Source organism: Xiphophorus maculatus, chromosome 5 (assembly GCF_002775205.1).
Source record: "Xiphophorus maculatus strain JP 163 A chromosome 5, X_maculatus-5.0-male, whole genome shotgun sequence".
In the NCBI taxonomy this organism is placed as follows: Eukaryota; Metazoa; Chordata; class Actinopteri; order Cyprinodontiformes; family Poeciliidae; genus Xiphophorus; species Xiphophorus maculatus.
The window spans coordinates 28,391,914-28,533,188 of NC_036447.1; the positions used below are offsets into that span (position 1 = coordinate 28,391,914).

Consider the following 141,275-nt stretch of genomic DNA (forward strand, 5'->3'; position numbering starts at 1 on the left):
CTTTCTGCTTCAAAATACAAACAAATAACTGCTTGCATTTTAATTGGTTGGACGGCAGGAGAAGGAGGAGCTTGCCCAGGTCACAAGTCCTGCAAGAAAATGTGTGCATATTTATTTTTCAAGCTTACAAAGTCAGGCATGGTAATTAATCATGATTATTTTTTTTACCCCTCCAGGGGCTCTTTTTTTGTGGGCTCTAGTGTCCCTTTTTACAAAAGTAGGCTGACAGGAAACAGGGAAGGAGAGGAGGGGAAGACATGCGGCAAATGTCGCCGAATCCGGGAGTCGAACCCGCGACGGCCGCGTCGAGAACTCAAGGCCTCCAAATACGGGTTGCGCTAACCACTACGCCACCACGGCACACCCTGTAATTAATCATGATTAACCACAGCGCTAGAGTGTGATTAATCTGATTAGGATTTTTTTTTTCGATTGCCAGCACTATTACATAAACAATTTATGTAAGTTTATGGCTTGAATTTGAACCCACTGCTGATGAGATGAGGCCCCAGCTCTTTAGAAACAGTGACATGGGTTATGTTTGAAGCTGTTGAGCATTCAGGGTCACCCAGCTGCTTTCATCCACGGCCCTATCTTCTTACAATGCTAACAGGGTGGAGATGAGTATTCTGCAAGGAAGCAAAAGAAAACTTGCTGGGGCGCGACTAATGAAATTTCTTTTTGGACCCACCAGGCAACGCTGACCTCGTCTGTAACCTAGGTCACCGTCCATTTCAAGCCACCTCTGATTACACTATTAGAAAACGTCATCAATGTTTTACTTATATTGTATTAGTAGGAGCCAGCATTCATCAGTGCCAGGACACTATTCAAATATTTCTTTCTAATGACAAAAACGTTTTCCACAATCTGGAAAGATAGAAAATAAGAGGACTAACGTGATTTCATCTACTTTCTTTTCCTTTCAGGGTGACGGACAGCCTGTTTTGATCGCTTTAGACCAGCCAGGCCGAGATAAAGATAGAATCACGGAACACATTCCCCTCTGCTGATAGTACCGGGATTTCCCAAAACGCGTAATTCATTGTGGTGCTGAAACTCGACCTCCAATTCCACTTTCAATTTCAGCTTCTCAGTGCGAAACGCCACGGTGGGAAACTACAGAAGTTTCTTTGCGCCTCCCCCCTGCGTGTCCGAAGCCTTTTTTTTTAAATTTCACTTCTCCGCCTCGGGACGTTGTTTCTGCCACCAGAGAGCTCGACTTCATTTGAAGCGCAAGGCGACAACATGTTTTCCTGCCTCTTTCTGCTCGTTTCTTTCCTGAATATCCTGCGGAGCCTCCATGTGTCCGCGTGCGGTGAGTTTCCCGTCCTGCGTCCCGGGATTTCATCCTCCGTCGGTGCCGAGTGGAAAAGTTCGGGATGGCCCGTTTCTCCAGGCAGGCCGGTCAACCGACCAGAGGTTTTCTCCAGCGGGAAAGATCGTTTTAAGCTTCACGTTTAGCTAATACTGCAAACGGAGTCCGTGGATTTATTATTCCTGCTGTTAGATTTTAAATGTCTTGCGTGTTTTGGTCGCGTTATTGTTCAGGATGTGTGTTGCGTTTACGTAGGTTTGAATTTAAAGAGTTGTCTCTAAAATTGTATCGATCACTTCAGATAATATAACTGAATTTTGCTTGGTGTAAAATAGCAAACAAAAAAAAAAAAAAAAAAAAAAAAAAGAAAAAGTCTAACCACTGAGAAAATGATTATTGGCAGCAGCTTTAATAAAACCTTAACCTCGGAGTGCAATTTATATTATTCAAGGTTTGGATCACAGTTAGAATCAGAATCAGTTTCTCTGGCCAAGTTTGTGGGCCCAAATAAGGAAATTGACTTTGGTCATATGCTTACTGACATGTAATTAGATATTAAGCCTAAATGGTAGACTAATTGATATATTTATAAAAGTTTGTATGCATATTTGATTTGAGTGTGTATTTATACACACACTCAAATCACCTTCCTAAAATAATAGTCTAAGTCTTTTTTTTTTTTTTTGCCAAAAGTGATTTTGGAACAACTAAAAAAAAAATCCCCCCCTACTGTCAAAAGATGATGAAGGCAAAAAGAAAGAAAAAAAATCACTTTTGGCCAAAAATGACTTCCCAAAAGCATTTTTTTAAATATTTAGTTAGTGTTAAGGCTCCGCCGGCAAATTCCAGATATTCTCAGTAGGGGTAAAGTTCTCAGTAAGGGTAAAGTTCAGACGTTTCAGTTGTGAAAATGATGTCTCCACTCTTTAACAAATCGAATCCTGGCGTTGTCTTGTTATCTTGGAATGCCATGCCATCAGGGAAGACAATTTCTATTGATGGAGTAACTTGGTTATCCAAAATAGTTAGGAAGTCACGCAACATTGTTTGGGCTCATAATGTTGCTGAACCTGGACTTGATCAACTACAGCAACCCTAGATCATAGCACTAATCCCACATGCTTGTACAGTAGGCACTAGGGTAGATGGGTACATCATTTTGTCTGGCTCTCTTCTTACCCAGATGCGCCATAACGCCGGAGAGTACTTAGTATTTCATTGCTTACCTCAGCTCAAAGATTGCATCAGTCCAATCTTTTTATTTTTTAAAGGCTTTGCTGGCTCTAGTGGCCTTTATTTGAGAGTGGTCAGATGGGAAAGTGGGTAATCAGAGAAGAAAAAGATATGTGGCAAAGGTCATCAGAGTGGGATCTGAACCTGCGACGGCCGTGTTGAGGACTGAGGCCTCCTTATGTGGGTTGTGCTGAACCTCTGGGCCACCACAGCGTAAGAGTCCAATCTTTGTGCTCGCTGGCAAATGCAATTTTCTTTTCTTCAGTTAGCCTCCCTGATTAGTGGTTTTCTTATGGCTACGAAGCTTTTCTGTGGAAACCTTTAGAGTTCCCTTCACATTGTGCCTGTGGAAATACTTTTACTTTTGCTTTGAAACACAACCTTGACTTCTGTTGTTTTCCTTAGATTTGATCTCACCGAATGTTTAAGAGATTGTTGATCATTATTATTATTTTTTCCACCAAAGGTGATAGTTCTTCACTTTCCTTCCAGTTATTAGTGACGTGTTGGACTGTTCTTAACTCGGTTTTAGTAGTTCTGTGTCTCCTTCAGACGTTCTCTCTGTTTAATGCTTGCCAATGATCTGATGACTCTCAAACTAACATATTTGTCATGATCAGCTGACTCTTGTGAATCATGACCTCTGAATAACTTCCTATGATTAACAGACTATGTATTGGAGTTGCATAACCAGAGATCCTTAGAGAAAAGCAGAAATATTAAAATGTGAGTAACTTTTCATGCGAGATTAGAGGCAGAACTAAGGATTTTATTTGCTCTAACAGTCGTGTTTTGTACTGTGGTAGGAAGCCGGAGTACCCAACATGTGACTTGACATTTCTAGGTACAAAACTGCCAATTTACAGATTATTGAAATGAGGAAGGCGTGAAATGACCTGCGCCTACAACTGAATCTTTGTCATCTTACTTTACGTAATTATGTTTTTTCAAAAAAGCTTGCATGTCCTTACGTTTTACAATATATTTAGATATATAACGTGAATTTGAGCTATAATGCTCAAGAACAATAGTCCTTTTTCCACAAACAGAGCCACTTTATCTTTGATTTTGGTCTTTAGATACTAGATAATTGGGCTGCATGATATTAGGATTGTGATATTATTGCTTCCAACACTCACAAGGAGCCTTTAGTAACTTGAAGACTATCGTCTTTGTCTGATATGATCATCTGCTGCAGCGACATGCTATCTTCTTATCTTTGATAAATACGATTCAATCTTTTTATTTTCTGAAGTGAGAAAATGATTTTGGGCTAGAGTAATGAAACGGTTCAGTTTATAGGCACCAAATAGAAGAGTAGCAGCTCATGAAAAGGTAACTTGCTGCCATGAGCAACACCAACATAGAATAGAATAGATTAGAATTCAACTTTATTGTCATTGCACTGTCACAAGTACAAGCAACGAGATGTAGTTTGCATCTATCCAGAAGTGCTCTACGAGATATAAATATTATTATATATTATAATATAATTATTTACGGATGTACAAGACTATTTATGTATGGACTACAAGGGGTTATAGCAAGAGATATAGATATTGTGTATAAATATAAATATGGGAGCTATATGCACAGATTATACAGAATATACAAGAATGTCAGGGATATCAGACAACCTGAAAACGTTAACAACCTGGAAGCAAAGCAAAGACTTCCTTTTAGTCTGCTTAGAGAAAAGTTATGACAAAGTGGTGAACCAGAGCATACTGAGGCAGCATAGTCAAAATCTAAATGATGTTAGGAAGAAGGAAGGAGCTTCTAGAATCTAGATAATATTTTTTACATAGAAACAATTTCAGGTGAGACGTTTCATCCAGCATTTCCAAGACCAGATCGACAGTACTGACTGTGTCTGGGTCGAATAAAGTCAAATATAAAAAATAATATACCAGTTAGTAGCACTATCTAAACACTAAAATGGTGATTAGCAAATCTCTAAGTTCCTAAGAACTTTATCCTATGTGAATTGTATATTTACTAAGGCTAAATATATTGTGTTTTGACTTCTGAGAGGACTCAAATGCAATAATATTATTATGCGTGTTTCTCACAGATTACAGCTGTCTAGATAAACCTGTGATGACTCCGTCCAGGCTGGTGGTGAAGTTCGGTGATCCAACCTCTGCTACATGTGTAGCCTGTCAGCAGGCCTGTTTTCCCCTGGATGACAGTATTAGAAATATGGAAGCTTCTCTTGGAACTTCTAACATAAATGGAAACACAGTGACCTGGACAGTGAACCGAATGACTGTGTGGGATTTAACTCCAAAGTGCTACTATACTACCATAATGAATGATCAGTGTTGCACTGACCTGCCTGTTACTGTCTACAGTAAGTTAATTAATGTTGCCAAAGCATTTAGAGTTACTGTTATCCATTGTTTTCACCATGATATATTTTTATGTTTAATGTTTTATTGCTTGATGTTACGAACTGGTATTGCTTTTATTGTTTTTATTTTTTATTATTCTCCCCAGAACCTCCAGAAAGTGTGTCCTTCAGCTTAAACCCCTCTGGACCTCTGACTGAGGGTTCAGAGGTCACGCTGCAGTGTGATGTACAGAACGTCGCTCCGGCTGAAAACCTCACTGTGACCTTTTACAGAGGTCACACGCTTCTGGGTCAAGTGAAAAGCAGCAATACCGCAAAGAAACCAGTTAATGAGATATTTTCTATGAGCTACAACAGCACAAAAGAAGATAATGGAGTCCAGTTCTGGTGTGAAGCCAAGCTGGAACTGGGAGCTGAAGGACCACAGCCCCCTCTAGTGGTGAAATCAAAGGAGACCACTGCTACAGTTTATTGTAAGTTCAGAGAGACACACAGACTGCATAGATTAGATTACCAAAAAGTTGAAGTTAATGAAACATTATTTAGATTGATTATAGACAGACTGATGTTTTCAAACCTTTATTATTGTTAATGATGGTAATTTTCACTTGCATCTAATGAAAACTGATTAGAATACTGCATCAGACCATCACAGAGTGATTTTTAAAAAATAGATGTCAGCTTTAATACTTCCTTTTGTTATTTTGAAAGGCTACTTTAATCTGAAAACGAGCCTAGTTAAAACCTCTATTTGTTAAATATGACTCCTTTGTCTTCTCACTCATTTCAGAGAAATGAGCATAAAGCACTATGTTTTTCAGTACTTAACTTCTTTTTAAATACAGAAATTCACTAATAATGTTATATTGCAGAAACTTTAAAACCTTTTCAAACTCATTTTCACAGTTAAACCAATAAAAGTGAATTATTGTTGTCATTTGGGTGTAATTTAATTTTTCTTAAAAATCAAGTGAGTTATTTGCATAAAAATATAATATAGATAAGCTCCTTGTTGACACTGTCAACTTTATAGGCTATAAATGAGATCATTGTCAGCTGCTCAGATTCTCTACAATGGTTGATTTTAGAACACAGTTGTTTTTGGAAATGGACATTTAATGCTAAACTTCTCTTTTTTGTTATTCCTGCACAAAACGTAACTTTTGTCCTATTAATTACAAAAGGTTAACCATTTATGACATGTCGTTTGTCTTAGTGGGCAGGAGATTTGTTGTTGATGTTCCCATGCAGGTACATATATTTGAGAAAATTTCTACTGTACTGGTCTCTTCTTAATCAGCAACAGAGCAAATAAAAATGATTTGTCAAATAGTTAAAAATTAGCCTCATAAATATGTATGTAGTATTTTTAATGGTAACTGATCAGTTTTTTTTAATGATCAATCACTGCATTTCCATTGAGCATATGATTGTGCAAATTGGAATTCTGAAAATAAAATTTGCTCACGATGAAACCCACGTTTTCCGTTGAAAGGTTTCGGCGCTACGATGAGGTGGTTTTTCGGCTGTATCCTAATTGGCTTATTTTACAACACTGCATTGAAAACACTTTTTGCCTTGCATGAGTTATGATGAAAAATGAGACGTTGCTACTGGCGAAAAAGGCAAAGATGACGACAGGAAGTAAAAGGAGGATTGTGTTTTTCAATGGCGTATTGTGCAAACTGACATTCACAAGGGTTTAAATTGTGTTTCTTATTTAATTGACACAGCACAATTGCAAAATTGTGTTATTTTTATATTTTTGCAACATTAGTAAGATACTAGTAAGACATTTTGTGCACATCTGTAATGGAAACTCAGCTTACATTGTGTTCAAAAATACATGACAGCTACAGTGTATAGGGAGCAAACATTCCATAAGTAAGATTTGGTGAAAGACGTCCCTTGAAATGTGGAAGCATTTGTCCGACAGTAAATCTTGGTGTTTTTCCACGTATAGGGATTTTTTTTTCTCATGTGCTCTGTTGTGTTTGAATTACTCCATTTTGTTTCCCTCTTTGTTGTAAAAACACAGACGGACTTGAGCTGAAGGTTCCGGCTGATCCCGCTCCGATCAGCATCATTAGAGGAGAACCTCTCCATTTGACCTGCTTGGCTGAAGGAAACCCCAAACCTTGGTACAACTGGACGCTGCCGCCCAACAGAGGCCACAGCAGTGTGACCGATCTGAAAATCGACTCAGTGGATTTTCAGGACGGAGGGCAATATGTCTGCACCGCCAGCAACATCGTGAACTCCGTCAGTGTTAGATTTGACGTAACAGTCCAAGGTGAGCTTCCTCAGGATTAGTTTCTAAGGTTTTTAACATTTCAGAGAAATGAGCCGCAGTACTTCTTCCAGTATTATTATTTAGCTTGAACTCACTTCACCCCAAGAAGGAAGTTTGACTGTTTGGGTATTTTAAATCATCTCTGTTCCCTTTTTTGTCTTTTTCTCTGCAGAAAACTTCATCCCGTACATAATAGGCGCCGTAGTAATTGCTGCAGTTGTGATATTGATCGCCGCAGTAGTCATCTACACTTTTTATTACAAACAGAACAAGATGGGAAAGTACCAACTAAAGGACGTTTTCCGTTTGGGCTCAATGAATCCCACCACGATTCCTCTTTGTTAGTAAAAACCAAATCCCTGGAATGACAATGGCAGGTTGAAGATTCGCTGCAGTGCCTCCAATCTGAGTCAGGTTGGTGTTGCTGCAGGTTCTCCCTTTTCCCATCACGGACATGAAAGACGTCCCACTTTTTGAATGGAAGTATTCGCTTCCTCCTAGATGGTTTTAGTGTCAGAAAGTTGCAGGAACTCTTTGTACCTGGAATCTGGAGGTTGCATGTTTTACTCAGGCCACCACGGATTACAGTAATTTCCTCTTAACTATTTGTACTTTGATAGATTCTTAATGATGAAGGTAAAGGGACACAGTTAATGCCAAAACTGTCAGTCCAGAGTGAAAGCTCATAGGAAATGATTTATACTTTGAACTAAGCTCTCATGCCTGGTATGTACTTGTTCCACAGTTTGTTTGTTTTTTTGTTTTTTCCCCCCAAATACATAGCTCATGATGTCATGCACCATTTAGCATATTTATTTAGTGATTTATTGCCTACCATTTGCAAGCTGTCCTATTATATCTGTTCCTTTATGCTCTGCTAAAATGTATTTTAATGCGACTGAACTCTTAAAAAAAGTTGCTCTCATTTGCATAGTGAGTTAGTCGTCAGAAAGCAACTTTTCTGATCAAGAATAATAATTATTTTTTGTTTGTTTTTGTTGCTTTTGCTTTGACCGCTATAATGCACTACAGGACTGTTACTATGCTTTGATTAAATCAGCTGGCAAAGTGCCACAGACCAAGCCTGTGGCATTTATTTATGGCCATGTTTAACTCTATGGTGGTGCAAGAGCAACGCAGGAAGTGACTAAATACATCCGGTGGGAATTTATCTCCCCGCCTCTGCTGAATCTCCACATTCTCACTTTCTTGTCTGCTTCTCATTCAGAGAACGGTTTACGATTACGGTCGGGAACAGTTTACGATCAGCAGTAAAAAATGGTAACATCTTAATAGTTTCTAATTCCTTGGTGAAACATTGGCTAAAACAAAACCAAAATCTGAACACTGAGGTATCCCAGTCCACTTTGTGGTGGAGAATTGGTTTTCTCTGCTATGCACTTTCATGTTTGTCTTATTTATAGTCAGAGAAATTCTGCATAGATGTCTGTGTGTGACAGGAATCGTTCATTTTAATTTCGCTGTCTTTTAAAAACGTTGCTCATTTTAACAAAAAAAAAAAAACAGAAATTACAGTCCAGATTACATGGAGCTGCTCTCCAGCTACACCGCGACATTTTTGTTGCGATCCAGCCGCTTGTTTGCGCACTAGTACACACATGCGCAGAACGCGCTGCTGTAGGGTTTATTCTACACCTGCACAGGCAGATAACAGCAGAAACAATGGTGGGTGGTATGGCGCTGCGCTGCTTTCCCTGTTCAGTTTAACACAATTTCTGATAAAGAATATGCGCTTCACGAGCAAGTCTTTCACGGAGACGGGTTGCTGTTTACAATGAGATGGAAGCTAAGAGTCGAAGCGCATATGTGTTTCTATTTCACGCTAAAATCACAGCGCCTTGTAGTGGCCTGGCGTGACAACTACAGCTGACTAGGTATCTCCGCGGCGTGGAACTTTTTCCCAATCGATATCCAAAGATACCGGAAGTATCCAGGCAGCGGTGTCGCGTAAATGTACTCTATGTTTAGTTCAAATGGCTAGGATATGAGTCTGGACTCAGTTTCTGTCATATGATGCAAAATGATTCAAATTCGGAGTCCATCCCTCATAAAATGTTTTTTCTATGAATAGTGAAAATTTAGCATCCTGCTGGGTATTTGGAACATTTTCTGACGCTTACGCTTTTGTGAGCATTCTGATTATTGTTCAGTTTTTAAAAAATGTGTATTTATATCTGAATTATTGTTATTTGACTTGTAAGTCATTTGAGAGGGATTGTGAAAAGGAGAGGATTCATTTGATGAAGACCAACTTCTGTGTGGAAATCCTGACGCTGACCTTTAACCCTCTATTCACTTACGCGGTTTTCTGGTTCTTCCAGAGGTTGCTGTGAATTTAAACATTTATATGGATTTTCTTTTGCTTTTCATGTGAGAATAATGAAAACATAGTGTTGTGTTGAGCAGATATGGTAAAACAAGGTTTCAAGTTAAAGTGAAAGGAAAAATACTTCTGAGCTTGTAACAGCTTCACACTGTTTCACGGTGGATGTGTCTGTGCACAAATCTTTATAGCTCTATTTAGACGTGTGTAGTCAAAGTGTTCTCTGAACGTCTGTGCCACTTGTGAAACCACTGACTGTATTTATAACTGTTTGTGAAAATAATACATAAGACATGCAAATGACCGAAAAAATGAATATTTTGTGCAGGAAATATAAGCTTTTTGAAACTGTAAATAAAGGGCCATTTTCTTTAAAAAAAAAACATGCTTCCTTCTTTTTTGGGTTATTCTTGGTATTTTGTTTAAAATGGTTTCATTTATCAGGAAGTAAATGACTAACTAATCAATGTGCTCATGCTTTACAAAGAAAAACATGAGCTACTTACTGTATTAGCGGAAATTATTGCCAAAGTTCCTACGAATACCAGCCAGACAACTTCAGAAATCTTTGGGAGGATTTAACTGAAAGGTGGAGTGAGGGCATTCATTCCCAGAAACACTTTTTTCCTCCCCTTCCTGTATTTTTACATCCTGCTAAGAAAAAATGCTGTGCTGGAATTAGGGTGAGTGGGATGTGTGTGTGTGTGTGGGTGGGTGGAGGTGTACACGTGGGCTGCTGTTCTGAATGACCGTGCTTCTTAAGCCCTCATCATGTTAGCCAGAGCTTAAATGAGGCTTGAACAGAAACTAATTCACATATCGGGCTTTGAATCAACACAACATTATCTCAGGTCCCTTTAAACCAGGGGTCTCAAACTCCAGTCCTCAAGGGCCGCAGTCCTGCAACTTTTAGATGTGCCTCTGCTGCACCACACCTGAACAGAATAATTAGGTCATTAAGGCTCTGAAGAACTGATCTACACAAGGAGGAGGAAATTAAGTCATTTCATTCCAGTGTTTTGTACCTGTGGCACATCTAAAAACTGCAGGTCTGCGGCCCTCGAGGACTGGAGTTTGAGACCCCTGCTTTAAACGAATCTATCATGCTTCTGTCCAGACACCGCTTTGTTGCTGCGGCACACTCAACACTTAAGAATCAAAGTGGAGTTGAGTCCCATTCTGCTAAATGGTGTGTGTCGCTATCAGTGGACGGCTGGCTCTCCTGTGGGTGGGTGTCAATGTTGTGGGGAAGCCATTATCATTGACATCAGTCCTGGACTTCTTTGAAGTCAGGAAGATTTGGGAAAATGGTTTAATGCCCGTAAAAATTGGTGTAAAAGTTAATTTAGGCAAACTTGGGTGTTCTCTTTCCATTATTTGTTTATTTTAAAGCTACACTTCCTGTTTGTGTCACTTGTAGGCAGAGTTGGGCAGTTACAGAAATACTTCATAATTATGAACGTAACATCTTAGATATTTTGTAGGAGTGGAATAGAAACATAAATGGTTATTTTTTTTAGAGATATCAGGATTTTTAAACAAATGTTTTCTTCTCAAGGTAGAGGGGAAGAAAACTGATGTCAGAGTTGTTTAGTTCACCCATTGCGTGTAAGCTGATAAAACAGATAGAAAAATGACAAAAAGTCCTTTTGTCCATAACAGAGTGTTCCTTTTAAACTTCTTGGAACATTTTTGGTCCATAAAGTATTCATAGTTTATTTTAAGAAGGACATTTTAGTTCCATTAATCTTTTTGTTTTTCATAATGTAGAATCAGGGCTCTTTTTCTACTTTTTCTAACTTTTGGCCACATAAAACAGATCTTTTGTTTTTTCGAGTAGCAGATCTCTTCACATCTCTAATTAGTTAAATCATAGTCTATTACCCACTGGATCATTTAATTACTCCACACCACTGCTCCTTGTCCCTTCTCCCTGGTTTCCTCATGGTATCTTCATTTTTGTTCCTTGGACTATTTTTTTGGAAGATTGATTTTTCACTTTAATCTACAACAGAACGTTTACGTCTCCTGCCTGCTGCATTTGGCCCCACACTACTATCACACATATCATGACAGACGGAGGTAATGCATTGGACTTTAAAGTCACTCTGTCCATCATGGTCAGTTTGGAATGAATATATGTAATGAACACATTTACATATCAATAAAAATAGTTTCTTTTAAGGAACCACAATAAAGCCTAATTTGTTACAAAATAAAATACCAACAATCACTTATTTTCTTAAATCTTTAAGTTAAGAACTGAAATATAAAATTGTTTTTACAGCCAAGATATTTGCTGGAAATGGGGCATATTGTAGATCTATAGTCAGAGTAATGACATCAATAAATACCTGTCAAAATACAGTATTGCCACTGATACATAACGTCCACTTTAGTGGACAGGTGACCAGCTGTTATTTCTCCAAATACAAAGTTGTTATTTGGAAACTACAGTATATCAGTAGTGTTAGTATTTAAGAGTTGCTTTATGTCACAATATATTTTCACCTACAATAGAAGGAGGGACTGGATTTTCCTGAGTTGGTCGGCATGCTTTTTCATTTGTCTGCCATATTGGATTCAACAATTTTTTCTTGCACTTGCAATAGATGACCAGTAGTTGGCAGTGTATTGTATCAAGCACTAGTGTACACTTCAGTGGTCTGTGTGCATTTATAAAATAAAATCCCATATAAACACAAGAAAATATTTTTCAGATAACTGTCCACTGTCCTGTATGTATAAAATGGATTATACATAATGCATGGTTTGAGATACTGACAGGGTGGTGTTTCTCAGTCATTAAATGTATTTGGAGCCTCAGTTGTGCAGAAATTTGTGAAGTCAAGTTGCTACCTGTGAGACACAGAGGGAACTTAGTTCCTGTGAGTTTTTGTCAGACAAAGTGTGTAAGTTCAGGGAGCTGAACTTACTGCATGTTCCATGTTTGCTGTCAGATCAGATTACAATTGTTTTTGATTGCTTTGACTTGCTGAAAGGATCTGGGATCCACTCAGTTTCCATAATCTCAGCAGAAGAAAACCTCCTGCAGATGTATGAACATCCGGATGTTCATCTCACCCTTTTGGAAGATAGTTAACATAGACATCATTCAAGTAGTCCAAACTCCATCCTTTATGGCAACAAAACAGAAATCACCTGTTCTTTCTCACCCACTTCACGTTGCATGCATCAGTATGAATCCACAGAAGCGGCTGCTTCACTTTCCAAAACAACTCCAGAAAAAATTAAGCAAAGGCAGATGTGAATTCTTGTAGAATAGAAGCCAATCATTTTTTTTGTAAAAACAAAACATCAACCTGAAAACAAGGATTCTCTCTACCTTCAAAATATCAATTTTATTTCATCAAGCTTATGATCAAGTTTTCCGTTGTGCAAAACTCACTGCAAGCTTGTGCAAAAACATAAAACTAACCAATTATTTTTAGTCTAGTTTGTAGTGCAAAAATCTCAGTTCACTTGAGAAAAGGCATAAATAACTAATAAGTAACTTTGTAGCAAAATATAGGAGATACTTGTTTTAAGTCAACTCCTTAATGTTAATGAAAACATTCTTGTTTCATTTGGTCATTCTATAAGTTACAAGAGGAGTAAATGTTTTGTTATTAGTGAAATGATCTGTGAATGGAACAAGAACCTTTTCAAGTTTCTTTAGAACGTTGAGTTCTTGAAGTTAGTCTGTATGCAGATGACAGCACAACTCACTGTCTGTCCTGTCATTGGACAGATCAGTGTCTGTCCTGTGATTGGTGGCTTCCTGTCCAGCAGGAAGTTGTGAACAGAGTTTAAAAGCAGGCCTGCAAGACTGCAGACATTCACAGGAAGCTGGACCAGCAATGGCTCTGCTGAAGGTTCTGCTGCTGCTGCTGGGGCTGGGTGAGCGGACACACTGGAAACACTGGGCATACTGGAGACACTTCCTACTGGTTCCAGGGAGGCTGCTGCTCTCTGTAACTCTCAAACTTCCCCCTGATTCTGTTTCAGACTGAAACGTCTTTGCATATGAACTGTAATGCTTTTTAATCTTTAACTAATTATTCTTTTCTGTTCCTTCAGCCATGTTTGGACCTGATTTCTGAGTGAAGTCCTCCTTTTTCTTCTTCAGGTGTTTCAGTGAACTCACATGTTTCTTTGCACAAGAGAATCATTGGAGGTCAAAACTGTGATGACAAGGAGCGTCTTTATCATGTTCGGCTGGAGGGCAACAATGGTACTGAGACAACCTTGTGTGGAGGATCTCTGATCCACCCTGAGTGGATCCTGACTGCAGCTCACTGCTGGAAGTCGGAGCCAGGATGGTAGGAAAGAGTCATTCAGACAGTTTTATGAGCAGATGATCAGGTTTTCTATGTGTTCATTATAATCTAACCTGTTCTGCAGGACTACCACAGCAACGTTAGGAGTTCATCCACGGACTGCTACACAGGAGAAACAGATAATCCAACACAATCCAGTTATTTATGTTGACCAATCGCATCAGCAGCATGACATCATGTTGCTGAAGCTTCAGAGACCAGTAAGAAATATCCGTCCTGCTCTGCTACCAAGATGCAATAATCGTATTACAATGTAAGTCTTTCTCTGGTCAAAAACATGACTTCAGGTTTTCTGTTTCCACTCTTCCAGTCCTGCTGCCTCTGCTTCAGCACACCTGAGTCAGGTATTCAGTCCACCAGCAGAACCAGAACTTGTTTAGCTCAGATGTGTTGGACCAGAGACATGTGAAGGATGCACAACACTGTCACTGAGGACTGGAGGTGGACACTCCTATGTCTGTGGATGAAATCCTTCATGGATTTATTTTCTGTTCTTTCATTGTTCCTCCTAATGATTGAATTTCTACATTGTCATCATTTTTGACATTTATCCTAATTGTGTTTCAGTGGTGCTACAGTTCAGCTGGCAGGAGAAGGATCAACGATAACCAGCCCCAATAATTTACGCTGTGAGAGAAATATTGAAGTTATGAGAGTAAAATCTTTGGGTCTGTCTGTACAGAGAAGGTTAAGTGAAGAACTTTTATGATTCTCATGTTTCTCTGCAGCACTCGATGCTCCTATTCCACCATATCTTCAGTGTGTCAACATGAAAGTTAGTGGTTTTTTCTTCGCGGCAACACGTGGGCATCTATTCATGGCTGAAGCAGAGAACAAGGATACGTGTCTTGTAAGTTTGTTTCGTCAATATTTCTCCACAGACAAGAGAAAAGAAAACGTTTCTGTTTTACAACATAAATATATTGTTATAAATTTTCCTACAGGGTGACTCTGGTGGAGGAGTGGTGTTCAACAAGAAGATTTATGGTGTGATTGCTGACAGTGGAAAAGACCATGCATGTCAGAAACCAATTATTAGCATGGTTGTGTGTGAATACATGGAGTGGATAAGCAAAACAATTGGGCTTAAATAAAACATAAACTATCATGAAAAAGTTTCATCAAATTTCCTCTCAGATGTAATTCTATAGTTATATCTTCATCAGTTTGTTCTACAAGTTTATAGAATTAGGATAAATTAATAGTTTTGTTTTTTCTCACCTGACCTTGACCTCCCTAATGGAGCTTTCTCTGCCTCAGAAATGAAAAAATAAATCAATAAATGAATGAAAAAGAATAATTTCCTGTCTGATCATCTTTACATTCATGGTTGAGTTTGTTCACTTGATATTTTTCCTGAACTGAGTCTACAAACGTGACATGAGTTTTAAATCACATGACGAGGATCTCCAGAAGTAAATTTATTCAGTTTTTGTCTTTATTTTACATCAGAAATGAACATGCAGCATCTAAACTGTGCAGATCTGGAGAGACTATATATGATTTAGTTCTGGAGAACTTTAAACTCCAAGAGCTACAAAAAAATAATAAAACAGAAGTCACTTAATACAACAATTAATAATAAAACTCAAATAACTTAGAAATAAATAATAAAAACATCACATTTTAAGAAAGGAAATAAAAAGTTCAATAATTAAAAACATTTTAAAAGTCCAATTCTAGAACGGAAGAAGTTTTATTGGGTTTATTTCTGGTTATCAGTGAGGAAAATAACAGACTTCCAATAAAATATTGAGCATATTTTCAGTCTTAAAAGTTGTTAAACTGTCATTAAAGAAACAAAATCTAAAATCTGCATCAAACAGTTCATGTACAAAACAATAACATCTGCATGGATGTGGTGGACGTATTCTGATAAATTCTAACTTTTGAACACATTTTCTAATAACTTAAACTTTAGAAACATTAAATAGACAAACACTGAAACCTTTGCTGTTGTTGGAGAAGATCAGAGGGTCTTCTTGAAGTTTAGCCATGAGCTACATAATTAGTTAGTAAACATTTTCTTTTTAAAGGTTTTTTATTGGCTCTAGTGGCCTTTATTTGATAGTTAATTGACAGGAAAGTGGGTAATGAGAGAAGGGGGAAGACATGCGGCAAAGGTCACCAGGCCGGGAATGGAACCTGCGACAGCCGCGACGAGGACTAAGGCCTCCTTATGTGGGTTGTGCTTAACCCCTGCGCCACCACAGCACATCCCAATTAGTTAGTAAACTTAATATTTAGTTTAGTTGGTAAATAAATATTTTAATGGCAAGCATAAATGTGACATATTTATACGTATATACAAAGCTAAGGTTGCAAGAAAGGACACACTAGGAATCACCCTCTTCAGGGCATATCTTAGATACAGGCCTACAATAGGAAATTGTTAGGTGCCATTTTGTTGTGTTGTTATGACAATGGACCAGCGCTGCATTTTAGTCTTAATAAATGGAATTCATGATTTCAACTCGCTGCCTCTTCTTGAACCTCATGAACCTAATAAACGTAGCTTGAGAAAGTATAATCTCCAACAATTGGAGGCATTGCTGGGATGTATGGAGGTTAGTGATTTGAAAAACAGAGCAGAACACAGCAGACACCAAACTCTGGGTTGACCTAAAGAAACAAAAGATAAATATCCATTTTAATTGGGTAACTGAAAGTAAACAAATTGAGAGCTGGTGTCTGAGGTGTTACATTCCCAAATGGAAGAGTGCAGTGTAGTTTTATGGTGAAATAATGAATTAAATAAGAGGGGAAAAGGTGCATCTTTGGACCTTGTAGTCTTAAACCAACAAAACCTGATGTGTTGCAGAGTTGGGTGCTCAGAATGTAGGTGTTCGGATTCAGTTTTGTGTTCAGTGTGAGTGCTCTGTCTATAGAGGATCTATAGATTATCTGTGGGATTATTCCAGAAGTCTGTCACACCTGCAGCTCATTCCAGAAATTGGCTGCAGCATCGTTAAGGGGCGGTGGAGCAGTTGTTTGTCGCTCGATGGTCCAACCTGTTGATCCAGAGGAGATTTACGAATCAAACCTGGAATCCCATCCTGACAAAGATCGCATCTTCATTGTTCAATAACTGCTCCTCACCCAACTGGGCTCCGGACTCCACAGTCTGGCCGCTCTCCCCCCATTTCCACCTAAGAGCCTCCACTGCACATACCTGGATTCACACCTCTCTGTCAGCGCCCACATCCACCTACGAGATTTTAATTGAACTGTCAGATCCCTTAACCCCAAATTCCTCCGCCTGAATCAGACTGCCAGGATTCCAGCCTTGTAGGAGTTCCTAGCTGAGGATTTACCTGGGACTGAAGACATTTTCAACACTTTTATTGTATTTATAAAAACTGAACTTTTTTATCCCTTTGAGAATAAAATTGTTTAAAACTCAGGTGATCTCTGTTCTGACTTATTGCCTCCCCCTTGTTTTCTTTGAACTAGCTGGTGCCACCAGGCCATATTAGCCTGGTGTTACACATACACACATAAGGATAAAGGAAATGACACATTGGGGAACGCCCTATTTATCGGGCAGCTTAGATAAAAACCTAGAAAAGTAACCATAAACTGTTCAATTCTTTTTTGCTGTGTTGTTCCATAAAGAAACATGGTGATGGATCAGTGCTGCATTTTGGTCTTAATAAAGTTTATTATTAAACTCGCTGACTCTTCTAGAACCTCATACATTAAGAACAAAGCTGGAGAGGGGATCATTTTGAACAATATAATATAACTCTTCATCCAAATTTAGAAAACCAATTTGTATTATATTAAAGTAAACATGGAATACATTTGCTGTTGAATAATCTTTTGAAAATCTTTCTAAAAACATGTTACAATTGAAAAAAGACGTAGTGTCTCAAAATCTCAGTCAAAAAACACACAGGAATATTTATTTTTGAATTTCTTTTCAAGAAAGTCATTACAGGGAAAACTTCATAATTATGAATGTAACATCTTAGATATTTTGTAGGAATAGAAACATAAATGGTTATTTTTTAGGGATACCAGGATTTTTAAACAAATGTTTTCTTCTCAAGGTAGAGGGGAAGAAAACTGATGTCAGAGTTGTTTAGTTCACCCATTGCGTGTAAGCTGATAAAACAGATAGAAAAATGACAAAAAGTCCTTTTGTCCACAACAGAGTGTTCCTTTTAAACTTCTTGGAACATTTTTGGTCTATAAAGTTTTCATAGTTTCTTTTAAGAAGGACATTTTAGTTCCATTAATCTTTTTGTTTCTCATAATGTAGAATCAGGGATCTTTTTGTACTTTTTTATATTTAGGCTTGTCTTTAACTTGCTCTTTGTTAGCACATTAGCTCCACATTACATCAAACTAACTTTTGGCCACATAAAACAGATCTTTTGTTTTTTCGAGTAGCAAATCTCTTCACATCTCTAATTAGTTAAATCATAGTCTATTACCCACTGGATCATTTAATTACTCCACACCACTGCTCCTTGTCCCTTCTCCCTGGTTTCCTCATGGTATCTTCATTTTAGGTTTATTTTTGTTCCTTGGACTATTTTTTTTGGAAGATTGATTTTTCACTTAAATCTACAACAGAACTTTTACGTCTCCTGCCTGCTGCATTTGGCCCCACACTACTATCACACATATCATGACAGACGGAGGTAATGCATTGGACTTTAAAGTCACTCTGTCCATCATGGTCAGTTTGGAATGAATATTTGTAATGAACACATTTACATATCAATAAAAATAGTTTATTTTAAGAACCACAATAAAGCCTAATTTGTTACAAAATAAAATACAAACAATCACCTATTTTCTTAAATCTTCAAGTTAAGAACGGAAATATAAAATTGTTCTTACAGCCAAGATATTTGCTGGAAATGGGGCACATGGTGCATCTCAAACTTCCCTCTGATTCTGTTTCAGACTGATCAATAGTCAGAGTAATGACATCAATAAATACCTGTCAAAATATTGTCACTGATGCATGACGTCCACTTTAGTGGACAGGTGATCAGCTGTAATTTCTCCAAAAACAAAGTTGTTATTTGGAAACTACATCAGTAGTATTAGTCTTTAGGAGTTGCTTTATGTCACAATATATTTTCACCTACAATAGAAGGAGGGACTGGATTTTCCTGAGTTGGTCGGCATGCTTTTTCATTTGTCTGCCATATTGGATTCAACAATTTTTTCTTGCACTTGCAATAGATGGCCAGTAGGTGGCAGTGTATTGTATCATGCACTAGTGTACACTTCAGTGGTCTGTGTGCATTTATAAAATAAAATCCCATATAAACACAAGAAAATATTTTTCAGATAACTGTCCACTGTCCCGTATGTATAAAATGGATTATACATAATGCATGGTTTGAGATACTGACAGGGTGGTGTTTCTCAGTCATTAAATGTATTTGGAGCCTCAGTTGTGCAGAAATTTGTGAAGTCAAGTTGCTACCTGTGAGACACAGAGGGAACTTAGTTCCTGTGAGTTTTTGTCAGACAAAGTGTGTAAGTTCAGGGAGCTGAACTTACTGCATGTTCCATGTTTGCTGTCAGATCAGATTACAATTGTTTTTGATTGCTTTGACTTGCTGAAAGGATCTGGGATCCACTCAGTTTCCATAATCTCAGCAGAAGAAAACCTCCTGCAGATGTCTGAACATCTGGACGTTCATCTCACCCTTTTGGAAGATAGTTAACATAGACATCATTCAAGTAGTCCAAACTCCATCCTTTATGGCAACAAAACAGAAATCACCTGTTCTTTCTCACCCACTTCACGTTGCATGCATCAGTATGAATCCACAGAAGCGGCTGCTTCACTTTCCAAAACAACTCCAGAAAAAATTAAGCAAAGGCAGATGTGAATTCTTGTAGAATAGAAGCCAATCATTTTTTTGTAAAAACAAAACATCAACCTGAAAACAAGGATTCTCTCTACCTTCAAAATATCAATTTTATTTCATCAAGCTTATGATCAAGTTTTCCGTTGTGCAAAACACACTGCAAGCTTGTGCAAAAACGTAAAATTAACCAATTATTTTTAGTCTAGTTTGTAGTGCAAAAATCTCAGTTCACTTGAGAAAAGGCATAAATAACTAATAAGTAACTTTGTAGCAAAATATAGGAGATACTTGTTTTAAGTCAACTCCTTAATGTTAATGAAAACATTCTTGTTTCATTTGGTCATTCTATAAGTTACAAGAGGAGTAAATGTTTTGTTATTAGTGAAATGATCTGTGAATGGAACAAGAACCTTTTCAAGTTTCTTTAGAACGTTGAGTTCTTGAAGTTAGTCTGTATGCAGATGACAGCACAACTCACTGTCTGTCCTGTCATTGGACAGATCAGTGTCTGTCCTGTGATTGGTGGCTTCCTGTCCAGCAGGAAGTTGTGAACAGAGTTTGAAAGCTGCTGGAGGACTGCAGACATTCACAGGAAGCTGGACCAGCAATGGCTCTGCTGAAGGTTCTGCTGCTGCTGCTGGGGCTGGGTGAGCGGACACACTGGAAACACTGGGCATACTGGAGACACTTCCTACTGGTTCCAGGGAGGCTGCTGCTCTCTGTAACTCTCAAACTTCCCCCTGATTCTGTTTCAGACTGAAACGTCTTTGCATATGAACTGTAATGCTTTTTAATCTTTAACTAATTATTCTTTTCTGTTCCTTCAGCCATGTTTGGACCTGATTTCTGAGTGAAGTCCTCCTTTTTCTTCTTCAGGTGTTTCAGTGAACTCACATGTTTCTTTGCACAAGAGAATCATTGGAGGTCAAAACTGTGATGACACGGAGCGTCTTTATCATGTTCGGCTGGAGGGCAACAATGGTACTGAGACAACCTTGTGTGGAGGATCTCTGATTCACCCTGAGTGGATCCTGACTGCAGCTCACTGCTGGAAGTCGGAGCCAGGATGGTAGGAAAGAGTCATTCAGACAGTTTTATGAGCAGATGATCAGGTTTTCTATGTGTTCATTATAATCTAACCTGTTCTGCAGGACTACCACAGCAACGTTAGGAGTTCATCCACGGACTGCTACACAGGAGAAACAGATAATCCAACACAATCCAGTTATTTATGTTGACCAATCGCATCAGCAGCATGACATCATGTTGCTGAAGCTTCAGAGACCAGTAAGAAATATCCATCCTGTTCGGCTACCAAGATGCAATAATCGTGTTACGATGTAAGTCTTTCTCTGGTCAAAAACATGACTTCAGGTTTTCTGTCTCCACTTCTCTGGTCCTGCTGCCTCTGCTTCAGCACACCTGAGTCAGGTAATCAGGTCACCAGCAGAACCAGAACCTGTTTAGCTCAGGTGTGTTGGACCAGAGACATGTGAAGGATGCACGACACCGTCACTGAGGACTGGAGGTGGACACTCCTGTGTCTGTGGATGAAATCCTTCATGGATTTATTTTCTGTTCTTTCATTGTTCCTCCTAATAATTCAATTTCTACATTGTCATCCTTTTTGACATTTATCCTAATTATGTTTCAGTGGTGCTACAGTTCAGCTGGCAGGAGAAGGTCCAACGACAATCGGCCCCAATAATCAGCGATGTGAGAGAAATATTGAAGTTATGAGAATAAAATCTTTGTTTCTGTCTGTACAGAGAAGGTTAAGTGAAGAACTTTTATGATTCTCATGTTTCTCTGCAGCACTCAGTGCTCCTCTTCTACCACATCTACAGTGTGTCGACATGATAGTTAGTGGTTTTTTCTTCGTGGCGACACGTGGGCATCTATTCTTTGCTGAAGCACTGAACAAGGATATGACTCTAGTAAGTTTGTTTCTTCAATATTTCTCCACAGACAAGAGAAAACTTTTCTGTTTTACAACATAAATACATTGTTATAAATGTTCCTACAGGGTGACTCTGGTGGAGGAGTGGTGTTCAACAAGAAGATTTATGGTGTGATTGCTGGCAGTGGAAAAGACTATGCATTCCGTAATCCAGTTATTAGCATGGTTGTGTGTGAATACATGGAGTGGATAAGCAAAACAATTGGGCTTAAATAAAACATAAACTCTCATGAAATAAAATTTTCATCACATTTCCTTTCATATACAAATTTATAGTTGTATCTTCATCAGTTTGTTCTACAAGTTTGTAGAATTAGGACAAATTAATAGTTTTGTTTTTTCTCACCTTACCTTGACCTCCCTAATGGAGCTTTCTCTGCTTCAGAAATGAAAAAATAAATCAATAAATGAATGAAAAAGAAACATTTCCTGTCTGATCGTCTTTACATTCATGGTTATTGAACATATTTTCAGCCTTAAAAGTTGTTAATCTGTCATTAAAGAAACAAAATCTACAATCTGCATCAAACAGTTCATGTAGAAAACAATGACATCTGCATGGATGTGGTGGATGTATTCTGATAAATTCTAACTTTTGAACACATTTTCTAATAACTTAAACGTTAGAAACATTAAATAGACAAACACTGAAACCTTTGCTGTCTTTGGAGAAGATCAGAGGGTCTTCTTCAAGTTTAGCCATGAGCTACATAATTAGTTAGTAAACTTAATATTTAGTTTAGTTGGTAACTAAATATTTTAATGGCAAGCATACTAAATGTTTAACTAGTAACCAAAATCTGTCATTACTTTGCATTTATCAATTTTGTTTGGAAAAATCTGTGTGTCTGATCAGTTTCTCTCAGCACTCCTTGATGTCATTGTTGTGTCAGGACTTTTCATTTTGGTGACACGATCTCTGACATGAAAAGCTGTTTTAGAGGAACGAGCCATTCATTCTGAATTAGTACTAAATCACTATTGCAGGTTGAAAAAATGTCTCATGACATCTTAAAACTAGTTTTTGTTAGGAATAAATAATTGCTGTGTTTTCCTCTATCTCTTTTAAGTGCTTGCATGTACATATATATACAGCTAAGGTTGAAAGAAAGGACACACTAGGAATCACCCTCTTCAGGGCATATCTTAGATACAGGCCTTCTTATCTTATTTTGGTTACTAGTTAAACATTTAGTATGCTTGCCATTAAAATATTTAGTTACCAACTAACAAGTTCTTATCTTAGATAAGAACTTGTTAGGTGCCATTTTGTTGTGTTGTTATGACAATGGAATTCATGATTTCAACTCGCTGACTCTTCTTAAACCTCATGAACCTAATAAACTTAGATTGAGAAAGTATAATCTCCAACAATTGGAGGCATTGCTGGGATGTATAGAGGTTAGTGATTTGAAAAACAGAGCAGAACACAGCAGACACCAAACTCTGGGTTGACCCAAAGAAACAAAAGATAAATATCCATTTTAATTGGGTAACTGAAAGTAAACAAATCGAGAGCTGTGTTGTTACATTCCCAAATGGAAGAGTGCAGTGTAGTTTTATGGTGAAATAATGGATTTAATAAGAGGAAAAAAGGTGCATCTTTGGACCTTGTAGTCTTAAACCAACAAAACCTGATGTGGTGCAGAGTTGGGTGCTCAGAATGTAGGTGTTCGGATTCAGTTTTTATGTTCAGTGTGAGTGCTCTGTCTATAGAGGATCTTTGTGGGATTATTCCAGAAGTCTGTCACACCTGCAGCTCATTCCAGAAATTGGCTGCAGCATCGTTAAGGGGCGGTGGAGGAGGATTTGCGAATCAAACCTGGAATCCCATCCTGACAAAGATCGCATCTTCATTGTTCAATAACTGCTCCTCACCCAACTGGACTCCGGACTCCACAGTCTGGCCGCTCTCCCCCCATTTCCACCTAAGAGCCTCCGTTGCACATACCTGGATTCACACCTCTCTGTCAGCGCCCACATCCACCTACGAGATTTTAATTGAACTGTCAGATCCCTTAACCCCAAATTCCTCCGCCTGAATCAGACTGCCAGGATTCCAGGCTTGTAGGAGTTCCTAGCTGAAGATTTACCTGGGACTGGAGACGTTTTCAACCCTTTTATTGTATTTATAAAAACTGAACTTTTTTATCCCTTTGAGAATAAAATTGTTTAAAACTCAGGTGATCTCTGTTCTGACTTATTGCCTCCCCCTTGTTTTCTTTGAACTAGCTGGTGCCACCAGGCCATATTAGCCTGGTGTTACACATACACACATAAGGATAAAGGAAATGACACATTGGGGAACGCCCTATTTATCGGGCAGCTTAGATAAAAACCTAGAAAAGTAACCATAAACTGTTCAATTCTATTTTGCTGTGTTGTTCCATAAAGAAACATGGTGATGGATCAGTGCTGCATTTTGGTCTTAATAGAGTTTATTATTAAACTCGCTGACTCTTCTAGAACCTCATACTTTATGAACAAAACTGGAGAGGGGATCATTTTGAACAATATAATATAACTCTTCATCCAAATTTAGAAAACCAATTTGTATTATATTAAAGTAAACATGGAATACATTTGCTGTTGAATAATCTTTTGAAAATCTTTCTAAAAACATGTTACAATTGAAAAAAGACGTATTGTCTCAAAATCTGTCAAAAAACACACAGGAATATTTATTTTTGAATTTCTCTTCAAGAAAGTCATTACAGGGAAAACTTCATAATTATGAACATCTTAAATATTTTGTTGGAGTTGAATAGAAACATAAATGGCTATTTTTAGAGAAATCATTATTTTTTTCCTCCCCTCCAGGTGATCTTTTCTGGGTTCTAGTGTCCCTTATATGAAAGTAGGCTGACAGGAGAGGGGGGAAGACCTGCGGCAAATGTCGCCAAGTCTGGGAATCGAACACGCGACGAGGACTCAAGGTCTCCAAACATGGATCATAATATCCCCTACGCCACCACAGCACACCCTGAAAAATCATGATTTTTAAACAAATGTTTTCTTCTCAAGGTCGAGGGGAAGAAAACTGATGTCAGAGTTGTTTAGTTCACCCATTGCGTGTAAGCTGATAAAACAGATAGAAAACTGTCCATAACAGAGTGTTCCTTTTAAACTTCTTGGAACATTTTTGGTCTATAAATTATTCATAGTTTCTTTTAAGAAGGACATTTTAGTTTCATGAATCTTTTTGTTTCTCATAATGTAGAATCAGGGCTCTTTTTGTACTTTTTTATATTTAGGCTTGTCTTTAACTTGCTCTTTGTTAGCACATTAGCTCCACATTACATCAAACTAACTTTTAGCCTCATAAAACAGATGTTTGTTTTTTGAGTAGCAAATCTCTTCACATCTCTAATTAGTTAAATCATAGATTATTACTAACTGGATCATTTAATTACTCCACACCACTGCTCCTTGTCCCTTCTCCCTGGTTTCCTCATGGTATCTTCATTTTAGGTTTATTTTTGTTCCTTGGACTATTTTTTGGAAGATTGCTTTTTCACTTAAATCTACAACAGAACTTTTACGTCTCCTGCCTGCTGCATTTGGCCCCACACTACTATCACACACATGGACTTTAAAGTCATTCTGTCCATCATGGCCAGTTAGGAATGAATTTATGTAATGTAAACATTTAAGTTCTTTTTAAGAACCACAACAAAGCCTAAATTGTTACAAAATAAAATGACAACAATGTACTTTGTTCCTTAAATCTTCAAGTTAAGGACTAAAATATAAGAATGATTTTACAGCCAAATATTTGCTGGAAATGGGGCATATTGTAGATCTATAGTCAGAGTAATGACATCAATAAAGACCTATCAAAATATTGCCACTCATGCATGATCAGCTTTAATTTCTCCAAATACAAAGTTGTTATTTGGAAACTACATCAGTAGTATTAGTTTTTAGGAGTTGTTTTATGTCACAATATATTTTTACCTACTGTAGAAGGAGGGCCTGGATTTTTCTGAGTTGGTCGGCATGCATTTTCATTTCTCTGCCATATTGGATTCAACAATTTTTTCTAGCACTTGCAATAGATGAGCAGTAGTTGGCAGTGTATTGTATCATGCACAAGAGTTACATGATTATTTTGAAATAATCAAAACATTGATTATGTGAAATAATCTGTGAATGGAACAAGAATATTTTCTTGTAAAATAATCTGTGAATGGAACAAGAATATTTTTCAAGTTTCTTTAGAACATTGAGTTCTTAAAGTTCCTCTGTACACAGATGACAGCACAAATCACTGTCTGTCCTGTTATTGGTGGCTTCCTGTACAGTAGACAGTTGTGAACAGAGTTTAAAAGCTGCTGGAGGACTGCAGACATTCACAGGTAGTTGGACCAGCAATGGCTCTGCTGAAGGTTCTGCTGCTGCTGCTGGGGCTGGGTGAGTCAGACACACTGGACACACTGGAAACACTGGAGACACTCCCAGTAGTTCCAGGTAGCTGCTCTTCTCTGTGACTGTCAAACTTCCCTCTGATTCTGTTTCAGACTGAAACTTCTTTGCATGTGAACTGTAATGCTTTTTAATCTTTAACTGATTATTCTTTTCTGTTCCTTCAGCCATGTTTGGACCTGATTTTAGTGAAGTCCTCCTTTTTCTTCTTCAGGTGTTTCAATGAACTCACATGTTTCTCTGCACAAGAGAATCATTGGAGGTCAAAACTGTGATGACGAAGAGCGTCTTTATCATGTTCGGCTGCAAAGCAACAATGGTACTCAGGAGATCCCTTGTGGAGGATCTCTGATCCACCCTGAGTGGATCCTGACTGCAGCTCACTGCTGGAACTCTGAGCCAGGATGGTAGGAAAGAGTCATTCAGACAGTTTTATCTGCAGATGATCAGGTTTCCTATGTGTTCATTATAATCTAACCTGTTCTGCAGGACTACCATAGCAACTTTAGGAGTTCATCCACGGACTGCTATACAGGAGAAACAGATAATCCAACACAATCCAGTTATTTATGTTGACCAATCGCATCAGCAGCATGACATCATGTTGCTGAAGCTTCAGAGACCAGTAAGAAATATCCATCCTGTTCGGCTACCAAGATGCAATAATCGTATTACGATGTAAGTCTTTCTCTGGTCAAAAACATGTCTTCAGGTTTTCTGTCTCTGCTTCAGCACACCTGAGTCAGGTAATCAGGCCACCAGCAGAACCAGAACCTGTTTAGCTCAGGTGTGTTGGACCAGAGACATGTGAAGGATGCAGGACACCATCACTGAGGACTGGAGGTGGACACTCCTGTTTCTGTGGATGAAATGCTTCATGGATTTATTTTCTGTTCTTTCATTGTTCCTCCCAATGATTCATTTTCTACATTGTCATCATTTTTGACATTTATCCTTATTGTGTTTTAGTGGTGCTACAGTTCAGCTGGCAGGAGAAGGATCAACGATAACCGGCCCCAATAATTTACGCTGTGAGAGAAATATTGAAGTAGTGAGAATAAAATCTTTGTTTCTGTCTGTACAGAGAAGGTTAAGTGAAGAACTTTTATGATTCCCATGTTTCTCTACAGTACAAAGTGCTCCTCTTCCACCACATCTTCAGTGTGTCGACATGAAAGTTAGTGGTTTTGTCTTTAAGAAAACATATGGGCATGTATTCTTTGCTGAAGCACTGAACAAGGATGTGAATCTTGTAAGTTTGTTTCTTCAATATTTCTCCACAGACAAGAGAAAACTTTTCTGTTTTACAACATAAATATATTGTTATAAATGTTCCTACAGGGTGACTCTGGTGGAGGAGTGGTGTTCAACAAGAAGATTTATGGTGTGATTGCTGGCAGTGGAAAAGACTATGCATTCCAGAATCCAGTTATTAGCATGGTTGTGTGTGAATACATGGAGTGGATAAGCAAAACAATTGGGCTTAAATAAAACATAAACTCTCATGAAATAAAATTTTCATCAAATTTCCTCTCAGATGTAATTCTATAGTTGTATCTTAATTAGTTTGTTCTACAGGTTTATCGAATTAGGATAGATTAATATTTTAGTTATTTCTTACCTGAGCTTGACCTCCTTAATGGAGCTTTTCTGCCTCAGAAATGAAAAATAAATCAATAAATCAATTTAAAAAACCATTTTCTGTCTGATCGTCTTTACATTCATGGTTCGGTTTGTTCACTTTATATTTTTCCTGAACTGAGTCTACAAACGTGACATGAGTTTTAAATCACATGAAGAGAAACACCAGAAGTAATTTATTTATTAAGGTTTTTTTGACTTTATTTTACATCAGAAATGAACATACAGCATCTTAACTCTGCAGCTCTGGAGTTACTATTACAGATTTAGTTGTAGTGAACTTTAAACTCCAAGACCAAAGAGCTGTACACAACCATAATGAAACAGCAGTCACATAATTCAACAATTAACAAAGAATGAAATAAAACAACTTGTTGAATCTTATTGTTGATGTTCTTGTTGACTTCCTGTTGTGGGCGGAGATTTACACAGGTGGGTGCAATCTGCTAATAAAAGGCCACAGGTTGCTCTGGTGAGCACTGCACTCAAGCCAAACGAAACTGAAGGCTATGTTTTTCCTTCGTAACGACCCCTGCATTTTCAGCCCGTTAAAGATGGCAGTGTCAACACAACTTATAAATAAATAATAGCATCACATTTCAATAAAGAAAATAAAAAGTTCAATACTTTAAAACAATTTAAAAGTCAAAATCAGGAATGAAATAGAAGTTTTAAGGAAATATGTAAAACCAGATATAACTAATTAATGGTAGCTTCTCGTTGCCACATTTTTCTCATAAAAATGATAGAAAATTTTCCTCTATTGCAGTTAAACAATGTGTCACTGTTAATTTAATTTTTAATTTTCTTTCACTGTTGAAATTAAATTTAAATTACGTTTATTACGTAAAACTTGTAAGAAATCACAACTTGTTTTATAAAAGTTTAAATATGACCGAAGTTCTCTGTCAAGTTTATAGTAACATCTGGAAAAAGTAAAAAGATGTTAGTACTGATAAATTTATCATTAAATACTATTTTGATTCAACGTTTTTCATCGATATTACATCAGATTGAACAGAAAAATAGGTTTGCATTGCAGAGAATAATCCTGCCTCCATGTTAAGTTCTTGATGTATGAGGTTGAAGAACAGTCAGTGGGTTGAAATCATGAATTAATTCATTAATACCAAAATACAGCAGGCCCACTTCTCTTGCTACTGTTAGGAGAATCATTGAATTTGGTATGTTTTTACCCATTGGTTTCAGCCATGTTTTATCATGTTTAATTACTCCCACAAATGTGACACATTTGTATCACCTTTATGGGATGTGCCCAGGGTTTTGCAACACTCAGGGCTGCTGGCCGTTACTGGAGACGTGGCATTCTGTGTGTGGAGCCACGGGACAATGCAATGGTTTGAAAGAACGGTCCGCCATATTTTAGCTTAGGATCCACATGCACCACACTTAATGATTTTGGTGGGGTGGTGTCTGTGCCACCCCATCAGGGGGGTTGTTAGGAATAAATGATTCTGTTTTCCTCTCTCCTTTAGCTGCTTGCATGCTCTTTTTTTTACCCCTCCATGGGTCTTTTGTGGGCCCTAGTGTCCCTTATATGATAGTAGGGTGACAGGAAACAGGGAAGGAGAAGGGGGAAGACATGCGGCAAATATCATCAGGTCCGGGAGTCGAACCCGCGACAGCCGCTTCGAGGACTCAAGGCCTCCAAATACGGGTTGCGCTAACCCCTATGCCACCACGGCACGCCCCTGCATGCTCATTTTTACACAAACACAGAAGCCCACACACACACATGCCCACGCGCTTATATACACATGTAAGGATAAAGGAAATGGCATATTACGGAACACCGTCTTTAGGGCACAGCTTTGATAAAAATCTACAAAAGGAATCAGAAACTGTTGTCCCACAAAGAAACATGGCAACGGACCAATGCTGCATTTTGGTCAATTCAGCAAATACAGTTAAAATGGTGGGCCTTGAGCCTGCTCTTTAAGACAGCAACATTTTCTGGATCCCTCAGGATCTCTGGCAGACCGTTCCACAAACGGGGGACACAATACTGGAAAGAAGCCTCACAATAAGTGCATGTTCTGACTCTTGGAACTGATAATAGTCTGGTGCCAGAGGACCTCAGGGCCTGCAGGGGTTCATAAGGTAATAGCAGCTCTGCTAGGAATGATTGCTCAAGAAAATTAAGACATTTAAAAACCAGTAAAAGAATCTTAAAATCAATCCTGAGACATACTGAGATGTTAAACGTCATACAAATAGAACAGATACAGAGTGACATTCTCCACCCAGCACTGGGCTCCACTCAGCTCAATTTAGCTGTGACACCAAGTGAAGCAAATATTGTAGCATGAGTTCTGCTTTATTTTCTCCTCATTCTGGTTCCTCTCTAAGGTGTTGTTCTGCCTTAATCAGTTTTTTTCATGTGTGACTGTCACCAGTATTAAATATTATGGTTATGTCAGCATGCAGCTGTGTGCGTGTGAGCAGATAAAGCAGAAAAGACAAAGAGTCCTGTTGTCCATAACAGTGTGTTCCTTATGAATTTCTTGTAACATTTTTGGTCTATAAAGTTACAAGATTCATAGTTTCTTCTAAGAAGGACATTTTAGTTCCATTAATCATTTTATTTTTCAAAACGTAGAAGCAGGACTTTTTTCTATTTTTTCATGTTCTTCCTTAACTTGATCTTTGTTAGTATATTAGCTCCACTTTACACCAAACTAACATTTAGCCACATAAAATACGTTTATGTTTTCAGTAGCAGATGAATATGTAATCACATCTCTAGTTAGTCAAATCACAGACTGTTACTGGCTGGTTCGTGTTGTTACTCCACCCCACTGCTTCTCTCCCTTCTTCCTGGTTTCCTCATGGTCTCTTCATGTCTCTGGTTTGGGTTTATTTTTGTTCCTTGGACTTTGTTTTTTTATAAGTCTGATTTTTTAAATTTTAATCTACAACAGAACTTTAATTTTTCCCGCCTGCTGCATTTGGGTCCACACTTCTACCACAATGGAAGTCCAATGGTAATGCAATGGACTTTAAAGTCACTCTGTCCATTGTGGTCAGTTTGGAATGAATATATGTAATGAAAACATCTACATATAAATTAAATAGTCTTTTAAGAACCACAATAAAGCTTAATTTGTTACAAAATAAAATGGCAACAATCCCTTATTTCCTTAAATCTTCAAGTAAAGAACTGAAATTTCAGAATGTTTTTACAGCCAAAATATTTGCTGGAAATGGGGCATATTGTAGATCTATAGTCAGAGTAATGACATCAATAAATACCTGTCAAAATATTGCCACTGATGCATGACGTCCACTTTAGTGGACAGGTGATCAGCTGTAATTTCTCCAAATACAAAGTTGTTATTTGGGAACTACATCAATAGTCTTAGTCTTTCGGAGTTGCTTTATGTCACAATATATATTTTTTTAGCTGCAAGAGTTTTCTACAGTAGAAGGAGGGACTGAATATTCCTGATATGGTTGACATGCTTTTTCATCTGTGTTACGGCCCGGCTCGGATGGCCGCAAGAAAAAGTAGGGAGGACACGGCAAACCCAACGGGTTTTGTCTATATGCCTCAGGCACGAGTTCATAGGCTTTTTCCACTGCACTCTTCACCTTATCATAATGTAAACTGTCACCAGCTGACAGCGAGGCATAGGCTTCCTGTGCTTTACTGGTAAAAACGCACTGCAAAAGCAGCGGCCAAACCTCCTGAGGCCACTTCAGTGTCTTTGCCACACGTTCAAACAAGATGAAATATTTATCCACATCCAACTCTGTAAACGGTGGAATCAAGCGAATGCATTTAGTTACGTCAAACTCCGCCCGCGCAGCACCACCATCCTGATCAACAGAAACACGCGCAGACTCACGTTTCGCAGCTGCCTCCAATTCCAATCTGCGCATCTCCACTTGATGGTGCAGCTCTCTCTCACGGAGCTCCAAACGACGCATTTCCAACTCCATCTCCATTTTACGTACCTCAGCGTTAGACGCCCCAACTTCACCCAGGGTGGTTGGTTCGGGAGGTGGCAAAATGTGTTGCTCAACCAACGCGGCATACAGTCGCCTTTTAATAACCTCCTTTTTCTCCTGTTTAACCACAGGTACTTCAAACTGAGCAGCAATAGCTATGAGATCGTTTTTAGTAGCAACACTAAACTTCTCCAAAGAAGGCTCAGCTACAAAATCGTACAGATCAAACTCCATTCTTAAGCAAAACGGTAATCGCACACCACAGGAAGAGAAAAAACAAGTGAAACTGCAAACACAGTGAAAAGTGAAAGTAAATTGAAACCAGTGCACAACGGGCCCAAAGTAATAATGTCCCCACTATACTTAACCTGCCTGCCACGACTCACCTGCCTAACTAATTCCTGGCACTTCACGTGAATCGGCGGCGGGTTTATTAAGCACCTAACCAGTAAGAAATTAATCTTACGGATTGCCCCCGAGATCACTGCTTGCACAGTGAACACTAACCGCAAACCCCCACGACACTACCAAAAAACAAACAGGTGAAGTCTAAAGCGACAGCACCTCTTAGCCTAGCAGGAGACACAATCACTAGAACAGAACCAACATCGATGCACAAGCCCCAAAACATTCCACTCACCTGTATACCGGACCAATCTACCAAACAGGCCACAGCTGCCCACAACAAACAAACCGGTTAAGAAAGCCGCGTCCCACCTACAACGATGATGTCACTGAGTACTCCTACAAATAGGAAAAAGCTGAATGAAACACGCCATGCACTCGAACCAACAAATTTCCAAACTGTAGAAAGTTTGTTTTTGACGAGCCCCCATTTGTTACGGCCCGGCTCGGATGGCCGCAACAAAAAGTAGGGAGGACACGACAAACCCAACGGTTTTTAACCCCTTGCAAGGCATTTATTAAAAAACACAAGGTGTCAGCGCCGCCTCTGAGTCCAGATCTCGTCTGCTTCTGTTGTCAGCCAGCCAAACCCACATTGATGGAACGGCGCTCCTTATATACCATCCAGGTCTGGGAGGCACCTCCCACAATCAAGGACCTAATGGAAAAGCAGCCTGCACTATACAGCACACACATACAACAGCACCGCAGGGGCGTCACAATCTGTCTGCCATATTGGATTTAACTAAATTTTCTTGCACTTGTGTGATGGCTGCAGGTACAGACACACAAATGTGGTAACATTCAATCACACCACACACAATTGGTCAGTCAGTCTCACCTCACTTCTATTGTTTCTTTAAATCTTGGATTTAGTAATGATGGGAAAACAACACAGAAACCTCGGCACATGCTTCAGTTAGGTTTTTGTGTGTTCTCTTGTACATTGGAAGCCAAACAGTTTTTTTTGTAAAAAATATTAAAATAAAATAGACATCAACATGGAAACAAGGAGTCTCTCTACCTTCAGAAAATCATTTTTTTTGCTTCAGCTTACAATCGAGTTTTCCGTTGTGCAAAACTCACTGCAAGCTTGTGCAAAAACAGAAAATTTACCAATTATTTTTAGTCTAGTTTCTAGTGCAAACCTCTCAGTTCACTTAAGAAAAGGCATAACTACCATATAAGTAACTTTGTAACAAAATATAGGAGCTACTTGGTTTGAGTCAATTCCTTAATATTGATGACCAGGTTATTGTTTCATTTGCTAATTATTTAAGTTACAGGAGGGGAAATGTTTTATTAGTGAAATAATCTGTCAATGGAATAAGAACTTTTTTCAAGTTTCCTTAGAAAGACGACCCAAAGAATCACTGTCTGTCCTGTCATTGGACAGATCAGTGTCCGTCCTGTGATTGGACAGATCAGTGTCCGTCCTGTGATTGGACAGATCAGTGCCCGTACTGTGATTGGTGGCTTCCTGCCCAGCAGGAAGTCGTGAACAGAGTTTAAAAGCAGGCCTGCAAGACTGCAGACATTCACAGGAAGCTGGACCAGCAATGGCTCTGCTGAAGGTTCTGCTGCTGCTGCTGGGGCTGGGTGAGTCAGACACACTGGAAACACTGGGCATACTGGAGACACTTCCTACTGGTTCCAGGGAGGCTGCTGCTCTCTGTGACTCTCAAACTTCCCTCTAATTCTTTGTCAGACATAAACTTTATTGTAAATAAATTGTGATGCTTTTCAATCTTTATCTGTTCATCCTTTTTCTGTTCCTTCAGCCATGTTTGTTCCTAATTTCTGAATAAAGTCCTCTTTTTTTCCTCTTCAGGTGTTTCAATGAACTCACATGTTTCTCTGTACAAGAGAATCATTGGAGGTCAAAACTGTAATGACACGGAGCGTCTTTATCATGTTCGGCTGGAGGGCAACAATGGTACTCATACGACCTTTTGTGGAGGATCTCTGATCCACCCTGAGTGGATCCTGACTGCAGCTCACTGCTGGAAGTCGGAGCCAGGATGGTAGGAAAGAGTCATTCAGACAGTTTTATCTGCAGATGATCAGGTTTTCTATGTGTTCATTATAATCTAACCTGTTCTGCAGGACTACCACAGCAAAGTTAGGAGTTCATCCACGGACTGCTACACAGCAGAAACAAATAATCCAACACAATCCTGTGATTTATTTTAACCAATGGCATAAACGGCATGACATCATGTTGCTGAAGCTTCAGAGACCAGTAAGAAATATCAGTCCTGCTCTGCTACCAAGGTGCAATAATCGTATTACTATGTAAGTCTTTCTCTGGTCAAAAACATGACTTCAGGTTTTCTGTCTCCACTTCTCTGGTCCTTCTGCCTCTGCTTCAGCACACCTGAGTCAGGTAATCAGGCCACCAGCAGAACCAGAACTTGTTTAGCTCAGGTGTGTTGGACCAGAGACATGTGAAGGACGCAGGACACCGTCACTGAGGACTGGAGGTGGACACTCCTGTGTCTGTGGATGAAATCCTTCATGGATTTATTTTCTGTTCTTTCATTGTTCCTCCTAATTATTCATTTTCTACATTGTCATCATTTTTGACATTTATCCTAATTATGTTTCAGTGGTGCTACAGTTCAGCTGGCAGGACAGGGACCACCGACAACCAGCCGCAATCATCAGCGATGTGAGAGAAATATTGAAGTTTTGAGAATAAAATCTTTGTTTCTGTCGGTACAGAGAAGATTAAGAGAAGAACTTTTATGATTTTCATGTTTCTCTGCAGCACTCCGTGCTAGTGGTATTACACCACATCTTCAGTGTGTCGACTTGAAAGTTACTGGTTTTTTCTATTCGATTAAATCTGGGCATGAATTCCTTGCTGAAGCACAGAACAAGGATGCTAACTTTGTAAGTTTGTTTCTTCAATATTTCTCCACAGATAAAGGAAAACTTTCTGTTTTACAACATAAATATATTGTTATAAACTTTCCTGCAGGGTGACTCTGGTGGAGGAGTGGTGTTCAACAAGAAGATTGTTGGTCTGATTTCTCGCAGAGGAAAGAAGTATGCATTTCGGAATCCAATTTTTAGCATGGATGTGTGTGATTACTTGGAGTGGATAAGAAACACAACTGGGCTTAATAAGCCTAAAATATCATGAAATAACATTTCACCAAATTTCCTCTCACATGTAATTTTATTTTTACATCTCCATCAGTTTGTTCTAGAGGTTTGTAGAATTGTCATAAATTAAAAGTTTTTTTTTTCTCACCTGACCTTGACCTCCCTAATGGAGCTTTCTCTGCCTCAGAAATGAAAAAATAAAACAATAAATGAATGAAAAAAATAATTTCTTGTCTGATAGGTATTTTGTTTACCTAAATACAAGGAAAGAACCACAGACAACGTTTATGAGTTTTCAACCAAGCTTCTGCAGAATTAGAGAACATAGCAAACCGCTTCTCCAAGGTGTTTACCATGGGTTCTGATTCCCTGTAGCAGAGCCTGTCTTTTTATAAAGCAGCAGGAAGAAGGGAGTCAAGAATGGAATGTGGAGGTAATATATTATCGGAAGCCTATTCTGAAACAAGGAAGAACTACATTCTACACACAAGCAGTTTAAGGAGTAACCCAAGATAAGAAACAGCTGCAACTTCAAGGTTTTGGGAAAAAGCAAAGTTTTGTCTTTCACACGGTTTAACAAATTCCTCCTCTCTGGGGTGTGAATTCTAACCCTTTAAATGAAAAACAAACTGGTATCTACTTATGTAAGAATGATAACAAAACATAATTATTCTAACACTGTCTGATCGTCTTTACATTCATGGTTCAGTTTGTTCACTTGATATTTTTCCTGAACAGAGTCTACAAACATGACCTGAGTTTTAAATCACATGACGAGAAACACCAGAAGTCATTTATTTATTCAGGTTTTTTTTGGCTTTATTTTACATCAGAAATGAACATAGAGCATCTAAACTCTGCAGCTCTGGAGTTACTATTCCAGATTTAGTTGTAGTGAACTTTAAACTTTTTCATCTGTCTGCCATTTTGGATTCAACAAAATTTTCTTGCACTTGTGTGATGGCTGCAGGTTCAGACACACAAATGTGGTAACATTCAATCACACCACACACAATTGTTCAGTCAGTCTCACCTCACTTCTATTGTTTCCTTAAATCTTGGATTTAGTAGTGATGGGAAAACAACACAGAAACCTCGGCACATGCTTCAGTTAGGTTTCTGTGTGTTCTCCCCTTTGTCTTCTATGTAACCTGATCAGCCAGTACTTACGTTTCCTCTTTGTATTTCATTTAGATACCTCTGTTCGTCTGTCTGAGTTGATTTCTGTTACTTTGACCTCTTTTATGGGCCCAATTTGGTCATTTTTACCTAAGTGTCTGTTTTGGGTTAAATAAAATACAATACTTTTTTAAATTTAACTTGTGCCTATGTGGACAAAAATCTGTAGGATAACAGATCAGGCTGAGACTCTGGCAAATGGCAAAGAGCAAAGCTTTATTTCATCTGCAGACGGAGAACAAACACAGCGGCGAGCTGCTCTGAGTTCTGATTTGGAGCTGCAAGCCCTCACAATATATAGAACTCATGTTACACAATGTGGTCACTCCAGTTTCAGTTGAACAATATACAAGCCACGTAACCACACTGGAGGGTCAGTTAGCTCCTGGGATGATAAATCTTCTTGTTCAAATATGTGAGTTTCCAAAAATCAGGTTTGATAATGGAACAATTTTACATAACAAGAGCATTGCCAAACCAGAATATCCAGCAGGTGCACCAAACTCTTAACACTTTGAGCTGGTGATTTTCCATAGAGAAACTTCTTAAGCCTCAGAGCTTCTATCTAAACTATCTGTTCTTTTCTGTTAACAAATTCTGGCGTCTTGCTGTCGCTATCAGCCTGCTGCAGTGGCTGCAGGGACCCCTCTGACTGGTTCTGCAGAAACTCTCTAGCCTACATACTTTAACAGGTTGAACAACACTAATGTGGTTAAATGAGTAAAAGAATTAAACAAAATTGTTAAGAGACATAATAAACTATTTTTACTTCACAAACGTTTTCTCTCACACTTTTGGAAAACAGTTAACAGTTAAACAGTTAACAGATGTCATTCAACCAGTGAAAACTTCATTATTTATAGCAACCAAAGAGAAACCAGATTTTCTTTCTTACCCACTTCACGTTGCATGCATCAGTATGAATCAATGAAGCTGCTGTTTCACTTCCCAAAAAAAACTCCTAAAGAAATTATGCAAAGGCAGTTTTCAAAACTTGTACATTGGAAGCCAAACAGTTTTTTTGTAAAAAATAAAATAAAATAAACATCAACGTGGAAACAAGGAGTCTCTCTTCCTTCAGAAAATCAGTTATATTTTATCAAGTTTTCCGTTGTGCAAAACTCGCTGCAAGCTTGTGCAAAAACAGAAAATTTACCAATTATTTTTAGTCTAGTTTCTAGTGTAAACCTCTCAGTTCACTTAAGAAAAGGCAAAACTACCATATAAATAACTTTGTAACAAAATATAGGAGCTACTTGGTTTAAGTCAATTCCTTAATATTGATGACCAGGTTATTGTTTAATTGGCTAATTATTTAAGTTACAGGAGGGGTAAATGATATGATAGATAAGATAAGATAAATCTTTATTGTCATTGTCACAAGAACAACGAAATTCAAAAGGTGCCATCAGTCAGTGCACATCCCAAAAACAAAAAATAACTGTCTCACAATTCACACACAACGCAAGAATCAACAGACAACTGGCAAAAATCAAACAAACAAAAAAACCCACTAAAGAACAGCCACATTCTCACATACATCATTTATGATGATTCATGGTTGTTTTTGATTGCATTTAGTTTTGTTATGGCTATCGGGTAGAAACTGTCTCTGAGACGATTGGTTCTTGTTCTGATTGCTCTGTATCTCCTGCCTGAAGGCAGCAGTGTGAACAGAGAATGCCCGGGGTGAGAAGTGTCCTTTGTGATGTGTTGTGCTTTTCTTAGACAGCGGTCTCTGTGCTAACAGCTGTGCACTAATAAAATGTTTTATTAGTGAAATAATCTGTCAATGGAATAAGAACTTTTTTCAAGTTTCTTTAGAAAGATGAGTTACTAAAGTTCTTATGTATGCAGATGACCCCAAAAATCACTGTCCATCATGTCATTGGACATATCAGTGTCCATCCTGTGATTGGACAGATCAGTGCCCGTATTGTGATTGGTGGCTTCCTGCCCAGCAGGAAGTTGTGAACAGAGTTTAAAAGCAGGCCTGCAAGACTGCAGACATTCACATGAAGCTGGACCAGCAATGGCTCTGCTGAAGGTTCTGCTGCTGCTGCTGGGGCTGGGTGAGTCAGACACACTGGAAACACTGGGCATACTGGAGACACTTCCTACTGGTTCCAGGGAGGCTGCTGCTCTCTGTGACTCTCAAACTTCCCTCTGATTCTTTGTCAGACATAAACTTTATTGTAAATAAATTGTGATGCTTTTCAATCTTTATCTGTTCATCCTTTTTCTGTTCCATCAGCCATGTTTGTTCCTAATTTCTGAATAAAGTCCTCTTTTTTTCCTCTTCAGGTGTTTCAATGAACTCACATGTTTCTCTGTACAAGAGAATCATTGGAGGTCAAAACTGTAATGACACGGAGCGTCTTTATCATGTTCGGCTGGAGGGCGACAATGGTACTCATACGACCTTGTGTGGAGGATCTCTGATCCACCCTGAGTGGATCCTGACTGCAGCTCACTGCTGGAAGTCGGAGCCAGGATGGTAGGAAAGAGTCATTCAGACAGTTTCATCTGCAGATGATCAGGTTTTCTATGTGTTCATTATAATCTAACCTGTTCTGCAGGACTACCACAGCAACGTTAGGAGTTCATCCACGGACTGCTACACAGGAGAAACAAATAATCCAACACAATCCTGTGATTTATGTTGACCAATCGCATCAGCAGCATGACATCATGTTGCTGAAGCTTCAGAGACCAGTAAGAAATATCCGTCCTGCTCTGCTACCAACATGCAATAATCGTCTTACGTTGTAAGTCTTTCTCTGGTCAAAAACATGACTTCAGGTTTTCTGTCTCCACTTCTCCGGTCCTGCTGCCTCTGCTTCAGCACACCTGAGTCAGGTAATCAGGCCACCAGCAGAACCAGAACCTGTTTAGCTCAGGTGTGTTGGACCAGGACATATGAAGGATGCAGAACACCGTCACTGAGGACTGGAGGTGGACACTCCTGTGTCTGTGGATGAAATCCTTCATGGATTTATTTTCTGTTCTTTCATTGTTCCTCCTAATTATTCATTTTCTACATTGTCATCATTTTTGACATTTATCCTAATTGTGTTTCAGTGGTGCTACAGTTCAGCTGGCAGGAGATGGACTAACGACAACCAGCCGCAATAATCAGCGATGTGAGAGAAATATTGAAGTTTTGAGAATAAAATCTTTGTTTCTGTCTGTACAGAGAAGATTAAGAGAAGAACTTTTATGATTTTCATGTTTCTCTGCAGCACTCCGTGCTAGTGGTATTACACTACATCTTCAGTGTGTCGACATGAAAGTTACTGGTTTTTTCTATTCGATTAAATCTGGGCATGAATTCTTTGCTGAAGCACAGAACAAGGATGCTAACTTTGTAAGTTTGTTTCTTCAATATTTCCCCACAAATAAAGGAAAACTTTCTGTTTTACAACATAAATATATTGTTATAAACTTTCCTGCAGGGTGACTCTGGTGGAGGAGTGGTGTTCAACAAGAAGATTGTTGGTGTGATTTCTAGCAGAGGAAAGAATTATGCATTTCGGAATCCAGTTTTTAGCATGGATGTGTGTGATTACTTGGAGTGGATAAGAAACACAACTGGGCTTAATAAGCCTAGAATATCATGAAATAACATTTGATCAAATTTCCTCTCAGATGTAATTTTATTTTTACATCTCCATCAGTTTGTTCTAGATGTTTGTAGAACTGTCATAAATTAATAGGGTTTTTTTCTCACCTGACCTTGACCTCCCTAATGGAGCTTTCTCTGCCTCAGAAATGAAAAAATAAAACAACAAATGAATGAAAAAAATCATTTCTTGTCTGATAGGTATTTTGTTTACCTAAATACTAGGAAAGAACCACAGACAACGTTAATGAGTTTTCAACCAAGCTTCTGCAGAATTAGAGAACATAGCAAACCGCTTCTCCAAGGTGTTTACCATGGGTTCTGATTCCCTGTAGCAGAGCCTGTCTTTTTATAAAGCAGCAGGAAGAAGGGAGTCAAGAATGGAATGTTGGATTCAACAAAATTTTCTTGCACTTGTGTGATGGCTGCAGGTTCAGACACACAAATGTGGTAACATTCAATCACACCACACACAATTGTTCAGTCAGTCTCACCTCACTTATATTGTTTCTTTAAATCTTGGATTTAGTAGTGATGGGAAAACAACACAGAAACCTCCGCACATGCTTCAGTTAGGTTTCTGTGTGTTCTCCCCTTTGTCTTCTATGTAACCTGATCAGCCAGTACTTATGTTTCCTCTTTGTATTTCATTTAGATAGTTCTGTTTGTCTGTCTGAGTTGATTTCTGTTACTTTGACCTCTTTTATGGGCCCAATTTGGTCATTTTTACCTAAGTGTCTGTTTTGGGTTAAATAAAATACAATACTTTTTTAAATTTAACTTGTGCCTATGTGGACAAAAATCTGTAGGATAACAGATCAGGCTGAGACTCTGGCAAATGGCAAAGAGCAAAGCTTTATTTCATCTGCAGACGGAGAACAAACACAGCGGCGAGCTGCTCTGAGTTCTGATTTGGAGCTGCAAGCCCTCACAATATATAGAACTCATGTTACACAATGTGGTCACTCCAGTTTCAGTTGAACAATATACAAGCCACGTAACCACACTGGAGGGTCAGTTAGCTCCTGGGATGATAAATCTTCTTGTTCAAATATGTGAGTTTCCAAAAATCAGGTTTGATAATGGAACAATTTTACATAACAAGAACATTGTCAAACCAGAATATCCAGCAGGTGCACCAAACTCTTAACACTTTGAGCTGGTGATTTTCCATAGAGAAACTTCTTAAGCCTCAGAGCTTCTATCTAAACTATCTGTTCTTTTCTGTTAACAAATTCTGGCGTCTTGCTGTCGCTATCAGCCTGCTGCAGTGGCTGCAGGGACCCCTCTGACTGGTTCTGCAGAAACTCTCTAGCCTACATACTTTAACAGGTTGAACAACACTAATGTGGTTAAATGAGTAAAAGAATTAATCAAAATTGTTAAGAGACATAATAAACTATTTTTACTTCACAAACGTTTTCTCTCACACTTTTGGAAAACAGTTAACAGTTAAACAGTTAACAGATGTCATTCAACCAGTGAAAACTTCATTATTTATAGCAACCAAAGAGAAACCAGATTTTCTTTCTTACCCACTTCACGTTGCATGCATCAGTATGAATCAATGAAGCTGCTGTTTCACTTCCCAAAAAAATCTCCTAAAAAAATTATGCAAAGGCAGTTTTCAAAACTTGTACATTGGAAGCCAAACAGTTTTTTTGTAAAAAAATAAAATAAAATAAACATCAACATGGAAACAAGGAGTCTCTCTTCCTTCAGAAAATCAGTTATATTTTATCAAGTTTTCCGTTGTGCAAAACTCACTGCAAGCTTGTGCAAAAACAGAAAATTTACCAATTATTTTTAGTCTAGTTTCTAGTGTAAACCTCTCAGTTCACTTAAGAAAAGGCAAAACTACCATATAAATAACTTTGTAACAAAATATAGGAGCTACTTGGTTTAAGTCAATTCCTTAATATTGATGACCAGGTTATTGTTTAATTTGCTAATTATTTAAGTTACAGGAGGGGTAAATGATACGATAGATAAGATAAGATAAATCTTTATTGTCATTGTCACAAGAACAACGAAATTCAAAAGGTGCCATCAGTCAGTGCACATCCCAAAAACAAAAAATAACTGTCTCACAATTCACACACAACGCAAGAATCAACAAACAACTGGCAAAAATCAAACAAACAAACAAAAAAAAACACTAAATAAGAACAGCCACATTCTCACATACATCATTTATGATGATTCATGGTTGTTTTTGATTGCATTTAGTTTTGTTATGGCTATTGGGTAGAAACTGTCTCTGAGACGATTGGTTCTTGTTCTGATTGCTCTGTATCTCCTGCCTGAAGGCAGCAGTGTGAACAGAGAATGCCCGGGGTGAGAAGTGTCCTTTGTGATGTGTTGTGCTTTTCTTAGACAGCGGTCTCTGTGCTAACAGCTGTGCACTAATAAAATGTTTTATTAGTGAAATAATCTGTCAATGGAATAAGAACTTTTTTCAAGTTTCTTTAGAAAGATGAGTTACTAAAGTTCTTATGTATGCAGATGACCCCAAAAATCACTGTCCATCATGTCATTGGACATATCAGTGTCCATCCTGTGATTGGACAGATCAGTGCCCGTACTGTGATTGGTGGCTTCCTGCCCAGCAGGAAGTTGTGAACAGAGTTTAAAAGCAGGCCTGCAAGACTGCAGACATTCACATGAAGCTGGACCAGCAATGGCTCTGCTGAAGGTTCTGCTGCTGCTGCTGGGGCTGGGTGAGTCAGACACACTGGAAACACTGGGCATACTGGAGACACTTCCTACTGGTTCCAGGGAGGCTGCTGCTCTCTGTGACTCTCAAACTTCCCTCTGATTCTTTGTCAGACATAAACTTTATTGTAAATAAATTGTGATGCTTTTCAATCTTTATCTGTTCATCCTTTTTCTGTTCCATCAGCCATGTTTGTTCCTAATTTCTGAATAAAGTCCTCTTTTTTTCCTCTTCAGGTGTTTCAATGAACTCACATGTTTCTCTGTACAAGAGAATCATTGGAGGTCAAAACTGTAATGACACGGAGCGTCTTTATCATGTTCGGCTGGAGGGCGACAATGGTACTCATACGACCTTGTGTGGAGGATCTCTGATCCACCCTGAGTGGATCCTGACTGCAGCTCACTGCTGGAAGTCGGAGCCAGGATGGTAGGAAAGAGTCATTCAGACAGTTTCATCTGCAGATGATCAGGTTTTCTATGTGTTCATTATAATCTAACCTGTTCTGCAGGACTACCACAGCAACGTTAGGAGTTCATCCACGGACTGCTACACAGCAGAAACAAATAATCCAACACAATCCTGTGATTTATGTTGACCAATGGCATCAGCAGCATGACATCATGTTGCTGAAGCTTCAGAGACCAGTAAGAAATATCCGTCCTGCTCTGCTACCAACATGCAATAATCGTCTTACGTTGTAAGTCTTTCTCTGGTCAAAAACATGACTTCAGGTTTTCTGTCTCCACTTCTCCGGTCCTGCTGCCTCTGCTTCAGCACACCTGAGTCAGGTAATCAGGCCACCAGCAGAACCAGAACCTGTTTAGCTCAGGTGTGTTGGACCAGAGACATGTGAAGGATGCAGGACACCGTCACTGAGGACTGGAGGTGGACACTCCTGTGTCTGTGGATGAAATCCTTCATGGATTTATTTTCTGTTCTTTCATTGTTCCTCCTAATTATTCATTTTCTACATTGTCATCATTTTTGACATTTATCCTAATTGTGTTTCAGTGGTGCTACAGTTCAGCTGGCAGGAGATGGACTAACGACAACCAGCCGCAATAATCAGCGATGTGAGAGAAATATTGAAGTTTTGAGAATAAAATCTTTGTTTCTGTCTGTACAGAGAAGATTAAGAGAAGAACTTTTATGATTTTCATGTTTCTCTGCAGCACTCCGTGCTAGTGGTATTACACTACATCTTCAGTGTGTCGACATGAAAGTTACTGGTTTTTTCTATTCAATTAAATCTGGGCATGAATTCCTTGCTGAAGCACAGAACAAGGATGCTAACTTTGTAAGTTTGTTTCTTCAATATTTCCCCACAAATAAAGGAAAACTTTCTGTTTTACAACATAAATATATTGTTATAAACTTTCCTGCAGGGTGACTCTGGTGGAGGAGTGGTGTTCAACAAGAAGATTGTTGGTGTGATTTCTAGCAGAGGAAAGAATTATGCATTTCGGAATCCAGTTTTTAGCATGGATGTGTGTGATTACTTGGAGTGGATAAGAAACACAACTGGGCTTAATAAGCCTAGAATATCATGAAATAACATTTGATCAAATTTCCTCTCAGATGTAATTTTATTTTTACATCTCCATCAGTTTGTTCTAGATGTTTGTAGAACTGTCATAAATTAATAGGGTTTTTTTCTCACCTGACCTTGACCTCCCTAATGGAGCTTTCTCTGCCTCAGAAATGAAAAAATAAAACAACAAATGAATGAAAAAAATCATTTCTTGTCTGATAGGTATTTTGTTTACCTAAATACTAGGAAAGAACCACAGACAACGTTTATGAGTTTTCAACCAAGCTTCTGCAGAATTAGAGAACATAGCAAACCGCTTCTCCAAGGTGTTTACCATGGGTTCTGATTCCCTGTAGCAGAGCCTGTCTTTTTATAAAGCAGCAGGAAGAAGGGAGTCAAGAATGGAATGTTGGATTCAACAAAATTTTCTTGCACTTGTGTGATGGCTGCAGGTTCAGACACACAAATGTGGTAACATTCAATCACACCACACACAATTGTTCAGTCAGTCTCACCTCACTTATATTGTTTCTTTAAATCTTGGATTTAGTAGTGATGGGAAAACAACACAGAAACCTCCGCACATGCTTCAGTTAGGTTTCTGTGTGTTCTCCCCTTTGTCTTCTATGTAACCTGATCAGCCAGTACTTATGTTTCCTCTTTGTATTTCATTTAGATAGTTCTGTTTGTCTGTCTGAGTTGATTTCTGTTACTTTGACCTCTTTTATGGGCCCAATTTGGTCATTTTTACCTAAGTGTCTGTTTTGGGTTAAATAAAATACAATACTTTTTTAAATTTAACTTGTGCCTATGTGGACAAAAATCTGTAGGATAACAGATCAGGCTGAGACTCTGGCAAATGGCAAAGAGCAAAGCTTTATTTCATCTGCAGACGGAGAACAAACACAGCGGCGAGCTGCTCTGAGTTCTGATTTGGAGCTGCAAGCCCTCACAATATATAGAACTCATGTTACACAATGTGGTCACTCCAGTTTCAGTTGAACAATATACAAGCCACGTAACCACACTGGAGGGTCAGTTAGCTCCTGGGATGATAAATCTTCTTGTTCAAATATGTGAGTTTCCAAAAATCAGGTTTGATAATGGAACAATTTTACATAACAAGAACATTGTCAAACCAGAATATCCAGCAGGTGCACCAAACTCTTAACACTTTGAGCTGGTGATTTTCCATAGAGAAACTTCTTAAGCCTCAGAGCTTCTATCTAAACTATCTGTTCTTTTCTGTTAACAAATTCTGGCGTCTTGCTGTCGCTATCAGCCTGCTGCAGTGGCTGCAGGGACCCCTCTGACTGGTTCTGCAGAAACTCTCTAGCCTACATACTTTAACAGGTTGAACAACACTAATGTGGTTAAATGAGTAAAAGAATTAATCAAAATTGTTAAGAGACATAATAAACTATTTTTACTTCACAAACGTTTTCTCTCACACTTTTGGAAAACAGTTAACAGTTAAACAGTTAACAGATGTCATTCAACCAGTGAAAACTTCATTATTTATAGCAACCAAAGAGAAACCAGATTTTCTTTCTTACCCACTTCACGTTGCATGCATCAGTATGAATCAATGAAGCTGCTGTTTCACTTCCCAAAAAAATCTCCTAAAAAAATTATGCAAAGGCAGTTTTCAAAACTTGTACATTGGAAGCCAAACAGTTTTTTTGTAAAAAAATAAAATAAAATAAACATCAACATGGAAACAAGGAGTCTCTCTTCCTTCAGAAAATCAGTTATATTTTATCAAGTTTTCCGTTGTGCAAAACTCACTGCAAGCTTGTGCAAAAACAGAAAATTTACCAATTATTTTTAGTCTAGTTTCTAGTGTAAACCTCTCAGTTCACTTAAGAAAAGGCAAATCTACCATATAAATAACTTTGTAACAAAATATAGGAGCTACTTGGTTTAAGTCAATTCCTTAATATTGATGACCAGGTTATTGTTTAATTTGCTAATTATTTAAGTTACAGGAGGGGTAAATGATACGATAGATAAGATAAGATAAATCTTTATTGTCATTGTCACAAGAACAACGAAATTCAAAAGGTGCCATCAGTCAGTGCACATCCCAAAAACAAAAAATAACTGTCTCACAATTCACACACAACGCAAGAATCAACAAACAACTGGCAAAAATCAAACAAACAAACAAAAAAAAACACTAAATAAGAACAGCCACATTCTCACATACATCATTTATGATGATTCATGGTTGTTTTTGATTGCATTTAGTTTTGTTATGGCTATTGGGTAGAAACTGTCTCTGAGACGATTGGTTCTTGTTCTGATTGCTCTGTATCTTCTGCCTGAAGGCAGCAGTGTGAACAGAGAATGCCCGGGGTGAGAAGTGTCCTTTGTGATGTGTTGTGCTTTTCTTAGACAGTGGTCTCTGTGCTAACAGCTGTGCACTAATAAAATGTTTTATTAGTGAAATAATCTATCAATGGAATAAGAACTTTTTTCAAATTTCTTTAGAAAGATGAGTTACTAAAGTTCTTATGTATGCAGATGACCCCAAAAATCACTGTCCATCATGTCATTGGACATATCAGTGTCCATCCTGTGATTGGACAGATCAGTGCCCGTACTGTGATTGGACAGATCAGTGTCCGTCCTGTGATTGGACAGATCAGTGCCCGTACTGTGATTGGTGGCTTCCTGCCCAGCAGGAAGTTGTGAACAAAGTTTAAAAGCTGGTGCAGGACTGTAGACATTCACAGGAAGCTGGACCAGCAATGGCTCTGCTGAAGGTTCTGCTGCTGCTGCTGCTGCTGGGGCTGGGTGAGTCAGACACACTGGAAACACTGGGCATACTGGAGACACTTCCTACTGGTTCCAGGGAGGCTGCTGCTCTCTGTGCCTCTCAAACTTCCCTCTGATTCTTTGTCAGACATAAACTTCATTTCATATAGATTGTGATGCTTTTCAATCTTTATCTGTTCATCCTTTTTCTGTTCCATCAACCATGTTTACTCCTGATTTATGAATAAAGTCCTCTTTTTTTTCTTCTTCAGGTGTTTCAATGAACTCACATGTTTCTCTGTACAAGAGAATCATTGGAGGTCAAAACTGTAATGACACAGAACGTCTTTATCATGTTCGGCTGGAGTTCGACAATGATACTCATATGAGCTTGTGTGGAGGATCTCTGATCCACCGTCAGTGGATCCTGACTGCAGCTCACTGCTGGAAGTCGGAGCCTGGATGGTAGGAAAGAGTCATTCAGACAGTTTTATGAGCAGATGATCAGGTTTTTTATGTGTTCATTATAATCTAAGCTGTTCTGCAGGACTACCACAGCAAAGTTAGGAGTTCATCCACGGACTGCTACACAGGAGAAACAAATAATCCAACACAATCCTGTGATTTATGTTAACAAATGGCATTACCAGCATGACATCATGTTGCTGAAGCTTCAGAGGCCAGTAAGAAATATCCGTCCTGTTCGTCTACCAAGGTGCAATAATCGTATTACGATGTAAGTCTTTCTCTGGTCAAAAACATGATTTCAGGTTTTCTGTCTCCACTTCTCCAGTCCTGTTGCCTCTGCTTCAGCACACCTGAGTCAGGTAATCAGGCCACCAGCAGAACCAGAACTTGTTTAGCTCAGGTGTGTTGGACCAGAGACATGTGAAGGACGCAGGACACCGTTACTGAGGACTGGAGGTGGACACTCCTGTGTCTGTGGATGAAATCCTTCATGGATTTATTTTCTGTTCTTTCATTGTTCCTCCTAATTATTCATTTTCTACATTGTCATCATTTTTGACATTTATCCTAATTGTGTTTCAGTGGTGCTACAGTTCAGCTGGCAGGAGAAGGACTAACAACAACCAGCCCCAATAATTCACTCTGTGAGAGAAATATTGAAGTTATGAGAGTAAAATCTTTGTTTCTGTCTATACAGAGAAGGTTTAGTGAAGAACACTTTTATGATTTTCATGTTTCTCTGTAGCATTCGGTGCTTCTCTTCCACCACATCTTCAGTGTGTCGACATGAAAGTTACTGGTTTTTTCTTTACGATTACATCTGGGCATGAATTCTTTGCTGAAGCACAGAACACAGATGCGTACTTTGTAAGTTTGTTTCTTCAATATTTCTCCACAGACAAAGGAAAACTTTTCTGTTTTACAACATAAATATATTGTTATAAACTTTCCTGCAGGGTGACTCTGGTGGAGGAGTGGTGTTCAACAAGAAGATTGTTGGTGTGATTTCTAGCAGAGGAAAGAGTGTTTCATTTCGGAATCCAGTTTTTAGCATGGATGTGTGTGATTACTTGGAGTGGATAAGAAACACAACTGGGCTTAATAAGCCTAAAATATCATGAAATAACATTTCATCAAATTTCCTCTCAGATGTAATTTTATTTTTACATCTCCATCAGTTTGTTCTAGAGGTTTGTAGAATTGTGATAAATTAAAAGTTTTTTTTTTCTCACCTGACCTTGACCTCCCTAATGGAGCTTTCTCTGCCTCAGAAATGAAAAAATAAAACAATAAATGAATGAAAAAAATAATTTCTTGTCTGATAGGTATTTTGTTTACCTAAATACAAGGAAAGAACCACAGACAACGTTTATGAGTTTTCAACCAAGCTTCTGCAGAATTAGAGAACATAGCAAACCGCTTCTCCAAGGTGTTTACCATGGGTTCTGATTCCCTGTAGCAGAGCCTGTCTTTTTATAAAGCAGCAGGAAGAAGGGAGTCAAGAATGGAATGTTGAGGTAATAAATCATCAGAAGCCTATTCTGAAACAAGGAAGAACTAAATTCTACAAACAAGCAGTTTAAGGAGTAACCCAAGATAAGAAACAGCTGCAACTTCAAGGTTTAGGGAAAAAGCAAAGTTTTGTCTTTCACACGGTTTAACAAATTCCTCCTCTCTGGGGTGTGAATTCTAACCCTTTAAATGAAAAACAAACTGGTATCTACTTATGTAAGAATGATAACAAAACATAATTATTCTAACATTGTCTGATCGTCTTTACATTCATGGTTCAGTTTGTTCACTTGATATTTTTCCTGAACAGAGTCTACAAACATGACATGAGTTTTAAATCACATGACGAGAAACACCAGAAGTAATTTATTTATTCAGTTTTTTTGGCTTTATTTTACATCAGAAATGAACATAGAGCATCTAAACTCTGCAGCTCTGGAGTTGCTATTCCAGATTTAGTTGTAGTGAACTTTAAACTCCAAGACCAAAGAGCTGTACACAACCATAATGAAACAGCAGTCACATTATTCAACAATTAACAAAGAATGAAATAAAACATCTTAAAAATAAATAATAGCATGACTTTTTAATAAAGGAAATAAAAAGTTCAATACTTAAAAACAATTTAAAAGTCAAAATCAGGAATGAAATAGAAGTTTCAAGGAAATATGTAAAACCAGATATAACTAATTAATGGTAGCTTCTCGTTGCCACATTTTTCACATAAAAATGATAGAAAATTTTCCTCTATTGCAGTAAAGCAACGTGTCAATGTTAATTTTAATTTTCTTTCACTGTTGAAATTAAATTTAAATTACGTTTATTACGTAAAACTTGTAAGAAATCACAACTTGTTTTATAAAAGTTTAAATATGACAGACGTTCTCTGTCAAGTTTATAGTAACATCTGGAAAAAGTAAAAAGATGTTAGTACTGACAAAATATATCATTAAATACTATTTTGATAGGTTTTTCATCGATATTACATCAGATTGAACAGAAAAAAAGGTTTGCATTGCAGAGAATAATCCTGCCTCCATGTTAAGTTCTTGATGTATGAGGTTGAAGAACAGTCAGTGGGTTGAAATCATGAATTAATTCATTAATACCAAAATACAGCAGGCCCACTTCTCTTGCTACTGTTAGGAGAATCATTGAATTTGGTATGTTTTTACCCATTGGTTTCAGCCATGTTTTATCATGTTTAATTACTCCCACAAATGTGACACATTTGTATCACCTTTATGGGATGTGCCCAGGGTTTTGCAACACTCAGGGCTGCTGGCCGTTATTGGAGACGTGGCATTCTGTGTGTGGAGCCACGGGACAATGCAATGGTTTGAAAGAACGGTCCGCCATATTTTAGCTTAGCATCCACATGAACCACACTTAATGATTTTGGCGGGGTGGTGTCTGTGCCTCCCCATCAGGGGGGCTGTTAGGAATAAATTATTCTGTTTTCCTCTCTCTTTTAGCTGCTTGCATGCTCATTTTTACACAAACACACACGCATTCCACCCCCCGCCCCCTATCCACCACCCTCCCCACACACGTGCATATATACACATGAAAGGATAAAGGAAATGACATATTAGGGAACACCATCTTTAGGGCACAGCTTTGATAAAAACCTACAGAAGGAATCAGAAACTGTTGTCCCACAAACAAACATGGCAACGGTCCAATGCTGCATTTTGGTCTTAATATAGTTGATTATTTAAACTTGTTGACTCTTCTATAAACTCATACATTACAAACCAAACTAGGGAGAAAAGCTAATCTTGAACAATATCATTTAAATATTCATCCCATGTTAGTAGACCAAATTTTATTGCATTAAAACTTAAAGGTGGAATTGATCTGTTGCTCACCTTAGGGGTGACTCCAAGTCAAGCAAATATTGTAGCATGAGTTCTGCTTTATTTTCTCCTCATTCTGGTTCCTCTCTAAGGTGATGTTCTGCCTTAATCAGTTTATTTCATGTGTGACTGTCACCAGTCTTAAATGTTATGGTTATTTCAGTATACAGCTGTGTGCATGTGAGCAGATAAAGCAGAAAAGACAAAGAGTCCTTTTGTCCATAACAGTGTGTTCCTTATGAATTTCTTGTAACATTTTTGGTCTATAAAGTTACAAGATTCATAGTTTCTTCTAAGAAGGACATTTTAGTTCCATTAATCATTTTATTTTTCAAAACGTAGAAGCAGGATGTTTTTTCTATTTTTTCATGTTCTTCTTTAACTTGATCTTTGTTAGTATATTAGCTCCACTTTACACCAAACTAACATTTAGCCACATAAAACATGTTTATGTTTTCAGTAGCAGATGAATATGTAATCACATCTCTAGTTAGTCAAATCACAGACTGTTACTGGCTGGTTCGTGTTGTTGCTCCACCCCACTGCTTCTCTCCCTTCTTCCTGGTTTCCTCATGGTCTCTTCATGTCTCTGGTTTGGGTTTATTTTTGTTCCGTGGACTTTGTTTTTTTATAAGTTTGATTTTTTAAATTAAATCTACAACAGAACTTTAATTTTTCCTGCCTGCTGCATTTGGGTCCACACTTCTACCACAATGGAAGTCCAATGGTAATGCAATGGACTTTAATGTCACTCTGTCCATTGTGGTCAGTTTGGAATGAATATATGTAATGAAAACATCTACATATAAATTAAATAGTCTTTTAAAAACCACAATAAAGCTTAATTTGTTACAAAATAAAATGGCAACAATCACTTATTTCCTTAAATCTTCAAGTAAAGAACTGAAATTTCAGAATGTTTTTACAGCCAAAATATTTGCTGGAAATGGAGCATATTGTAGATCTATAGTCAGAGTAATGACATCAATAAATACCTGTCAAAATATTGCCACTGATGCATGACGTCCACTTTAGTGGACAGGTGACCAGCTGTAATTTCTGTAAATACAAAGTTGTTATTTGGGAACTACATCAATAGTCTTAGTCTTTCGGAGTTGCTTTATGTCACAATATATATTTTTTAGCTGCAAGAGTTTTCTACAGTAGAAGGAGGGACTTAATATTCCTGATATGGTTGACATGCTTTTTCATCTGTCTGCCATATTGGATTTAACTAAATTTTCTTGCACTTGTGTGATGGCTGCAGGTACAGACACACAAATGTGGTAACATTCAATCACACCACACACAATTGTTCAGTCAGTCTCACCTCACTTCTATTGTTTCTTTAAATGTTGGATTTAGTAATGATGGGAAAACAACACAGAAACCTCGGCACATGCTTCAGTTAGGTTTTTGGGGTAAATGTTTTATTTGTAAAATAATATATCAATGGAATAAGAACATTTTTTAAGTTTCTTTAGAAAGATGAGTTGTTAAAGTTCCTATGTATGCAGATGACCCCAAAAATCACTGTCCATCCTGTCATTGGACAGATCACTGTCCATCCTCTCATTGGACATATCAGTGTCCGTCCTGTGATTGGTGGCTTCCTGTCCAGCAGGAAGTTGTGAACAAAGTTTAAAAGCAGGCCTGCAAGACTGCAGACATTCACAGGAAGCTGGACCAGCAATGGCTCTGCTGAAGGTTCTGCTGCTGCTGCTGGGGCTGGGTGAGTCAGACACACTGGAAACACTGGGCATACTGGAGACACTTCCTACTGGTTCCAGGGAGGCTGCTGCTCTCTGTGACTCTCAAACTTCTCTCTGATTCTTTGTCAGACATAAACTTCATTTCATGTAGATTCTGATGCTTTTCAATCTTTATCTGTTCATCCTTTTTCTGTTCCATCAGCCATGTTTGCTCCTGATTTATGAATAAAGTCCTCTTTTTTTTCTTCTTCAGGTGTTTCAATGGACTCACATGTTTCTCTGTACAAGAGAATCATTGGAGGTCAAAACTGTAATGACACGGAGCGTCTTTATCATGTTCGGCTGGAGTTCGACAATGATACTCATATGAGCTTGTGTGGAGGATCTCTGATCCACCGTCAGTGGATCCTGACTGCAGCTCACTGCTGGAAGTCGGAGCCTGGATGGTAGGAAAGAGTCATTCAGACAGTTTATCTGCAGATGATCAGGTTTTCTATGTGTTCATTATAATCTAACCTGTTCTGCAGGACTACCACAGCAAAGTTAGGAGTTCATCCACGGACTGCTACACAGGAGAAACAAATAATCCAACACAATCCTGTGATTTATGTTAACAAATGGCATTACCAGCATGACATCATGTTGCTGAAGCTTCAGAGGCCAGTAAGAAATATCCGTCCTGTTCGTCTACCAAGGTGCACTAATCGTATTACGATGTAAGTCTTTCTCTGGTCAAAAACATGATTTCAGGTTTTCTGTCTCCACTTCTCTGGTCCTGCTGCCTCTGCTTCAGCACACCTGAGTCAGGTAATCAGGCCACCAGCAGAACCAGAACTTGTTTAGCTCAGGTGTGTTGGACCAGAGACATGTGAAGGATGCAAGACACCGTTACTGAGGACTGGAGGTGGACACTCCTGTGTCTGTGGATGAAATCCTTCATGGATTTATTTTCTGTTCTTTCATTGTTCCTCCTAATTATTCACTTTCTACATTGTCATCATTTTTGACATTTATCCTAATTGTGTTTCAGTGGTGCTACAGTTCAGCTGGCAGGAGAAGGACTAATGACAACCAGCCCCAATAATTCACTCTGTGAGAGAAATATTGAAGTTATGAGAGTAAAATCTTTGTTTCTGTCTATACAGAGAAGGTTTAGTGAAGAACACTTTTATGATTTTCATGTTTCTCTGCAGCATTCGGTGCTTCTCTTCCACCACATCTTCAGTGTGTCGACATGAAAGTTACTGGTTTTTTCTTTACGATTACATCTGGGCATGAATTCTTTGCTGAAGCACAGAACACGGATGCGTACTTTGTAAGTTTGTTTCTTCAATATTTCTCCACAGACAAAGGAAAACTTTTCTGTTTTACAACATAAATATATTGTTATAAACTTTCCTGCAGGGTGACTCTGGTGGAGGAGTGGTGTTCAACAAGAAGATTGTTGGTGTGATTTCTAGCAGAGGAAAGAGTGTTTCATTTCGGAATCCAGTTTTTAGCATGGATGTGTGTGATTACTTGGAGTGGATAAGAAACACAACTGGGCTTAATAAGCCTAAAATATCATGAAATAACATTTCATCAAATTTCCTCTCAGATGTAATTTTATTTTTACATCTCCATCAGTTTGTTCTAGAGGTTTGTAGAATTGTGATAAATTAAAAGGTTTTTTTTTTCTCACCTGACCTTGACCTCCCTAATGGAGCTTTCTCTGCCTCAGAAATGAAAAAATAAAACAATAAATGAATGAAAAAAATAATTTCTTGTCTGATAGGTATTTTGTTTACCTAAATACAAGGAAAGAACCACAGACAACGTTTATGAGTTTTCAACCAAGCTTCTGCAGAATTAGAGAACATAGCAAACCGCTTCTCCAAGGTGTTTACCATGGGTTCCGATTCCCTGTAGCAGAGCCTGTCTTTTTATAAAGCAGCAGGAAGAAGGGAGTCAAGAATGGAATGTGGAGGTAATAAATCATCGGAAGCCTATTCTGAAACAAGGAAGAACTAAATTCTACAAACAAGCAGTTTAAGGAGTAACCCAAGATAAGAAACAGCTGCAACTTCAAGGTTTAGGGAAAAAGCAAAGTTTTGTCTTTCACACGGTTTAACAAATTCCTCCTCTCTGGGGTGTGAATTCTAACCCTTTAAATGAAAAACAAACTGGTATCTACTTATGTAAGAATGATAACAAAACATAATTATTCTAACACTGTCTGATCGTCTTTACATTCATGGTTCAGTTTGTTCACTTGATATTTTTCCTGAACAGAGTCTACAAACATGACATGAGTTTTAAATCACATGACGAGAAACGCCAGAAGTAATTTATTTATTCAGTTTTTTTGGGCTTTATTTTACATCAGAAATGAACATAGAGCATCTAAACTCTGCAGCTCTGGAGTTGCTATTCCAGATATAGTTGTAGTGAACTTTAAACTCCAAGACCAAAGAGCTGTACACAACCATAATGAAACAGCAGTCACATAATTCAACAATTAAGAAAAAATGAAATAAAACATCTTAAAAATAAATAATAGCATGACTTTTTAATAAAGGAAATAAAAAGTTCAATACTTAAAAACAATTTAAAAGTCAAAATCAGGAATGAAATAGAAGTTTCAAGGAAATATGTAAAACCAGATATAACTAATTAATGGTAGCTTCTTGTTGCCACATTTTTCACATAAAAATGATAGAAAATTTTCCTCTATTGCAGTAAAGCAACGTGTCAATGTTAATTTAATTTTTATTTTACTTTCACTGTTGAAATTAAATTTAAATTACGTTTATTACGTAAAACTTGTAAGAAATCACAACTTGTTTTATAAAAGTTTAAATATGACAGAAGTTCTCTGTCAAGTTTATAGTAACATCTGGAAAAAGTAAAAAGATGTTAGTATTGACAAAATATATCATTAAATACTATTTTGATTCAACGTTTTTCATCGATATTACATCAGATTGAACAGAAAAAAAGGTTTGCATTGCAGAGAATAATCCTGCCTCCATGTTAAGTTCTTGATGTACGAGGTTGAAGAACAGTCAGTGGGTTGAAATCATGAATTCATTTATTAATACCAAAATACAGCAGGCCCACTTCTCTTGCTACTGTAAGGAGAATCATTGAATTTGGTATGTTTTTACCCATTGGTTTCAGCCATGTTTTATCATGTTTAATTACTCCCACAAATGTGACACATTTGTATCACCTTTATGGGTTGTGCCCAGGGTTTTGCAACACTCAGGGCTGCTGGCCGTTACTGCATGACGTCCACTTTAGTGGACAGGTGATCAGCTGTAATTTCTCCAAATACAAAGTTGTTATTTGGGAACTACATCAATAGTCTTAGTCTTTCAGAGTTGCTTTATGGCACAATATATATTTTTTTAGCTGCAAGAGTTTTCTACAGTAGAAGGAGGGACTGAATATTCCTGATATGGTTGATATGCTTTTTCATCTGCCTCCCATATTGGATTTAACTAAATTTTCTTGCACTTGTGTGATGGCTGCAGGTATGGACACACAAATGTGGTAACATTCAATCACACCACACACAATTGGTCAGTCAGTCTCACCTCACTTCTATTGTTTCTTTAAATCTTGGATTTAGTAATGATGGGAAAACAACACAGAAACCTCGGCACATGCTTCAGTTAGGTTTTTGTGTGTTCTCTTGTACATTGGAAGCCAAACAGTTTTTTTTGTAAAAAACAATCAAAATAAAATAGACATCAACATGGAAACAAGGAGTCTCTATACCTTCAGAAAATCAATTTTTTTGCTCCAGCTTACAATCGAGTTTTCCGTTGTGCAAAACTCACTGCAAGCTTGTGCAAAAACAGAAAATTTACCAATTATTTTTAGTCTAGTTTCTAGTGCAAACCTCTCAGTTCACTTAAGAAAAGGCATAACTACCATATAAGTAACTTTGTAACAAAATATAGGAGCTACTTGGTTTGAGTCAATTCCTTAATATTGATGACCAGGTGATTGTTTCATTTGCTAATTATTTAAGTTACAGGAGGGGGAAATGTTTTATTAGTGAAATAATCTGTCAATGGAATAAGAACTTTTTTCAAGTTTCTTTAGAAAGACGACACCAGAAATCACTGTCTGTCCTGTCATTGGACAGATCAGTGTCCGTCCTGTGATTGGACAGATCAGTGTCCGTCCTGTGATTGGACAGATCAGTGCACGTACTGTGATTGGTGGCTTCCTGCCCAGCAGGAAGTTGTGAACAGAGTTTAAAAGCAGGCCTGCAAGACTGCAGACATTCACAGGAAGCTGGACCAGCAATGGCTCTGCTGAAGGTTCTGCTGCTGCTGCTGGGGCTGGGTGAGTCAGACACACTGGAAACACTGGGCATACTGGAGACACTTCCTACTGGTTCCAGGGAGGCTGCTGCTCTCTGTGACTCTCCAACTTCCCTCTAATTCTTTGTCAGACATAAACTTTATTGTAAATAATTTGTGATGCATTTCAATCTTTATCTGTTCATCCTTTTTCTGTTCCTTCAGCCATGTTTGCTCCTAATTTCTGAATAAAGTCCTCTTTTTTTCCTCTTCAGGTGTTTCAATGAACTCACATGTTTCTCTGCACAAGAGAATCATTGCAGGTCAAAACTGTGATGACACGGAGCGTCTTTATCATGTTCGGCTGGAGGGCAGGAATGGTAATCATAAGAGATTGTGTGGAGGATCTCTGATCCACCCTGAGTGGATCCTGACTGCAGCTCACTGCTGGAAGTCGGAGCCAGGATGGTAGGAAAGAGTCATTCAGACAGTTTTATCTGCAGATGATCAGGTTTTCTATGTGTTCATTATAATCTAACCCGTTCTGCAGGACTACCAAAGCAACGTTAGGAGTTCATCCACGGACTGCTACACAGCAGAAACAAATAATCCAACACAATCCTGTGATTTATCTTAACCAATGGCATAAACGGCATGACATCATGTTGCTGAAGCTTCAGAGACCAGTAAGAAATATCCGTCCTGCTCAGCTACCAAGATGCAATAATCGTCTTAGAATGTAAGTCTTTCTCTGGTCAAAAACATGACTTCAGGTTTTCTGTCTCCACTTCTCCGGTCCTGCTGCCTCTGCTTCAGCACACCTGAGTCAGGTAATCAGGCCACCAGCAGAACCAGAACCTGTTTAGCTCAGGTGTGTTGGACCAGGACATATGAAGGACACAGGACACCGTCACTGAGGACTGGAGGTGGACACTCCTGTGTCTGTGGATGAAATCCTTCATGGATTTATTTTCTGTTCTTTCATTGTTCCTCCTAATTATTCATTTTCTACATTGTCATCATTTTTGACATTTATCCTAATTGTGTTGCAGTGGTGCTACAGTTCAGCTGGCAGGAGAGGGACCACCGACAACCAGCCGCAATCATCAGCGATGTGAGAGAAATATTGAAGTTTTGAGAATAAAATCTTTGTTTCTGTCTGTACAGAGAAGATTAAGAGAAGAACTTTTATGATTCTCATGTTTCTCTGCAGCACTCCGTGCTAGTGGTATTACACCACATCTTCAGTGTGTCGACTTGAAAGTTACTGGTTTTTTCTATTCGATTAAATCTGGGCATGAATTCCTTGCTGAAGCACAGAACAAGGATGCTAACTTTGTAAGTTTGTTTCTTCAATATTTCCCCACAGATAAAGGAAAACTTTCTGTTTTACAACATAAATATATTGTTATAAACTTTCCTGCAGGGTGACTCTGGTGGAGGAGTGGTGTTCAACAAGAAGATTGTTGGTGTGATTTCTAGCAGAGGAAAGAATTATGCATTTCGGAATCCAGTTTTTAGCATGGATGTGTGTGATTACATGGAGTGGATAAGAAACACAACTGGGCTTAATAAGCCTAGAATATCATGAAATAACATTTGATCAAATTTCCTCTCAGATGTAATTTTATTTTTACATCTCCATCAGTTTGTTCTAGAGGTTTGTAGAACTGTCATAAATTAATAGGGTTTTTTTCTCACCTGACCTTGACCTCCCTAATGGAGCTTTCTCTGCCTCAGAAATGAAAAAATAAAACAACAAATGAATGAAAAAAATCATTTCTTGTCTGATAGGTATTTTGTTTACCTAAATACTAGGAAAGAACCACAGACAACGTTTATGAGTTTTCAACCAAGCTTCTGCAGAATTAGAGAACATAGCAAACCGCTTCTCCAAGGTGTTTACCATGGGTTCTGATTCCCTGTAGCAGAGCCTGTCTTTTTATAAAGCAGCAGGAAGAAGGGAGTCAAGAATGGAATGTTGGATTCAACAAAATTTTCTTGCACTTGTGTGATGGCTGCAGGTTCAGACACACAAATGTGGTAACATTCAATCACACCACACACAATTGTTCAGTCAGTCTCACCTCACTTATATTGTTTCTTTAAATCTTGGATTTAGTAGTGATGGGAAAACAACACAGAAACCTCCGCACATGCTTCAGTTAGGTTTCTGTGTGTTCTCCCCTTTGTCTTCTATGTAACCTGATCAGCCAGTACTTATGTTTCCTCTTTGTATTTCATTTAGATAGTTCTGTTTGTCTGTCTGAGTTGATTTCTGTTACTTTGACCTCTTTTATGGGCCCAATTTGGTCATTTTTACCTAAGTGTCTGTTTTGGGTTAAATAAAATACAATACTTTTTTAAATTTAACTTGTGCCTACGTGGACAAAAATCTGTAGGATAACAGATCAGGCTGAGACTCTGGCAAATGGCAAAGAGCAAAGCTTTATTTCATCTGCAGACGGAGAACAAACACAGCGGCGAGCTGCTCTGAGTTCTGATTTGGAGCTGCAAGCCCTCACAATATATAGAACTCATGTTACACAATGTGGTCACTCCAGTTTCAGTTGAACAATATACAAGCCACGTAACCACACTGGAGGGTCAGTTAGCTCCTGGGATGATAAATCTTCTTGTTCAAATATGTGAGTTTCCAAAAATCAGGTTTGATAATGGAACAATTTTACATAACAAGAACATTGTCAAACCAGAATATCCAGCAGGTGCACCAAACTCTTAACACTTTGAGCTGGTGATTTTCCATAGAGAAACTTCTTAAGCCTCAGAGCTTCTATCTAAACTATCTGTTCTTTTCTGTTAACAAATTCTGGCGTCTTGCTGTCGCTATCAGCCTGCTGCAGTGGCTGCAGGGACCCCTCTGACTGGTTCTGCAGAAACTCTCTAGCCTACATACTTTAACAGGTTGAACAACACTAATGTGGTTAAATGAGTAAAAGAATTAATCAAAATTGTTAAGAGACATAATAAACTATTTTTACTTCACAAACGTTTTCTCTCACACTTTTGGAAAACAGTTAACAGTTAAACAGTTAACAGATGTCATTCAACCAGTGAAAACTTCATTATTTATAGCAACCAAAGAGAAACCAGATTTTCTTTCTTACCCACTTCACGTTGCATGCATCAGTATGAATCAATGAAGCTGCTGTTTCACTTCCCAAAAAAAAACTCTTAAAAAAATTATGCAAAGGCAGTTTTCAAAACTTGTACATTGGAAGCCAAACAGTTTTTTTGTAAAAAAAAAAAATAAAATAAACATCAACATGGAAACAAGGAGTCTCTCTTCCTTCAGAAAATCAGTTATATTTTATCAAGTTTTCCATTGTGCAAAACTCACTGCAAGCTTGTGCAAAAACAGAAAATTTACCAATTATTTTTAGTCTAGTTTCTAGTGTAAACCTCTCAGTTCACTTAAGAAAAGGCAAAACTACCATATAAATAACTTTGTAACAAAATATAGGAGCTACTTGGTTTAAGTCAATTCCTTAATATTGATGACCAGGTTATTGTTTAATTTGCTAATTATTTAAGTTACAGGAGGGGTAAATGATACGATAGATAAGATAAGATAAGATAAATCTTTATTGTCATTGTCACAAGAACAACGAAATTCAAAAGGTGCCATCAGTCAGTGCACATCCCAAAAACAAAAAATAACTGTCTCACAATTCACACACAACGCAAGAATCAACAAACAACTGGCAAAAATCAAACAAACAAACAAAAAAAAAACACTAAATAAGAACAGCCACATTCTCACATACATCATTTATGATGATTCATGGTTGTTTTTGATTGCATTTAGTTTTGTTATGGCTATTGGGTAGAAACTGTCTCTGAGACGATTGGTTCTTGTTCTGATTGCTCTGTATCTTCTGCCTGAAGGCAGCAGTGTGAACAGAGAATGCCTGGGGTGAGAAGTGTCCTTTGTGATGTGTTGTGCTTTTCTTAGACAGTGGTCTCTGTGCTAACAGCTGTGCACTAATAAAATGTTTTATTAGTGAAATAATCTATCAATGGAATAAGAACTTTTTTCAAATTTCTTTAGAAAGATGAGTTACTAAAGTTCTTATGTATGCAGATGACCCCAAAAATCACTGTCCATCATGTCATTGGACATATCAGTGTCCATCCTGTGATTGGACAGATCAGTGCCCGTACTGTGATTGGACAGATCAGTGTCCGTCCTGTGATTGGACAGATCAGTGCCCGTACTGTGATTGGTGGCTTCCTGCCCAGCAGGAAGTTGTGAACAAAGTTTAAAAGCTGGTGCAGGACTGTAGACATTCACAGGAAGCTGGACCAGCAATGGCTCTGCTGAAGGTTCTGCTGCTGCTGCTGGGGCTGGGTGAGTCAGACACACTGGAAACACTGGGCATACTGGAGACACTTCCTACTGGTTCCAGGGAGGCTGCTGCTCTCTGTGCCTCTCAAACTTCCCTCTGATTCTTTGTCAGACATAAACTTCATTTCATATAGATTGTGATGCTTTTCAATCTTTAACTGTTCATCCTTTTTCTGTTCCATCAACCATGTTTACTCCTGATTTATGAATAAAGTCCTCTTTTTTTTCTTCTTCAGGTGTTTCAATGAACTCACATGTTTCTCTGTACAAGAGAGTCATTGGAGGTTAAAACTGTAATGACACAGAACGTCTTTATCATGTTCGGCTGGAGTTCGACAATGATACTCATATGAGCTTGTGTGGAGGATCTCTGATCCACCGTCAGTGGATCCTGACTGCAGCTCACTGCTGGAAGTCGGAGCCTGGATGGTAGGAAAGAGTCATTCAGACAGTTTATCTGCAGATGATCAGGTTTTCTATGTGTTCATTATAATCTAAGCTGTTCTGCAGGACTACCACAGCAAAGTTAGGAGTTCATCCACGGACTGCTACACAGGAGAAACAAATAATCCAACACAATCCTGTGATTTATGTTAACAAATGGCATTACCAGCATGACATCATGTTGCTGAAGCTTCAGAGGCCAGTAAGAAATATCCGTCCTGTTCGTCTACCAAGGTGCAATAATCGTGTTACGATGTAAGTCTTTCTCTGGTCAAAAACATGATTTCAGGTTTTCTGTCTCCACTGCTCCAGTCCTGTTGCCTCTGCTTCAACACACCTGAGTCAGGTAATCAGGCCACCAGCAGAACCAGAACTTGTTTAGCTCAGGTGTGTTGGACCAGAGACATGTGAAGGACGCAGGACACCGTTACTGAGGACTGGAGGTGGACACTCCTGTGTCTGTGGATGAAATCCTTCATGGATTTATTTTCTGTTCTTTCATTGTTCCTCCTAATTATTCATTTTCTACATTGTCATCATTTTTGACATTTATCCTAATTGTGTTTCAGTGGTGCTACAGTTCAGCTGGCAGGAGAAGGACTAACGACAACCAGCCCCAATAATTCACTCTGTGAGAGAAATATTGAAGTTATGAGAGTAAAATCTTTGTTTCTGTCTATACAGAGAAGGTTTAGTGAAGAACACTTTTATGATTTTCATGTTTCTCTGTAGCATTCGGTGCTTCTCTTCCACCACATCTTCAGTGTGTCGACATGAAAGTTACTGGTTTTTTCTTTACGATTACATCTGGGCATGAATTCTTTGCTGAAGCACAGAACACGGATGCGTACTTTGTAAGTTTGTTTCTTCAATATTTCTCCACAGACAAAGGAAAACTTTTCTGTTTTACAACATAAATATATTGTTATAAACTTTCCTGCAGGGTGACTCTGGTGGAGGAGTGGTGTTCAACAAGAAGATTGTTGGTGTGATTTCTAGCAGAGGAAAGAGTGTTTCATTTCGGAATCCAGTTTTTAGCATGGATGTGTGTGATTACTTGGAGTGGATAAGAAACACAACTGGGCTTAATAAGCCTAAAATATCATGAAATAACATTTCATCAAATTTCCTCTCAGATGTAATTTTATTTTTACATCTCCATCAGTTTGTTCTAGAGGTTTGTAGAATTGTGATAAATTAAAAGTTTTTTTTTTCTCACCTGATCTTGACCTCCCTAATGGAGCTTTCTCTGCCTCAGAAATGAAAAAATAAAACAATAAATGAATGAAAAAAATAATTTCTTGTCTGATAGGTATTTTGTTTACCTCAATACAAGGAAAGAACCACAGACAACGTTTATGAGTTTTCAACCAAGCTTCTGCAGAATTAGAGAACATAGCAAACCGCTTCTCCAAGGTGTTTACCATGGGTTCTGATTCCCTGTAGCAGAGCCTGTCTTTTTATAAAGCAGCAGGAAGAAGGGAGTCAAGAATGGAATGTGGAGGTAATAAATCATCGGAAGCCTATTCTGAAACAATGAAGAACTACATTCTACACACAAGCAGTTTAAGGAGTAACCCAAGATAAGAAACAGCTGCAACTTCAAGGTTTAGGGAAAAAGCAAAGTTTTGTCTTTCACACGGTTTAACAAATTCCTCCTCTCTGGGGTGTGAATTCTAACCCTTTAAATGAAAAACAAACTGGTATCTACTTATGTAAGAATGATAACAAAACATAATTATTCTAACACTGTCTGATCGTCTTTACATTCATGGTTCAGTTTGTTCACTTGATATTTTTCCTGAACAGTCTACAAACATGACATGAGTTTTAAATCACATGACGAGAAACACCAGAAGTAATTTATTTATTCAGTTTTTTTGGCTTTATTTTACATCAGAAATGAACATAGAGCATCTAAACTCTGCAGCTCTGGAGTTGCTATTCCAGATATAGTTGTAGTGAACTTTAAACTCCAAGACCAAAGAGCTGTACACAACCATAATGAAACAGCAGTCACATTATTCAACAATTAACAAAGAATGAAATAAAACATCTTAAAAATAAATAATAGCATGACTTTTTAATAAAGGAAATAAAAAGTTCAATACTTAAAAACAATTTAAAAGTCAAAATCAGGAATGAAATAGAAGTTTCAAGAAAATATGTAAAACCAGATATAACTAATTAATGGTAGCTTCTCGTTGCCACATTTTTCACATAAAAATGATAGAAAATTTTCCTCTATTGCAGTAAAGCAACGTGTCAATGTTAATTTTAATTTTCTTTCACTGTTGAAATTAAATTTAAATTACGTTTATTACGTAAAACTTGTAAGAAATCACAACTTGTTTTATAAAAGTTTAAATATGACAGACGTTCTCTGTCAAGTTTATAGTAACATCTGGAAAAAGTAAAAAGATGTTAGTACTGACAAAATATATCATTAAATACTATTTTGATAGGTTTTTCATCGATATTACATCAGATTGAACAGAAAAAAAGGTTTGCATTGCAGAGAATAATCCTGCCTCCATGTTAAGTTCTTGATGTATGAGGTTGAAGAACAGTCAGTGGGTTGAAATCATGAATTAATTCATTAATACCAAAATACAGCAGGCCCACTTCTCTTGCTACTGTTAGGAGAATCATTGAATTTGGTATGTTTTTACCCATTGGTTTCAGCCATGTTTTATCATGTTTAATTACTCCCACAAATGTGACACATTTGTATCACCTTTATGGGATGTGCCCAGGGTTTTGCAACACTCAGGGCTGCTGGCCGTTATTGGAGACGTGGCATTCTGTGTGTGGAGCCACGGGACAATGCAATGGTTTGAAAGAACGGTCCGCCATATTTTAGCTTAGGATCCACATGCACCACACTTAATGATTTTGGCGGGGTGGTGTCTGTGCCACCCCATCAGGGGGGCTGTTAGGAATAAATTATTCTGTTTTCCTCTCTCTTTTAGCTGCTTGCATGCTCATTTTTACACAAACACACACGCATTCCACCCCCCGCCCCCTATCCACCACCCTCCCCACACACGTGCATATATACACATGTAAGGATAAAGGAAATGACATATTAGGGAACACCATCTTTAGGGCACAGCTTTGATAAAAACCTACAGAAGGAATCAGAAACTGTTGTCCCACAAACAAACATGGCAACGGTCCAATGCTGCATTTTGGTCTTAATATAGTTGATTATTTAAACTTGTTGACTCTTCTATAAACTCATACATTACAAACCAAACTAGGGAGAAAAGCTAATCTTGAACAATATCATTTAAATATTCATCCCATGTTAGTAGACCAAATTTTATTACATTAAAACTTAAAGGTGGAATTGATCTGTTGCTCACCTTAGGGGTGACTCCAAGTCAAGCAAATATTGTAGCATGAGTTCTGCTTTATTTTCTCCTCATTCTGGTTCCTCTCTAAGGTGTTGTTCTGCCTTAATCAGTTTTTTTCATGTGTGACTGTCACCAGTATTAAATGTTATGGTTATGTCAGTATACAGCTGTGTGCATGTGAGCAGATAAAGCAGAAAAGACAAAGAGTCCTTTTGTCCATAACAGTGTGTTCCTTATGAATTTCTTGTAACATTTTTGGTCTATAAAGTTACAAGATTCATAGTTTCTTCTAAGAAGGACATTTTAGTTCCATTAATCATTTTATTTTTCAAAACGTAGAAGCAGGATGTTTTTTCTATTTTTTCATGTTCTTCTTTAACTTGATCTTTGTTAGTATATTAGCTCCACTTTACACCAAACTAACATTTAGCCACATAAAACATGTTTATGTTTTCAGTAGCAGATGAATATGTAATCACATCTCTAGTTAGTCAAATCACAGACTGTTACTGGCTGGTTCGTGTTGTTACTCCACCCCACTGCTTCTCTCCCTTCTTCCTGGTTTCCTCATGGTCTCTTCATGTCTCTGGTTTGGGTTTATTTTTGTTCCGTGGACTTTGTCTTTTTATAAGTTTGATTTTTTAAATTAAATCTACAACAGAACTTTAATTTTTCCTGCCTGCTGCATTTGGGTCCACACTTCTACCACAATGGAAGTCCAATGGTAATGCAATGGACTTTAAAGTCACTCTGTCCATTGTGGTCAGTTTGGAATGAATATATGTAATGAAAACATCTACATATAAATTAAATAGTCTTTTAAAAACCTCAATAAAGCTTAATTTGTTACAAAATAAAATGGCAACAATCACTTATTTCCTTAAATCTTCAAGTAAAGAACTGAAATTTCAGAATGTTTTTACAGCCAAAATATTTGCTGGAAATGGAGCATATTGTAGATCTATAGTCAGAGTAATGACATCAATAAATACCTGTCAAAATATTGCCACTGATGCATGACGTCCACTTTAGTGGACAGGTGACCAGCTGTAATTTCTGTAAATACAAAGTTGTTATTTGGGAACTACATCAATAGTCTTAGTCTTTCGGAGTTGCTTTATGTCACAATATATATTTTTTAGCTGCAAGAGTTTTCTACAGTAGAAGGAGGGACTGAATATTCCTGATATGGTTGACATGCTTTTTCATCTGTCTGCCATATTGGATTTAACTAAATTTTCTTGCACTTGTGTGATGGCTGCAGGTACAGACACACAAATGTGGTAACATTCAATCACACCACACACAATTGTTCAGTCAGTCTCACCTCACTTCTATTGTTTCTTTAAATGTTGGATTTAGTAATGATGGGAAAACAACACAGAAACCTCGGCACATGCTTCAGTTAGGTTTTTGGGGTAAATGTTTTATTTGTAAAATAATATATCAATGGAATAAGAACATTTTTTAAGTTTCTTTAGAAAGATGAGTTGTTAAAGTTCCTATGTATGCAGATGACCCCAAAAATCACTGTCCATCCTGTCATTGGACAGATCACTGTCCATCCTCTCATTGGACATATCAGTGTCCGTCCTGTGATTGGTGGCTTCCTGTCCAGCAGGAAGTTGTGAACAAAGTTTAAAAGCTGCTGCAGGACTGCAGACATTCACAGGAAGCTGGACCAGCAATGGCTCTGCTGAAGGTTCTGCTGCTGCTGCTGGGGCTGGGTGAGTCAGACACACTGGAAACACTGGGCATACTGGAGACACTTCCTACTGGTTCCAGGGAGGCTGCTGCTCTCTGTGACTCTCAAACTTCTCTCTGATTCTTTGTCAGACATAAACTTCATTTCATGTAGATTCTGATGCTTTTCAATCTTTATCTGTTCATCCTTTTTCTGTTCCATCAGCCATGTTTGCTCCTGATTTATGAATAAAGTCCTCTTTTTTTTCTTCTTCAGGTGTTTCAATGGACTCACATGTTTCTCTGTACAAGAGAATCATTGGAGGTCAAAACTGTAATGACACGGAGCGTCTTTATCATGTTCGGCTGGAGTTCGACAATGATACTCATATGAGCTTGTGTGGAGGATCTCTGATCCACCGTCAGTGGATCCTGACTGCAGCTCACTGCTGGAAGTCGGAGCCAGGATGGTAGGAAAGAGTCATTCAGACAGTTTATCTGCAGATGATCAGGTTTTCTATGTGTTCATTATAATCTAACCTGTTCTGCAGGACTACCACAGCAAAGTTAGGAGTTCATCCACGGACTGCTACACAGGAGAAACAAATAATCCAACACAATCCTGTGATTTATGTTAACAAATGGCATTACCAGCATGACATCATGTTGCTGAAGCTTCAGAGGCCAGTAAGAAATATCCGTCCTGTTCGTCTACCAAGGTGCACTAATCGTATTACGATGTAAGTCTTTCTCTGGTCAAAAACATGATTTCAGGTTTTCTGTCTCCACTTCTCTGGTCCTGCTGCCTCTGCTTCAGCACACCTGAGTCAGGTAATCAGGCCACCAGCAGAACCAGAACTTGTTTAGCTCAGGTGTGTTGGACCAGAGACATGTGAAGGATGCAAGACACCGTTACTGAGGACTGGAGGTGGACACTCCTGTGTCTGTGGATGAAATCCTTCATGGATTTATTTTCTGTTCTTTCATTGTTCCTCCTAATTATTCACTTTCTACATTGTCATCATTTTTGACATTTATCCTAATTGTGTTTCAGTGGTGCTACAGTTCAGCTGGCAGGAGAAGGACTAATGACAACCAGCCCCAATAATTCACTCTGTGAGAGAAATATTGAAGTTATGAGAGTAAAATCTTTGTTTCTGTCTATACAGAGAAGGTTTAGTGAAGAACACTTTTATGATTTTCATGTTTCTCTGCAGCATTCGGTGCTTCTCTTCCACCACATCTTCAGTGTGTCGACATGAAAGTTACTGGTTTTTTCTTTACGATTACATCTGGGCATGAATTCTTTGCTGAAGCACAGAACACGGATGCGTACTTTGTAAGTTTGTTTCTTCAATATTTCTCCACAGACAAAGGAAAACTTTTCTGTTTTACAACATAAATATATTGTTATAAACTTTCCTGCAGGGTGACTCTGGTGGAGGAGTGGTGTTCAACAAGAAGATTGTTGGTGTGATTTCTAGCAGAGGAAAGAGTGTTTCATTTCGGAATCCAGTTTTTAGCATGGATGTGTGTGATTACTTGGAGTGGATAAGAAACACAACTGGGCTTAATAAGCCTAAAATATCATGAAATAACATTTCATCAAATTTCCTCTCAGATGTAATTTTATTTTTACATCTCCATCAGTTTGTTCTAGAGGTTTGTAGAATTGTGATAAATTAAAAGTTTTTTTTTTCTCACCTGACCTTGACCTCCCTAATGGAGCTTTCTCTGCCTCAGAAATGAAAAAATAAAACAATAAATGAATGAAAAAAATAATTTCTTGTCTGATAGGTATTTTGTTTACCTAAATACAAGGAAAGAACCACAGACAACGTTTATGAGTTTTCAACCAAGCTTCTGCAGAATTAGAGAACATAGCAAACCGCTTCTCCAAGGTGTTTACCATGGGTTCTGATTCCCTGTAGCAGAGCCTGTCTTTTTATAAAGCAGCAGGAAGAAGGGAGTCAAGAATGGAATGTGGAGGTAATAAATCATCAGAAGCCTATTCTGAAACAAGGAAGAACTAAATTCTACAAACAAGCAGTTTAAGGAGTAACCCAAGATAAGAAACAGCTGCAACTTCAAGGTTTAGGGAAAAAGCAAAGTTTTGTCTTTCACACGGTTTAACAAATTCCTCCTCTCTGGGGTGTGAATTCTAACCCTTTAAATGAAAAACAAACTGGTATCTACTTATGTAAGAATGATAACAAAACATAATTATTCTAACACTGTCTGATCGTCTTTACATTCATGGTTCAGTTTGTTCACTTGATATTTTTCCTGAACAGAGTCTACAAACATGACATGAGTTTTAAATCACATGACGAGAAACACCAGAAGTAATTTATTTATTCAGTTTTTTTGGCTTTATTTTACATCAGAAATGAACATAGAGCATCTAAACTCTGCAGCTCTGGAGTTGCTATTCCAGATATAGTTGTAGTGAACTTTAAACTCCAAGACCAAAGAGCTGTACACAACCATAATGAAACAGCAGTCACATAATTCAACAATTAAGAAAAAATGAAATAAAACATCTTAAAAATAAATAATAGCATGACTTTTTAATAAAGGAAATAAAAAGTTCAATACTTAAAAACAATTTAAAAGTCAAAATCAGGAATGAAATAGAAGTTTCAAGGAAATATGTAAAACCAGATATAACTAATTAATGGTAGCTTCTCGTTGTCACATTTTTCACATAAAAATGATAGAAAAGTTTCCTCTATTGCAGTTAAACAACGTGTCACTTTTATTTTTAATTTTTAATTTTCTTTCACTGTTGAAATTAAATTTAAATTATATTTATTACGTAAAACTTGTAAGAAATCACAACTTGTTTTATAAAAGTTTAAATATGACAGACGTTCTCTGTCAAGTTTATAGTAACATCTGGAAAAAGTAAAAAGATGTTAGTACTGACAAAATATATCATTAAATACTATTTTGATACAACGTTTTTCATCGATATTACATCAGACTGAACAGAAAAAAAGGTTTGCATTGCAGAGAATAATCCTGCCTCCATGCTAAGTTCTTGATGTATGAGGTTGAAGAACAGTCAGTGGGTTGAAATCATGAATTAATTCATTAATACCAAAATACAGCAGGCCCACTTCTCTTGCTACTGTTAGGAGAATCATTGAATTTGGTATGTTTTTACCCATTGGTTTCAGCCATGTTTTATCATGTTTAATTACTCCCACAAATGTGACACATTTGTATCACCTTTATGGGATGTGCCCAGGGTTTTGCAACACTCAGGGCTGCTGGCCGTTACTGGAGACGTGGCATTCTGTGTGTGGAGCCACGGGACAATGCAATGGTTTGAAAGAACGGTCCGCCATATTTTAGTTTAGGATCCACATGCACCACACTTAATGATTTTGGCGGGGTGGTGTCTGTGCCTCCCCATCAGGGGGGCTGTTAGGAATAAATTATTCTGTTTTCCTCTCTCTTTTAGCTGCTTGCATGCTCATTTTTACACAAACACACACGCATTCCACCCCCCGCCCCCTATCCACCACCCTTCCCACACACGTGCATATATACACATGTAAGGATAAAGGAAATGACATATTAGGGAACACCATCTTTAGGGCACAGCTTTGATAAAAACCTACAGAAGGAATCAGAAACTGTTGTCCCACAAACAAACATGGCAACGGTCCAATGCTGCATTTTGGTCTTAATATAGTTGATTATTTAAACTTGTTGACTCTTCTATAAACTCATACATTACAAACCAAACTAGGGAGAAAAGCTAATCTTGAACAATATCATTTAAATATTCATCCCATGATAGTAGACCAAATTTTATTACATTAAAACTTAAAGGTGGAATTGATCTGTTGCTCACCTTAGGGGTGACTCCAAGTCAAGCAAATATTGTAGCATGAGTTCTGCTTTATTTTCTCCTCATTCTGGTTCCTCTCTAAGGTGTTGTTCTGCCTTAATCAGTTTTTTTCATATGTGACTGTCACCAGTATTAAATATTATGGTTATTTCAGTATACAGCTGTGTGCATGTGAGCAGATAAAGCAGAAAAGACAAAGAGTCCTTTTGTCCATAACAGTGTGTTCCTTATGAATTTCTTGTAACATTTTTGGTCTATAAAGTTACAAGATTCATAGTTTCTTCTAAGAAGGACATTTTAGTTCCATTAATCATTTTATTTTTCAAAACCTAGAAGCAGGATGTTTTTTCTATTTTTTCATGTTCTTCTTTAACTTGATCTTTGTTAGTATATTAGCTCCACTTTACACCAAACTAACATTTAGCCACATAAAACATGTTTATGTTTTCAGTAGCAGATGAATATGTAATCACATCTCTAGTTAGTCAAATCACAGACTGTTACTGGCTGGTTCGTGTTGTTGCTCCACCCCACTGCTTCTCTCCCTTCTTCCTGGTTTCCTCATGGTCTCTTCATGTCTCTGGTTTGGGTTTATTTTTGTTCCGTGGACTTTGTTTTTTTATAAGTTTGATTTTTTAAATTAAATCTACAACAGAACTTTAATTTTTCCTGCCTGCTGCATTTGGGTCCAGACTTCTACCACAATGGAATCCGATGGTAATGCATTGGATTTTAAAGTCACTCTGTCCATTGTGGTCAGTTTGGAATGAATATATGTAATCAAAACATCTACATATAAATAAAATAGTCTTTTAAAACCCACAATAAAGCTTAATTTGTTACAAAATAAAATGGCAACAATCACTTATTTCCTTAAATCTTCAAGTAAAGAACTGAAATTTCAGAATGTTTTTACAGCCAAAATATTTGCTGGAAATGGAGCATATTGTAGATCTATAGTCAGAGTAATGACATCAATAAATACCTGTCAAAATATTGCCACTGATGCATGACGTCCACTTTAGTGGACAGGTGACCAGCTGTAATTTCTGTAAATACAAAGTTGTTATTTGGGAACTACATCAATAGTCTTAGTCTTTCGGAGTTGCTTTATGTCACAATATATATTTTTTTTGCTGCAAGAGTTTTCTACAGTAGAAGGAGGGACTGAATATTCCTGATATGGTTGACATGCTTTTTCATCTGTCTGCCATATTGGATTTAACTAAATTTTCTTGCACTTGTGTGATGGCTGCAGGTACAGACACACAAATGTGGTAACATTCAATCACACCACACACAATTGTTCAGTCAGTCTCACCTCACTTCTATTGTTTCTTTAAATGTTGGATTTAGTAATGATGGGAAAACAACACAGAAACCTCGGCACATGCTTCAGTTAGGTTTTTGGGGTAAATGTTTTATTTGTAAAATAATATGTCAATGGAATAAGAACATTTTTTAAGTTTCTTTAGAAAGATGAGTTGTTAAAGTTCCTATGTATGCAGATGACCCCAAAAATCACTGTCCATCCTGTCATTGGACAGATCACTGTCCATCCTGTCATTGGACAGATCACTGTCCATCCTGTCATTGGACATATCTGTGTCCGTCCTGTGATTGGTGGCTTCCTGTCCAGCAGGAAGTTGTGAACAGGGTTTAAAAGGTGCTGGAGGACTGCAGACTTTCACAGGAAGCTGGACCAGCAATGGCTCTGCTGAAGGTTCTGCTGCTGCTGCTGGGGCTGGGTGAGTCAGACACACTGGAAACACTGGGCATACTGGAGACACTTCCTACTGGTTCCAGGGAGGCTGCTGCTCTCTGTGACTCTCAAACCTCTCTCTGATTCTTTGTCAGACATAAACTTCATTGAATATAAATTGTGATATCATTTTTGATTTGTCACACTAAAGAGGACAAAAGTAGGGTATTTCCAAATTTCAAGCTGTCTGAGATTTTATCGAATGTCTCAAATGAAGTAAAATATCTTGGTCATGTGTTGACAGACCGTTTCTGTGATGATGAGGACATTTACCATCAGGCTTCAATGATATACGCTCAGGAAAATATCCTAGTTTGTAAGTTTGGATTCTGTTCTGATGAAGTGAAACTGAACTTGTTTAGATCATATTGTACCTCACTGTATTCTGCACATTTGTGTTGCAACTTTAATAAAGCCAGTCCTCAAAGATTGAAGGTGGCCTATAATGATGCATTGAGACTTTTGTTAAAAAAGCCCGGGAGGACCAGTGCTAGTGAACTGTTTGTATCTGCTGCTTGTATTTTCTTAAGGCAAAAAAGAGGTAGGAATTTTTTTTTAATAAAAAATATTTTATTTCTTTCAGATGATCAATTGTAATTTTCTCCCAAAACAAAATTGTTATTTAAAAAATACATCAGTAGTATTTTTCTTTAGGGGTTATCTGATGTCACAATATTTTTTTTTTTTACCTGCAAGAGTCGTATACAGTAGAAAGAGGGGCAGGGTCGGTTCTCATGCTTTTTTGTCTGTTGGCTATATTGGATTTAACAAAAATAATTTCTTGCATTTTCAGCTGATGACCAGCAGTTGATAGTGTATTTTATGATGCATCAGTGTCCACTTCAATGGTATTTATAACATAAAAATCCACAAGAAAGTGGCTTTTAGATAGCTGTCCACTGTAGTGACGACTATGCATGAAAGGGTTAATTTTATTGTAGAACACTCAAACATAAAAACAAAAAAATAAACACACCAAACTCTCGTGGGATAATTCCAGTTATCAACAGCTGTTACATCCTTTATTTATCCGTGTGATTTGACATTGTGAATCACGCTTATTCCTTTAACAATGTAAGCTAACAAACATGCTAACAACTAGCTGTAACCATTCGACTTTAGACATGAAACTCTCATTTTATTTACTCACTTTTTGCTCTATTAGTGCAATGGAAGCATGGAGTGAAAATAGTCTCAAAAAACCTGTGCGGGTGTAATACTGGATCTGTAATCCGTGTAAGCATCTTTGTGTGTAACTTTGGATAGCTGTATCTGTTGTTGAGAAACTAGATATTTTCTACCTGTTCCTCGTTATCTCGTCTCCCCAGGGCCGTTAATGCCTTGTGTAAATGTGAAACCACAAAGACACTTCACAATCAACCAGAATTTTATTCAAACAATCAAGTGCATAAAATCACACCAACAGCTCAACATAATCATCAGAAACCAAAGCCACAAAGAAGAAATTAAGTACCTTAGCAAAATACGGAGACGCGCTTTCGGAGACCACTCCGTGGCAGTTAAGGCACTTCCATCCCAGTGATCTGACCAGCTGTTTTAGCTCATTTACTTTTATCTCAAGGCCAGTTCTTTAGTGTCTGATGCGTTCTAGCGCACAGCTTAGAGGTGGTCTCAAACTGCCCATAATGACGTGCTGCTGTTTGTATGCCAGAGACCATGCAGGTGTTACCAAGGCCAAAGGATGAATCTATCCACTGTCTAAGCTATCCTCCTTGCACACTTTCCCAGGGCAAGAATGATAGATGTGTTCATTTCATATGGAAACATTTTACTCAAGAAAGTGGGACCGAAGTTTATCAGCTGTCTGTGTTTCTCTTTTCAAACTGCCTCAAACTGGTTCCTGAACTGCACAGAGCCCCCCTGACCTCTCCTCTGACCCAGGGCATCAAACAGCAGATTTTGACTATAAAAGATTAGCACACGTTTCATATAATATCTTCAAACTCTTAAACACGCATGAGCAGTTTCAATACCAAAACATCTGTCACACAATACTTTGATTAGTTTTCAACTTCTTTGGTTATAATGAACTGAAACATTTTCAAATGATTATCTGATTTATGCACTTTTAAAAATGTGATCGAATATAAAAAAACTACTGATTAGACAAATTTTAATTAAATCATGATCATTATATCTAAGAAAAATGTTCTACTGATTAAGTTATGTATTGATTAAACCATGAGTCTAAATCTAACCTAACCTGAGGCCTACTCAAAACAATCATGATCCATCTAATATTTCAACAAGATGGAGCATTCCCGGTGGTCTCTTCTCAGAAGTAAGTAGAATTTAAACCTGCAGGCTTTGCTCTTTGATTATAATGAGACATCGAGTAATTATAAATAATTTCAGATTACGTTTTATATCTCTGGTAGTTTGATACTGTCCTAATACTTATCTGCTACTGGGAGCTAATGTCTATGTGAGCTATGCTGCTTTAGCTGTTTGTAGCAAAGTCCTAGTCATGGTTGTGGCTTAAGCCTAATTGTTTTGTTTATCCACACCATGTATTCACACACATCCATGATTAAAGCTGGTGTCTGACATGCAAAGTCTTCTCCCATTTCAGAAATCACGCCATAAATTTTCTTTTTGAAGCTCACTCCTCCACCAGAGTCACCCTGTAGATAAATTTATGTCAATATATTTATTTATGTTGTAAAACAGAAAAGTCTTCTAATCACTGTAGAGAGAGATTGAGGAGACAAACTTACAACACCTAAATCCTTGTTCAGTGCTTCAACAAAGAACACATGCTCACGTGTCGGCATGGCGAAAACAGCAACAACTCTCATGTCAACACACTGTAGATGTGGTGGAAGAGAAGCACCGAATGCTGTAGAGAAACATGAGAATCATAAAAGTGTTCTTCACTAAACCTTCTCTGTATAGACAGAAACAAAGATTTTACTCTCATAACTTCAATATTTCTCTCACAGAGTGAATTATTGGGGCTGGTTGTCATTAGTCCCTCTCCTGCCAGCTGAACTGTAGCACCACTGAAACATAATTAGGATAAATGTAAAAAATGATGACAATGTAGAAAATGAATAATTAGGAGGAACAATGAAAGAACAGAAAATAAATCCATGAAGGATTTCATCCACAGACACAGGAGTGTCCACCTCCAGTCCTCAGTGACGGTGTCCTGTGTCCTTCACATGTCTCTGGTCCAACACACCTGAGCTAAACAGGTTGTGGTTCTGCTGGTGGCCTGATTACCTGACTCAGGTGTGCTGAAGCAGAGGCAGCAGGACCAGAGAAGTGGAGACAGAAAACCTGAAGTCATGTTTTTGACCAGAGAAAGACTTACATTCTAAGACGATTATTGCATCTTGGTAGCTGAGCAGGATGGATATTTCTTACTGGTCTCTGAAGCTTCAGCAACATGATGTCATGCTGCTGATGCCATTGGTCAACATAAATCACAGGATTGTGTTGGATTATCTGTTTCTGCTTTGTAGCAGTCCGTGGATGAACTCCTAACTTTGCTGTGGTAGTCCTGCAGAACAGGTTAGATTACAATGAACACATAGAAAACCTGATCATCTGCTGATAAAACTGTCTGAATGACTCTTTCCTACCATCCTGGCTCCGACTTCCAGCAGTGAGCTACAGTCAGGATCCACTCAGGGTGGATCAGAGATCCTCCACACAAGCTCATATGAGTACCATTATCGCCCTCCAGCCGAACATGATAAAGACGCTCCCTGTCATCACAGTTTTGACCTCCAATGATTCTCTTGTGCAGAGAAACATGTGAGTTCATTGAAACACCTGAAGAAGAAAAAAAAGAGGACTTTATTCAGAAATCAGGAGCAAACATGGCTGAAGGAACAGAAAAAGGATGAACAGATAAAGATTAAAAGGCATCACAATTTATATGTAATGAAGTTTCATTCTGAATCAGAGGGAAATATGAGAATCACAGAGAGCAGCAGCCTCCTTGGAACCAGTGGCTGCTGGAAGTATCTCCAGTGTTTCCAGTGTGTCTGACTCACCCAGCCCCTGCAGCAGCAGCAGAATCTTCAGCAGAGCCATTGCTGGCCCAGCTTTAAGTGACTGTCTGCAGGCCTGTAGCAGCTTTTAAACTCTGTTCACAGCTTTCTGCTGGACAGGAAACCACCAATCACAGGACTGACACTGATCTGTCCAATCACAGGACGGACACTGATCTTAAAGTTAAGCATTCAAACATAGTAGTTTTATTTAACTGTAATGTCTTATCTGAGATCTGGAAAGTATTATATTTGAAAATGAATAATTTGCTTATATTTATTCTTTGTGGAAATGTGCAATACATGTTTGAGCGTTTTAGAATCAAACTAACAGATTTCTTTTTTATTATAAAACATCCTTTACTAAAAAACAAACTTTGGCTCACATTAGAATATTGTGGAAACATTTGTTTATTTGAGTAACTCACTTTGAAAAGTGAAAAGTAAAATGAAGAATTTGATCTGTGTGAATGTGTCACAGATAAACTCTCAGGGCATTCTGCCAAAATCAAAATCCCCTAAATTATTTATAGCTCAGAGGGTTACAGAGGTGAGATCAAATGGGGAGGTAATTTACTCAGATTCATCCTTTGTTTAGCAATTATGATTTCCATAAGTTACAGTATTTTCCGCACTATAAGGCGCACCGCATTATAAGGCGCATAGAATAGACGCTACAGTAGAGGCTGGGATTGCATTATGCATCCATTAGATGGAACTGCGCTAAAGGGAATGTCAACAAAACAGATAGGTCAGTCAAACTTTATTAATAGATTACAAACCAGTGTTCTGAAAACTCCATTCACTCCCAAAATGAATAAACAACTGTTTTATTATTTTCCCCGAGGTAAAGTAAGTGACGTGGTATTTTTGTGACACCGTTTATCTTTTAACAACAGCAAGGTATAACATATAGTGGAGGGGAACTTTTCCTCGATTCAATAAACACGTAAAAAACAGTCTGATACTGTTACGGTAAATCAAACGTCAGTGCAATCACAATATATATCCACTTCCACACCGTTGATTGGTTCATGTTAAATTCTCTCGCTGCTGCTCTATTCCCGTGTTCTACTGCGTGACTTGAGCTTAAACTCTGCATCTTAATAGGAGCCATTTTGGGGTCTTTACACAAAACCCAGCGTGCACCGCACGCTTCTTCTTCTACGGGGGAAAATGAAGTCGGCGACTGCTTACCATAGTTGCAAGACCTGTTGCGGCTCAATATTGGTCCATATATAAGGCGAACCAGATTATAAGGCGGATTCTCGGCTTTTGAGAAAATTGAAGGTTTTTAGGTGCGCCTTATAGTGCAGAAAATACGGTACAACTCAAACAATTGCCAATAAAAAAGGGAAAAGAGTAAAAAACATATCAAAGCTTTGGCTGAAATTTTCAGGACAAAGTATGAAAAAATAACAAAAAACCTAAAATCAGCGCTCACATTGTCCACCAGGTAGCCTTAAATAAGGTATTTTATACACTGCAGGGCAAATTCATCCTCAGGTGGTACTGTCCTCAGCCTACATGACTATAACACTTAGACAGAAAAAAAGTCAACTATCCTTACTTGTTGAGTCAGAGGGGAATGGTGCCCTCCAGAGTTGAGCAAAGTGTATATCTACTAGTATTTTTGGAGTTGGTAAAGTAGCACTGTGCAAATTACATTAAGCTGATTGTTAGGTATTCATTAGCTTCAGTGTTTTAGTCCATTTATTGTTTTCATTCATACAAAAAAGATTGATATAACATAATTAACAGTAGTAATTGACATTTGCAGCCTGTTATAGCTTTAGTGTTAAACAAGTAACCACCAGACTTTAGATACAAGTTGTATAAGTGGAAAAATCTGTAATGGTGCATAAGTATATCAGCATGCATTTATCAGATGAGTATCGTTTAATAAAACGATCAGTCTCAAATCCTTAGAAATCTAGGAAAATCTGCCAAAAAATTGAAATGATCCTTTACAGGGAGCCTATATTATCTTAATACATCACAAAGATGCATTAAGAATCAAAATATAAACACTTTGACATTTGCTCACTCAGTTCGACATTGAAGTTTGAATGATTATATAGTATCAAGTCATTAAAAATCATTAATAACTAACATCCAACTAATAAATCAAAATGAAAATAAGTGGTGACATAAACAAACAAAATCTAATGATTCAAAGGGAATTCTCAAAATGCTGGAGAAAAGAGTGTTAAGTTTAAAGAGCATTTAAGTTTTATAAAAATCATTTAAACATGTTATTATAACAGCTGTGTAAGGATTGGATTTTGGACCGTATCCAGGGTGGAGTCTGCTTAATCAAAAGATTATTTGGTTAACATGATGACACGTGAAGTCTATTTCAGTAGTCAAAATAGTAAATTGTTTACATCTGAGCATGAATGAAGTTTGTTCAAGATCAATTTTGTGATTTTTCTTAGCTCTACAAAAGAGTTCTGTCAACTTTTGTCCCAAAACCGAATTTTTTTAAGACAAAGTGAATCTCACATCCAGTCATCAGAAAATACTTTCTGTTCTTGATGGAAAATAACACTATCTGCACCATTATTAATCAAGTCTTGCAAAAAAAAGAAAAAAATATTTTCTCCGTCACCCCTTTTGCTTTCTTGCCAAACTTACATGATTCAAATCATCAGCAAATTTTTATATCAGGCAACGATAACCGGAATAAATGCAAAACTCAGTTTTCAAATATTGATTTTTTTTTAAATTAAATAAAAAAAATTATGCAAATTAATCTGACTGTATGTGAAAAAGAAAGTCAAGCAATGCCATGAAGTAACTGTTAACCACATTTTTATTTTAGTTTTATTAGACATGCGCAGACCTGATTGGCGCCGAAGCTGCAGAATCAACAAAACACTAAAACGGATCCTGTGACAACATGAAATAGTCTGAAAAGCCTCAACAAGCAACAAATCCTGGCTCAGTCTGACGTAGCTAGAGAAACGAGAAACGAAGTAACAGTTATGTTTCAGTCCGGAAAATATTCTGAAGTCTTTTCAGAATGACTCAACAATCAGAAATGTCTTTTTTAAAATTATTTATTTAAACACGTTTCAAGGCCAGGAACATAATGCACGTATTTTGCTTGATTTTGATCCCTTCTGTGAAAATATTTGGTAGACTGACTGGAAATGCTTCCTGTTGCATCTAATGTAAAACTAAATGTTATTTCAGAAAAGGAGCGTAATGAAACGTGTGACTCGCTTGTAATAGATGGAATAAGTAATGCTACAGCAGAACATCAGTTTCTGACCTAAAATCCAAAAGCGCACTTAGTTTAAGCTCCAGGACAATCTTTGTGTAAATCCACCTCTGAGCTGGAAAACCAGCGTGTCCCCGTCAGTGTTGGAGGTTAGATCGCATCTAAAACATCCACTCTGACTCCGAACATGTCCGAGCCTTGTGGAAAAATTCATCTGTAATGGTAACAGATCAGGCTGAGACTTCGGCAAATGGCAAAGAGCAAATTCTTTATTGCATCCGTGGATGGGAACAGCACACGGCAAGCTGCAATGAGTTCTGAACCTTTTCTTATACAAGTTAACCGATAACAGGAAGGGAGAGTACAACCTTGTGTGATAGCAGAGTTAGAAGGGTGTAACCTAACCGCCAGTTAGGTGGTAAATGTCTTCTTGTTCAAATATGTGAGTTTCCAAAAATCAGGTTTGCTAATGGAACAATTCTGCATAACAAGAGCATTGTCAAACCAGAATACTTCACACAAATGCATCAGTTTCTTAAAACTCTGAGCTGGTGACATTCCATAGAGAAACTTGTTAAGACTCGGGGCTTATTCCATCACACTATAATTACCTAAACTATCTGTTCTTATCTGTTAACAAATACTGGCTCCTTACCGTGGTGAGGCATTGTCGCTATCAGCCTGCTGCAGTTGCTGCAGGGACCCCTCTGAGTGGTTCTGCAGAAACTCTCTAGCCTACATACTCTAACAGGTTGGACAATACTAATGTGGTTAAATGAGTAAAAGAATGAAATAAAAACATAAGCAAAATAATAAAACAATTTTTCTTCCACGGCCCGACAGGTTATTGAGAACTTCCCCCATCTTTAGCTTTTGTTTAGCGTCTTCCAGCTCCATCTTGTTGCTTGTTTTATCGCAGGGTGAGTCAGATGCAAATCTACTGGGATGTGTGATTGATGGGAGCGGAGCAGGGTGGAGCTGCGCTTGTTACAGTCTGATTAACTTCTGCACCCTATTTCCTCTCTTTATTTCCTCAACGGAGTGAACAACCTGCTCCTCCGGTTACGCTATCATAAGTAGATCAACGCAACTTTATATCGTTCATTCTCGCTTGACTTTACCTGTGCTGTAGGTATTGCAGGGTTATTAAATGTGCCACAAATAATTCTGTCCCAACCCGGCCCAGATCTCTGCTTGGGCTCGGGCCGTAAATTTAAACTCTGGTCAGTATCTGTACCTAAATCAAATAGAGGGACTGGAAGAAGATGCCTGATTTAAAACGACTCTGCAAGGTCAGGTTAGTTTGGAAAGCTTTTCTTTTCTTAATAAATTAACTCTAGTTAATCTTTGTCTGAAGTCAAAATTAGCCGGGTGATCTTAAACGTATTATGTCTCACAAAACAAATAAAAAAAATGAACTCTTTTTTTTTTTACAGCTCTACCTGGTAAGGATTACCTGTAGAGAAAAACCAAGGCAGAGGCACAAAGAGTGAGGTGGCTCAGCTAGTCCCTCTGCTAAATTGGAGCACAAATCCATCTTGAAGGCTTCTGAAAAAGACTCCCTAAAATAAAACGACCTGACGTTCCATAAATCTCCCGTTAGGTTTCAGTGCTGTGTGAGTGATTTCCAGTCGGTGTGGCTCACATTTGCATTAAACTCCTGTTTTGTTTGTCTGTTTTAAAGGCGCTGGACGTGTGGGCCATGGGAATCACCCTGTACTGCTTGGTGTTTGGGAAGGCAAGTGTGCACACTTTCTGTCTCTCGCTTATTTAACAGCGTTGTAACAGCGAAAGCCGTCTCCCTCTGTAGCAACACCTCTATGGGAACAAAGCGTGCCGCCTTCTCTGCGTCTGATATGGCGCTCGTTCATTTAAATCAACACCAGAGGCTGATTGCTGCAGCTGTAATTTGTCTGATCCGTCTTCGGAGAAGCAGATTGAATTTGCCAGAGCTGTGATTCAGGCAAACTGCATTGTGGATTTCACTCATGTATTTTTTTTTTTGTTTTTGTTATTGTTTTTGTTCTCCTCTACCTGCAGTGCCCATTTATTGACGAGTACATATTGGCTTTGCACAATAAGATAAAGACCAAGCCTGTGGATTTTCCTGAAACGTGAGTTTTTTTTAATTGTTCCAGCCGTTTTTCATACCTTTTTAGAGACAATAGGAGAGTTGATTACACCTTTTCTGTCCACTTTGTGCTGCTATTTTACCGCTTATTGTGAATTTTAGAATTAACCCCCCCCCCCCACACACACACACACACACAAAAATCAAAACAACTGGAATATGAAAGGGAGTCACCGGTTTGGCATCAAAACAAGCGTGTAGACTGCAACAATAGCATGTGAACATACAAGTTGCGGTGCCTCCCTGATCTTTCTTTCAAGTTAAAACCCCTTTTAGTCATGCAAAGAATCAAACTGGTCACTTCGAGTGGCATCAGGTTTGAAGCGTTTTAAATGTTTTGTTGGTTGATGAATCCAATATGTTGGGCAGGGGTGGGGACCTCGTCACCTGTTGGCACGACTCCACCCACTCATCGGTGACCTCTCCGTCTTTTCTCCCACTCTCCTTCAGGCCCTCTTTAAAACTGCACCCTTCACGCAGGTAATCCCTTTGTGGCCCATCTGCCCGCGCATCATTATCCTCACCTTAGATTGCTCGGCGCTCACTTACAGAGCCTGCAGAACTCTATCTGTCTCATGAATCTGTGCGCTTTTTGTCACATTGCAGCAACAAACTTAATCTTTTGGATTTTGGGTGACAGAAAAATGTCTTGCCTGGCCACCCCATTGATACACCGCTCAGGTATGTGTAAGAGATACTACAGAGCAATCGTCTTTAATCAAGACATAAATGTAAAACCCAACAACTAATAAATATGAATATAAAATTATAAAGAAATTATAGCCGTTTGTCTGAAGCTAATCTGTTCACTTCAAAAACACAAAATCTTACCAAGCAATTTTGGTCTAGTTTTAGTGCAAATATCTTGGACGAAAGGAACTCACAAAGAGCTTTTCAGCGAGATATAAGATATAATCTGCCAGGTTAACATACACAATCTCATGTATGTTTCTGAAAATCTGCTTGCAGTCTAGTTTTGTAAGAGTTTGTGTTTTGGCAGTGTTGCGCTGGGTTTTATGTCAAGTGATCAGAGTAAACAAAACAAATTAAGCCACGCTCTTAAGATTTTTAATAAAAACTAATAAAAAAGTGTAATTTTCCAGCTGTGTGATCTTTGTCCACTATTTTGTTTGGTCCATCATATCACAAAACTGACATCTTTGGTTGCAAGGTGACATAAGGTGGAAAACGATGACATGGGCTGTGAATGGTTTTGCAGTTGCTTCTCTCCAGCTGTCATCTCAGACATGCTTCTGTCCTGTTCCTGCAGACCACCTCCATCATTCTGCTGCAGCTGCTTCTCTGTCCCTCTGTCTCTCCGCGTCTGCAGAGGCTGGAATCATAAGCTTTGTGGGTGGGTGGAGGTGGGGGGCTCCCTGTTCATATAGACCGCTCCACATCAGAGGCACAGGATCCCCTGCTGATCTCTCTCCTCTCTGTCTCTTTGTTTAGAAAGAGCAGCGCGGGGGACGGGCCCAGAGAAGGAGAGCTGGAGGACCTCCACGAAGACGAGCCTTTCTCTTGAGGCGCGACGGGAAGCCGAGCTTTCTGCTTTGACCACTGTGCGCTCCACGCCTTCACCCAGCTCCAATCAGTGCCACAGTAAACCGTGTAAATAAATGGATCTATAAATGTGAAATGTCGCTCGCAGATGCTAACACTAACTTGGCTTGATTTTAGCAAATTCTTCATTTTCTTCTGTTCTTTCTGGATTTCTGAGCTCAACAGCTTACAGGTGACACCGCTGACCCAATGAGAACAGCTTTTTTTTCTCACTGGGTCCACTTGGTTTGCACACTAAAGTAAAAAAAAAAAAAAAAAAAAAGGAAATCTTTCTTTATTTCCGTGCATGTTCATTATCAGATCATCTACAGGACCTACTCAACAGTTTCTCTCTGACTAGCATGTTAACCACACTGGTTCGTCTCTTCAATGAACTACAGGGCTTCTGACTGCTGATCAGTCTTTTTAATTTTAGAGGCTGATTCCTTGTTCCTGTCGCAGCCCCTTTTTTTCTCACACCGGTGCCGTCGGTAACGTTTACAAGGAAGGCAGTATGAAAAGCCTCCGTGCTGCCTTCATGGACCAGCTCTACGACAGACGTCGAGCAGAAAGGACGTTGGCTTTGCTCTGCATGCACACATTTTGAATGGCACTGCCCCCTGCTGTCTGACATCAAGTGACTCCAGTGTTGGCAGGTTAGTTCACGCTTCTGCTCCTACTCTGCGATTATCACTGCTGTCAAACACAATCTCTGCTTTTAATGTAAATAACAGAGAGGACTTTTAAAATGCGGCATTCTGAACGGTGGATAGAAACGGAGACGAGAACTCCTGGAGTGTTATCAAAACTGTAAATATATGATACATACATATATGGAAATTTGTGTTTTTGCTCAGGATTTTTTTTTTCCACTGGACATTTCAGTGAAGGGCATTTTTTGTTTAACGTTAATTAAAAAAAGGGAAGCAAGTCACCTTCAGGTTCAACAGTTTGTATGCAAATGGTTAACCTGACTCAGAGTCCTATCTTTTATGACTGTGCTGAATGTAATACATAAAGGAGCAGGGAGGAATGAGGATCGGCCTCATTCTGAAATAATTTAAAACAGAGAAGAATATTTATTTAAAAATATATTATTCATGGTTCTGAATCTTAGGTTGGAACATAATTGCTATATTTGATTTATTTTTATTTCATTTAGATTCAAGTAGATAAGGATTAGATTTTTCCATATATCTGACCTAGGTGGCGTTATGCACCTTGAACTGATATTGTTGTGCTGGCCTTTAAATATGAAGAAGAAGAAGAAGAAGAAGAAGAAGAAGAAGAAGAAGCAGCAGCAGCAGAAGAGATAGGGAAGGATTATTCTGAGAGTTTGAATATAGAAAATGGGACACCACAGGGAAGTATAGTAAGTCCGTTATTATTTTCAGTGGTAGTTCAGTGGTTAATGATATGTTTAAAGAAGTAGAGGGTGGAATGGGATTTTCACTTTTTACTGATGATGGAGCAATGTGGAAAAGAGGAAGACATTTAGACTTCATTGTAAAGAAGCTTCAGGGAGCAATTTCAGTTGTAGAGAAATGCTCATATAAATGGGGTTTTAAACTTTCTGTAGAGAAAACTAAAATAATGTTTTTTTACAAGGAAAAGAGTTGATGAAAAAATTAACTGAAAATTATATGGTCAGGATTTGGAAAGAGTTAAACAATTAAAATTTCTTGGGATGTGGTTTGATGAAAGAATGACATGGGGTGTGCACATTAAGAAAATAATTGATAAATGTAGGAAAGTATTAAATATAGTGAGGTGTTTAGTTGGAACAGAGTGGTGAGCTGATAGAAATTCATTAAAAGCAATTTATATGGGGTTAATTAGGTCAGTCTTGGATTATGGATGTATAGTTTATAACTCAGCAGCAGATACAAACCTCTATAAGTTAAATACTATCCAACATCAGGCTTTAAGAATTTGTACTGGTGCTTTTAAAACATCTTCAGCAGCAGCATTACAGGTTGAAATGGGAGAAATGCCTCTTAAAGTTAGAAGGAGTCAATTATCTTTAAACTACTGGTCAAATTTTCAGGGACAAAGAAATGATCATCCAACATTAGAGGTGCTTAAACCTGGAAGGGAAAAGGAAACGAAACAGTTAAAGAGCTTTGGATGGATAATAAACTCTAAAGTTAATGAAATTCATTTAAATCAGTTAGATATATGTCAGATAGTTCCATTACCTGCAGTGTCACCTTGGATACTTCCTGATGCTGAAGTTGATTTTTCATTATTAGAAAAGAACAAAGATAAACATTACATTATGAATAAATATATAGTACAAGGATACTTAAATAAATATTATAACTATATACAAATATACACAGATGCATCAAAAAATACAGCTAATAGGGCAGGGATAGCATTTATTGTGGCACAGTTTCAAATAAAGGTAGGGAAAAGGATTAGTGATGGAGTATCGGTGTATACAGGAGAAATACTAGCTTTGTTTTTAGCAGTTCAATGGGTGGAAGAGGTCAGACCATTAAAATCTATAATTTGCTCAGATTCTAGTTCTTCATTAGTCAGTTTGCAAAATAATCAGTCAGAAAGTAGACCAGATATATTAATTGAAATACAACAAACGCTTTACAGAATCAACATGATGGGGCTAACAGTAAATTTTGTATGGGTTCCAGCACATCATGGGATTAAGGGGAATGAAATGGCAGACAGGATGGCTAAGGAGAGTACCAATCAGGTAAGGATAGATATTAATGTTAGTTTTAGTATAACAGAAATAAAGGGTATAATTAAACAGAAAACAAAAGAGAGGTGGCAAAAGTTATGGGTAGAAGAAAAGAAAGGAAGGTGGTTTTATAAAATCCAAAAGAGAATTGGACAAATGAGAAAAACAGAAAGAAATAGGAGTGAAGAGACAATTATATCACAACTTAGGATTGGACACACTGGTCTAAATAGATTACTATTTTTGACAGGGAAACATCAGACAGGGAAATGTGACTGTGGGGAAGATGAGACATTGGAGCATGTGATTTTAAGTTGCAGGAATTATCTGTTTCAGAGAAACAAGTTAATAAGAAACCTTAGTAATATGAAAATGAAATTTGATATTGTTGATTTATTGCAAAAGGACTCGGGAAGCAGAGGATATCAGGCTATATTTGATTTTTGGAAACAGAGTAAGTTATGTAATAGGATATAGTGGGTTTTTTTGTTGTTTGTTTTGTCATGTGGTCCACACTCCTTACCAGTTGGTGGCGGTAATGCTCACCCAACGTTTTTGCCAACCGAAAATAAATTTAAACAACAAGAAGAAGAAGCCGCAGAAGAAGACCCTCGCGGCCGTTACTTTAAATGGGTTTCCGGTGATTCCGGTGAACTGCTTTGATGTGTTCGCCCGATTTAACCGACTCTGTGCGCGCGCGTATAAGCGGATTAAGCTATCCGTTTCTGCTCTATCTGTTCAGACGAACGTGCCCGTTTTACCGCGGTAATGGTTTTGTGTTTCCGTCCCCCAGAGTTTATAGTCTGAAACAGAAAGGTGGAAGATGCGCATCGACTGCGGCGTGTGGGACCACATCTATGTCTCCCACGACGATGACGTCACCAGTCCGTTCGTGGACACGCCGAGCTCGTTCAGAATGAGACACCGGGTCAGCAGGGACAGTGGTTGTTCTAGCTGTGAAGTTTGGAGTCGCAGGACTGGTTAGTTTTTTACTAGACGTTACATGTGGCAAAGGAAGAGTCGCTCGTGTTTGGTGAACAGGTGTTGTGCAGAGATCTGTAAGCCGTTTAGATGAGGCTAAGTATCTTTCGTCAGGACCACTGCTTAATATCATGTCAAAGGGTTTAAATGTTGGGGGGGAGAAAGTAAGAAAACAACTCAAAAAACAGCTATCAATTGTATTCTTTCATTTTTTTAATAGTGCTTTGTACATTTTAACAAATTAAACTAGTGTTTAAACAGAATATAGATGCATTATTAGTACTTCGAAATAGATCTTTTCCAGCATAATCCCCCACAATAAGATAGAACTTGATCCAACTATTAGTTGATCAAATATGTCTCTAAATTTGAATTATTCTCAGTTAAACAGACCCGAACTAGGCTTGAAATGTTATGTTTTCTAGTGGCCATAGCTTTCTCTTTTTCTTATTTTTTTTAACATGTCATGTATTTAAGTGTTCTCCCTTAATGATACTGTTTGCTGTATTTAGTGTTTGGTTTGTAACTTTACTTACTAGTTGTAAAGCGCTAAACAAATAACATTTATTATTATTATTTCCATGAGTGTTTTCTTAGCAAGCAACTTATAAGAAGATGCGGTTTAGAAAAGGTGTGTTCTAGGTAAAGGTGTGTTCTTAGAATTTTAGATTTTAAATTGACTGCAAAAAATTAGGAGCTCATGAAAGTGAAATCTGGAAAAATTCAGATTAAAACCTACAAATTGCATAGAAACTATGAAATAGGTGTAAAACACATTTATGACTGTAAGGTTGATAATAGCAACAGTAGTGATCGTGCTTCTTTTATCAGCTCTGGATCTACATAATGAGCTCAAGTTGTTGATGTTGTCACATGACTGGGTAAGTGAAAGAGAAAGCACACCGCTAGTATTCCCCTGATGTTCCCCGTCTTTGTTGCTCCTCCTGTTTTGGAAAATGTGATGTTTGGAGAATCTTAAAAACTTTCCTACATGTGGGAAAGTCCAGACAACACTAGTAAAAGATGTATCTGTTCATGGAGCTATGGCTGATTTAAATTTGTGAATTTAAGTTTTCTTCATAAATGTAGTCTGTTAAATACCTTACAATTTCTGTATTTTCTGATTCCTTTCTCGTAGATATTGCTGAAATCTTGTATTTTTCATAGTTTTATTTTTTAATAAAATCTACCATTTGTAAAATGCTGCTTTTACTCTTCTAGTTTTATGTTTATATGTTCCATTTTTGCTTTCTATAACTATGTTGTATTACCTTTATATTACCACTTTTCCACATGTCTCACTTTCATCTGTTTGTGCCAAAGGCCAGGCTGGATAAGATGGCCAAATTTCTTCAGAAAGGTGAAGATCTGGATTGCAGCTTTGCGGAATGCTGGAGACTGCTTCAGGAAGCCCGGCGACGACTCGGACACCTGGAAGAGCAGATGAAGAGGAAGATGAGGAACCAGAGGCTGAGCTGAAGAAAGTCCAGGCTGAGGTAAAGAAACTTGAGAAGAATGAAAAGTTCTTTCTGAGACACCTGGAGGAACATCGGCGTGGTGAGAAGAAACTAGAGAAGGTTTTAGCAAGGAAAGGAAGGGGGAAGGATCACATCGTCTGCAGTTTACTTATTCCACACACATTTTAAAGGGGTTACACAAATTCATTTATTGCTGTTCTGAGGCTGAAATGTCAGAAAGTGGTGAAAACCATTTTGGAACTTTAAAACTACTTTGTGTCTTTTGATTTAAATATTGTTAATTTTATTATAGCTGTATTTTGTTCTTCTTCTATTGGGCATTTTTTATTCAGGCCAGGTATATTTAGATTAAAGTTGCCATAATTGAAAACGTGATAAATTTTGTGGAGCGCAGACATTGTTTCTATGGTTTTCCTTCCTATAGCAGTTACTGGTAGATAGAGATACAAATCTTTGAGTGTCTAGGGATTCGGTTCCGATCTTTAGGCTCACGATTCGATTCAGAAACTATTTTTAATTCAGAAACCAATTTTTCTATTCAAACGGTCTAGAGATTCTGTTTACATTACGTGACTGAGAAGAGGAATAGGCGGCGTAAACAAATAAGAGCATTTATGCAAAAGGGCATTATTATGTAAAATTGATTTTTTTTAAGCTTTATATCATTCTATAACATTATTCTCTCATCAAAAACAAGCTGCCACATTACAGAGCAGCGTTCCCTGCGATGCCTCTTCTCAGTTCCTTCAGAGTAGCCAGCAGCATTTGGAACGTTGGACACCTAATAGAGGAGCCATATTATAATGACTTCCTGAAGGCGGAGTTTCAGAAAGAGCAGGAGTTTTTAAAGAGACAGAGGCCCAATTCCAAGGCATTAAATTAGGAAGTCATATTTGATATTTGCTGTATTTTTATAACAACTGAAGGTGACATATTTGCTTGATTATGCTATAAAATGGCACAATGTTCCTGGAAAACAAGTAATACACCTATAAAACAGTTGTATAAGTTTCTGTAACTTAAATGATCAGTTTTAGGTTTACTTAATTCCTGATTTTTTCTTAAATTAAAGTACCAAAGTATTACTCAAAATATATACGGTGGGTGAGAAGACCTTCTATGGTGTCCGAGTGGACCCATAACATTATATGCGGTTTCCTCACAAACATTGGCGACAAAGACAAACAACTTAGATATATTTTAAGACCGATGTAGAAGCATTTTAAATTGATTCTGATCTCCCAGCATTAGGAACTGCGATTGAATCAATTTCTTTCCCTGGATAGACTGTCACGTCCTTGCTGCAATTTTTATTCCAGTTCAGTGAGCATTTTGATGTTTTCCAAAAATGATTGGAGGAATTTGGTAGTTTCTTGTTGTGAATATGGTGGCTGTTGATTTGTCAGAATCCTCTCTTGACTTTATCTAGTTTTTTTTTTCTTTTTTTTTTTGTAGAGTGTTCAACCTGAAATTAAAAAAGAAACACAACAGAAGCATAAGACCTTTGTGGAGAAGTATGCCAAGGAAATGAAACACTTTGGTAAGATTTCTTTGTTTTTTGAAGATTTCTTTGTAGTTTGTCATTTCCGCTCTCTTCCTGTCCAGGTCTTTGTTTGTGAGCCATTTACTTTTTCTTGTCAATGAAAACGTCAAAAAACTGTTGTTGTTTTTTTTTTAAATGTTTTTTTAATTTCCTGTTTCATGCCATTGTTGATATGGTGCGTCAACAGCTATATTTTGGATTCATCCTGACTGTTTCATTACTGAGATGATCAACTAGTTCAGTGATCGATTAATCTGAACCATCCTGATTAATTGATTACTGATATACTCATTGGACACCTATATTTTTGTTTGCCTCTCTTCCATAGAGAAAATTTCAGATAGTAACAGATAACCTGCTCTGCTGTAATATAATATTTTATTCTGACAATTCTATTGTTGCTTTTATTATGACTTTAATAAAGTGACACTCAAAGGCGTTGAATTAGTGGCAAAGGACAACTTTGGTGGAGTAGAAAATAAAATTGTCATGCAGGGAACTTGTGAAAGAAAGTTCTAACACTAACATCCCACTTCAAACCTGTTAAAGATTGCAAAAGAGTTTGGACTAGTGCTTTCAGCATGACATTGACCGTAAAGCTACAGCCAGAGCTACAGCGGAAACGTTTAGAGCAAAGTACATTGATCTGTTAGAATAGCCCAATAAAAATCCAGACCTAAATCCAGCAAAGAATCAATGGGATGACTTGAAAACTGATATTGACGGATGTTCTTCCCTCCATACGGCTGAGCTTGAGCTGTTTTGCAAAAGGACGTTGAACTTGCTATGTTGATGCTTGGTTTATGCGGTGTACCAGGTATGCTGCGGCGTTGGGACGACAGCCAGAAGTATCTGTCAGACAACCCACATCTGGTGTGTGAGGAGAGTGCTAATGACCTCGTCGTCCTCTGTATTGACTTCGAGATGGACGAGGTGCGTGCTGTTGAAAGAGTTTAATAAACATCACAGTCGAGCCTCGCTGAGTGATGCACATCCTTGTTAGAAACATGCCCTCATGGAGCAGGTTGCACACAAGCCATCGTCATGCAGTTCATCTTGGATTTAGCTCGGACTCTGAACGTCGACCCGAGAGGCTGCTTCAGACAGTTCTTCTCAAACATCAAGGTTCGTCTTTGCCGTGTAAGACGTGGTTGAAGGAAAAAGTAGCATGGTTTTAGCTTCGCTTGGTTTAATATCTTTCCAAAAATAATAATAATATTAAAATCCTACAAAGCACTTTTTGCTATCCAGTTATTAATTGGTTAATCAAAAAAATAATCAACCCTACACTGTATCAATGATAAGTCAAGTAGAGAGGCTTAAGTGCAGAAGAATCCTTTGCTGCAAATGATCAAGCCTTCACTTTATTAAAAAAAATTGTTCATTTGTACCTTTAGCATATTTCCAATATTATATAAAATAATAGATAAAAAAAATCAGGAGAAGATTTATATATATATTTTAAATTGATTAATCACTGAAATAATCAATTATTAAAATAATCGTTAGTTGCAGAGCTATTATTTGTAATGATTTCAAGCGCGCCCAAGTGCGGCCTCCTCCAAAACGAAGAAAACTGAAGAGCTTATTTATCTGATCACATTCTGAGATTTTAAACGAAGCATTGTGAGAATTTCAGCGGTAGTCCGCTGTTCGGTCCGTATACATGGATAAAGTTTTCTCTCCGTGTGAGGCCTCTTGCTTCCTGTCAGCACTTTGACGTCTCATGTCTTGCAGGAAATGCAGAGGAGTTTTGATGAGAAAAACACCGAGATGCTGCAGGATGTGATGAGCAAGCCGCACCCTGAGGTGAGCTGGCATCTCTTTAAGAAATAATTATTTTCATTAACTAAACAGTTTCTCCCTGTAATGTTTGACCTTGTTTAACAGGAGGGAACATACCATCTGCAGAGATGCATTGACTCGGGGTTGTGGGTGCCTGACTTACAGGAGGAAGAAGATTAGAAAATGAAAACCGAACTCGGTCATCGTTAAGTAGCTGTGTATGTTTTTAGTGTGTCTAAAAGATGAGGAAGTTACATACTGTACACCAAACTGTAACTTTGATTAATGTGTTATATCTCAATATTTTTATTAATCAAAAATCTAATTTAAAACAAACCTGCATGTAAGAACTTCACAGTCTCATGTTGTATTCACAGCACTTTAAATTATTTGCAACGTTTTCTGATTTTGTTCACATTTCATTTATTCTGTACCTTTCTGAAGGCATGTGGCATTTTCAGTGTACACATCAGAACATGTTTGTGCATTGTCAAATATTGTGTTTTATTAATGCAACTGTAGATAGATGTTAGCCTTTCTACCATGTTTGATATTACAAAGGTTAATGTAGATTTGGAAGTTCAGAAAACAAGAATGGTGAACCATAAACTTAAAGAGTCAAAAACAATAGCTTTCCCCTACCTACTAATACACAAATGTGTGAAGTAAAACACATTCTCCCACTTAAGCCACTTCACAACGACGTCCCACTATGTTTTTGTCTTTTCACTGTACAATGCCATAAAGTATAAAGTGACAAAACATGAATAAGGTCAAGCAGTAGGAATTAGAACTAAAGCAATGTGCAAGTATAAATATGTTCAATAAAAGGTACAAAATATATTTCTAAATAATTATGTGGAAGGTGAAGGACATAAAGATTCTGTAAAATAATATATAATATTGTTAAAAGTTTCAGTTGAATATAAGGATATATTGACATAAAGGGGTGGGAATTTTAAAAAAGCGTAAAGTTATCACTCCTTTTCAGACAAATGGATAAAATGACTGAGACTTATGTTGCAAAACATTGTTTTTATTGTGTGTATTTATTTAGGTGTATTCTTTCTTTGCATTTTTTCATTGATTTGTTCAAAATAAATACGTTTGTTAAGGTCCAGCTTTCTGATTCTTGATTTTAATGCATGCTTACTTTACCATTAAAATATAGAAGGGTTTGTCATCACAATGTCCTCTTATGGTACGGAAATAAAAGATGGGCAGCTGAAAATCACATTAGCTTTATCGCGATATTTTGCGATACTATTGCGATAACCAATAGAAGCGACTGTAAGAACTACTTATTACCCTTTTCTTTAGGTTTGACTGTGACGGTGTGTCGCAACAATCACGGTCCCACAAGTACAAATGCTCCTCTTGAAAAACATTCCCATTAGAAATGTGCTTCTTTAAGACACGGTGAGTCACGTAAAGAATTGTGACTTGTATTGCAATTTTCAAATGAATTTATTGATTGTTTTATCAAACTGTGCAGAAAATAGTGAAACTAACAATCCCGGCAGCATGGACCTTTAATTGGTATTTATTGTGACAAAGAAGTCAAAATTCGCATTATGATAAAAAAAAAAATTGTCACGACAAATAATACAATAAACGCCCACTCCCAATTTACATGCAGAAATAAAGGGCTTGTTATTGGGTAGCTGTGAGAATTTAAATTTAAATCCTCCTGTTCTGTATTTCAGCTCACACCTTAAACTCCACATCCATATTCCCTACAAAATGGTTCAACAAAAGAAAGACTGTGATTCTTGTGAGTCGGTGTTTTAGAGCGACCCACCGCATGTCCTTGAATGGCTTTGAAAGGACACAGAAACAGGACAGAATAGGCTGCAATGGAGACATGGATGCTTATTGTTTTTCTTCTTCCTTTATATATGCGTAGTGTGTCCATAAAAACCTGCTCTTTGTGTGAGTGTGACGGGTTTTTACTGGTTGTTCAGACAGGACGGCTGCTGATAAAAAGGAAAACATGTTCTGCCTTTTAAAAGAAAAAAAACAACAACAAGGGAAACAGCGGGGTATAACGATGGAGAGAGGAGGAGCGGAGACTGTTTTGTGGGATTAATGGACAACACTGTGCGGGAGGGTGGATGTGGATGTGGATGGGCTTCTCCATGGAGCCGGTGGTGGTGGGAGGGGGGACGGCTGGGGGAGACCACTGTGGGAGGGGGAGAGTGGAGAGAGTTCGGGAGGGAAGCTGGTGAAGCCGCGGATATTCATGAGAACGGAGAGTGGGTTTTTTCTCGCCCCCCACCTCTCTCTCTCTCTCTCTCTCTCTCTCTCTCTCTCTTTCTCTCTGTCTGTCTTTCACTCTGCCTGTCTTTCTCTGTATGTGTGTCTTTCTCTCCCTCTCTTTCTCTGTGGTGATACACTGCAATGTCTGCAGACAGACAGACGAGCGAACAGGAGACAGAGACGGAAGGAGACGAGTAAAAGCGAGACAAGGCCCAGCCCTTCTCCCCATTGATCTTCTGGCGATCAAGGTGAGTGTTTTCCCCCCTCATTATTATTATTATTCCTGCATCCATATGAGCCTGCGCGCGTGTGGGGTTGTATGTGTGTGTGCACGTGTGGCTTTCTGACAGACACACACACACACACACACACACACACACACACACACACACACCTACACACACACACACACACACACACACACACACACACACACACACACACACACACACACACACACACGCACACACACACACACACACACACCCCTTGTTGTTGCTGTATGTGTGCAGACATGAAAGCAGGACAGCCCCCCTCATGTATGCACAGTTGATTTTTATTTATTTATTTATTCCTCATTTACGTTTGAGTGTTTGGTAACAGAACAGCAGGTTGGTGGTCGAGATGCATGTCGATGCAGTGCTGCTTGGTTTTATACGCTGCCGGAGATGGAAGTGTGTGCATGCCAGTGTGTGCTCGTTTTCCTTGTTGTCTGTCCATATATATGTCACTGTGTCACTATGCATTTGTTGATTTCTCCTCAGACCTGTTATCGCTCTGTGCATCTCCGCTGACTCTGCTGTGAAGATTCCCCCACTCCTCCCCCAAATCCACCCCTTTTATTTTTTTATTTTTATTTTTTTTACCGGGAGGGTGTGTTCTCTGTGACCCTGGTAAAAGTCGTTTCCACCACTACAGTATGTGTCTTTTATCGGAAGCACCGTGATATGCTGAATCTGTCCCAGCCAATGGAATTAGGTCAACGCGGATTGCTCGGAGTAATTATATAACACCAGAGAACTCTGGTGTTGCAGTATCTGCTCAGAATTAGCCACACAGCTCTGAAAATCCCACTACAGCCTAGAACATTTTCCCAAGTTCACAGTAGCGCAGTTGCCATTTGACATTTCGAAAAATAAATTCGCTTGATGGAAACACGGCAATTAAAAAAAGAAGAAAGAAAGAAAGAAAAAAGAACAACAACTCGTTTTTATTGATTGTATAGAAATTTATTTATTTCGCAAAACTGCATTGGAAACACTTTTTTCGCACACGATCGATAACCGGATGTCGCCATTGGAGTAAACCACGAAGAAGATGACGACGACAGGAAGTGGTAGGAGGAGAGTGGCGCAGCATGTTTTAAGACATTTTTTGGACAAACTTATTCACGTGTAAATTTAATAGCGGTTTTGTATTTTATTTAATGGAAACACCGTAATTGCGAAATTGTGTTTTTTACGACAGTAGCGAATATTGACAAAGTTTTGTACACACAAAGATTTGTGCAATGGAAACACAGCGGTATCATTGCGCAATTTGGCATGTTTTTTTTTATTTGCTCAATGGTCTACTTCGAAAAAAAACCCTCTAAGCGCTAAGACGTTTTATTGGCCGCATCAAAATATGTTTGTTTTATATAACTGCAGTGGAAACACTTTTTTCTTTTGCACATAATCAACAACCAGATGTTGCCACTGACGCAAACCACAAAGAAGAAAACAGGAAGTGGTAGGAGGATAATGGCCAGTATGCTTTTTAATGACTTATGGCATAAAGAAATTTATTCACATGTGATTTAAATAGCGTTTCTTATTTAATGGAAATTACTATATTGTGGGGTTTTTTTGGACATTAACAAATAATGACTTATGTTTTTCACACATTTGTAATGGAAATGCAGCTACTTTCACCAAGCAAACAAGGGACTTGCCGCAGCATTTCTGTAAAATTTAGTGCAGAAATGAAATTGTCCATAGATTATTCTTAATATGACCAACAGCCTAGTGGAAAAATCCTAATATTTTTTCATAATCCCACATACTTGAGGCGAATGGAATTGGACTTCCTTCCTTTTTCGATTAAGATAATGTTGCTAGGCAAGAGGTTAAAGAAATAATAAAGTCCAAATTTTGACATATAATGAAACAATCAATTTACAGGAACTGACATACATGTTTAAAAATCCAGCATTTGATCAAGTTAAGATTATGTAGCATATTTCAGCACCAAAGTTGTTAAAAGTGCTTTACATTATAAAAAAATAGTACAGCAACAAATTGTGGAACAAGCAATAACCATTACATTTTGTCAAAGGCTCTAATCAAAACATCAGCAGATCTTTAATGTATTTTGGTAGTAAGCTGTACAGTAATTTATAAACTAATAGACGTATTTTAAAGTCTATTCTCTAAGTGACAGTGTAAGGACTTTAGAACTGGGGGAGATGTGCTCTATCTTCTCTATTCCTCGTTTTAGTGAACACCAGCAGCAGCGTTCTGGATTTCTGGATCATGAAACTGATCCATATGAGAAACTGAAAAAGATCTTGTAAAGAGAGGTTGAAGGAAAACATAGGACTTCCTGCTGCCTTTCCTTCAAGCACTTTCATTTAACAAAAACACTCCACCAGTCGTCTAAATTTTGATGCTGTACTAGTTGAGTGGAGAGACGTTTATCTTGTTGTATATTATAGAAAATATTTCACTGTATGAAAGCAGAAGAGTAGCTACACTATTGATTAATAAAAACATAAAGATAAAAGTGGTTTATTAGCTCTATTTGCATGCTAACTCCTGTTTTCTGTTTTGTTTCGCTATTCCTAAGGAGAAGACTCGAGGATGTCTTTCGTCAAATCAAATCAGGAGTTTGGAATTTGATGTCCCAGATGAGGCAGCAATATCCAGAGAGACTTGCCCAGCCAAGATTGGATCCGAGTGACCGGTCCTATTACGGAAAACCAACCTGAGAGACGTTACAGACCTGCTGCAGAGTTTTTAAGGTTCTCCCGGATTCCGGATGGTTTGGAAAATGACTGGCTGGCAGGATCCATTTACCGTAACCATCATGTGATCCACTCTTCGAGCCGGATACGTGCCGAGAAGAATTTGTGGAGATGATGGTACCTTTAGTGGCGGATTTTGGCTTTGGGGTAAAAAGCCCACATTTTTTGCACCTTGGAGCCTCTGAGGGGTAGATAGATGCCCCGTTACTGTTTTACAGCAGAAATACGCCTGATTTCAAACATCTAAAGAGTTGGGCTGTGGAGACGGTGCAGGCGCTGCTGTTAGCTGGGCTGACTCAGCTCCAATGGGGGCCGGTTTTGACCCGGTCTGACCCCGGTTTGAGCTTTGCGGTGACCTCTGATCTCTCCGGTCCTGGCTCTCCACCTGCTCTGCTGCCTGGGTTCCGGAACGCTCCGCCCTGGGGCCCAGAACGAGCCAATCAGAATGAAGAAGAGCCGCAGCGTGCTGTCGGTGACTGGAGAAGAGGTGAGAGAGGTAACATAAACAATAAGTTAAAAAAATGTATTGTTTGGAGATTCTGGCTGCCAGAACAGCTGGGTTGTGAATATTTAGCACTCAAATTATGTAACTTTTACTTATATTTAATGAAAAGTTATGTGGCAAAAAATCTACCTTCCTGTATCAGCAAGCTGCACAACAGTGAAGATTCTTTTGTGCATGTATTCAGGAGTCAGATCTACAACTGACATTGCCGACCTTCAAATGTTCTTAACTAATGGATAAAAGCAGATCTAGGTTCTTTACAGTGGGAAAATGTATTCATGTACACCGTTTCCATCTCCCCTGCATATTCATCAGGCCAACAATAGAACAAGGGGACACAATGATTTGTAGGCCTTCTGCAATGATAAGGATTTCATTAGTCAACATTATTTAAAAAAGTATATACTACAACTAGTTATCTCTCTCATTTGCATTGTAAAGTATCAGCTTTACCGTAATACATGGCTGCAGAGTATTCAACTAGAAAAGAACCATAAATCACTTAAGATAAGAGCTGAGTTCATAGAGTGAGGTGAAATTAGGCCTATCACAGTAACATCATTATAACAGTTTTCATTGTGTTATCCTAAAAAAATTATAACTATTTAAGAAAAATCAACAACAAGGAAAATAGGAGGGTAGAAATGTGTTGATCTCTTTGCAGGTTTTGCCTCAGGTGGGTTACCGGTTCCTTCCCCTCCTTGTCCATCTAGCTGTTGTGTCCTTGGGCGAGATATTTCACCCACGTCTCCCACTTGTGTTGGTCAGAGGGTTCTGTGGCGCTGATTGTATGACAGCCTGGCTTCTGTCGGTCTAGCTGTGGCTATAAAATAGTTTGTGAATGGGTCAATGACTGAATGTTGTGTAAAGTCCAAGTCAGCACTTTATCTGACTTGTGCTGTAAAAATACAGGCCGTTTACAACAATACAGGCCGTGGCAACCATTCACCTGTGCAAAACACCTGTAGTTTCTAAGCTTCAGAGCTTCCGCCTCACTGAGCAGCCCTCCTCCACTCAGTTCCTTCAGACTAGCCAGTAGTAATTAGCAAGCACCTGGAAGAACTGCACACTCACTGAGCTTAATATACAAGCAACTTCTCAGTGCATCGCTGGTAAAATCGTTAATAAAGGAGTGATGTTGTGGCGACTTCCTGGAGGTGCGGTATCAGGAAGAATTGGAGTTGTTAAAGAGGCAGAGGCCCAATTTCAAGACATCATATTATGAAGTCAAATTTCCTGTCAGTCATATTCGATATATAACATTTTATATATAACATTTCTGTAACAACTGAAGGTGACATATTGACTTGATTGTGCTATAAAATGGCACTATGTACCTAAACAAAATCATAATACTGTCCCTTTAAGTCACTCGTTGCCTACAATCCCAGTTGTCACTGACAGGCTATTTGATTCAGTTGCAATTAAGAAAGCTACAATGTCATTTTTATTGATGCAGCAGGGTACACCTGTGCATCATTAACTATAAAATGCCTTTTAGTTTAAAAAAAACCCCCCAGAAACCTTACACAAAAATAATTAAATTAAAAGATAACATAGGATTATATATACGTTCTAGAATAGCACTGCTCTGTTGGAGAAGCTCTGTTCCTTAAATTCTGGTAAGTTCTCTCTTTTTTAAAGAGAGAACTTCCTCTTTTTCTGCCAGAGCCATTACTTTTTTGGACAATTGTTTGCTCTGCTACTGAATGGTGTGAAGAAGAAAGAATTTTTGCTAAAATTTTTTACATTTGCCTTGTGCCTACGGATACTCATCCATCAGCCATTAATGACTAAAGACCTGTTGCCCTGACATCCCACATCATTAAGACCTTGGGGAGATTCCTGTTGCCCCCCCTGCAGTCATGTCAGAGCCTCCTGTACTTTGCTTACTGCTGTGGAGTTGGAGTTGAAGACGCCATCATACACCTGCTTCAACAAACCCACTGTCATCCGGACAAAGCAGGCAACACTGTGAGGATCATGTTCTCTGATTACCTAGTGCATTTAACGCAATTCAGACTTATCTGTTTTGTCAAAAGCTGGAGAAGACACAGGTGGAGGCCTCAACAATCGCCTGGATCCACCTGACAAACGGACCAGCGTTTGTGAGATTGACAGGGTCATGTGTGTTGCCAGGTGTTTAGCAACGCAGGAGTACCACAGGGATCTGTACTCTCACCATTCCTTTTCTACTCCAGCACAAGTCAGAGCCCTGCCACCCACAGAAATACTCAGATGACTCTGAAGTCGTTAGGTGTTGTCAGAGGCTGAGTGCAGAGAGGCATGGTGCAGGAAAAGTCATCTCATCTTGAATGTGAAGAAAACGATGACAATAGATTTTGAGAGGAACTATTAGGTCTAACGTTACTTCCGTCATGGGAGAAGAAGTAAAGATAGTGGCGAAATATTTGTGTTCACTTGGACAACAGTCTGGACTTGAGTTGCCGCAGTACAGCTGTCCACATCTGTTGGAGCAACAGCATCAGGGCCTGGAACTTAAAAAGGCTCAACAACCTGAGGAAGAAGGCTGGTTCTGTTCTGATTACTACCAGAACCTCTGGAGATGACGATGCATAGAAGGATTTACATAAAACCAATAAAGTTATAGACATCCTCATGAAGAGCATCCTCTTCATGATTTAGTATGGGGGTTTGTATTTCACGAAGCAGTGATAACTTTCATGGTAGCCCCTCCGAGACAAGGTGTGTTGATTTCAAAAGGCATTCATTTTTAATGTGTATTTTGTCTGATATGTTTATTTGGCAGAAACTTAAAGTAACGTGAATACTAATCAATTTACAAATTGTGCAACTAAAAATTGTAAAATTATTAGTTGCACAGCAGGGATTCAAGTTATTGATTAATGACTTAATCTAAAGTTGACTGATCTCATCGGTCAACTAACAGTTAATTGATGAATGTCCGTTTTCTCATTTTTTTGTATCAAGAGGATTGACTATCTTTCCGTAAAATAAAGAGCTACATTTTTCATAATATGCTGAATTAGAAAAAAACCCACCACACATTAAACATTAATTTAACATTACTTTGCGACAACTACATTACATAGTATGAAAGATGACTAGGGCCACTGGAAAAAAAATATTCAGACTTTTGATCTCAGAAGTTTAAAATCAGAAAGTTGCTACTAAGGTGAAACTTAAGGAGCTGATTCAGAGAGAAGTCCATAAAGTGTATTTTGCATCCCACACAGAATTCATTAATAATTTTAAAAATGTTATGCTTCGTATTTTGTTTTTTTTAGTCATCATTTCTGGAGCCTCATAGAGGTTCAGTTAAATATAACTACAATTTACATATCTAAAAATCAAAATCAAATTTTATTTGTATAGCACATTTCAGCAGCAAGGCATTTCAAAGTGCTTAACATCATATCAAACACAGAAACACAATGCAACATAGAATCAACAATCAAAACATGACATTAAGCCAGGTTCCATCACTAAATTTGTAATTGATTACGTTTCAAATGCAATCCTAAACAGGTGAGTTTTTAGTCGAGTTTGCATCCATAGAAGGTTTACCTGTTACACTCCTACTGTGTTATATGGAACAAAATACCTGTTGCTATTTTTATTCCCACTCACGCTCACAATCACACAGTTTAAAACGATGTATTTTAATGGGCTTCTGGCACAAGGCTCCGTTCACCTCTTTCACGGGATTTCGAGCTGGGACTCCGCTCGAAGTTCCTCACGGATTTTTGTGCAATTCTATGGCACCTGTTAGTGCCTAGAATTTATAGGGTTTCCGCTACGCGCAATGACCCTCAGTCACTTGCCATTTTTCTATCTATACATTTCTCAAATAACCATTTGTATCATATTCTTGCTTAAGCGCTTGTGAAGAAATAAAAACTCTCTTTTTGGAGAAACAATTCTTGTCAAGACTATTCTAGACTCTGTTAGCAGCTAGCTGTGCTGCAGTAATAACTCTGCCTTACACATAAACAAAACAAGAAGTGGAAATTTGGTATCTAGTTGTAAGAGTAATTTTTGTAGATACTGCTACTCGGATGAAGTTCCTGTTGAATTTGGTTGCTCTGTCAATCCCTCACCACAAGGGGGAGTACAGTTATTATCCCACACCCTGGTATAAATGAGCTTGTGCTCAATGAGTGTAAATCAGCCTTCTTCTATTCAAAGGTGACTTTAAATCATGCATTATTCAAATGCTCAGTCATTGATTATGCTAATCAGGTGACTGTATGTTTCTGAGTCTGTGTGTGTGCGCGTGTGCTTGTGTTTGCACGGGGTGTACATGCGGGTGGCTGAGAGCATCTATCCACATCTGGGTCTGGACGACATCAAATGCAACACGGCACTGTTGCCTAGCAACTGCTACCATTCCCCCAGTGTTTTGTTGCTACGGTGCTGCAGTGCAGATCAGCCTCTTAGAGCTGACTCTGTTGAGGGGCTTTCTCTCACACACACACACACACACACACACACACACACACACACACACACACACACACACACACACACACACACACACACACACACATGGCCTCACACATGCACAGTCACCCCCCCCCCCACACACACACGCATTCATTGCTAATTTATGCATTACCGTTGAAGTTTTACCCACTTTCAGGCAAATCAGCTCATATTTGCAACAAATGACTTTCTCATTGCTTTCAGTTTGTGCTGCACAACGATCTGGCTCGCTTCCCTCCTCACCTCACGTCCCTCTCGTCTCACAGGGGAATGAATTAGACGTAACAGATGCTGTGGAGAAGGCGGAGTCGTCTCGCTACAGCCGATCCTACACGTCCGGGGCCACGCTGGGGGCCGAGCTGCGCAGAGGACGGACCAGAAGACTGTCTCCCAGTCTCCAGGTACAGGGAGACCGGAGCGGTCACATTAACATGCCTGGAGGGCACGGAGCTTAAAGGAACCGTGAAGAACTACCGACAGCCAAACCAGCCCATCCTGTTCACGCTCTGTCAGCTATCATCTTAAATTTATTTAGACGCCACGTCTTATAAGCATGATGAAGTGAAGTGACGGGAGGAGCACACAAAAACGCATGTTTTAGTACCAACATGTAGAATCTGCATCTCAGCCGACCGGCTTTTAGTCGTCCGTTGATGATCTTTAAAAGTCAGCAATAATATAGCTGCTCGTTCTGTATTTAATTACATTTGCCTCTAAAATCTATTATCAAAAAAGCGCAAAACTGTAATAGCTGCTTGCAGTCAATGGATAATGCCACATCAAACCTGCAACTCTAGACTCAGATTTACCTTGGATACAAAAATGAGTCAGGAACACTCGATTGAAGCCACGGTCAAAGTTTCTGCGACTTGGGCTCCAAAACAATACTTATTTTGTATTTAGGCTGAAATAGCGTAGCTTATTTTAGTTGGAGTGTCAGCTAAAATAGAGCCAAACTTAAGCTAACAACTTAGGTTTAGCTCTCTTTTAGCGTGGGTTGGACAATAAATCAATTACAATATCTATTGTGATAGATATTTCAGAAAATAAATAGATCCAGAACCACACAGCACTCTGGGAGATGTAGGCAGAGCAAAGACTTTAGCTGCTCAACCTAAGCAAGGTTGGTGGCATCAGCTAACACACTCTTTGGTCACCTAGCAACAACCTGTTGAGTAACTTGTGCAGCAGCAGTTTCAGGTTTTGCCACTGTGCCTCATATTTGCTCAAAGATTTACAAACAATAACACGGAGAGAAAACTGTAGATAAAACAATGGTCACGCCACCAGTTTGGCTATATTTCAGTTTGGCAATATTTCAGATAAAACAAAAACTAGTCAATAATTATCATTATTGACAGTAATTGATATTGACTGATATGAAACTCTTATATTGTGATACTTTTTTCAGCCAATATCGTCCAGAACTAACTTTCAATAGATATCAATAGATAATGCAACTTAGCATTTTAGCATCTTAAGTTGCTAAACTAGAGCTAAAATGTAAATATTTCACTAAGGTCATTTTCTGGTCATCGCTATAAAGCAACAAAAGTTAGAAATTTGGGAGCTAAATGGTGGACTGTGTAATTGTTGACCCCAGTGTAGCTTCTAGCAAGAATAAAACAGCATAATGGCTTCACTCCACACCCTCAGAATCTCAACTTTCCCGCCATCTTTTAGTCACAATGCTTGCATCAATGCCTCGTCAGGTACCCTGCTGGCTCCGCCCTCGAGATCGCACCCGTTCCCCCGACATCCTGAGCAATATGTCGCGTCCCACAACGCTTCCTCTCCGCATTCCTCCTCGCATCTCCATCACACAAGCGGATACGGACAGGTACCGCATACTTAAACCGCCCGGCCCCTAAAAAACAGCCCCTCAATCCTTTCTTTCCAAGCTTGACATGATACTTTCTCTTTACTTCAGTAACGAAGCAGAGAATGGAGTGTCTCCCGCTCACACTCCTCTGGGCTCCCAGAGTCCAAGCCGCACATTGAACACCTCACTGCCTCAGGGCCAGAGAAGAGAGTCCTTCCTCTACAGATCTGACTCGGACTATGACATGTCCCCCAAGGCCGTCTCCCGTAATTCTTCCCTCGCCAGCGAAGGGTGAGCTTCAAAAACAAACACACCAGAGATTGTACTGTGTTCCCATCAGTTCTGTTGTCTGTGTCAATTTTTTCAACTGTTCCTCCTCCTTTCAGGCACGCAGCAGAAGACTTCATTGTCACACCTTTTGCTCAAGTGAGTGTGACAAAATATGACTGGTTGTGAAAATCCAATGTTGGAAGACATTTTATTTGCTTTTGTCCTCTTCAGAATACATAATACTGTGACGCTGTCTGGTGATTTCAGGTACTGGCCAGTCTGCGATCAGTACGGAGCAACTTTACCATCCTTGCCAATGTCTCCACACCGATAGTCAAGTAAGAACCAAACTTCTCTTAAATGATCAGCGCACACAATAAAATAATAAAGTGAAATATAAATGCTCTGTCACTCATATAGCACCTCACTAGGGTAAAAGCAGAGCACTGAGAGATGTCTTATAATATTTTCCCTTTTTGTAAATTTGGATTGTGGTTCTGAGCACTTCTTATCACTAAAACATAACTTTAAATGGGCAGAATTATGTAAAAGTGACTTTTATGAGCTATACATCGTATTATGTTATTGTCTCATCAAAAACATACCTGAGGTTTTGCCTTGATTCTTTCATGCATGTTTGAGAAATCCTTTGATCTCCCTTGGCAACCATTCAGCTGTGCAAAATGCCTGGGTGGACCTAGCCCCGCCTTCAACGTGCAGCTCCTCCTCAGAGCTGCACATTCCAAGCTTCCACTCAGAGCAGCTCTCCCACACTCAGCTGCTTCCGACTATCCGGCAGCAGTTAGCAAACAGCTGGTGGAACTGAACATCTGCTGAGCTCATTATGTTAGCTATACTTCTCACTGCAACGCTGGTAAAAACGCTGTTAAAGGGTTAATAGAGGAGCCATGTTGTGTCAAACTGACACTATGTCGCTGGAAAACACATGATACTGCCCCTTTACGGTTAAAAAATGGAGTAAGACTCTGCAATATTACTAAAAGCAATGATTGCATGGAGATCATGCGAGCACCATTTAGAAACATTCAGCGATCGGAACCGGCAACATTTTGTTCTATGGTTGTTTTTACAAACCAAAAGCAGACCTAGTCGATTAATTACGTTGGCATTTGACTTTTTTTTATCATAAAGTATATTAATCACATCTCATCCGACAGACTAATTAAAATGGAATAATAGAAATCCTTCATTCAGCTACATATTGATGAGAAATTATGACCAACTACCAGCAGATGAACTGGTTCATTTGATTTGTGTGAGATATCGGTGAATATTATTACTTCCAAATTGTGCGGGACTTTCTGAAAGCTATGTATTTGTGTCGTTCTTAGGGGTGATCTTCTCTGAGTGAGTCATGACACCAAAGGGCCTATCGAGCAAAAGCTTTGAATTATCCTTATGATTCATAGAGATTTGACAAATAGGCTTCCTTTGGTGTAGACTTTGATGTTTGACAAAAAGGGACAGAGTGTCTTTCCAAGCCTGTAGAAATACTTCTAGTCTAGAACAACACCAACGGCGCTCTGCTATTCTTCAGTTAGCCAGCGCAAAGTGTTCCTTTTGTTTGAGTACAAGTAAGGAATTTTACTACAATTTCTTACATATATATTTGTCATTATTTTTTCAACATAATTTAAAACTGCAGTATGTAATTTTCTTTAAAAAGTTTCTTGTTTTACACATTTGTTCAAAATGTCACAATGTCTTGACAGTATAATATAAAACAGATAATCTATGAAAAAATCGTCCTGCTCCTAGAGCTGCTGTTGCTGTCTGAAGAAAGGTATCACTACCGGTCAAAAACAACCATTCAGAGCCAGGAGGAGGATCTTAGCGCTGTCAATCAAGCTTGTCTCCTGACTATGATTGGGTGTTTCTGAGTGAGCGATAACAATAGGACCATAGGGAGAAGGGAGAGGAGCTTGATTTTTTTTTCAAAGATTATCTGCTTAATGTAATCATGTCATAGTGATAAGTTTAATATGTAAAAAACATTATATATATACAGTATATATATATATATATTTGACTAAAACTGATTTTTAATACTATTCCATCTGGCCAATGCATGTATTTTAATACAGAACTGAAGTAGGTTGTTGAAAGTCTGCCAGTAATTAGTCCAGTCTGCAGTCTTCTCTCTGATCAGATTAGCTGCTGTGCTTCCAGGAGGTCTCCTTTAGGTGGAGTGTGTGTCAGCCCCAGGGGGACACTCTCGGACCAGCAGTACCAACAGCTGGCCCTGGACACACTGGAGGAGCTGGACTGGTGTTTGGACCAGCTAGAGACCATTCAGACGCACCGCTCCGTCAGCGAAATGGCTTCCAACAAGGTAGGGAAACGTCTCTGACCCAGTAGGTCCGACCTCCACATCCACAGGGTGACTTCTACTATCAATGTAGGCTCTATATTTGGAATCAAAAGTATTTAGAGCTTAATGAAATAGTATGTGTGCAAGCATACCAGCCATGTTTAGTTTTTTTAATCCAACTCTATTTGTCTGCCCAGAAAGTCTGGTTTGTTTGGGGAGGTGCAATCAAACTCTGACCAAAAACATTAACTCCGGTCCGCCTACAAACCTAGGTCACGGTTTGGTTGAAGTGAACTTTGGTGTTGTTCAAATGTACATGTGGATGCAAGCAGACCGGTAGTAGACTATATTGCGCAATCTGGGTAACTACAACCTCAATAAACGTGAGTCTATTGCTAGCAGGAGAAATGGCTCATGATCCTTTACCAGTGACAACTACTAAAATGTGATTTTAGTTAACATTGACTAAAGAAGGAAGTTGCGTTCATGTCTTCTTCTGAGGGTTTTATAGCTTCCTTCAGTAGTTCTTGGTGCAGCGCCACCACAGGCAGGGAGGTGAAAAGGTTTTTCACTGCACTGTTGAAAACCACAGCAGCTGAAAATGTAAAGAAAGTTGCGACTTTATTCCCTAATTGAACTGAGTCTACTGGAGTATCATGTATGACAACACATGTAGTCAAAGCGTTCTGTCAGAAGGAAAGGGCCACAATTCCAGCAAATTACTGTGAGAAACGTCTGGAAGGAAACAGAGATTTTGACCCAAATCATACAGGAAACGGAAAGAAAAAAAGAACCTTGTGCTTCTGGTGTAGGTTTGATCAAGCTGACAAAAAACGGTTACGGTTTTGTCCGTATAGGGTATGTAAATATTTGGTTTTACTGTCATAAAGCCTTTGGTATATGTATATTTTTTAAATGTAGCTAATACACAACAAACATTATTGCACAACCCATATCTGCTACTATCAAAATCCTTGATGGCTCCTATTTCATATTGCCCAATTCTCACTTTGCCACATAAAAATCAAAAAGCGAGGTGCATTTTCTAAGATATAAAAATACCATTTTGACCAAGACTGCCATTTGTTCTGCTCTTATTCTGCTACAGTTTAAGAGGATGCTGAACAGGGAACTGTCTCACTTGTCAGAGATGAGTCGCTCTGGGAACCAGGTGTCAGAATACATCTCCAGCACTTTTCTGGGTGAGCCGGATCAGGATTCCAAATGTCTGTCGTCATGTTTTACGACCGTTTGTAACTAAAGAAACTACATAGTTGCTGTGGTTTCTTTATCTACGCATCTGTTGTTGTTGTTGTTTTTTTTGTCCCTCTGTAGACAAGCAGAACGAGGTGGAAATCCCGTCTCCGACGCTCAAAGACAAACCCATGAGTCACATCAGTGGAGTGAGGAAACTGTCCCACAGCTCCAGCCTCTCCAGTGCCTCCATGCCTCGCTTTGGGGTCAACACGGAGCACGAGGACGAGCTCGCCAAGGTGCCGTTCGTTGTAATATGTAAAGAAACATCAGCCTTTAGTATGTTTTTTTTAAATTCATTATTCAGCAATTATTACATTAATTTATCATAAATGCTGCCTCATAGCGTTGGATTTTAGATAGCCTTGAGTTCTGTGGTGGGAATTTTTTTATTCTATAAAATATTATGACTATTACCAGATAATACAAATTTTCATCACAATCCCCTCTTTTGATTATAAGAAAATATGTAATGTTTTATATTAATCATGTGATTTATTTTATTCCCACAGTTCTTATGGTTTTTTTGCAGCAGTGTCCTCCACTTTTCCATTTCTTGGCAGCTCGATGGGCAAAGCAGCTTGTTGAATTTGACTGGCAACCAGTCAGAAAATAACATTTAAATCAATTATTTTAACTGTTATTAGAAAATATATATATATGATGAAAAGCTTAAGATAAAAAAATTTATTTGATGGATTTTTTTTCTCATCTTCCCTCCAAATTCCTGAGGCCCTCTCAGCGCTCCCTGTTGATCCCCACTTTAAAAGACACTAGTCTGGGCCACTTTATTGCACAAACGTCATAAGACTCAAGGTCACATATATCTGGTGTGAAAAATCAGAACTTCTAAAGCCGTCTGTGGTGTGACGCTACATTTTTTATTTTGATTTTTTTGAGTTTTAAGTCCAGATGATGAAATCATTTTTTGTAACTTTGTCATGTATCGAACAGGAACTGGAGGATCTAAACAAGTGGAGTTTTAACATATTCAAAGTAGCAGAGTTCTCCAACAACAGGCCGCTCAGCTGCATCATGTACGCCATTTTTCAGGTAAAAAGCAACAGAATCTCCTAAATTCCTCTGTCTTTGTTATTTTTAAAACATAGGTTTTTTTTTATTTTATTTTCGAGGCTCTGTCTCCTTCTTTGCTTACCTCGCCAGGAACGTGAGCTCCTGAAGACATTTCGAATCCCTGTTGACACTTTTGTCACTTACGTGATGACCCTAGAGGACCATTACCATGGAAACGTAGCTTACCACAACAGCCTCCATGCTGCAGATGTCGCCCAGTCCACACATGTGCTCCTCTCCACGCCTGCTCTGGATGTAGGTTCATCGGCCCAAACTGATTAGAAATTTACTCAGTTTATTAACCTATTATTCTATCATTAGCCTTTTGAACTGATGTAAAATTGACATTTTTTCCCCCCACACACAAGCCGTGTACGTCAGCTGTCGGCAGATTACGTCTCTCTATTCTCCCCTGGCGGTTCCTCTGCTGGTTTGCAAAATGGCAACAGCAGAAGTTGGGTGAAAACACCAGAATCAGTTGTTGTTCAACAATAATTGCATAGATTTTTTTGAAAAGGAAGTCTTCTGTTGAAGATACATAATCACAATACAATACTTTGACCTTTTTGAATTCTGCAACTAAATTTAACCAAAGTATGAAAGAAACCTACTACCATAGTAATAAACTCTAAACTAAATCTAAACAATATTTTACCAGTAATAACTAATAAAAACGTACAAAAATGTACTAAAACTAACTGAAGTAAACAAAACAGCAATAAAATAAAACTAAATTATAATGAATAACCCAAAGCTATTTTTATAACCTTATGGACTCAACTTTTTTGACTTATTCATCTGTAGTTGTGCTAAAACTTTTTATCCAAACAGTGAGTTGTTTTTTTTTTTTTTTAATTGCTGTATTTCCGTTAAGTGAATAGAAAACGCAGCTAGCGAAGCTCATACTGTTGTCTTCTCTCTCTTTATCCCACCAGGCCGTCTTCACCGACCTGGAGATCCTCGCCGCTCTGTTCGCTGCAGCTATCCACGATGTAGACCACCCCGGAGTTTCCAACCAGTTCCTCATCAACACCAGTGAGCGCACCGCTGCATGTGCTTCAATAAGTGCCTCATATTTTGTCCCGTTGGTGTTCACGTCCCGCTCCTCCTCCTCCTCCTCCTCCTCCTCCTCCTCCTCCTCCTCCTCCTCCTCCTCCTCCTCCTCCTCCTCCTCCTCCTCCTCCTCCTCCTCCTCCTCCTCCTCCTCCTCCTCCTCCTCCTCCTCCTCCTCCTCCTCCTCCTCCTCCTCCTCTGAATCAGACTCAGAGTTGGCGCTGATGTACAACGACGAGTCGGTCCTGGAGAACCACCACCTGGCTGTGGGCTTCAAGCTCCTGCATCAGGAGAACTGCGACATTTTCCAGAACCTCACCAAGAGGCAGCGGCAGAGCCTGCGCAAACTCGTCATCGATATGGTCAGGGCCTCGGCAAAAACCACACCCAACACACACCCGGCAACACAAACATTGTCTCTGTCTTTCCTTACAATGCTGCAGGAGTCCAACTTGTCTTTGGACGCTTTCAGGTTACATGTGTTGGTTTTGTGTGTTTAAGTTTCACACTGCTCTATGTCATCTACGTGGGAGATGAACTCTTTGGTGATGCCACTTTGTTTAAATTAGATTTTGTGAAGTACTATATATAAACAAGCCTGTCCCAGTAAGCAATTAATCAGCTAGTTGGTTGGTAAATTAAAATGAGCTTGACCATTTCCATTTTGATGATTAATATTTTTTGAAGGGCAATATTACTTACAGAAACTTCTTAATCCACTTTAATTCTGGTTTTGGTTGTGTGTGGTTTTTATTTCCATTTATTATTTTGGGTTGTCCGGTTTTATTTTGGATGTTTAAAATATTTTCCGGTTCCAGTGTGGAGTGCTCTGGGCAAAATTAAAGTTTCTTGATCTTTGAGACGGTGAACTTGCATTACACCGTGTTCCAAATTGTTATGGAAGTGATATTTTCTCAGATTTTCCTAATTGGTCAATGCAAATGACGGTCAGTATAATTTTCAAGTCATGAACTATTACAGTATAAATCAAATTTTACTGTACAGCAGGGCCCACTGCAACAGTTTCTGCTTGTGAGCTCTGGTTAGGGGCCCAATAGTAGGTTGATGCACCTCAAGCCTCTGGAGGATCCTCCACCTTGAGGCTCCAGAGGCTCCAGCAGCTTCAAATAACTGTTTGCTGCTTTGTAAGGACATTTTAACAGCTGCTCTCTTCATCCTGTGAATGTGTCTAACAGAAACCTTCCTCATTCTGTCTTTATCTGTACAAACCCATCTTGGTTCTGAATCAGCCACAAATCTCTTCACAGTACGATAACGCTTCAGTTTTCATTAAATATCTAATGTTTTCATAGCTTGTCATACAGCACTACACTATCTGATCCTTTTCGTCAGCAGACAGATTCTTTCTCTTTTCCATATTGCTTGAAACCTGTGGCTTGTTTAATAATGTGGAACATCCTTCTTAACCTCCTGAGACCCGGGCTTTTGTGTGATGTGCATTTTTTTATGTCTCCTTACTATTTGGGATTAGTATGACCTAACTTTAGTTGAAATTAAATTTTAGCTTTCTATGTGCTCTTGAACTATGTCAAAACCAATGCCCTCATATGAGGACAATGGGTCTGTTTTTGCATATACATTTTCTCCTTGTCAGGACCCAATTAGCCTAAAAATTAAATTTTAGCTTTCTACAATAAGTGGTTATCTCAAAACCCAATGTCCTCAGATGAGGACATTGGGTCTATCTGTGTGACGATAAGACCATTCAATCAATGTTATTATTTACATCTGTGTTTACAAAAATGTAATGTCCTCATATGAGGATGCAGGGTCTCAGGAGGTTAAGTAGATTTCCTTTAATTGAGCTCACCAGACAAACTAATCAACCAGCTCTCTGAAATTAATTATAGTGATTCAAAGAGCCCTGACAAACAATACCATCTATAAACTAGAAAATTTCGGAAGAAATTTAGCCGGGGCCTGCCAAGGCGCGGCCGTGGGGTTTGGGCCCGGTGTCGTCACGCCACAAATCGTCGTCGACGCTAAAGAACGCCGTGACGTAATCAGTGGCACGCGGAGAACCGCAAGAACGTTAAGTGAGGCGGACGTGCACCATTCGGTACGATTTAAAATGTTGTCAAGGCTTTTATTTTGGAAGTTTTGTTAAACTTCATTTCAAAGGGCCAAACTAATCCCATGCGTAATAGTCCTTGGGTTAAAATAGTTATATAATGCTCAAAACACAAGTAGCTGATGTAAAAAAATGCAAGGCTTTTATTTTGAAATTTTCAGTATGCTTCATTTTTAAGCTCCGAACTAATACCACGTGTAAGAGTGCTTTGGATGAAAAAGTCAAAAAAAGCCAAAAAGAGCTATTACCTCATGTAAAAATATTCAAGGCTTTTATTTTGAAATTATTATTATGCTCCATTTTAAAGTTCCAAACTAATCCCATGTGTAACAGTGCTTTGGATGAAAAAGTCATATACGGCCAAAAAAAGCAATTACATGATGTAAAAATATTCAAGGCTTTTATTTTGAAATTTTCAGTATGCTTCATTTCAGAGGGCCAAACTAATACCACGTGTAACAGTGCTTTGGATGAAAAAGTCATATACGGCCAAAAAGAGCAATTACGTCATGTAAAATATTCAAGGCTTTTATTTTGAAATTTTCAGTATGCTTAATTTTAAAGTTCCAAACTAATCCCATGTGTAACAGTGCTTTGGATGGAAAAGTCAGATAAAGCCAAAAAGAGCAAATACATGATGTAAAAATATTCAGGGCTTTTATTTTGAAATTATTATTATGCTCCATTTTAAAGTTCCAAACTAATCCCATGTGTAACAGTGCTTTGGATGAAAAAGTCATATACGGCCAAAAACAGCAATTACCTGATGTAAAAATATTCAAGGCTTTTATTTTGAAATTATTATTATGCTCCATTTTAAAGTTCCGAACTAATCCCATGTGTAACATTGCTTTGGATGAAAAAGTCATATACGGCCAAAAAGAGCAATTACGTCATGTAAAATATTCAAGGCTTTTATTTTGAAATTTTCAGTATGCTTAATTTCAAAGTTCCAAACTAATCCCATGTGTAACATTGCTTTGGATGAAAAAGTCACATAAAGCCAAAAACCGCAATTACATGATGTAAAAATATTCAAGGCTTTTATTTTGAAATTTTCAGTATGCTTAATTTCAAAGTTCCAAACTAATCCCATGTGTAACATTGCTTTGGATGAAAAAGTCACATAAAGCCAAAAACAGCAATTACCTGATGTAAAAATATTCAAGGCTTTTATTTTGAAATTATTATTATGCTCCATTTTAAATTCCGAACTAATCCCATGTGTAACAGTGCTTTGGATAAAAAAGTCACATAAAGCCAAAAACAGCAATTACATGATGTAAAAATATTCAAGGCTTTTATTTTGAAATTATTATTCTCCATTTTAAAGTTCCAAACTAATCCCATGTGTAACATTGCTTTGGATGAAAAAGTCATATACGGCCAAAAAAAGCAATTACCTGATGTAAAAATATTCAAGGCTTTTATTTTGAAATTATTATTATTCTCCATTTTAAAGTTCCAAAGTAATCCCATGTGTAACAGTGCTTTGGATGAAAACGTCAAATAAAGCCAAAAACAGCAATTACCTGATGTAAAACTATTCAAGGCTTTTATTTTGAAATTATTATTATGCTCCATTTTAAAGTTCCAAACTAATCCCATGTGTAACAGTTACTGAGTTAAATCAGTTATATACAGCCCATAGCAGCAGTAGTTCTAAAGGCCAGTTCTCAGTCCTGATCTGTTTCAACTGAGGATAGATAGAACTACAGTGATGCGTATTCGTAGTCCAAATCAGCAGCCAATAGCCTCTTGAGTTCCGTTGCTATGGCAAATAATGGTCTCAGCAGGTGTGAGCTCTGAGCTGTGAGCTCTCAAACACACAAGTGTGTTTGAGCAAACACACTTTACTGAAAAAAAGCATTGGAAACAAATCCTTCTTGTTCGGGAACCGTAATACATATTTGAAAAGCGTTTCGAGCGTATGACAGTTCAATGTGTCTTCTGCGATAGTCCCGAGATTCATATCTGTACCTCACTCAGAGCATTTACAGTGATGAGAGAAAGAAATGTTGTGCCCAGATATGAACCGAGATGGGCTGTCACTGTAATTTCAGCAAAAATGAGAAAGTTTGGGTCGCTTAGAGGCAAATTGTGGACAAACCGTAACTGGTATCGACGAGCCGTCTTCACTTTCGAAGAGATCACAGACGTATCTACAAAATGAAATTTGAATGGCATTTCTACGTGAATTTGTGACGACACAGCAAATCCTCAAAAATAGGGTATTTCTAGGATTTTTCCCATTGAGTTATAATGGGGTTTTTTTCGTAGTTTTTTGCGAATTATGTCGCCACGTTAAGCCCAAATCCCACCACAAGTAATAGCTCCAATGGCGTGAATTTTCTGCACGTTTTGATACCTCATTTGTAGGTGTGCACCCAGCGGTATGAGCCGCATTAACGGTTACGGAAGAATAAAGAATATTAAAGAGACGCTTCTCTCCGACAATAGTAATAGGTTCCTGCCATTGCTTTGCATGGCAGGCCCCAATTTAATAGCACAACAAAAAGTTTAATCTTTATGACACTTTAATCCAATTTGCATAATAATTTGGAACACGGTGTATTATGCTGTAATCAGAATATTGCTTGAAAATTGTCTCAATTATTATTGATTGCAATAATTTTGAGGACAATTTACCGTCCAGCAAAGTTAGTTCCTGGACAACCAAGCAGAGTCAGGAGGAGGGTCTTAGCGCTGTCAGTCACTGTCACATATGCGCTGCTCACATCCTCCTATCTGCTCTTTGCTACATTAAACCTGGTTCACTACAACACAACCTGCCACAAATGCTAAAGCTAGTTAGCATAACCACCAATGACAGCGGATAAACAGTTTTCTTGGAACAGTAAGTTGTTTCTCCTCCTTTAGCACATTTAGCAGCGTGTACACAAAGTTGACTGACAGCGCTAAAACCTTCCTTCTGGCTATGATTGGTTGGTTTTGACTGGGACCAGTGCATTTCTTTGGACTCCAATAGTAGCTCAGGAAGGAGGTGGAGGAGCTTGTTCTTTTCAAAGATGATCTGTCTCATATTACACATGGTGACAGTCCTAAAAAATATGTAAAGAAAAACATATTTTTTAAAAAAGTTACATACTTCACCTTTAAAAGTTTTAAAGTTATAATAAAATATTTTTTTGGCATGAATTCAAATCTGAGTTAAGTTAGTAATTCTGTAATAAATATTATATGATAGATTTGTGGAGGTCTTTTAGACAAAAAAGAAACAAGTTTATTTAATAACTTACATTCTTGTGAATTTCAGTTATCTGAAGTTTAGGACATTACATATTTGCTCATTCAAATTATTTCCAACTAATTCCAATAATTAGGAGCCTTTTTCAAAAAGGAAGATTATTGACAGTATTGGACTACTGACTGTAATCTTAATTAGTACTAATTGGTCATTTTTAATCCTTTATGTCCTAAACAGCAACTCTTAATAAACAAGGGCTACAATAGGAAGTCAGACACAAATAACCAAAACACGAAAAGAAGAGTAAGATTTAACTGACTGTCGGTGTGCAGGTGTTGACCACAGACATGTCTAAACACATGACACTGCTGGCTGATCTGAAGACCATGGTGGAAACCAAGAAGGTGACGAGTTCAGGTGTTTTGCTGCTAGATCACTACACAGAGAGGATACAGGTAGGGTGGCATGAAAATGTTCTTTTTGCCCATTCGATGCCTGAAATTCATCTAAAGGAAATGTAATAAAACCAGATACATTCTACAAGTCAGTGTTTTTTTTTGTGTTTTTTGTTTTTTCTTGCAGGTACTCAAGAACATGGTCCACTGTGCCGACCTGAGCAACCCAACAAAACCGCTACCTTTATACAGGCAGTGGACGGAGAGGATTATGGAGGAGTTCTTCCGACAGGGCGACAAAGAACGAGAGAGGGGGATGGAGATCAGCGCCATGTGCGACAAACACACTGCCTCGGTGGAGAAGAGTCAGGTAAAACTTCACCTGGGCTAGCGCTAGCGCTAGCGATGTAAGATCAGCTCACTCGAAAAATCCTCTTCCACTCTCTTCTGGGTTTACCAGAAGAGATAATCTGAAATCCTTTGGTTGATGGTGAGATTGTTCATGTGAGCGTCTTGGAATTTTAATCTGAGTCATGCTCTTGAGCTGCTGCTGAAAAACTTGTCGATATAGATAATTATTGATCAGTTGTTAGTTGATGCCACCAACCTTGCTTAGCTCGCCTTAAGAGGTTGAGCGGCTACGGTCTTGCCTCTGCCTACATCTCCCAGAATGCTTCAGTGAATATTCTGTGTATTGAAAATTCTATCAGATGCATTATCCATTGATATTGACAGTTGCAGACACACTCTTCTACCACATGTGACCTATCATAGTTTCATCAGTTGACACATGGGCTGTTTCCTCTCAATGTGAACTTCCTCACTGGAATGTGTTGCCAGATTTGTCTGATGTGAAGGTTTCTGATTCCAGCACTTTTTGCACATTAAGATTTGCTTGAATCTTGCTGCTTTGTACCAGTAGGAGGCAGCAGCTCTCCTCTCACATCTTCTCTTTAGCAGTATGCTAACAGTACCATCTTGTTTGATCAGCGTTGCCATGTTGGTTATTGTGGAGAATCACGTTGCTTTTTTTATTTAAAGCAGCCAGTAGTTTGTGCAACTTTCCTGCAACTTCAACTTGTTTCTGCTTTTTATATAATAACCACATAGTTGAATTTGCTTCAGTGGGATTTTATGTGGTAGATCAGTGGTGCCCAGAGTGGGTCCTGGAGGGCCGGCATCCTGCATGTTTTAGTTCTCTCCCTGGTTGGTACCAACAACCTTTTCAGCAGGTCAATGTTCTTCTTAGGCCTCTAATGAGCCATCATTTGATCCAGGTGTGTTAAACCAGGGAGAGAACTAGAACATGCTGGTTGCCGGCCCTCCAGGACCCACTCTGGGCACCTCTGTGCTAGAACAAAGCAGTGTGAACTATAAGATTTACAAGTGTCAATTCTTTAGAAACACAGGGTGTATTTGCATTTAGCCCTATTGACTGTGTTTATGTTAACATTTATATCTTTTCTGTACCTGTGCATGGTCACAATCTATGTCTATATTCTTTGCTGCCATTTGACAGAACATAAACTTAAATAATTTTGAAGGAACTCAGGATGTGATATTATGCTTAGGAAACTCTTAAAGGGGGCATAATGTTTCTGAGCATCAGTCCCTCATCAAACACGTAGCCAGATGGCAACAGCTTCTTGATTATTCTATGAAATTGTTCTATGTCCCTGGAAAATACCTGACCCCCCCCCCCCCGAGTTTACTCTGGACTCGGCTTATAGATTTATAGTCACATATTTCCATGTACATACTTGTTCGTATTTCAATTTATTCAATTTATTTTATACTTAGGTCATATTTAAATTAGTTGTAATGTCAAACTCGTGTTATACATTTTATATTTCTATTGTTGTCTTTATTGGCTAATATTTAACACTGGATGGGAGTAGCTTGTCAGCAAATAAGCAATTTCCCCTTGTGATCAATAAAGTACATTCTGATTTTTGATTCTAAAGTAGAGAAACGGGGTAACACTTGGTTTAACACTTAAGGCTTGATTTACTATGAGGTTTAGCACTCAGTCCGTGAGTTTGTCACCACTGGGAGCTCGACTTGATTGTTTGCAGGTGGGTGGAAAAAAAAACACCTGCCCATCTCCGCCCTCTAGTAAAGCCAGCCTTAGTCCTAGTGCGCCCTCTGGTGGAAATCTGAAAGTTAGGAAGAAACCTCCACACAGCACAAACACTCCAGATTCCTAACACATACATGCAAAAGACTTGAATGGTTTTGACCAAAACATTTCACTATTTTAGAATGGGCCTATCAGAAATTCCTGCCAGGCAGTATTTGCACATAGGTCCTGACACAACTGTCTGCACATCAGGAAGTATCAGCATTAATACTGCTAAAACTATATGCAGTCAAAAGTTCCCACAAGGATCCTGTTTGTAGCAAAATTAATATGAATTATTAAACATCCTTTGGGTGCATTTAGTCATTTACTGTGAAACATTTTGACCTTCTTAACATAAGTCAAAACTTTTCAAGCATATCAGGACAATGGAAAGAGAGTTCAGTTCTACCAAGTGGCTAAATTTAGCTTGAACCCCTGCTGGCTTTGATATCAAAACTTTATCTGGACTTTCAGAGACAAACATGAACATTTAACCTCACTTTTATAGTCATATTGCAAGAATGTTGTGCTACAGCCCTGTGTGTCCATCAAAATGGACTAGACACACAGGAGGCAGCATTCTTCATTCATTTTCTGTGGAACTTGCACAATGAGGTGACAATGCTTTCCCTCCTCTAGCCAAGCGACTGAGGAAATTCATCCTCGTAGACGTGGAAACGTGGGCTATCGACGCAACACAAGGAAGTTGAAAAATATTCTACTTCCGTTGCTAATACATCCCATGTGTTACGTTCACCTCGAGTTGCTACCTGTGTGTTGAGCTCATAAAGGGTTCAGCTTTCTGCCTGTAGTAGTGTAGTAGCATAAGGAACGCCCCAGGCCTCACATGTGTGTGAACATTTCACTACTACGCATACATAGTGAAAATATGTGATGTTTACACAACCAATAGGCTTCAGCATGTCAGGCATCATTAATACGTAAACGTTGTGCAAAATACGTGTTAACAGCATGTATTTCACGCTTTGTTTGTGAGCTGTCAACATGTACTTCACACGTTTCCCTGCTGATAACGGTTGACATTTTGATTCCTATCAGATGGGTATACATCATGTACTTTACGTGTTGTTTGCGTGTTGCACACACGTCAGAGCAACATGAAATGTTCACACCAATATGACGCCGGCGGCGTTCCACATGTGTGCATACGTCTTACCGGCACGAAATTTCGCATACACGAATTTCATCGGTCTTTTGGCTGGAGGAGGGCGAGCAACTGTCGCCTCATCGCCCAAGATCCGCAGGACATGAATGGAGAGGGAGCGACATCGAATGCATTGTGTCTTGTCAGCAAAATGCGAGCAATTTTCTGATGTGAACTCTACACACAGAAATCACGATGTACTTTTTCCATAATTGGCACTACTTTCCTTGCACGCCTTCAAGTGGGTAAACATTTGTTTCCTCTTGCTGTTATCTCCTTTCAAGGTCGGCTTCATTGACTACATTGTTCACCCTCTGTGGGAGACGTGGGCCGACCTGGTGCACCCAGATGCCCAGGAGATCCTGGACACCTTAGAGGAGAACAGGGACTGGTACCTCAACACGATGCCCCAGTCGCCTTCGCCTCCCCCTGACAGACACCTCCAGCATGACCGCTTCCAGTTTGAACTCACACTGGAGGAGCTGGAGCACAACAATCACAACAACATATACCGAAGGAGCGGCAGGGACAGCCGGAAAGCCACGTGTGATGACACGCAAGAAGACACTGAAGAGGAGGAGCAGAAGCAGGCTGATGCTGAAGAAGAGGATGAGGAGAACCATAATGGCGAACAGAACGGAATACAGGAGGAAGAGGAGGAACGCACTGATGGAAATGAAGGGGAGGAAGCCGAAGAGGAGCTAGAAGAGGTTCAAGAGGAGCAAGGAGGGGAAGAAGTCAACGGTGAACAAGATGAAGAAATAAAAGAAGAGGATGAGAAAGATGAGGCAGAGATGACCAAGGATGAGGTTGAAGTTGAGGAAGCTGAAGTAGATGAAAACCAAGAGGAGGAAGAGAATGCAGAAGTAGAGGAGACAGAGGAGAATGAAGCTGAAGGCGGCACAGAAGACGGTAAAGAAGACGGAACAGAAATGGACAGTAAAGACGAGGAGGCAGAGAACAATGCAGAAGAGGAAGAAGAAGCCCCTCAGGAGGGTGAAGAAGATGATGAACAAAAGGAAGAGGAGAGTTAGCTGACGAAAGTATCAATGAGGAAAACTGCCAAAGGGGGGATAATCAGGATCCCAGAGCAAACGAGTGTGAAAAAGAGCCAAAACGTGTCCGTCTTTCCAGAGAACGCGCTCTAACTGCTTTGATATCTGAAAGTTAGATTGGACTTTTCTTTAGAGCAATATTTTTTGAAGAATCAGAGACGAGGAAACTCTTTGGATTTTTCTAAGCAGCCTACTCATTGCAGGAAGCGGATCATCAGGTAGCGACAGAAACTGGGGTCTTCCAATCCTGTCGGTGCATCGATCACTGCCGTTTGGGATAAATGGGGAGATATTAATAACAAGACTGAGGTCAGGGGTTGGGGGGAGGTTTAATCAACCGTTTTGTAGCTCCTGGGAATAAATTAAAGGAAAAAAATATATGCTGAAATAATGTACATGCAAATAAGTGTGTGCCTGTTTTTCGGTTGTTATAGACTGTCACGCGTTGTTTCTTGGTCACCGTCTAATGTCTTATTGATGAGGACCATAACACACACACGCACACACAAACATAGACCATAATAACTCAAAAGCAATCCTAAAATTACGACGCCATATTAGGGCCATTGTAGATAGAAAAAAAAGGAGGACCTACAATAAACCTAATATGCCGTTGTGTAAAATAAATTCAGAAAAGAGATTTAAAAAAACGCCACCAGGAAGGTGTAACTTGCCGTCTTCTATTGAATACGAACCCATTTTTCAACCTGTGAGCAGATTGTTTCACACACAGAATCAGCCAGAGCTCCTCACTTCCAGCAACCAAACTGGTTTTCTGACCCCAGACTGTTCTCGTCACAGTGGAAAACCTGCGAGGCTGGCGTGTTGTATGTCGTCGATGTTCAGTCGTGTGGAGATTACAAATAAATAATCGCACCGAGTGTTTATGCCATTGTGACATTGTCACCTGAGTTGTGCCAAAACGTCCCACAACCAGCACTGAGCAACGCAGCCTCTGGAGAGGGCGGCTACTGATCACGAAGCAATGAATCCGTGGGACCAGGCCAACAGGTGTATGAATATGGTCTTCCACTAATGTATGTATGTGTTTTTTGTAAAAAAAGAAAAAAAAGAAAGAAAAAATGTATTTGGCACTTTATCAAACACCCTTGTTGCATATATGTACATAATAAACATGTATTTTAATCTGCTGATGTCATATATTAAATATGATTAACTCATTTTCTGGTTTAGCGTCTTGTTCATTGAAGAGTATTTCTACCGCTTTGACTTTTACACCATTTTGTCACATTGAAAACAGAAACTTCCATGTATTTTATTGCAGTTTTATGATAGACCTGGAAGCACATAGAAGAGGAAAGGGAGGAAAATAAAATGATCAAGCTGTTTAGTTTGATTTTTTTTTAAAAGAAAAATCGAAAAGGGGGAGTGCATTTGTGTACTCTGACACTCCTAAACAAAACAATTGATCAACTAATTAATAAAAGGAGTCCTCGTTTGTCCATAAAAACTATAAAACCATTTCCATAAAAACCCAACTTTTGTGTGAAAGCCTCCAAGGTTTGTTAAACAAACAGTATCATGAAAAAAGTTCAGGAAATGGTTAAAGGAGAGTTAAGTTATAAAACTATATCAAAGTTTTAAAAACGTTGGATCTATGCCCCACCCCCTGGTAAAATCCACTGGAGCTGAAGCGGGATAAAATACGCCTTTATTAAATCCCACTTAATGAAACAGCGCCATCTGTTGTCGCTGGTCGCACCTGCACTGGATAGCCGCCGTGGGAACAACGGATCAGAACTCGAGCAAATGTGTGTGCAGATAAAACACAAGATTTGAATCATTTCAGAGCATTTAAGACCTAAAAACTAACTATATTATGTTGTATTTTATGCTTCTTATTTTGTCTTTGCCATGTTTTGCTGTTAGTTATTGTTGAATTATTATTATTATTATTATTATTATTGTATTTTCCTTGATTTTATGATGCGTTCATTTTCCTGAAAAAAACACACCATCTCTACCCACAACGACTCACTTACTGTGGTATTTTGTGCAGGAACTATGTTCTGTGATCATTTTGACAAGAACTTTATTCTTTTGTTGTGTACATTTGGGTTGGACGCTTAAAAAAAAGGTATATAAAAGTGACACATCAAATTACTATTTTTGTTTCCATTTTAAAGTAACAAGTCTAGGGTTTTGTGTTTTATTTTTATATTTTTATTATCCCAAATACTTGATAACAAGAATAATTTAAGTTAGTAATATTATTGTATTAATATGTCATTATTATTATTATTATCAAGAAGAAGATAGAAGAAAATGAGCTGGGCTCATTGTTGCGCTATTTTGCCTCCCTTATTTCACGCTAATCCAACTTGATGTGAGTTGAAAGGTTCAGCCTGATGGCCTCCACTCACCGCAGGAACAGAGAAATCTGCTCCTTTACTTGAGGTGACAAGAACAAGAGGAAGAACGTAGGAACTGAAGCTATAATTTCAGAATAATGCATTTTGTGGGTGTATTTTGTATGAATGCAAATATGAATACATGAATATACGCCTCCAGCGTTTGATGCCTGGTCTTAATTAAAAACTGAATTTCTTGCAGGTCAACTTTCAAACCAATATTTCATCACCTCCATGTTGTAAACGTTTTCATGAACTGAGTGCCATTTAATTTAAACTCCACTCTAAAAACCAGAAGGACGTTCAGTCTTGAATCGTATTTCTAACTTGTGGCAACATTATTGCCCAAACTGTGTTGCAACATATAGGACTACCACATGGAGGTGCTGTTGGTTTACAGAAGTAATATCTATCTGATTATCATGATATGTTGCCTTACTGCTGGGCAGTTTCTGAAACACAGATCACAGATCTACAGATCACCACAACCTTTATGCGTTGTGATATTATTGCAGCAAAGCAAAACAAACAATGCAACAAAGAGGTTACAGTGGACAGGGACAGTTGGAGAGACGAGAAGACGAGATGTTATGGAGAAACCCAGAGGGGCTGAATATTAACTATTAAGTAAGGTCAAGTTTTTGAGCTTTACATCATGTCATAATGTAATTCCCTCATCAAAATACCTGGAGTGTTGCTTTGATTCTTTCATGCTTGTTTGAGAAATCCTTCAAAAGGGATTTAAATTATGTATTTTCCAGTCACATGGTGCCATTTATAGCACAATCTAACTATAACTATGTTATCTTCAGTTGTTATATAAAAAATACTACATATGCCAAATATGACATGAAAGAAATTTGACTTAATCATTTTTAAAGTTGGGCCTCTGTCTCTTTAAAAACGTCAGCTCTTTCTGAAACTCCGCCTTCAGGAAGTCATCACAACATGGCTCCTCTATTAACCCTTTAGCAACATTTTTACCAGAAGCAGCATTTTGCCAAATGCTGTTCCACCAGCTGTTTGCTAAATTGCTGCTGCCGCTAGTCTGAAGGAGCTGAGTTGGGGAGTCATGGGTGAGGATTTGTGTTTCAATGCATGAGAGACATTGTTAACTAAACTGTTAGTTAAAATGACAATTAATAGTTTTTAATTTCAGCATTTAAACAGCATTTGGTTGTGTAATATCAGTCTGTGCAGGGGTCGTATTTGCAGTTCCAGGCTGACAGCAGAGACTTCAGACAGCCCCACTTCAAAAATCCAGAATTATCCTTTTAAGAAGAGAGCATGCAGTTAGCAACTGTCAGGTGAGCGTGTCCATTGTTTACTGATCCAACCAGTGGGCACCGCAGCAATCAACCGAACAAACTGAAGCGACTCCATGGGGTGGGAGGAGATGTAAAACACAGAAACTGCCTGATCAAAAATGCAACAGTTCAGGGGTTCAGTAAACATTTTCCTGGTTGTCATTCACGTGAAGGTAGAGACACACGTTCAGCCGCAGCGTAACGCGGAAGCCCACCGTTTCCTAACATGCCCAGACAGCTGTGTTATTGCTCTGTTAATCAGGCGTGAGATTAACACACGAGCAAAAAGCTGATGGTGACATGTCCGGCATGGCAAAGGTGCAGAAAAAAAAAAAACTAGCTCCTGTAGAGAATCGCAGTTCCTTGTCCTGGGAGTTCAGAACCGATTCGAAACGCTCAAAAATCCAATTAAAAATACATTTTAATGTGTATGTCTTTGCCTCGCCTGTTCACGAGTTTACGGCATATCGAGTTATAGAAACCCGTCTCACCTGACGTATATATTTTGAATAACTCTTTGGATATTTTTTTTTATTTCGGAAAAGTCAGTCAGCTAAGCTAACCCAATACTGGTAATTTAAGGTACAGAATTGTATGGACAAACCTCTATTTGTTTAGATATAAACAGATCAAACTTGATACAGTACCTTACAGAATTGTTTCAAAGATAATAAGTCGTATAATTTAAACAGAATCTCTAGACTGAATAGAAAAATCGGTCTTAATCGAAAATCGTTTCTGAAATCTAATCACTTATCACATGAACAAGTTCATTCACGTATGATTTTCATTTCATTTCTTATTTAATGGAAACAAGGCAATTGTGAAATTGTGTTGTTTTAAACAAAAAAATATTAGCAGAACATTGACAAAGATTGATAATGGAAAAGCAGCTACTGTTGCAACTGGCCTTCCAGTGAAAAACAAACTGATTTGCTTTTAGGCCAAACAGACGAATGGAAAGCTCAGTGCAGCCTAATTGTCGGGGGAGAAGAGAGGAGGCCGAGCCGCGGAGGCGATAAACGTTTTTCTCAGCTGTGGAAGCAAAATAAATACGCATGAACAAAGAGCGAATTTGTGGCAATTTGGAGGAATCGGCTCGGCTAACTGGTTGTCTCTTCACCTCAAAAGAACTTGTTAAAAAGTGTGGGGCTGCTTGGTTCGGATGAGAGGAAGAAGTTCACCGGGCCTCAGCTGTGAACATCCCGCCCTCTTAGGGGAGCCTGGACGTGCGCTCATTTGTAATGCTGCTGCACATTAATGCTATCATTTATTTATTCTCCTGGCTGCAATTGTTAATGTAACACAGATTAGTCATTTCCCTGTTGACGGTGCCATGCTCCTCCGCCGTGTCAGCAATCTACACGTCCTCGCTCCCTCTGCACCCACTAATCCCCTCTTTCTCTACACACACACACACACGCACACACACACACACACACACACACACACACACACACACACACACACACACACACACACACACACACACACACACACACACACACACACACACACACACACACACACACAACTGTGCATGTCACAAAGGAAACAAAAATAAACAAACAACACAATAGACTTGAAACTGCACTTGTAATATTTTTACATCAGCATTACTTCTCTGTAGCTGCTCTTATGAAAAAAGAAAAAAAAAAAAGTCCAGCCAAACAACAAGTACATTATCTGGTCATTTAAATTTAAATGTCAACTTGATTAGATAATAAGCTACAAAATGTCTGAACTGCTTTTTTTGTTATTATTTTTTAAAATATTTAACCCGTTAACTGTGACCCTCAAAATTCTGACATCTTATCATGGGCGTAGGTTTGGGTATGGACGGTCGTGACATGTCACGACCAATATTCAAGGGATATAAAATAGTCCCGACCAATTTTTGCCATATTAATAAAAAAAAAAATGTATTTTTTAACAAAAACAAAATAAATAAAGGAAAATCTACATTGATTAGTTTAATATTTCAATATACTACGCAGTGGTAGCATTCATTTTAAAATTCGCTGTTATGAACTATGACGACCCATGCTGCTATTGGCTCACAGAACGTGGATCTACGTTCTTTGATTAGCTGCAACAGGCGGCGGCCAGCTGGCCACACGCGGAACGGAAGCTTGGTCCATGGTGCTGACAGTGAACGCGTCTCCTTCTGAGTTTGACATTTATTATGAGTCTCCATGTCGCCACCAAAAAAGAAAAGGACGACAGACATTAGAAGTTATTTCGCTACCTCGGCTGTAAGTACAGTGAGGGGACCCATAAGTTAGATATCTATCACGCAACGCATTTGTTGTAAAGTCCGGTGTTTAGTAGGTCAGCACTGAGTGTGAGGTAGAATAGGTCTGTTAATTATGTAATATTTTTTCACATAGGATGCTCAGACAGCAGAGCAAGGGGCAGAGCAGAACGATGGAGAGGTGGCTGGAGCTTCAGGGCTCCAGGTGAGGTGTTAGATCTTTTTCCTGAAGTGCAAGAAGTCATTTTTTGTTCTTATCTGCAATTGTGTTTGTTGTATAATCAGTAGATCCAGAGGATATTTCTTTTGATCTTACTTGTAATGTTTGCTGAATTTTGAACAGGAAAAAGTAAAGTGTTCTTAAACTGATCTGCTGAGTATGACTGTATCTGGTTGTATACACAAGATGTATGATCTGGTTATGGTTGGGGGGAGGGGGTTATAAGCCAATCTGGTGCCCCCCCCCCCCCACTGGTCAGTAAGTTGTAAGGTCCCACCAAAACTTAGACCAAACCTACACCCTTGCATCTTATCCACGTCTTTATGACAGTTAAAGCTGCAGGATGTAACTGGTACAGAAGAAATGTTGTTTTCTATATTTGTGAAAACTGTTGCACTACAACATGAGACAGATAATCTGTAAAAAGACTGAGCTGCTCCTCCTCCTCTGAGCTATTATTGCTGCAGAAATGCTGGTCAAAAACAACCAATCAGAGTCAAGGGGAGGGTCTTGCTGATGTCAATCACCCTCATGTACTCGCTCCTAAATATGCTAATGGCGAAGAAACAACTCATCGTTACAGGATCCCTGTTTATCCTCCATCATTGGTGCTCATGCTAATTAACCTTAGCATTCATGACAGGCTCTGCTTTTGGGGAAAAGCTGCAGCGTAGCAGAGAGCAAGGGAAAGAGTCTGAGCAGCGCGTACACAAGCATTACTGGCAGAACTAAGACCCTCCTCCTGGCTCTGATTGGTTGTTTCTGACCCAGCGGTGTATTTCTGTAGTTAGCACTTGGAAATGGCAGAGGAGCTTGATATGTTCCACATGTGACAATTTTAACAAAAAATTAAAAAAAAATGTAATAACAGTTACAGAACCCACCTTTAAGGGGTTCAATATTCCGTCTTAAAACATTTTTGCTGCCAGAAAACTGTAATCAAAATAGGCCAGTAATAAACTTTGTTACATTAATTAAAATGCATGAACTCTGTCAAAATAACTCTAACTAATCAAGCCTAATGTCTATTGTCAAAATGGGATTTGCTCCTTCAGAGTGAACTCTGACCGTTCTCTAAGTCTGTCCTTTCCAGGGTTTCTGGTGGGTTTAGTCAATTATCCAAAAGTCAATGGATGAGAAAATCCCCAAGTGCACTATGAATATGTATATGTGCCACATAGTCAAGATCACTTTGCAAACAATGACCACAGCCAAACCCAAAGCAAATTGTTTTCATCTATAAATCAGAATTTTCATGCGCATGGACTGCACAGTGGCGCAGTTGGTAGAGCTTGTTGCCATGCAGCAGGTCCTGGGTTCGATTCCCGGCCCGGGGTCTTTCTGCACGGAGTTTGCATGTTCTCCCTGTGCATGCATGGGTTCTCTCTGGGTACTCTGGCTTCCTCCCACAGACCAAAAACATCACTGTTAGGTAAATTGGTCTCTCTAAATTCTCCCTAGGTGTGAGTGTGTGTGTGTGTGCATGGTTGTGTGTCCCGTCTGTTTCTGTGTTGCCCTGCAACAGACTGGCGACCTGTCCAGGGTGACCTCGCCTCTCGCCCGGAACGTTAGCTGGAGATAGACACCAGCACCTCCTGACCCCACTAGGGACAAGGGTGTTAGAAAATGGATGGATGGATTTTTCATGTACATAAATGTTGCAGCTTTGTGATCCATTGCAGTCAAGTGTCCAAAGAGTGCCAGCAGGGTTACCTTAAAGACATATGCAGGGATCTCTACGGTACTTACCTAGTATGTACAGTAAGTACCTAGTATGGTACTCATAGAGTAACTACAGGCTTATCTGTCTGTCATTGCAGATGGCTCCTCATACTGAGTGTGTTGTTGGTTTTCTTCCTGTATAGAGGGAGTCTTTCCTTCCCACTATCACTGCATGCATGCACACCAAGTAATTACTGAGCAGCTAAAGGCTCTGACGGTATCTATGGATACCCCAATTTCCCATATTCACAGGGTAACTACGGATTTTTTACTTGTTACTTTCTGAATACATACATAATACTGAGAGGGTAGTTGTACTTGTACTAATAAGTACTGGTATCGCTGGTAGTCCCTGTTTTTTACAGGAACTTGCTGGGTCTCAACAGTCAATGACTTCCAGTTCTGACTGTAAGTCCGTTACAAATGTGCGCAAAACTTTGTCAATATTCCACTAATGTTGAAAAAGCAAAATTTCGCAATTATGGTGTTTTCATCAAATAAGAAACCAGTTCCAGGTTGTGAGGTAGCCAAACACAAAATGATGCCAACATTGTGTTTTGTGATTAACGGTACCATTGGTCCTTCAGTCACAGAACTCAGCCAGTGTCTTAAAGAATGTCTCTGAGGAGGAACAATGAGGTGTTTTACTTGATCGTCGTCTAGAATGAGACGTCCGCAGGAGCAAAATTCAAAGTGACATAACATGGCCAGGGGAAAATGTAACTGCAATGTCAAGACAAAATTTAAAGCCAGCAAGCTATCTTTGGAAGCTAACCGTGTAGTAATACTTATTAAGACCTCCAGCTAATGGCTCTCTGCAACAGCACACTCTGATTGCATTCTTCTTAACGACTGAATTGTGCTGCTCTGCTTGTACGTAAATAGAGAAATAAAGTGGACGTTTCATGAGCTGATTAAAAACTTGTTGAACGTTGCTGAGTCTGAATGATTCGTACAGAAGGTGAGTCCTGTGGAAAAGTCTTGAATCGTTGCTCACCTTGCCAGGTTCTTTTGTACTCTTTCAAAAAGATGTTTCTCCGGCTCTCCAAGTGTCCTTTACAATCTTCCAGGGGAAATTTGTTAGTTTTCTACCAGCTTATAATTCCACAGCTGTTTCTCTTCAGAGGGACATTTTTGTCTGTTCAGACCCTTAGCACTGGACTGAGCAGGCATGAAAAGCCTCATGGACCAATCAGTTCTCTGTCTTCAGGTGACGGACAACTTACTGCCAACAATAAATTAGACCTTTTTTCACTGGTTGCCTGCCACAAAAACACAGTAGTTTCAGATTCTTCCAGGACAATTTATTTTTTGGTAACGCTGACTCTGATTCTAGACTGACAAAGTTGTCACAGTGAACATCCATTTATCACCAGTGATACCAGCAACTGGTAACAAAGTTGCTTTAAAATCAAAACTCAAATCAAATTTTATTTGTATAGCACATTTCAGCAGCAAGGCATTTCAAAGTGCTTTACATCATTACAAACACAGAAACACAATGCAACATAGAATCAACAATCAAAACACAACATTAAGTCAAGTTCCATCAATAAATTTGTAATTGATTACATTTCAAATACAATCCTAAACAGGTGGGTTTTCAGTCGAGATTTAAAAGAAGTCAGTGTTTCAGCTGTTTTACAGTTTTCTGGAAGTTTGTTCCAAATTTGTGGTGCATAGATGCTGAAAGCTGCTTCTCCTCATTTGGTTCTGGTTCTGGTTCTGGGGATGCAGAGCAGAACCAGAACCAGAAGACCTGAGAGGTCTGGAAGGTTGATACAACAACAGCAGATCTTTAATGTATTGTGGTGCTAAGCCATTCAGTGATTTATAAACTAACAACAGTATTTTAAAGTCTATTCTCTGAGCTACAGGGAGCCAGTGGAGAGACTTTAAAACTGGTGTTATGTTCTCTATCTTCCTGGTTTTAGTCAGAACGCCAGCAGCAGCATTCTGGATCAGCTGCAGCTGTTTGATTGATTTGTTGGACAGACCTGTGAAGACGCTGCTGCAATAATCAATACGACTGAAGATGAACGCATGGATGAGTTTCTCTAGATCTGGCTGAGACATTAGTCCTTTAATCCTGGAAATGTTCTTCAGGTGATAGAAGGCCGACTTTGTAACTGTCTTTATGTGGCTCTGGAGGTTCAGCTCAGAGTCCATCACTACTCCCAGGTTTCGGGCCTGATCGCTGGTTTTTAGTTGTAATAACTGAAGCTGTGCATTGACTCTAGATCTATAACTCTAGATTGTTCCTCTTTAGGTCCAAAAATAATAACTTCAGTTTTGTTTCTGTTCAGCTGGAGAAAGTTTTGGCACATCCACACATTTATCTGTTCTAAGCATCTGTTCAGTGATTGGATGGGCTCTGAGTCACCTGGTGACATCGTAATGTAGAGCTGTGTGTCATCTGCATAGTTACGGTAGCTAATATTATTTCCTGTTATAACCTGAGCTAATGGGAGCATATAAACATTGAATAAGAGGGGTCCTAGGATTGAACCTTGGGGTATCCCACATGTGACCTTTGACCTATTTGATGAGAAGTTTCCAATTGAAACAAAGAAATCCCTGTTCTTTATGTAGGATTCAAACCAGTTTAGCACTGGACCGGAGAGTCTGACCCAACTCTCCAGTTGATTCAGTAATATGTCATGGTCAACAGTGTCAAAAGCTGCACTGAGGTACAACAGCTTAATTATTACTTCAGGAGTTGCTGGAGTTCTCTTTGTAATTTGAAAGAAGGTGATGCTGGGTCACAAACGTCTAGACTGATGTGATTTATGCACCTAAAGTAGATAAAACTCAATTCAGTGAGTTGAAAACTGAAGTTAAACACCAACTTATGACCTTAAAGCTGAAAACGTCATCAGTTTTGTTTGAGCAAAACTGATGAAGGCTCTAGGACGTGATCGTCACCTTCACAAATTACGACTAATCATTGATCCCTTTAAGGCAATTTCAACTAACCAGTTAATCTCACAGGCATGGAAGCCACAGTACCAGTTTGTCAAAAACTGGAAAACCAAGAAGAAACTGAAGCCAGTATGGTGAGAAATACAACCTGAGAGGTCTGCACAGCTGAGATTCAACACTGGTTCATTTCTGCTGTCAGGAGACAGTGCTAAGCAGCACATCAACGTGCTACAGTTGACCCATTATTAAATTAATAATTCATATCTTCATAGGGTTGCGAGCGCCTTCAGCTGTGCAAGTTTCACATGCGTCATACCTGGAGGTAGAACTCGACTGAAAGGTTGTTTAAAAGAGGGTACATGGTTTCAAACACAATGCTTGATTAAAACTACAACTGCTTAACTCTCTCCTAGTGATCAATTCAGAGTTTAAATTTGGTGATTTTTTTCCTTGTATTTCTACAGGAATGTAGAAAGAAAGAGCATAGAACTGGTAGTCATGGCAGGCTATGGGTAGAACTGAATCAATATATTTTTTCTTCTACCGAACAGGTGAATTTCAATTGATGTTATTTTTATTGACGCTAAACTTGGAAAACACCTGCAGAAATTAAAATAGCCAAATCTGACTTTGTTTCTGTCAGCCACGGATCTCTGAAAAGAGTTGAAGTGCCAACCTTTGGTTAAGTTTGAATGAGTCAATCAAGAAAGAGACTTGTACGAAATACATTATCATTTAAATTAGCTGCATTGTTTTAACATCTGTTGGTTGCATTTCATTTCAATCAGTTTCCTCTGACTGGAGAGATAACATCCTCACTTATGAACCACCATTCGTTTCAAAATCAGAGGACAAGAAGAATAATTTGAATCAGAGTAATAAAATACAAACAGACTGCACTTCAATCCCGGGAGTAACGCCTCTGATAATTCAATATGATCATCTTTGTGGAATATATTATTCTCATGTCTGTTAAGCAGTAGAACTAGTTGCTAAATCTGCACTCCTTGATTACTGCATCAAATTAAAAAGTCTAATTTACATACTGTTTCTAGTACTTGGTAAAATTTAAAAGAAAAAGAAAAAAAGATTTCTGTTTTTATGAGAAGTGATTTATTTATTTTTTTCCTGGAATACAAGTGTGCAATTTTGTGGTTTTTAATAATTAAGTCCAGAGCAATATGCTAACCTGACAGAATGAATCAGAAGTACAAAACAAAAATAAATAGAATTAAGAGTTGATGTTTTCAGGTGAGACGCTTTTCTGCGGCATGGCTGGTAAAATGTAAAAACCGTTTCTAAATCCTGTTCGCTTGTCATTATTCTAGTATCTGTGGCGTCTCTGCGGGTTTGTCGTTGTGCTGCAGCTCCTCAATCTGCCGGCGATGGCGGCTGAGCTGGCTGCACCTGGTGCACCGGACCAAGAACCAAGGTCAGCCACGTGTAAGGAGCCGCCCAGCGGACATTCATGTTGGCCTTTCGTGGTGGTACCAAACCACGGTGAGAAAAGGCATAGGGATTATTATATGGTTCTTATCCTTACTTTAGTCTTCATATTTTTCTGAAGGATGTCATGCTTCAGCTTCTTCCTGAAAAGACTGCTATCAAAAATACTGACTATGGCCTGGCAAATAACACTGTCCCTTTAACACTAACACCAATGGTTTTCAGACATAAAGAAAGCAGTTTTCAAAGGTTAGCACAGACAGAAACTAGATGCCCTATGGTGGGAAAATCTGACGAGGCAGCAGAGATTGTCAAAATACCGGCAGTTAAATGTTGGTGCAAAAATAATGTTTTTGGACTTTTTTTTTCTGATTAATCTAACAAATTTTCGAGAAAAAAAACGTGCAAATTTCTGAGTTTGAAAGGTCAACATTTTTGCCCTAAGAAAACTATAGATAATTGAAAAATAATAATAATTAAAAAAAATACAAAATTTTAAGTTTCAAAAGTTGAAAACTTTTGACTTCAAACAGAAAATTGGTTAGAAAAAAATCTGAAATTTTGGGAGCACTCCCAGCAGTTTAGATATTGGTGAGATTGAAAGAAATTGTGAGGATTTGCTAGAGATTGTGCTAAATAAAGCAGATTGTGTTTTTGTAGCAGAAAGAAAATAAAGATGCATTTGGACCTCATGAAATAAAACAGAAATATAGTGATGAAAACCGACAAAAGGTGTTAGTTGCAAGATTAAGTTATATCTGCGGTATCTGTGTTACCTTCAGTTTCTTCTAATGTCTCATATGACATTATCAGCTCGTTGTTGCCAGGCTACACAAAACCCAAAAGCATTCCTTACATTTCCTCTCAGAGGTTTTCAGCTATTGCTTTGTAAATACACACCTGATAATATTCTATATTTATTTATCAACATACACAAATCCTCTGGTATTTTTTTGCAAAAGCTGACCATAACTCTACTTCTCAGATAGTGGTTGCTCAGTAGAAGTTTATGAAGCGAGACGACATGGACACGAGAAGCTGAGGAACTAGAAAAGGAGAGCACAAACTGATGCAGTGAGAGAGTGATGATACATTTCACCCACCAGGAAAATAAGGTGCTTTCCCATTAAGACTTTATTGATCATGATTCACTCAGAAAGCTGAGGCGCAAGAAGTAGACTTCTGATAACGGAGAGAATAGAGGAGTGGTGAACACAGCCTAAAGTCAAAGAGTAGAGAAAATGAGGAAAACGAGCCACTGGCTGCGTTTCCATTAACCATGAAATAGCCCAAATTGAAATGACAAAAGCAAATTCATTTAATGGAAACATGGCAATTCCTTAAAAAGCAAATGTTTCTATAACGTTTTTGCACTGGAATGAGTGGTGTTTTTTTTCAGCCTGATCAAAATAGATTTTTTTATTTTTTGCAAAACTCCAGTGCAGTCACGTGATCAACAGCCAGAGGTTACTACTGGCGGAAATGATGAAAATGACAGGAAGTAGCAGGAGGATGATGGTTTGTTTTTTATTTTTCAGACAATGTGCAGCCGGCTCCACCACAGCTCTCACAGCGCCACACACTTCATAAAAAGTTGTGTCTGAATCCAGCCTGTTGAATCCATAGCTCTTCTGTAAAATGGCCGACCAAAAGTTCTCCAAACGCTGCGTATATAGCCGCTCCCTCTGATGCCCGAATTATGAATATGTCTCATGTAACAGTTTACATCCGTCGCTGCTATGATTTTGAATAACTTATAGCGTGAACAAGCTTATTCACGTGTAATTTTAATTTAATTTCTTATTTAACTGTAACACTGCAATTGTGAAAATGTGTTCTTTGTACGTCAGCTGAATATACACAAAGATTTCTACATAAAATAAGACAAAAATAAACACTCTGACCCATGCATTCATTAATTTATACTGTTAGCAAGTGGTGACTCAGAAATATAAGGTTATCTGTGGTCGGTGTATGCATGGTAAGACATGTTGTATGTTGTGTCTGTGAGAGAGTGATCACAGAAATGACAAATAACTATGCTCCAAGATAAGAGCCCTGTGGAGCCCCACATGTGCTTTTGTTTGTCACAATGTCTGGGATCATGAGCGCCCCCTGCCATGAGGCAAGAGAACTGCCTGCCTCACCTCGAATCTGTTCTCTGCTGTTTCTGATCGCTTCTCAGCACACGAAACACGTTACACAGTTGGTGACAAAAAACACTGTACATTATATGCATAAGCTAAATTATGGAAAATAAGTTCATGTATGAAATGTTTTTTAGCCATTTTATTGGCGACGTACAGACAGGAGGATCATGCTCTCACAGAATGGCAGCCGGTGGAGTTAGAGAGGTTGATCAATCCCAGGTGAGGCTCAGCTCTCTGCTGCCTCACCGGCTTCGATTCCAAGCATTTGATGGAGAAATAAGAGAATTCAGCGATTTTGAAGAAAAAACCATCATAATTGTTTAAACTAAATAAAAAATAAATACTTTATAGTACAAACTACAGGGTGAAAATAGCAATATAAATTATTTTATCATTATATTTTTCCTTTATGACAGGTGACCGCACGCCGCATACACAGTTATTTAAATGATATCCCAGCATTGGAGAGGATTTCTCCGGTCTCAAAAGGTTTGCAGCTTAGAAAGGATTTCTCTTGTCTCCAGAGGTTTTGCTGAGTAATTCTGGGTCGATAAAGATTATCCGTAGTTCATGGACCAAATGAACACAACAGATGCTATTTCTCTGTAAAAAAAAAAAAAAAAAAAAGAGGGCATCTATACAAACAAAAACAAATTCACAATAGAAAAAGACAGCTACCTGCAATGGTACATGGGATACAATACTGCCTTATTTACAGTAATGTAAATAAGGCCAGGGCCCTGAGTTCAGGGTCAAAAGACCCTGAGTCCAGGGTCTTTTGACCCTCTTTCGGGACTTCAGGGGGCATGTCGAAAACCCTGGTAATGCTAGTGTTAGATCAGCAGTTTTTTCTGACACAGCAGCAGAAATATTCATCCACTGCTGTCTCTTGTCAAAATGTGCAGATATTTACTTATGTGCTAATAAACAAACTCAACAGAGACATCATGACATGGCAAACAACCTCAATGATCTTTAAGAAAACATCCTTTAGAGAACATTTTTTAATTTGTAATTATTTCTCCTATCCATCTCTAGCACATTGTGTCTGACAAGCAACAGCTGGGTCCGGACCTAAATTTCGGGAACGGCTAAATTAACAGTTTGAGCTGCATTTTTCTCAGCTGACAGTGGAAATGTTACCACAGCTTTGTTTGACAGCTTCCATACAAATCAGGAGGAGAAAGTTGCTGTTTACCTTGAGAATCTGCATGTTTAGTTATCATCTAAGTGCATTCAGCCGACGGAGTCACACGCCAGCCAAGCCAACAGATTGTCCAGAAGATGTGTGAGAAACTGAGTTCTGCACAGATTGTGTCAGATGTAAAACAGTCCTGTACAGTCTTGGCATCTTGATTTTTGTATTTGAAGGTTACGTTGCGGTTGTGACAGTCGGGTTGGAAACATGACACTTCTGTTGTGTTAATATTTTAAGTCACAGCATCATAAATTAATCCAGACTACCTGTAGACAAATCCTGGTTATCTTTTATAAAGTAATGGACCAAAAGTTTGGACACAACTGTGTGTCCAAACTTTTGGTCTGTACTGTATATTTCGATCTATATATAGATCTGTATATCTACATATATATAGATCTATATATTTATATAGATCTATCTATCTACCTATATATAGAGAGAGAGATCTATATAGATCTATATACATATATGTGATACTTTTCTATTCAATTATTATTTGTTTAAGATCTGAGTTTAATCAATCCCAATATTAGTTGTTCAACAAATTACATCATTATTGATCATTTCAGTACAAGGTAGTATAAAATATTGTGAAGAAAACTTCCCCATGCTGGAGATTTAAGTTTAACAGTAATAATAAATAAAGTTATCTTTAAAATGAATCACTCAAGTGACCCAACAGTAGACTTAAACATCAATAAAATAAATCTGGTGTGTTGTTTTTGTCTCCTGCAAACTTTGCTTTAATTCTATTCATTTTTTCTATCTAATCATAATAAATCATAGTCAGACAGAGAGAGTCATGAAACAGGAAGAGCAGTTTCCTGGAAAAAGAGGAAGTAAGTTTCCAGCCTGCAAATTTATAGAAATAGTTGAGACTATTCCTTATTTTAAAGCATGAAAGTTTTAAAGAATGAAAGTCTAAACATTTTGAGTAATTGGATAAGATTCAAAGTAAAATACTTATATTAATACTGGTTTACTTGTAATAATACTTACACTTACATTTGTGGGAATGCTTGCAAGTAAAACAAGTAACTGTAACTTTGGTATCAAATAATTAGAATCATGGATTATTATTGGTTTCTTTTCAGAAAACATCTGTAATAACTCACATTAAGATTATAATAAGAGTAATTAATAAGTTATGGTTATAAAATTATAAATGAATGCTAAATCAGAGAAGCTAAAGAAGTTATAAATGCGATTTTGACATTGAACTTGAAATGGTGTAAAATGTGTAACTGCAATTAAACATCACTGATATGTTGGAGGTAGATGGTAGGTGAAAGGTTTCAGAGAGTTAACAAAGATTAGAGAAAATTTTGTTTTGCAAATGTTTATAAAATCTGAACAATTTCCTCCCAGAACCAAATTAATAATGGATAAAGACAATTTATATGGCACCAGGTACAGAAAACCAAGGTAGAAATCTATTGTTAATCAATTCATGTTAAATAAATGAAAAGAAAACAACTTTTTAAATATTTAGTCACTGATCTGATCGTTTCCATAGCAACTTTGAATGCTTGAATCTCAACACATCAGTTAGAATCCAAACGCTTCAGTGAGATTCAGATTTTGTTTGTAGTGCTGATTTTTGTGTGTCCGAGATGAAAAGCCTTTTCATTTTGCCACTCGGTGTTGGAGTAGGATACCTGGTGTCGATAGGGATGAAGAAACTTTTTGACCATTTCTTTCCCGGAAACGACTCGGATGAAAGTACCTCCCAGGATGTGGAGAGAGATTTGTTTTGGGACGGGTTTCCATCGGATCCCAAAGATAAAGCTGACCCGGCTGGGGAAGTTTGTTCTGCTGAAAGTCTGAGAAGTTTCTCAAGCTCCCAGGATGTGGAGAGAGATTTGTTTTGGGACAGGTTTCCATCGGATCCCAGAGCTCAAGCTGACCCGGCTGGGGAAGTTTCTTCTGCGGCGAATCTCAAAGCTCAGGCTTCGATTTCAACAATTTTATGTCCGGAGTGTTCAGAGAAGACATTGAGAAATGGCACATCCTCCAGGGTCTCTGAGCTTAAATGTTCCCCAGACGGAGCGTCAGCTTCAACACACAGGAGCAGCAGTGGAGCTCCAGGAGGTAAGACTGTCCACAAACACAAAACTGCCCTGAACGAGGGCAGAAGGGGTAGCTCAAAGTCAAAAGAGGAAGAAAGACTTTTGGAACCACAAGTACCCAGTTCCCAAACAAAAAGCTACCCCAGACGGTGCACTTTTACCCCAGAAGAGGAAGAAATTTGGAACAGGATGTTATTGATTCCCCCAAAGAAAACCTACCCCTTTTGGGATAGTTCAACCTCAGAAGAAGAGGAAAATATTTGGGACCGGGGGCGTGCCGTGGTGGCATAGGGGTTAGCGCAACTCGTATTTGGAGGCCTTGAGTCCTCGACGCGGTCGTCGCGGGTTCGACTCCCGGACCCGACGACATTTGCCGCATGTCTTCCCCCCTCTCCTTCCTGTCAGCCTACTGTCATATAAGGGACACTAGAGCCCACAAAAGACCCCCTGGAGGGGTAAAAAAATTTTTTTTTAAAATTTGGGACCGGATGTTACCAATTTCGCAAAAGAAAAGCTGATCTAGATTGTGAAGTTTTCTATGATCAGCACAAAGACCATCCTGAGACTCCAGCTGTCATAAAGACGTCCTCTGCAGAGGACAACCTCTGTAAAAGTTTCCCAACAGGTTCAGAAATTGTTCTCAGTTTTTAGAGCTTTCTGAACCTGTTCTCAAGAAAACATGTACAAAAGCAGGATTCATAATGAGAAGCAAACACATGAAGAGAAACGCCACACTCCACAGAAAATCCCACCTAATGGTTTCTCCTGCGACCAACCTCCAAAACAACAAAGCTGTTTTTTTAGAGGAGGAACAAACATTGAATTTTGTAAATAAACTATCAAAAGTTAACATCCTGTTTGCAGGTTTCTCTCCGGGCGCTCCGGCTTCCTGCCACAATCTAAAGTCATCACTGTTTGCTTAATTAGTTTCTAAATTCTCCTTTGGTGTGAATAAAACATCAATGCTGCACAGTAGTTCAGTGGGTAACACTGCTGCCTTGCAGTAAGAAAGTCCTGGGTTTGAATCCCAGCCTGGTTCTGTCTGCATGGGGTTTTCTGGTTCTCCATGTCCATATGTGGGTTCTCTCCGGGCGCTCCGGCTTCCTCCCACAGTCCAAAAAGATTTAGTGTGATTTATAATGGATGGATGTTAATAATAATAATAATTATTATTATTATTAATATTACCATTACTATATATAAATAGATATATCTATCCATCTTTGCTGGGGGATTTTAACCAGGCCAACATGAAGACTGTTCTCCCTCACTTCAACCAGTATGTGGATTTTCCAACCAGGGGAGTGAATACTCTAGACTTGGCCTACACCAACATCAAAGAAGCATTCAGAGCAGCCCCCCACCCCCACCTTGGCTCTTCAGACCACCTATCTGTCATGCTAATTCCTGCATACAAGCCCCTGCTGATCAGAACAAAACCTACAGTGAAGAAGGTGAGGGTGTGGACTGAGGGGGGCATGGAGGCACTTCAGGACTGTTTTGAGTGCTCTGACTGGGAGATGTTCAAGGCAGCAGCCACTTACAACGACCAGATCAACATCGATGAGTACGCCATGACTGTGTCAGCCTACAGCAACAAGTGCACAGAGGACGTCAGCATCACTAAGAACATTATCACCCGGGCCAACCAAAAACCCTGGATGACTAAGGAGGTACGGGAAAAGCACGACGCTGGCTGTGTGCAAAGCAGTCGCTGATGGGATGCTCCACTTTCTGGGTTGATCACAGGCATAGGATGGCTTACCCACATGCTTGTGTTGTGGGCTCGGGCTCTTCAATGTGTGGCCTGGTCTGGTCAGCAGAAGCGCCCGTTCTCTGCTTTCCACTTCATTTTGCAGAAACTGAATCAATTCTGGGACTTTCCATTCGTTAGTTGAGTTTTGTTGCAGTGTATAAGCAAGTGCTATGTCTTCTGGAATAAGCTGTAGCAACACTGGACATAGGAGACAGCCGTAAGTATCACTTTGCACTCCAAGAGACTCCAAGCTGCGTATCTGGATCTCGCATTCATCATAAATGTGCCTCAAAACTGCAACATCAGATGATCTTCTCACAGGTGTCAAGTTCAGCAATTTAGACATATGAGCACTTATCACAATATCCTTCCTTCCAAAACGATTCTGGAGTAACTCTATTGCAGCATCATAATGGACATCTGTCATTGTCAGTCCTGCAATAGTCCGAGCAGCTGCTCCAGTTAGGTAAGATCTCAGGTAAGTGAACTTGTCCGTCTTACATAGTCCATCATTTCTGTGAATGGCTGATTCATACTGTGACCAGAATTCCTGCCATTGACTTATTTCTCCATCATACTTGATTATCGTTAGTTTGGGCAGTTTAACCGTCTGTTTGGATTGTGATGAAAATGAGCCGTTGTTTACGTCACTCACATGCGCTCTCAGGGTGTTTGTAGCGGTCTCCTGCAATCCAATAACGTTGTTGGTGCGAACCTTCCAAACGAGAATCCGGTCCGTGTAATCCTGTGAGTTTGTTATTTCAGTGTCCAAATCTTCAATTGACGTTTCATCTTCTATGCTCTTGTCCAAATCCAATAAAATTTCTTCCTTAGAAGATAAAACTGCCAGGAACTCACGCAGTCTATCCATATCTGGACTCTCTTTGCCCACCTCATCCTCTAGTCGAGTTAACAGCTTCGTCGTTGCTGTTCGGATAGTCGACCGTTTCCTCTTTAATCGCTCCAGTCCTTCCGTCATGTTGGCTGCTAAACTGAGCCTTAGCTTCACTTCGTTCAGAAAAATAAAAAAAAATCCTTATTCCCAGATTTCGGCACCAAAATGTTACGGAGTAAAGCTTCTTCTCAAACAAGACGGAGGCTCGTATTTCTTTTACTGAACCTTTCTGTTCAGTATTTATTGAATAGAAAAAGGTACGGCGTCTGCTGATTAACGGGCAACAGCTGTTCGTAACCAATAGCAATCAAAAGTCAACAAAGCAAGATAGTGACAAACAGTAACAGATCCTTAAGCATTATTCAAAATAAAAGACTTCCTCTATTCAAATAAATTATGTCTTGCACTTAAATATATTTCACTTCACCTTTGTAATTATATACAATCATGTTCAATACAATTAATAATAATCATCATGTAAATTATGCTTAACATATAATTGTAAATCAGTCACTTATCATGCAAATATACCAAACAACATACGTGTAAAAAGGTCACAACAACGATGGCTCACAAAAACCTTCCGTCTGTTTCAGTCATTGCTGCTGATACTCATTACTAATTTAATACTTGCTATTTTATGAATTTTATGTTTTTGTATTTATTACTTTTATGTGTTTTGTTACTTGTTTGTTTTTTTTAAAAAGCACATTGCTAAGGAAAATGATTATTTAATGCTAAAAATACACTTAATCTTACGACATGTGTAAAGGGATAGCCAACACTTTAGTTGGAACAGTTTTCTGTGGAGCATGGGGGAAGCAGGGCCTTTTCTTCCCTATTGACACAACAGAGCAATAAATTTGCATTCCAATGGGAGTGGGGGCTACGCAGGTGTCTGTGAAATCTCATCTTAGGATGTTTGGCGCCAGGGATCTTCCGTATCAGGCAGAGATGACCACGGGGTAGTCCGCCCTCTGCTTAGATAAAAAACAGACACCTTTGCTATAAATCAGGAAGTCCCAACTTTCTTTGGGGGCCTGAGGGAGTTCTAATTGGTCGAAGAGCAGAACGCCTTGACTGCATATATTAAATAGGGAA

General features: G+C 38.6%; 12 protein-coding genes and 3 long non-coding RNA genes across 20 annotated transcripts; 14 read left to right on the forward strand and 1 right to left on the reverse strand.

Annotated features, from left to right (window-relative positions):
* The first annotated feature begins 1,001 nt into the window (after positions 1-1,001).
* Positions 1,002-8,721, forward strand: LOC106700108 (vascular cell adhesion protein 1-like). The gene is made up of 5 exons (XM_014474213.2): positions 1,002-1,318; positions 4,626-4,904; positions 5,051-5,377; positions 6,943-7,197; positions 7,370-8,721. Exons 1-5 carry the CDS (start codon positions 1,249-1,251, stop codon positions 7,540-7,542), a joined length of 1,104 nt encoding a protein of 367 aa, XP_014329699.2. The 5' UTR covers positions 1,002-1,248; the 3' UTR covers positions 7,543-8,721.
* A 4,680-nt stretch (positions 8,722-13,401) lies between these two features.
* On the forward strand, positions 13,402-15,168 carry LOC102218080 (anionic trypsin-2-like). The gene is made up of 6 exons (XM_023334519.1): positions 13,402-13,441; positions 13,671-13,863; positions 13,946-14,134; positions 14,449-14,510; positions 14,610-14,731; positions 14,826-15,168. The coding sequence occupies exons 1-6, from the start codon at positions 13,402-13,404 to the stop codon at positions 14,973-14,975; spliced, it is 756 nt and encodes a 251-aa protein (XP_023190287.1). The 3' UTR covers positions 14,976-15,168.
* Positions 15,169-20,133: 4,965 nt separating this feature from the next.
* Positions 20,134-21,932, forward strand: LOC111608724 (anionic trypsin-2-like). Its single transcript, XM_023334657.1, has 6 exons — positions 20,134-20,368; positions 20,598-20,790; positions 20,873-21,061; positions 21,376-21,437; positions 21,537-21,658; positions 21,748-21,932. Exons 1-6 carry the CDS (start codon positions 20,329-20,331, stop codon positions 21,895-21,897), a joined length of 756 nt encoding a protein of 251 aa, XP_023190425.1. The 5' UTR covers positions 20,134-20,328; the 3' UTR covers positions 21,898-21,932.
* Positions 21,933-26,054: 4,122 nt separating this feature from the next.
* Positions 26,055-27,597, forward strand: LOC106700107 (snake venom serine protease BITS01A-like). The gene is made up of 6 exons (XM_023333254.1): positions 26,055-26,094; positions 26,321-26,503; positions 26,592-26,784; positions 27,076-27,137; positions 27,237-27,358; positions 27,448-27,597. Exons 1-6 carry the CDS (start codon positions 26,055-26,057, stop codon positions 27,595-27,597), a joined length of 750 nt encoding a protein of 249 aa, XP_023189022.1.
* A 7,152-nt stretch (positions 27,598-34,749) lies between these two features.
* LOC111608503 lies at positions 34,750-35,442 on the forward strand. The gene is made up of 3 exons (XR_002752708.1): positions 34,750-34,795; positions 34,895-35,019; positions 35,108-35,442. It is a non-coding gene; the product is annotated as an uncharacterized LOC111608503 (long non-coding RNA).
* A 2,987-nt stretch (positions 35,443-38,429) lies between these two features.
* Positions 38,430-40,211, forward strand: LOC111608702 (anionic trypsin-2-like). Its single transcript, XM_023334535.1, has 6 exons — positions 38,430-38,486; positions 38,719-38,911; positions 38,994-39,182; positions 39,496-39,557; positions 39,657-39,781; positions 39,870-40,211. The coding sequence occupies exons 1-6, from the start codon at positions 38,447-38,449 to the stop codon at positions 40,032-40,034; spliced, it is 774 nt and encodes a 257-aa protein (XP_023190303.1). The 5' UTR covers positions 38,430-38,446; the 3' UTR covers positions 40,035-40,211.
* A 2,488-nt stretch (positions 40,212-42,699) lies between these two features.
* LOC111608703 (anionic trypsin-2-like) lies at positions 42,700-44,482 on the forward strand. The gene is made up of 6 exons (XM_023334536.1): positions 42,700-42,756; positions 42,989-43,181; positions 43,264-43,452; positions 43,767-43,828; positions 43,928-44,052; positions 44,141-44,482. The coding sequence occupies exons 1-6, from the start codon at positions 42,717-42,719 to the stop codon at positions 44,303-44,305; spliced, it is 774 nt and encodes a 257-aa protein (XP_023190304.1). The 5' UTR covers positions 42,700-42,716; the 3' UTR covers positions 44,306-44,482.
* A 2,587-nt stretch (positions 44,483-47,069) lies between these two features.
* On the forward strand, positions 47,070-48,808 carry LOC111608701 (anionic trypsin-1-like). The gene is made up of 6 exons (XM_023334530.1): positions 47,070-47,085; positions 47,319-47,511; positions 47,594-47,761; positions 48,097-48,158; positions 48,260-48,381; positions 48,471-48,808. The coding sequence occupies exons 2-6, from the start codon at positions 47,327-47,329 to the stop codon at positions 48,633-48,635; spliced, it is 702 nt and encodes a 233-aa protein (XP_023190298.1). The 5' UTR covers positions 47,070-47,085; positions 47,319-47,326; the 3' UTR covers positions 48,636-48,808.
* Positions 48,809-53,655: 4,847 nt separating this feature from the next.
* Positions 53,656-54,334, forward strand: LOC111608727. Its single transcript, XR_002752821.1, has 3 exons — positions 53,656-53,689; positions 53,791-53,912; positions 54,002-54,334. It is a non-coding gene; the product is annotated as an uncharacterized LOC111608727 (long non-coding RNA).
* Positions 54,335-56,919: 2,585 nt separating this feature from the next.
* LOC111608708 (snake venom serine protease BITS01A-like) lies at positions 56,920-58,660 on the forward strand. Its single transcript, XM_023334578.1, has 6 exons — positions 56,920-56,935; positions 57,168-57,360; positions 57,443-57,631; positions 57,945-58,006; positions 58,106-58,230; positions 58,319-58,660. The coding sequence occupies exons 2-6, from the start codon at positions 57,176-57,178 to the stop codon at positions 58,481-58,483; spliced, it is 726 nt and encodes a 241-aa protein (XP_023190346.1). The 5' UTR covers positions 56,920-56,935; positions 57,168-57,175; the 3' UTR covers positions 58,484-58,660.
* Positions 58,661-61,239: 2,579 nt separating this feature from the next.
* On the forward strand, positions 61,240-62,964 carry LOC106700279 (anionic trypsin-2-like). Its single transcript, XM_023334539.1, has 6 exons — positions 61,240-61,264; positions 61,498-61,690; positions 61,772-61,960; positions 62,275-62,336; positions 62,438-62,559; positions 62,649-62,964. Exons 2-6 carry the CDS (start codon positions 61,611-61,613, stop codon positions 62,811-62,813), a joined length of 618 nt encoding a protein of 205 aa, XP_023190307.1. The 5' UTR covers positions 61,240-61,264; positions 61,498-61,610; the 3' UTR covers positions 62,814-62,964.
* Positions 62,965-67,829: 4,865 nt separating this feature from the next.
* LOC111608723 lies at positions 67,830-68,513 on the forward strand. The gene is made up of 3 exons (XR_002752820.1): positions 67,830-67,863; positions 67,965-68,086; positions 68,176-68,513. It is a non-coding gene; the product is annotated as an uncharacterized LOC111608723 (long non-coding RNA).
* A 6,042-nt stretch (positions 68,514-74,555) lies between these two features.
* On the reverse strand, positions 74,556-76,436 carry LOC106700280 (anionic trypsin-2-like). Its single transcript, XM_023334572.1, has 6 exons — positions 76,397-76,436; positions 75,980-76,172; positions 75,709-75,897; positions 75,333-75,394; positions 75,110-75,231; positions 74,556-75,016 (listed from the first exon to the last, which is right to left on the reverse strand). Exons 1-6 carry the CDS (start codon positions 76,434-76,436, stop codon positions 74,858-74,860), a joined length of 765 nt encoding a protein of 254 aa, XP_023190340.1. The 3' UTR covers positions 74,556-74,857.
* Positions 76,437-86,597: 10,161 nt separating this feature from the next.
* LOC102234556 (hsp90 co-chaperone Cdc37-like) lies at positions 86,598-92,868 on the forward strand. Its single transcript, XM_023333916.1, is given in 8 exon segments — positions 86,598-86,976; positions 87,809-88,473; positions 89,911-89,995; positions 90,816-90,931; positions 91,002-91,032; positions 91,035-91,123; positions 91,736-91,807; positions 91,889-92,868. Coding segments are annotated over 7 exon segments (576 nt in total). The 5' UTR covers positions 86,598-86,976; positions 87,809-88,365; the 3' UTR covers positions 91,964-92,868.
* Positions 92,869-93,963: 1,095 nt separating this feature from the next.
* LOC102234304 (cAMP-specific 3',5'-cyclic phosphodiesterase 4C-like) lies at positions 93,964-121,042 on the forward strand. Of its 6 annotated transcripts, none has more exons than XM_023333911.1 (18): positions 93,964-94,038; positions 94,194-94,290; positions 96,869-97,542; positions 102,285-102,419; positions 103,731-103,858; positions 103,949-104,131; positions 104,227-104,266; positions 104,378-104,448; positions 106,301-106,463; positions 107,551-107,644; positions 107,778-107,935; positions 108,651-108,749; positions 108,861-109,025; positions 109,706-109,805; positions 110,031-110,185; positions 115,456-115,578; positions 115,706-115,888; positions 119,090-121,042. In XM_023333911.1, the coding sequence occupies exons 3-18, from the start codon at positions 97,492-97,494 to the stop codon at positions 119,837-119,839; spliced, it is 2,598 nt and encodes an 865-aa protein (XP_023189679.1). In that variant the 5' UTR covers positions 93,964-94,038; positions 94,194-94,290; positions 96,869-97,491; the 3' UTR covers positions 119,840-121,042. The 6 variants fall into 6 exon arrangements, with proteins under 6 accessions (XP_023189679.1, XP_023189680.1, XP_023189678.1 ...); XM_023333912.1 differs by adding an exon at positions 94,807-94,959 and having other exon boundaries at positions 93,990-94,290; XM_023333910.1 differs by having other exon boundaries at positions 93,990-94,290.
* The last annotated feature ends 20,233 nt before the right edge of the window (positions 121,043-141,275 follow it).

Coding starts and splice junctions, on each gene's coding strand:
- LOC106700108 (XM_014474213.2), top strand. CDS start 1,249: ATGTTTTCCTGCCTCTTTCTGCTCGTTTCTTTCCTGAATATCCTGCGG. Junction 1,319..4,625: donor CCTCCATGTGTCCGCGTGCG/GTGAGTTTCCCG, acceptor TGTTTCTCACAG/ATTACAGCTGTCTAGATAAA. Junction 7,198..7,369: donor ATTTGACGTAACAGTCCAAG/GTGAGCTTCCTC, acceptor TTTTCTCTGCAG/AAAACTTCATCCCGTACATA.
- LOC102218080 (XM_023334519.1), top strand. CDS start 13,402: ATGGCTCTGCTGAAGGTTCTGCTGCTGCTGCTGGGGCTGG. Junction 14,135..14,448: donor TGCAATAATCGTATTACAAT/GTAAGTCTTTCT, acceptor ATTGTGTTTCAG/TGGTGCTACAGTTCAGCTGG. Junction 14,732..14,825: donor AGAACAAGGATACGTGTCTT/GTAAGTTTGTTT, acceptor ATTTTCCTACAG/GGTGACTCTGGTGGAGGAGT.
- LOC111608724 (XM_023334657.1), top strand. CDS start 20,329: ATGGCTCTGCTGAAGGTTCTGCTGCTGCTGCTGGGGCTGG. Junction 21,062..21,375: donor TGCAATAATCGTGTTACGAT/GTAAGTCTTTCT, acceptor ATTATGTTTCAG/TGGTGCTACAGTTCAGCTGG. Junction 21,438..21,536: donor CGGCCCCAATAATCAGCGAT/GTGAGAGAAATA, acceptor GTTTCTCTGCAG/CACTCAGTGCTCCTCTTCTA.
- LOC106700107 (XM_023333254.1), top strand. CDS start 26,055: ATGGCTCTGCTGAAGGTTCTGCTGCTGCTGCTGGGGCTGG. Junction 26,785..27,075: donor TGCAATAATCGTATTACGAT/GTAAGTCTTTCT, acceptor ATTGTGTTTTAG/TGGTGCTACAGTTCAGCTGG. Junction 27,359..27,447: donor TGAACAAGGATGTGAATCTT/GTAAGTTTGTTT, acceptor ATGTTCCTACAG/GGTGACTCTGGTGGAGGAGT.
- LOC111608702 (XM_023334535.1), top strand. CDS start 38,447: ATGGCTCTGCTGAAGGTTCTGCTGCTGCTGCTGGGGCTGG. Junction 38,487..38,718: donor GCTGCTGCTGCTGGGGCTGG/GTGAGTCAGACA, acceptor TTTCCTCTTCAG/GTGTTTCAATGAACTCACAT. Junction 38,912..38,993: donor TGGAAGTCGGAGCCAGGATG/GTAGGAAAGAGT, acceptor CCTGTTCTGCAG/GACTACCACAGCAACGTTAG.
- LOC111608703 (XM_023334536.1), top strand. CDS start 42,717: ATGGCTCTGCTGAAGGTTCTGCTGCTGCTGCTGGGGCTGG. Junction 43,182..43,263: donor TGGAAGTCGGAGCCAGGATG/GTAGGAAAGAGT, acceptor CCTGTTCTGCAG/GACTACCACAGCAACGTTAG. Junction 43,829..43,927: donor CAGCCGCAATAATCAGCGAT/GTGAGAGAAATA, acceptor GTTTCTCTGCAG/CACTCCGTGCTAGTGGTATT.
- LOC111608701 (XM_023334530.1), top strand. CDS start 47,327: ATGAACTCACATGTTTCTCTGTACAAGAGAATCATTGGAGGTCAAAAC. Junction 47,512..47,593: donor TGGAAGTCGGAGCCTGGATG/GTAGGAAAGAGT, acceptor GCTGTTCTGCAG/GACTACCACAGCAAAGTTAG. Junction 48,159..48,259: donor CAGCCCCAATAATTCACTCT/GTGAGAGAAATA, acceptor GTTTCTCTGTAG/CATTCGGTGCTTCTCTTCCA.
- LOC111608708 (XM_023334578.1), top strand. CDS start 57,176: ATGAACTCACATGTTTCTCTGCACAAGAGAATCATTGCAGGTCAAAAC. Junction 57,361..57,442: donor TGGAAGTCGGAGCCAGGATG/GTAGGAAAGAGT, acceptor CCCGTTCTGCAG/GACTACCAAAGCAACGTTAG. Junction 58,231..58,318: donor AGAACAAGGATGCTAACTTT/GTAAGTTTGTTT, acceptor ACTTTCCTGCAG/GGTGACTCTGGTGGAGGAGT.
- LOC106700279 (XM_023334539.1), top strand. CDS start 61,611: ATGAGCTTGTGTGGAGGATCTCTGATCCACCGTCAGTGGATCCTGACT. Junction 61,961..62,274: donor TGCAATAATCGTGTTACGAT/GTAAGTCTTTCT, acceptor ATTGTGTTTCAG/TGGTGCTACAGTTCAGCTGG. Junction 62,337..62,437: donor CAGCCCCAATAATTCACTCT/GTGAGAGAAATA, acceptor GTTTCTCTGTAG/CATTCGGTGCTTCTCTTCCA.
- LOC106700280 (XM_023334572.1), bottom strand. CDS start 76,436: ATGGCTCTGCTGAAGATTCTGCTGCTGCTGCAGGGGCTGG. Junction 76,173..76,396: donor GCTGCTGCTGCAGGGGCTGG/GTGAGTCAGACA, acceptor TTTCTTCTTCAG/GTGTTTCAATGAACTCACAT. Junction 75,017..75,109: donor TGAACAAGGATTTAGGTGTT/GTAAGTTTGTCT, acceptor ATTTATCTACAG/GGTGACTCTGGTGGAGGAGT.
- LOC102234304 (XM_023333911.1), top strand. CDS start 97,492: ATGAAGAAGAGCCGCAGCGTGCTGTCGGTGACTGGAGAAGAGGTGAGA. Junction 107,936..108,650: donor ACGAGGACGAGCTCGCCAAG/GTGCCGTTCGTT, acceptor TGTATCGAACAG/GAACTGGAGGATCTAAACAA. Junction 115,889..119,089: donor CCTCGGTGGAGAAGAGTCAG/GTAAAACTTCAC, acceptor TCTCCTTTCAAG/GTCGGCTTCATTGACTACAT.